Genomic DNA, 144179 nt, shown 5'->3' with positions numbered 1-144179 from the left:
ATCCACATCCAGTGTAGAGCTGCTGGCTCGGCTACACACAGCTACCGACCAAAGCAAAAGTTAGGCTACACCTTTACATCATCAAAAGACACAATATCTGACTCTGTCCTCTTCAATTTTTCAATCTGCACATTATAAACAAATAAATGATGTGTGGTTTTCTAGTGTCTTGTCCTAAAAATGCCAGTGTGCACAGGTCACAAATTTGTGGCTGTTACACCTGAGTATTTCAATGAATTTGACAGTGATTTATTGATATTTAAAAATATTATATGTGGCACCTTTAAATGTGTTTACTCTCTGCATACTTTTTATGAGTGAGTAATAATGATCCCCTTTTAGAAGCTATATATCCAAATTATTAAAGTCATGTGTTTTCAGACTCTGGCACGTGTTCATGGAAAGTTTAGTGAGCGGCAATCTGTCTGACTGTGTGTGTGTGTGTGTGTGTGTGAGTGTGTGTGTGTGTGTGACTGCATATGTTTGTTTGAATGTGTGGGCAATGTGTGAGCGTGGAGAATGAGTGTGTGATTGCATTAGGTGAAACAGCTGTTGGATGAATCGTCATGCGTCAAGAAGGTGTGTGTGACAGGCACTAACCTGAAGCAGTAACTGTGTGTGTGTGTGTGTGTGTAGATTTACAGTCTTAGTAATTTATAGCAATCTCATCCTCTGTCAACAAAACAGCTCTTCTCCCTGATGCCTCTCTTTCCATTTATTATTCCTAACACCCCACCCCCCCCATGGACGCATGCAAACACACACACTAACTCACACACACACACACACACACACACACACACACACACACACGGCTTATCTTATTGCCCTATGGTCTGTGAGACCTTGAAACTAGATTCGCAGGTTCAACAGGCCTCTGGAGAAATGATGAACTGAAAGAAGAATCCAAACTCAAATGAAATCCATTCCTTCTCGTCTACATGGCAAAAAAACCCTCTTTGGAACCATTTAATAGGACAAAACTACTGAAAATATTTATTTTTGGCAATAACATGGTAAGGGTGTTAGTTTGCCAACAAATAATCAACAATGAGTCAAAGTAGTGTCAGTTGGGGTTAGTGTCACCCTCACACACTAGATCCCAGTGCAGCCAAAGAGCCCATTAAACCCCAGTGAAGTCAGTGATATTCATAGCCCTAATACTATTTTTTCAGAAAATTAGAGGCAATCAATTCAACTTTCAGGTTTTGCTATTAAAAATGAATCACGTTTCCAGCTTTGATTCAGTTATTTTCTCTAAGATATATGCTGCAACATCTGTTGGGGTGAAACAGGGTTGGAAAATCTCAGGCTTTACATAGTGATATTCTCAGGCAGTTGATAATGATCTAGTGTAGTATCAGCATACCGTAATGATACTACATGAAGGTTTCCACTCTATAACGTTGTGGATGCACTTTTGAAAAGTGGTGCTACTTGAAATTCATCAGCAAGTGTTACAGAAACAGATGATTCTGCCCTCAAAATCATATGGATTTTGCATCCATGGGTTTCCTTTTCACTTCTCCATCATGCATTTTCATTCAAAAGTAGGCGTAATTTCTTTCTCAAATGGTTCATATCAGATTTTGGAAAGAAACGCTTCAATTGTTCCATGAGCGTTGCTGTGGCATCTGTCTTTTCCAGTTTTTAGGAGGGACTGAGTATAAATGGAGTTTTGTATTAGAGCACATGTTGGTCATGCAAAGTATCAGGCCTCTGCAGAGCCTGGCTTTCAGTACATTGTGTTCTTTTCAAACTGTACAGTCCTTAACTGCTATCTAACGTGCAACTGCACCAAGGAGGATGCTAATACGTTTTCAAATCCTGACAAACCCTCAACAATAAAGTTGAGACAATGGAAGCAAAGGCAGCCTCCCACTCCCTTACTGGTTTAATCAGCTCAACTGGTCTATCAACTGGTCTTTGACAGGCACACATGTGCCAACACATTGTGACACTTCCACCCATGCTAGTAACCGTCAGAAACACTTTATTCACCAAGTCCAATAAATGCAAAGGTATTTGTCATGGTGCCATTGGTCCAACAGTTGCAAGTTGCAACAACAGCATATAAACCTTTCCATGTGACAAACTGGTTAAAATGGCAAGTTCCACTCTTATTGTTTCATGACCCTTTTGTGATGGAGGAACATAATAAGAACATTATTTGTGTCCACAAGACCTAACATGTGATTCAGTATATATTTATATCATTATTACATACTCTGTACACGTGCAGCATTCTGTAACCATCTGTATAATCATCATTGTAATCATAATCTCCCTCTATAAAGCACTGCTCAAAAGTTTTGAGGTCCAACAGCAGTTACTGTCAAGTTATACTTCTCAGCAATAAGCAAAAATCATTTTTACGATCAATGTTATAAACACATGATTACAGTCTCTTAAAGTCATTATCGCAGAACTTGAATGGAGTTGAACAGTCAATGAGCTGTTTGCTGTGGTCATTTGCCTGGTGCAGAGGAAGCAGGTCTTTGCTATGAGGCCATTAAGTGCATTAGTGTTGAATTTGAGAACAGTGTAGATATGCTTTACTGTGGCTGTACCCTCGTAACAGAAATCACTACAAGAATTGTCCTTATTTGAATGTGTGTGTGACATGAGTGCTCAACTGTCAAAACTCAACTGCAATTTAACTTTTGCAACAAGGTCAGCATAAAACATTCGCAAAGACTTGGCTTCTTCTACTGGCTCCTCCAGTCAACATCTGCAAACTACCAAACCAAGCTGGTCAGCATCATCAAACATACTTTTACGTAATATAAGCTGTGTGCTTATAATGCTACAAACTGTCACAGTTTTGCCAAACTTTGGTGGAGAAGAAAATTGTTTGCGAACTTTAACCGGCTAACAGACACAGGCTGAAGTGGTCCGGGTTGATTTGAATAGAAAAGACTGTTCTACTCAGTTCAAGTTGTGTGGTTACTGTTTTAGAAGCAGGGGTTGTAAGAAGCCTCATAACCTGGATAATATTTCACATTAAATGTTATTTCCTAGCCAGCAGTCATTTTGTATGACTAGTTGATGAATATTTCACATGAAGTATGTCTCATTTTGGAATGAAGCTCCTCAATTCCTCTCCAAATCTGGCCCTAACGTAACTTATTGCCCCTGCCTGGAGAGACAAAATATTAGTTTAACACAATATTAGATGGATATGACAGCTCGTCCAGTAAATCAGAGTCCCCGGGGGTCTAATCTAACAACATGGAGCGCATGCAGCCCCTTCAGTCTGCCGCCTCAGCAGCTTAAAGCATTTTAACGCGAGAATAAAACATTGCCGGCTTCAAGGAAAGAAACTCACTCACCAGTCACTTTCACTATTTTACCAGCTACTTATGTGTTTGAAATAGAGAAGAACAACCAAAGAACGTCTGTTTTCTCGCCAAATGTCCCTCTAAAGTTGACTATTAGCATTTGAATAACTGCATGGAGGTAAGTCCCTCCATTAGCTGACTATATAGATGCTTAAACCTCAGTTTAAAATATGTTTTAAAGTTTAATGATCAGAGGTGACGCTGGTTTTCCCATACAGCTTTTTAGTCAAGAATTCTTAATAGCTACAGAAATTTTGCAACCCATACTGATAATTCCCATAAAGCCCAGCAAGCCTTGCTTTATGGACCTGGTTTCTCTTTCACTAATGAGGACGCTAATTGGCAATCATAGTACTTCCTGTGGCAGTAGGCTACATACACATCAGTAACAGTTGTATAAAAGCTATTTACCCCAAGAGGGCTTTTTTTTTTTTACACTGTGATTGTGGCTAAAATGTAGAACAAGGTATGCCTTGTACCCCACCTCATTACAATCACAGGACTGAGTGCCACATTGAGTATATTATAGCTATAATAAAACATGGTAGTAGCCACCGTCAAACAGACATTAAGAATAAAGACATTTTAGTCCATAGCATTGGCGTGCTGATATATGCTTTGACCTTTGAATATGTGAGTTGTATGCGCTATTTCTTGGTCTCTGCTCTTGCATAATTCCAGTTCATTTTTTGGTGATGTCAGTGTTATTAGGGATATTAATGTGTGACAGTTTCACAGTTCATGCCGTCACAGACCTGTACAGATGAGAGGACCTCACAAACAGCGCAGCGGGACATCAATCCACACTGCCAGGTCAGACCCCAGTGAGTTCATCCAGGATCCACAGTGATCTACAAGCCCCAGGAGTCCGATCTAACACAACACACTGATGCTTCAACACTCCACCTCATTAACTGCTGGCAGTGACCCAGGGTTGGAGGTCAAACCCGTGTTTTTATCCCTGACAGGTCAGCAGTATGATGAAACCACTTTCTACACACAATCAGTTAGACACTAGCTATGCAGAGGGATGTAACATATCTACGTGCACGTGTTAGGGAGCATATGCTGATAATAAGTGTGCCTGTCAGTGTGTGTTTGTGTATATTTGCTGTGTGTGGTTTGGGTGCTCTATCTGTGCCCAACATGTGGCCTGGCAGTCCAGCATGAGGCCTTAGAGCCTTAGAGGCTCCTGTTCACCGCAGATAGAAGACCATGTCTGCCCTTACCCGCCAGCCGGGCTCAACACAATACTGTGGAGCATAGCATAACATATAACAGCATTGCATTACATAACACAGCACATTATAACATAACATAACTTAGCACAGCATAGTATAGTATAGTATAACATAACATAACATCGCAACAACACAGCAAAGTACAATATAATATAAATAACATAGCATAACATAACATAATACAGTATAACATAGCAGAGCATGGCATAGTATAACATTGCATAACATAACATAAATAATAAACAGCATAGCATAGTATGGCATAAAATAACATAACACGGTATAACATAACTGGATAATGTAGCATAACATCACATAAGTTGACCATAACATCACATAGCAATATCACATAACATAGCATGGCATAGCACAACATAACATAATAAAATGCAGTGTGGCGTAGCATCATGTAGGACAGCATAATGTAATGTAACGTGAAACATAGTAGCCATAAAAATCAAGCTGTAAACATCAATATTGTTTACTGACCTGATGAAGAAGCAATTCTTATTTGTCGCTAGATCCATCATTAAAAAATCATGTGTGACATTTTCATTTGAATTACCAGCCTGAACTGCAACTCTACAAAGGGTTAATGAATGGTTTACATGTGCTGTGATAAATACCCAGTACAGGGCAGTTTTTCTCCGCAAGTTCAAATGAAAAAAATCCAATATGTCACCAAAATCAACAAACATAAAGATTTCACAAATGACCACTTTATGGTTACGTGTCCATTAGGAGCTCCTCTTTATAGCTTTGGCTGCTTTTCCTTGTCTTTTCCAGTGGTGTGGATTCACTGTTACATCTGTTCAGCCCCAGGTGCTGGGAATTAAACATATTTCAACATTTAGCAAAAGCAAAAATAGTTTTCCAATAGTCTCAACAGCAGGGGCTGTGACTGCTGCGCTCCCAAAGCATCTGCTTTTTGCACTGCCTGCTAAGAAAAAAGGTGCCTGATGGACACCGAGACCAAGAGAGTGTTCTCTTTTTACTAACTTCAGAGGAGACTTCGCAAATCAAGTCGAAACTGTTTAAGATTTTATGACTAGTGGTGTATTTTAGGGTTGATGTTGTTCACATGAACTAGTTGAGCCCCTATTGAGCCAAGACACCCTGCGCAAATGTCTTTTTTTTTTTTTTTTTTTTTCAAGTAAAGTGCTTAGGGGCTCAGGAGGGAGAACAAGAATTTCCATTTCACACTTGGGTGAAATTCCAGATTGGCTGGGATTACACCACAGGGCCCTGTCAATGGCCTGCATTATGCCAAGTAAAGTCAATCAAGTGAAAGGGAAAACACAAGCAAAGGGCTTCCCACACATATTTACCTTTACATTTATATTTTTCACTTTCGGCCAACACTTATCAGAGTGACCCATGCAAAATGAAAAATGTATAACAAATCACAATGACTCCAAGTGGCCTAATGGTACAGAAGAGTGAGGGAGAAAATACAAGAAGTCTAGCAATATATGATACACTGTATGTGGGGAAACATTTTTTTTAATTTATTTTTAAGAATTTATTCTAAAATTTGGCAGATGAATAATCTTACAGCACAATGAGTGCCTAATTTTTTTTGCATTTTGAGCAGGGGTGACCTTAATGTGAATGGATGCCTACAAACCCAGCAGTGTAAACAGACTGTGCACCATTCTTATGTACCTTAGCCTGCTGAGACAGTGGGAGCCTTGTGTTTGTGAAGCGCTGCATGCTGTGCTATATGCATTCTCGTTTTCAGTATCAGGTTTCCCGCTCCATAAGGGCCTCAGTGATGCACAGTAACATTGTGGCCAGTGCATAAAAATGCCGGAATGAAGCTGACATTATACAGACATAGAGGTTCTTGTTTATGGAGAACCAAACCTGTGAGTTCTTGGGACAGGCGACCTTGCCACCCCAAAGTGCAAAACATCTGGGTGGCAAAAATGTCTGACAATGGCAGACAAATGTCCATCAAACAGTGTTCAGAATGTTGACTCCTGGATGTTCTGTTCATGGAGTTTGAGTTTCTGTAGGTGGCGCTCTTTTCTTTGTCTGTGCAGCCATGGGGGCTATGACAGCTCATGCTGACTGCCTAGTTCTTTTTTTGTTCATAACAAACAAACTGGAGATGTAAAATGCACCACTTCCTGTGCAGCAGAGGATTTTTCCCAGGAAAGACTCCTAGACTCTGAGTGTTTAGAAGAACAAATTCAAAAACCCAAATGAACTGAATATAGGCCATATCACTGTAGCGATGGAGAAATTATGGATGTTTATTTGTACAAGTTCTCATGGATTATTACTTTAAAGGCTCTGTACACTCAGGAGATGCAGATTAGGTTTTCTGATGTAATTCAGACACTCCTAATGAATGGAGTGGACACCCAGTGACTTTGTTATTAAAATTACGCAACACCAAATTAATCTTTATGAAAGGATATATCAAGTCTGTGCTTGTTTGGCTGTAATGCAGCTCCTGCTTGCTATGCTAACAGATTGCTGCTTTGAGAAAGAATGCAACAACATGAATAGTGCGAGATGTGATTTCCGCTTAGGCATGTGTGTGTGTGTGTGTGTGTGTTTTGAGCTGAGCTTGTTCTCTGCAAGAGTGAACCCACTGGCCTCACTCCCTACAGGGCCACTGGGTATCAGATGCAACACACACGCACAGACAGAGGTGTCCACTTTGTGAACTTGACTCTTCCATTTCCTGGTTGGATCCAGGGGGCAGTGTGTGTACAGTGTGTAAACTTTGTGCATGCATGTGTGTGTGTGTGTTTGTGTGTGCGTGTGCGTGCATGTGTGTGTGTGTGTGTGTGTGTGTGTGTGTGTGTGTGTGTGTGTGTGTGAAACCTGAGTAGCTCAGAAGACAAAAACAAAGGATTGGATCAAAAAGATAATGAATGGCAGGTGCATGCAGACGGATAAATGGATCAGTGGCTGACAGTGGGGATGGAGGGATGAGATGAGGAAGTAAAAAGGGCTCAAATGTATCCACTAACAGCCATTTTTTGATCTTTACTTAAAACGCAAATCATCTTGGAAAGCAAACAATACCACTGAGCTCATGAGAAAGCTCTTCATCTCTTCTCTCATCCTGACTGTGCATTAAGGTTTTTCAGCATTGCATTGAATATTTATCATGTGCTTGCCTTGAAAAGGCAACACATCTTATTCTCTTGCATACTTATTATTATGTGCTTGCCTTGATGAGAAGTGTGCTGTTATTTTTATTAGCAATCCGACTTACTGATTTTTCGCAATTCCACCTTTTTTTTTTAAAAAAAAAAATTTGGCCATAGGAAATGAATGGCCAAATTTTCCCAAGGATCTAGGGCGCAGAGATTTTGCGCTACGTCAACACACAAAATACGAGAAACGTGCGTCTTGTGGAGAAGAAGTGGCGTATCAATCTTTAAGATGACCCGACTCTACGTTTTTTCGCAATTCCAGTTTGAAATCGGAATTTGGACACAATATACACTAATGTTCGGAGGGAATGTTTGGAGGGCCTGCCAGGGAGAAAGTCCCCTCTCACTGACACAGAGATACACATGCACCCCCAGCAATCGCCCCAAACACCCTAGCAACCCCATAGCAACCATCCAGAGCACCATAGCAACTGCCTAGAAACACCTTAGCAACCATTAGGAACGCCATAACGACTGCCTAGCAACCACCAAGAACACCATAGTAACTGCCTAGCAACACCCTAGCAACCATCAGGAACACCATAGCAACCGCCTAACAACACCCTAGCAACAGCAAAGAACACCATAGCAACCGTCTAGCAGCACCTTAGCAACAATCAGCAACACCATAGCAACTGCCTAGCAACCACCCAGGACACCATAGCAACAGCCTAGCAATGCCTTAGCAACCATCAGGAACATCATAGCAACCGCCTTGCAACATCTTAGCAACCATCAGGAACACCATAGCAACCGCTTTGCAACCACCCAGAATATCATAGCAACTATCTAGCAATGCCTTGGCAACCATCAGTGACACCATAGCAACTGCGTAGCAACGCCATAACAACCACCCAATACACGATAGCAGCTGGCCACAGACATCATAGTGGCCACTGAAAATATGATAAAAACTGCCAGGAAAATACCTGGACCACAGTAACTGCCTTCAAGCCCTCCAACAATACTACACAACCTACAAACAGCATAAGGGCTGGCGGTTTACTACATGGCCACGCGGTCGGCAACGGTGGCAAGCACATTTAAAGTTTCTTCAGAAACTTAAGCAAAGTCTAGCTGCAAGTTGTTATTGTTCATCAGTGGTTTAGCTGCTTTATCTTTGTTAGCTGCTGATTTAGTTCCATTCCAGCTGTTTGTTGCAAACTAGCCTACTAATCTAGGACCTCCTCAAGGGATTAGCATTTTGCTGGCAGCAATCTGCTATTCATGTCCAAATGGCTGCTGTGAAAAGGATTTATTGAAGGAGGAAAGTGTCGTGTTAATTGCTGATTTTTTTTTTTATTTTTTATTTTATTTTATGGTATAAAATCTGAGATTCTAGAGGTGCCACTGTGTTGGTGTGCACCTGTCAGTCAAACTGTGTGTCCAGCACTGTGATGTCTTTTTCCATGGATATTCTGTTGGATTTCTGAAGTTTGAGTTTCTATAGGTGGTCTTTTCTTTGTCTGTTCAGCCATGGTGGCTATAATGGCTCATGTTAACTAAGCAATGCTTCCTCTGTGTAAAACCAGAATCAAAACCAGAGCCACTTCCTTTCTGATTCGAGGAGGATTGTTCCCAGGATTGTTAGATATGAGCAAATGTAAAAGCTTCTATGAACTAGATCCTGAATCACTGTTATATAGGAACTTGCAACAGAGTGGGAAAAAAGACATTTATTTGTTTTTACAAATAAATGTAAGAATGAGTGAATGAAAGAGTTGAAGTTAATGCAGAGGTGAACTAAAAGTAAAGTTTGGAATGAAAACCAACTTTTGTGCAGCCATAAACATAAACACAAAAATGCCTATGATGAAAGAGGAACAATGTTGATGGTGGTGGTTACGATGGGATACTAGTGGTGGTGATGATGGTGCTGCAGGGCCTAATAATAGTGGAGATCGTGTTCAGTAGCCTAAATTAAAGTAAATCAAACTTTAATGACTTCCATGCAGTTGAAGTGAACAGCGTATATTAATGAAGATAATGCAGCATGCACATACAAACTAAGATAGAGGTGCTGGGGGTGACAAAGTGGCAGAGCTGGAGAGATTGGGGAACCTGAAATGGTGCGGCCTGCCTCAGTTTATCTGGTGATTTAATCAGATATTAAGTAACTTTCAGGCAGTAGTTCAAAGTTGTCTGAATCCTGAAGCACTGTAACAAGCCCCTGAGGTAACATATAAATCAGTAATGTGCATCCGTCCTCCTGCTCTGCTGAGTCCATCAGGCTCTGTGTCCACGAGGCACCTCGTCTCCTGGCTAGCAGCCTGTAGCTCTTGGTGAAGCATCAGCCACGGTCGATGCAAAGCTCGATTTAGAAAGAGAAACATTTTTAACTCCTAGCATTCAGTGTTAGGAACGCTAAAAACATGTTACGCTGGTGGGAACATTCATAGATAGATAGATAGATAGATAGATAGATAGATAGATATACTTTATTGATCCCAACCAGGGAAATTCTGGAAAATTCAACAGAGAAAGAATCTGGCATTGCAAAGACAGCCTTTTTCCTTATGAAAAGCATTAGAGGGAAAATTCATCCATTTATTCATTTTTATTTAGTTATTTTTCAGAGTGTTAGCTGGGGGGAAGTCCACCTCAATGGCAGGAGGCTAACAGTTAGCATTTTGGAGTATCCAGCCAGTATCGAGCACTCAGTAACAATTAGAGGAAGATAGCACCACCACTGTGAAATCTTAAATATGTAATGGCTGTAGCAGTTGCAACAATATATATATATATATATATATATATATATATATATATATATATATATATATATATATTTTTTTTTTTTTTTTTTTTAAATTTCATGCTGTTTATCAAACACATCTCTGTCCAACAAATATGCACAGAAAACAAAGACAAAACATCAGTGACTGAAATGTGTAGGCTGAAGCAGTAAAATTTATTGTGCCTACACTTCACCTTTGGATACTTGCAGTCAGGCAGTTATTGTTTAGTTTCATACATGATTTGGTCCATTTTAAAATCCACAGTGTCTGTGAACAGATACACAATAACAGGTGAAGGCAAAGGAGAAAAAAACACACTTATCCTCAAACCATATGTCTTTGTTGTCTAATTTTCTGGTGATGATGCTGACCATGTGAGCTTTACACTGTCAATAACCTGCAAAGCGTGGAACAAATCACTCAGTAACATCAGAGGGCTAACAGAGTGAACTGCAGCATCATGGGTGAGCGAGCTAAACTGCACAGGTACCTGGTCCATTTGTATCTATTACTCTCTACTTTCTTTGGCATCATTTCCCCATCCTCGCAGGATGAAATATCATCCAAGTCTGCTGCATCAAATTATTGCCCATCCATCACTGCCTTAAATTCTAACTAGCTTCCAAACAGTAGTTTGCCCTAAATCCTTACATCCTGTAATGGGACCCTCAGGTCCTGTATACATCTGCTATGAGCGTCCACTTCCAGGTCCTGCTGAATCTATCAGTGCCTTGAGTCAACAGTATGGCCCACGATCCTGCCTGCAGAACATGGCTCAGAAGAACTGGGACAGAGCTATCCGTTCAAATCAGCCTCCTGGGATGGCCACTCATCTGCCAGGTTATTTTAGGATTGTCAGAGTAGTTTGGGTGAACATCCTGTAACCGCAATCTCTCAGCATGTGTCCCTTTGTAAAGTCCCTGAGCAAAACAGTGGTAGTATCAGCAAAATGCACAAAGTCAGACTCAAGAATCAAGAGTGTTTTCAACAAAACTGCAAAAACCATCCTAATAATTCCTTTGAGGCTTGTTATGCTTTGTTGGTTGCAGTGCCAGCTGTTGTGGTTATACAGGCCTAGTGTGCGACCTTTTTGTTTTTGTTTTGTTTTTGTAATGTGTTTCATTTGAGAAAAAGTAATAATTATAAAATCAGTCAGTGCCTACTCAGCCACCACCTCTGGTTTGTGTTCTTTGGACCAAACCATAGTGGAAAGGTTTACCTTGCTAGATTTTTGTATTTGGTCTGTTTGGGTTAACATGGCCCAAACAAAAGTCACATGACCCACAGCTTGTTTCTTGGACTGAGTTTTGGTAATCATCACTGACTTGACAGTGGTTCACTCTGGTTCCCTCCTCTTTATTCCAGTACATTGAATTACAGTTGATACTTGCAAACTATAAACCATAGTGTCTGCATTCTGGAAAATATAGGCCAAAGGTGTCTTTATTCCTTGACTTTGTTTCAGTGGTTTCAGTCAGTAGAAGACTCAACATACAGACTTTTTCCTCGATCTTGCTTGGGCTGCATTACAGATGGTCCTGTTGGTCGTATTAGGGGGCTGGAACAATCAGTCTATGTGTTTGTATGTGTTTGAGGACCTGTTGCAATAACCATATAAGTAGATCAAATGAAATACATTTTCACAATTACAAATTATTATAAATACTAATACTTAAAAGGATGAAAATAACTAGCATTAGTACAATCACAAGAAACATTTATTTATCAAAAAAATTAAAAGAAAAGTGACACAACAAAAAGAAATTACTAGTCAACAAGACATGCAGGAAATCTGATTGTTGGTTCTTTTATTAGATGCAGATGCAATTTTTTCATTGAAAAATGAACCTGAGCATAAGAAAAAAAGGTCACTGAGACCCTCATATTGAGAGTCTCCCTGTTTCTGACGTTGTGAAGTTGTCCACTTCTATAAGCCATGTCTCCCCTCATGTCCATGAAGACTCATGCCAGCCACACAGCTTCTATTAAACCAGTAGGAGGTCTTGTTTAACTTCTGCTTCTGCTCTCTGTTGTGGTAAACCCCATCCAGCCGATATTTCAAGCAGGTTTTAACAAACACTAAGAATGATTTGCAGTCACTGTTTGACTTTGGGACGGTTCTCCCCGGCCTCCAAGCTGTACGTCCCTTTAAATCTCTTTAAGCTAACAGGCCCCATAGGCACCATATAAAATAGTTATAGCACATCCTCCTGTTTATCTTCTGGTGGATTCATCATAACATGAGAAAGACAGACAGACAGGCAGACAGTCAGACAGAGATCAACTGGCAAACAGAGAGACAGACAGGCAGAGAGGCAGACATACAGACAAACAGAAAAGCAGGTGAAAAAACAGGAAGACCCTTACAGGCTGACAGATAGACGGTGCTGAGGCGTGCTCCTGTGTGCTTTCTGTTGGACTCATCACTGCCAAAAACAGTGATTGAAAGATATTGATTTTTCAGGGACAATACCGATTATTAGTAATTAAGAACACCAATAATACATTTGCATTGCATTTACATTGCTGCATCAAGATCAGATTTCTTGTGTGTAAATGCTGCATTCGGGTGCCTTTCACAAGCATTTACAATAAAACAGAATAAATCTGGTAAAACTGAAACAAAAGTTGTAACCTGTTTGTCCTAAAGGCAAGTAAACAAGGACATCACACTATATTTTTGTCTTTCTGTGAAACTAAATTGAATACAAATCTAGTGAAAGATGAAATGAAAATTTTTACCATATTATTGGAAATGTGGCCCTGTCTTCATGCTTTTGGTCTGCTGCCTTTCCGACGGAGAGATGTCTGAGTGGTTTTATATTCGTGTTGGTGATCATGCAAATAAAAATAAATAAATAAATAAATAAATAAATAGGACTGATAAGTGGTCGATCCCTGGTCAGACACACACACGTTGTCAGTAACATGGTACAACATATCCTGCATTTCCACTGAGACTTTACAAAAGTGACATCCTCCATCTTCCCCCCTGTATGTGTGTGTATGTGTGTGTGTGTTTGTGCGTGAGTGTGTGTGGAGGGAAGGAGAGTGTATTATAGAGGGCAGATCTTTCAAAAAGAACAGCTAACAGTTTTCATATGAGTTGACAAACCGCAATCCTCTCTCTCTCTCACTTACTCACTCTACTTCTATTCTGGCTGTCTATTTATACGCTGACAGTTTTGTGTGTATATGTGTGTATGTGTGTATGTGTGTGTCTGTGTGTGTGTGTGCATCCCAACCTCCAGATAATCGCTTATTAGATGTGTCTCTGCCTGCCTTTGTCTGCATTTGTGTGCATGTGCATGTGTGTGCGTGGGTGTGTGTGTGTGTGTGTGTGTGTGTGTGCACAACATATGTTGCTCTCAGAGTCTAAGTGGTGCTGACAGCAGGGCTAAGCGAGGGGAGGACCACAGAGAGACGGTGTGATTACAAAGCCAGAGCTCCTCTCCCTCACCTCCTCTGCTCTCCATTCTCTCTCTCTCTCTCTTCATCCCCCCAGAGGAGCAGAAACTCTCAATTCAAACAGACAGAGACAGACAAATAAGGTGAAAAGGAAGAGAGACTAATGGAGAAATGGAGATAGACAGACAAAGACTCGTGTCTCTTCATCCGGCCCGGTTATTCCTCTATCGAGACCAGAAGAATGATGAAGAACATGGCATGATGGCTATATTTGATTTCCATCAGACTGAGGGTGGAAAAATCCACCTGGAAGATGCCAAACTCAACCAGACTGTGAGGGGAAAAGGGAAACCAAAATGTGGACCGAATTTTTCGCCAAATATTACAGAGAGATGACTCTAACTTACTGAAATGTTACTTAACCCTCTAAAGCCCACAAGGTGCAGGCGCACCCTTTTTTATGTTAAAAATATATATATTCCACCCTATGTGATGAGCAAAACAGAGACTCAGCAGCCAATCGTGTTGTCAAACCCTTTTCAAATTACAATTTACATTTCTGAGTCATTCCAATAAGAATACAGCAGCTGTTTGGTGCTCGTATGTGCCTTTTGACAGAAACTAGTTTCAAAAACAGCAGAAATTAAGACTGCAAAATTAAAAATTAGGCCTACCCCTAAGGTCTCTCCCTCCATCTCTCTCTCTCTCTCTCTGTCAGACACACACACACACACACACTAAAGACCCACAAATATTAGGCAAACAGTCCTTGAAATAGGAAACAGCAATGGCTGTTTTACTCCTCATTTTTTACACCGGAGAAGTCGGGCTATGTAACTGATTTGAACTCCTGGTCCTACATTTTGTAGAGTGTTGTATATTTCATGTTCGGCCTGCTGGTCAGCAGTGGTAAAATCACCCAGAAAACACAATGTATGTTCTGGATTTGTTTCACCCGCTATCAGAGCAGACATGGCCACAACAGGACAAAAAACATAGTGACCCAATAGTATGAGCAGAGAGGGATAGCAAGAGAGCTAGAGAGAGAGAGAGAGAGAGAGAGAGAGAGATGGTCGAACGAGGTAGCCAGTGAATGGAGGGAGAGTGTAAGTATCCAAAACAAACGTTTGGCAAAGGTTTTGACTCACAGCAACCACAAGAGGTTCTTCATGGTACAGGCAGAAGTGTGCATAAAAAATATGGGCTGATAGGCCCAGTAGTTTCTGAGAACAGTTGTGGACAGATGCACACACACACTCACACACACACACACACACACACACAGGATAAAAAACAATATCTCTGCCCACAGCATTCCACCTGGCGGAAATAATAAGGTCCTGGTTGAACTGAACCATTTATTTACCTCCAAACACACTACGCTGAACTGTGCAAGCTAAAGCCTTCAACAAGATTTATCAATACAGACTGCGCCGTTTCACACAGATAAAAAGACGGATGAAAGTGTGTGTACATGTGAGCGCATGTATGCGTATATATCCAGTATGTCTGGTACAATAACTGATCCTTTTGAACAATATTATTGCATTGTACCACACACACACACACACACACACACACACACACACACCAGATACCAGACCACACAAATGGTTGGCTGTCATTAAAGTGTCATTTTGATGTTAATCATTGTCCCCACATTATTGGACCCACAAAGGCACACTGTTCTGATTTAAGAGAAGATCCACCATGAACACAGCAGCCACACGTCAACATCTTGTATTTATGCTTTTTTATCTCTTGGCATTTAATAGATCCTCTTATCCGGCATGACTGATCGCAACAGTAAGACGTCACGACCCTCGGCCTGGTTCTGTGTAACTGGGTGGGTGGAGCCGGGTGCTCTAACACACACACACACACACACACACTTTACAGCTCATCCTGGTTACTCTGTGGACTGGATGATAAAACTTGGATAAAAGCCTTCACCAAATGAATAATTGCTGACAGTTCCCAATAATTTTTTTTTTTTTCCCATATCTGGATGCTGGTGCTCTGATGAGGGTCTTGTGGTCAGAAATCTTGGCCTAATAAACATAAACTGTGCGGATCCAAGTTTGTACAGGGACGTTTTAACCCATAACTGGATGCCAAAGTTATCATCTGCATTACTCACATAGTTTAACAGTGAGCTGTTTATTGATGAACATAACCAGATAAGAACTCTGTCCATCAACGTGCAAGCACACGCAGATGTGGACTCTCATTGTGTGTGTGTGTGTGTGTGTGTGTGTGTGTGTGTGTGTGTGTGCGTGTGTGTATTGGAACTGACAGATGTTTCTTTATCTTTCTAGTAAGAGATAGACATAGTTGTGTATGCAAGCGTGTAAGTGTTTGTGCAGGTCCATGTGTGTGTTGGAAAGCACAGATGTTTGTATCTTCTTAAGACGGAGAGAAGACAGGCATGTGTGTGTGTGTGTGTGTGTGTGTATTGAAGAGCCCAGATGTTTGTATCTCCTTAGGAAAGAGAGATGTATGCTGTGTGTGAGAGAGTTTATGTCAATAGATTTCGGAGATTAAGTTACTTTGGAGTCTTTTAATCTTGACTCTGTCTTGGCCTGAGCACACAGGAACCCTGGATATCACTACATAACACAATACACAGCAGGGAGAGGGGGATGAGGGCAACAGAGAGACAGGGAGGGGGACGAGTGCGAGCGGGGCAGCGGGTCGAGGAGGAAGAGCGACAGATGACCGAGAGAAACGGGCGACAAAGCAAAGAGAAAGAGAGGAACAGAGAAACAGAGAGGAGGAGATACAGAGAGGAGAGTGATGGAGGCAGGAGGGCGAAAGGGAAACAGACAGACCCAGAGAGAAGGAAAGGGACCAGACAGGGAGAGATGACACACCAGCAGCAGGTTGAGTGAAGGACAGCCAATGGAAACACAAACCAGAGACAAGACAACTCTTCTCTTGGAAAGTTTTCTCTCCCCTCTTTTCTCTTCATCTCCATCTGCTTGTGCTTTATTTCCGAGAGGCAAACGTCTTGGTGCAACATCATCCTCAGTGGCCTTGTCACCAGCTCTGTTCATACGGAAGCCATATTTGATTTACATTACGCTGGCCGACGTTCATGCAACTAAACCGTTCCACTAAACATTGCAAATGCAGTCGAAAGGATCTGCAACAACCAGTGCAATGACATTGAACCTGTTTATTATTAGCCTGTTATTACTTTTTCATCTATTTTAGATTCAATATATTGGGAATTGTAGTCACATTAAGTTTTACTTTTGGGGACCTGGAGTGATCCCACCTCCAGGGGTGCATTCAGAGTGGACAGACAAAATTCATACACCTTTACAGAAATGACAGGAAACCTTGAGGAACCGACAAAGTCACCTGCCAAGGACCAGTGAAGCTAAAAACAAACACCCCATAGGAATAGCTTTTGACCCAAATTCATCACTCTTTCCATTTTTCATGTGAAGAATCAGAATCCGTGATGTTCATTTTGATGTACCAAAGGTTGTAGATGACTGAGGCATTCAAATAGTATTAGGCTTGTGAAATTCAGCGTAGTTTTTTTGTGACTTTAAATGAGGAAATCTTAATGGAGCCTCACAGGACCCTTTGGGAGCAGGATCAACCAGTGCAACTCAAAACTTTGAAAAGGTGTCTGGATAAGGGTTTCCAGTCACTCTGAGCAGGGTGTAAATCAAATATGGCCTCCTTGTGGGAAAAAAAAAAAAAAGCCAATGCTCTCTCCTGGTTCCTCTCTGTGTTGGCTCGTCCCTTTCAGCCTCCTCAGCTCTTCTGCGTAAACATTATGACAGAGCAGAGTGTTGAGAGCTGGTGTTAACACAACCTGAGCTCGGTGCTAATTCACTCACTTACAACAACAATCTATCAGATGTCTTAAACAACAAAAGGTTGGCCATGGCAGAGACGCGGGACACATCCTTAACATTATTAGGACGCTGCCAGGGTGGGACACGACCACTGACCACCAGCCATTTATTTATTGTTGTGTTTGATTTATACAGTTTAACATTACACAGACAGTGCACATTAATAAACATTTCTGTGAATGTGCCAGTTCAGCCCATCTTGGCTAATTTTCAGCTGCGGTCCCTGCAGGTGTAACTATCCGTCAGATGTTAAATGTCGAAACAGTTTGTGTTCTCCAGCAGCCGCTCTGGCAGGTAACCAGCCGTCACTTGGAGGTGCTGCTCTACTCTCAAAATCTGGCTGGCGAACACGCAGAACAGTGAGAGTATTACTATTTTAGCCATCATTATCTGAAGATCTCATTTCCTTTACACGTCCATTTTCGAAAAATTAATTTTTTTTTTTTTAGAAGTTTATCACTTCTACAGGGATACAGAGTCTCTTATGTCAGATTTTCTCTCTCAAAGTCGTCAAATGCTAAAGTAAGAAAAGCAAGTAAAGTAATATAAAGTTGACACAGATGTAGCGAAACATCCACCTTCACTTCCTATATCCTATATTGCTAATGTTAGCCTACCACACAAAGCAACAACACCTCATGAAGCACATTCATTTGGAAAAACAGGTACGGTGAACTGTCGTATACTGTATTGTATGATAGATTGGATTTTTTTGCATGGGCAAAGACTAATGATATTTGCTCTACTTTGGAAAGTGTCGTAATTCTTTGCTTTATCAGTTAAGAGCTGGTGGCACTTTCCGTGATTCGGAAAGCATTTTGGGCTACAGAGTTACTGCTTCCAACTTATCTTTGGATTTAGGACGCATGCCTTTCTTTTTTACAGGGTGTGGAACAAGTTTTAAGCTTCAGTGAGGAAGAAAAATCTCTTTCGTTTGTGATCCTACTTCGATAATATATATGAGTTTAATAACCATTGTTTAACATGTTTGAGGGACAAACTCACTGGCAAACAGTGAGCTCTCCACTTTTACCCCTCGACAAAGAGAAGGAGCTGGATGTGTCCTCGTTTCACCGCTTGCTTTTGTGGTCCATAGCAGATGTCTCATTCTGGAGGCAAAGTCTTTATTTAGCGCTGCTGTACGGTGACAGACAATGGAGGCATACTTTTTTAGGAGGCGAGAATGCTGCGTGGTGGGACGTATTTCATATTTTTATGTTGGGTGCCTTTGATGGCAACAAAACTCCAAAAGTAAGTGGATATCAGTTGAATTGTTGCCGTTTTCTGAGCGTTTATAAGTAAAAACAGTTTATATGAGTTTGCTGTTTTGCTCCCTAAACTTCATACTTAAAATCGCTGGTATATTAGGAGCTTTATAAGCGAATACTGAAGGGTGGGAGTGTGTGTGTGTGTGTGTATGTGTGGGTATGCTTTCATTCAGAACAGCATAGTTCTTCACCCTTGGGGACGTTAGTCATCTGTGACCTTTGACCCCTCTACAATGAGCCAATGATGTTTGGCCTGGCGCTGAGCCGAGGGTGATGCCGACTGGCCGGCACTGACACTCTGGAAGTGGGCAAAGCAGCAAATGAACTTAAGAGCCAACAAATGTTTTAGATTGAGAGCAGCAAATTAAGAGCTGCACTCTTTGTCTTTCTCTCCTCGCATGGAAGAAGCTTTTTGATGCAACGATTTATGGCAAGACTTTAATGGTGAGATCCTTTCGGAGAGATAGATCTTTGCTCTTAATATGATAAAAGATGTTTTGTGGATTGTGTTTATTTGGAAATTGGGGGAAGTCCCTGTGGGGCGTTCAAAGTAATTTAAAGCTTACTTGTAGTGATTACAGCTCATCTGTGGGCCAGAGAGAGGGTGGGAGACAGAGAGAGAGAGAGACAGGACAGACCAAGAGAGAGAGACGGAGGGAGAGGAAGAAAGACATAAGGGACACATAAAGACAGAATGAAGGAGAGAGGGGGAAAGAGAGGAAGAAACTGAAAGACCGACAAGGACAGAGGGAGACAGAAAACACAAACATGTTTTTCCTCACAGAGAAACGCAGGAGGGAGCAAGGGGGAAACAGGACCCCAGATGCGCTCACACACACACACACACACACACACACACACACACACACACACACACACACACAGAACCCAGGAGATGAAGATGCACATGCAGAATGTTCCTCGGTCTTCTTGTTGTTGTGTTTCAACAAACAAGAACAGAGGCTAAAGCTGTTTTCCATATGGACAGATTACAAACACTCACACACACACACACACATGCACGCACACAAGAATACATCAGTGCACTTTATTTGGTGCCATGGTTTGACTTTATTATCTTTTTTATCAATGACAGACCTACCTTGATTTTCTATGAAATGAGCCTGAAAATGCCACATATGCCCTGAAGCTTGAAGGGTCTTAAACTCCATGATGTCTGTGATGCTAAGGTTGTTTACCATACAGTACAATCAGATATGGTACAATACAGTGAAATATGATATAGTGTAGTTTTACAAGATAAGATGACATACAATTTATGATACAGTGCAATACGATATAATGGCCCTTTTTGATTGTCAAGAGCAAAACCCAGAACCTTCCTTAACGTGGGACTGGCCAGAACCCATGAAGTTCAGGTTCTGCCTTTTGTTTCTTTTTCCACTGCATGGAGAACAAACCGTGGAGGGTAGGGGGAGCCTCATAAAAACTTTAGTCTTCATTTTTTGTCGTCCTGCTTCATACTCTTCCCCACTGTTTGCCTGGGCACTGGATGCCCTGCTCTCCCAAATGATTTTTTTTAAATACACTTTTTCATTTCTAACCACTGTAGTGCTCTGTATATTTATTATGGATCAGTAACAGTTTTGTCAGGCTGTTTAACCTATTTGAACCGCCGCTTGTTGACAGATTATATCAGCCTCTAAAAACTTACAGCATTTTTCTCCCGCCGGCGCTGCGTCGGTATGGCCGCTGTTAAGAGACCGTTTACCAGCCTCGTCCTGCTCGCTGTCCCAGGACAGAGGCAGCACTCTGACCTTACTGCCATATTGTTTGTTAAACAGCACACACAAGGTATTCAAGGTACACACTTTATTCTCTTGCACCGCTCAGTACAGCTTGCAGGTTTCAATGTTTTAGCATTTATTTTTTTTGCAATTTGTTGTTTTTTCGCTGGTTGTTTGTTAGTTCTTCTAGCTAAAATAAGAACTGATACAACACAATACATTACCATATGGCGTAAGAGACAATATGACACAATATAAAGTATCATACATTGCAATATGATAATATACGATACATTATGGTATGGTATGATATGATATGGTGCGATGCAGTGCAGTGTGATATCATCACAGCTTTGAGTGCATTTGCTGGTTGTGAGAAACACATTGCTATTGTTACAACCATATAAAGGTAAATAAAACAGTGGGTAAACTACAGCCTGCAGTCAGCAATCATCATGAGGTAAGCAGCCACCCATTAGCCTAATTACACTGAATGAAGGGACAGAGATGATCCTAAAACATTAAAACTAATAGTCCCAAATAGTCTTCCACTTGTGATTTTCTTTTTTTTTTTCTTTTTTTCTTTTGGGTGGGTTGTATGGAAATGTAGGGAAAAGGGAGAGAAGCAAATCAGTTCCTTGTGTCTGAGTCTTACATGGATTTGTGAACACTGTGTGTGTGTGTATGTGTCTTTGTGTGTGAGTGAATGTAAACATTTAAGTGTTTTGCGTGTGTCGACATGTGTATATACATGTGTTGTGTGTGTGTGTGTGTGTGTGTGTGTGTGTGTGTGCGTTTGCCATCAGAGATGATGTATGAAAGCCGGTGGGCCCCTTTTGGGGGTCTCCTCCATGCTCGCAGCTCTGTGGCCAGACCAGACTCACACACACACACACACACACACGCACACACACACAGGCCCCAACTCGCCCCATGGGCCCTCCTAAATCACATTCAGGTCAAAGCTAATTATTTAAGACCAGAGCTCAGCCCCCCCCACCCTTCGTCCCTCCTCCCACCACATCCTTCATGGTTCTTGGAATGTGCCTTGGCCTCACTCATATGATTTGAATCATATATCACATTTATACAGTTTAATAATATCCATTGTACAAGACAATATATCAATAGACGCTGTATTTACAGTTAATATCTGCTTTAACAATGATTTTAATATCTAGCTTTAAAACTGAGCGCACCGCAGCCTCTAGACAGTATGTTGGCTGTGCTGAACATTAAGGGGTATAGCAGACATATGGAAATTGTTGTTTTTATGTCAAGAAAGTATAGGAATGAAGATCGGGCTGTTTTCAGTTTGAAAAAAATAACACTGAGGGATTTTTTTTTTATTTAGTTTGAAAAATTATCTTGAGGGAGAACATAGGGACAACCCCCTATAATATTAGTTCATGTTAGCCGGCAGCTATTTCAGATTGTTAATGTTAAATTTATTAAAACTTTCTCTCTTCTGTGACACCATTGATTATACTCTATAGCCTCTTTCACATATAGCTCCTGGTAAATTACTGGGATAATCCTGCTGGTTATTCTCAGTATTCACACATGCAGCTACATTCAGGAATATTTCCCTCTTGTGCCTCATGCCAATGGGGCAAGGCACAGTCCAGCACGTGTTGGTAATGCAACACTTACGGATGCCAATCGCCATAAAACTCAACAGAAGAAGAAGAAGAAGCTGGGACAAGGACAGATGTACATGTGACCAACACGGCAGAAGACATCTCTCATTATTTTCAGCAGCTTATAATGCAGTTCAAATCAGCATGAGGCAGGTCGCAGGTTCAGCAGAGGCTTGAAGTATCGTTCTTCCGATGGTGGCTTTCATCTGCAACACAGCCATGGTCCCTGACATGTCACTTGTTCTTCAGGGGTACAGATTTCCCTGAGTGTCAATCCCTGCTCCCATTCACACATGAATCCATGCAGGAAATGTTCCTGAACATTTCAGGGAAAGACTGCATGTGTGAGAGGGCCTCTGAGTCTCTCTCTCTCCCTCCCTCCCTCCTTCTTTCTCTCTCTCTTTGTCACAGTCTAAACAGTGGAGGCTCCTGTACGCCTTATACAGGGGGCCCACACCATCCACCAACCATTAAATATTACCACTGATGTGTGTGTGTGTGTGTGTGAGAGAGAGAGAGAGAGAGAGAGAGAGGGTATATTTTGTTTATTGTGAAACAGTGTTTATTCACTGTTTCCATTATATTGTCATGTAAGGACATTTGTTTCGGCAACATGTTTTCATCCAAATGTCATGCCAATAAAGCTTCACTGAATCGAATTTAATTGAATTGAGAGACACAGAGAGAGAGAGAGACAAGAAGTGTGTGTGTGTGTTTGTGTGTGTGTGTGTGTGTGTGTGTGTTTCAGACCCCCCTCTAAACAGCTCACTTACAAGGAATAGAGGGTGTGTCTGGATTTTAAACATTGTTAAACGGGATCTAGGGGGTTTCTTGTGTGTATATATATGCGTGTGTGTGTGTGTGTGTGTGTGTGTGTGTGTGTGTGTGTGTGTGTGTGTGGGTTGAGGTGTGGTTCTCTCATGGATGCTCTGAATGTTTTTGACAGATGTCTGAGGCCGATCACGTCCTAAGTCCTGACATTGTGTGTGTGTGTCTTTGTTTGCGTGTCTGTGTAAATGTGACTCTTATGTTTTGTAATTTTGTCTTAATCTTTTCCATATTTTCTTCAGGTCCACACCACTCTATCAAGCTATCATCCCTTGTTTTCAACTTGTTTACTCATTATGCTCATTATGCCATCTTGAAACATCATGTCTCTCTCTGTCTCTCCCTCTCCCTGTGTCTCTCTCTCTCTCACACACACACACACACACACACACACACACACACATACACACAAACAACTGAACTCATCTGCATATATGTGTTGGTGAAGTGGTGGTTAAAAGGAAATCCTTAAAACCATGTGTACAAATGGAAAATTAAAGATTGAACATGTTCTGTGACATGAAAACAACAGTCACTCCCTTTTGTCCTCAATTTGACAGCTTACTCTTGAGTCTCAAACATTTGAAGACTGAGAATTTTTTTATTCTTATTTCTAAACTGATTGTACTAAAAGTTAGAATACAATTACATACTCTCAGGTTTCTGAATCCATTTTGTCTGTAGCTGCCAGTGTTGCTCTCATAATATGAGACTGAAATGCTTAAAAGGTAAATGTACCCAGTTGTCATGACAATCGCTGAATGTTCTTCTCGCTAACTTTCAGGTCTGCCACAAAAAAGATCTGGAATCAGTAGACAATTAATGACAATAGATGAATAATGATTTTCCCTAATGAGTAAAGCAGAAAAGACTCTGGGCGTGTGTGTGTGTGTGTGTGTGTGTGTGTGTGTGTGTGTGCGCGCGCGCATATGTATGACTTCTTCCTGTCTAACTTTGATTCAAACCCACAGACCTGGTTTCCCCTGCGGTGTGTTATGTGGTTGCCTGGTTGCACTGTTAGTATTGGCATCAGGACCAGGGGTTTTTAAAGACTGGGTCAGGGCTGCAGATTTGGTCAGGCGGATGCTGAATTAACTAAAACGACCAAATACAGAGTAGCAGCAAGGCTATGGGTTCAAATCCGGGTCATGGGACACTGGGACGCAGGGTGGTGCAATGAGTATAAAGGACCTCGGTCCAAACCCCTGTCCTGACCTGGAACAGGACAGCACAGCCCTATCAGCTCAGTTTCTGATATACAAGAAAGCACCAAAACTTTAACTCACATTGAAATGGGAATACAGCAATGTTTTTCTGATTCAATGCTTTTCTGGTTGAAATAGGACGTTTTGGAGGAACGGACTGCTCAAAAATATTTGAACATTTTTAGTTGTCATAAGTGAGAAATGTGGTGTGAATTTTGGTTGAAAGTAATTCTGAAAAATATTCCACGAACTGAACGCAAAGTGGTTTATTATATTAAAATAATGAGAAAAAAACACTTAAAGCAAAACTGATGGAGTGTTGGGTTGTATAGTTCCCTGGACGTTTCACCACCATGTGGAAGTCTACATGGACTCACACGTAAACACCCAGGGAACTATACAACCCAGCACTCCACCCAAATTCATTTTTGCTTCAAAGTGTATGTTTTCATATAGAGAATTGGCTAACAATGTTAAAAGCTGCTTTTCATACGATGATGACTTCAGAAACTTGAAGTGATGCATGTCCTTCCCATATCTTCACACTCTCCTGTCTTTAGCAGCTACCTGAAGCTTCTAAATGACCACATCTTACTTTCAACAAGTACTCACAGTTAGATTTCAGTGTTGCAAATAAGATGTTTGCATCTACATTAGCCCCCAAAAGGTTGTACTTTTATTACCAACAACATAAAAATATTGCCATTTATTACAATCTTTATATGTGTGTTTATTTCATACAAGGCAACCAAAAATTACACAATAAAGAGACGGGAAAAGAAATCACAAAAATTATGCTTTCAAGACATTTGCAGCACATCATGAACTAAGCATCGGGTTTCATTACAGTCGTCGTTAAATCCACTTGTAAAACACTTGTCAACCACATCAGCTACATATTAGAGATGCTGAAGAGAAATGTTGTTTTCTTCCCCAAAACACACACACAGTATTATGGAATGCAGTTTGTCAAATTTTTTTTTTTTTTTTTTTTTTTTTTTTGTAGAGTGACTCATTGTTAAATAAGTTAGAGAATCTCCGTGCGGACAAAAGAATGGTGTTGTTGTTTGAATGCAGACCAAACTGCATCCCTCAGCGTTCACAGGAACCACTTGAAAGACGGCGAGCAGACAGCAACCAGACAGTGTGAGCGCATGTGCCACTGACTGCACCAGACTGGATATGCATGTGTGTGTTGGCGATGCCTTGAGTATGCCGTTAACATGTTGTTTTCCACCTAATCGTCATACATTTCAGAATTTACCCAATGACTTTTGAAGGGCTTTCACAAAGCCAGAATGGTAGAATTTTCTCAATCTACAGAGGAGCAGATTATCCATCAGTTTAAATTATCCTCTTGGCTTGATCTCTGATTTTCCCTTAAATTTCCCCTCAAGTGGCATTAAAGTCAGATAAAACATTTATTCCATACTATACAACAATGCCAACCATATTATGTATCTGCTGGTTGCAACACCTCACTGAAGCAGCATTACGTTTCCATTAAGTGAAAGAAACACCGAAGATGCTGCTGTTTTAAGGCTGCAGCTTCACATCAGATAGAAAATATCTAGATGTCTTGGGCATCATTTTATACACACTTCCCTGTAAATCGGCAGCACATATTTGGCTCCTTTGGAAACATTGGGAACTTCTCTCGAATTTCAAATAAAGTTCTGTGGGTTTTAACAAATCTCAGCCGCACAGCATGCATGTGCAATGATGAACCCACTGATTGGCCCGTCAGGGTTTAAGCGAACATGAAAACAACCAAAATTGGAGTCATGAGGTTTTCACATGACAATAGTTCTATGTAAGCAGCATGTGAGCATGTGTTTGAAAAGGGCTTAGAGGACCATCCCAGTGATTTTGCATGTGAGCATAATATCTGCAAAATGTATGTACTTCATGTTTTTGATAATCTTTTCCCAAAGCAAGCAGTCATATTGTACAACTCCATATCATTTCTCCTACATTTTACCCATTGGTTTCCATTCATTCCGCTACGATATGAAAATGAACTTTCAGAGACTTCAAACTTTCTTCACACCAGCATTTCATCACCATAATAAAGTCGTCCACATTAGTTTTCCTATAAATAGCAGCACGGTTGTGTTTTGATGATTTGTTGAAGCAGAGAATCACCAATTTGTCTGTTATTTGTGATAAAACTGACATCAGCAGCAATATTTTGTGCTAATCTTCAATATTAATATTATATTACCTTATTAAATCTGTATTAGGCAGTGTTGTCTTTCAGAATTTCATTTTTTCCAGGGTTTAAACACCTCTGAACGAACATTTAGACCATCATTGGACACAAAAAACAAGACTAATGAATTTCTTTTAGATTTAGCAGCTCTTTAAGGCAGAGGGAGTTATTGGGCATAGTTTTGTGTGTATGTGTGCATGTCCGCTCCAGGATGTTTTCTTTTTTAATGGGTCCCAAAGATGCTCCGTGCTGTTTCCTGTTTGTGAATGTTGGAGAGTAAGGGAGGATGTGTTTCTTCCAGTGTTTGAATGTACAATTTGAGGATGAAGTGTCTATGAAACAAAGACAACATCATCTAACTCTGGTACCAACACACTGCCAGGGATAATAATAACACCATCTGAGGTGGCAGAATATCTTAGTGCATCTTACACTTTAGACCTGGGTGTTCGCTCTACAAGGACATGACTCATGCTGGGGACACACTAAAGGATAAACTGTCCGATTAACACCGTATTTGGACATCCCGACAGCTGGGAGGGGAATCCCTGATCTGAGAATTGCTGGGGATTGACGGTCAGCGCAGATTATCTGGTCGTGGGAGAAGTTTACAGGTTCAATCTGATGTGAGGCACCGCGATCATAACAAAACAGATATCAAAACTGATTGATGGTTATGACGCAAAATCTGAGCAGGTCTGATGTGTGTGGGGTGCACAGATTCAGTCTGAGAGTGGAGACCAGACAGCCATCAGCCAGGGATAGCTGAGTTTACAGTGGAGGGGGTTATAATTTGGCAGGTCCAGTCCCAAAATGATTAAATTACCAGCCTAACTGCATTTACTTTTTTTTTTTGATGAAGCCTACTCACCTCCATCTTCAACCACGCTGAGCGGGTCTCTCCAGCCACCGCTTTACCCAAAATCTGTTTTGTCCACATTAATTAACATTGGATCAGGAAGGTTTCTATAGAATAGAGAGCCTGACTTAAGTGGCATTTCAGCAGTCAGCAGGATAATGTCAGTTTTATGGTTGTAAGCATTTCTTAAATGTCTATAGTGAGTATTTCTAGAAACAAAATCCATTTTGATATATGTGATGCAACATTGGTTAGGATTTTAAATGACCATTCCAGTGATTTTGCTTTTTTAGTACAATAGGAAGAAAATGTTTAAACTTCACATTTATGATGATCTTTTCCCAAGTCAAGCAGTCATATTTTAGAACTCCAATACAAATTTTCCTCCCTTTTGTTCAGCCATTGGTTTCTATTCGTACCACTGTGATATGAAAATGAACTTTCAGAGACTTCAAACTTTCTTCACACCAGTATTTCATCAATAAAAAAAAAGTATAAAGTCGTCCACATTAGTTTTCCTAAAAGCAGCAGCACTGTTAAGTTTTGATGACTTGAAATTGGGTTATGTGAAATGCTCTTGAGAAAATAGTCTCTGGGGAAACATTTGTTTTACAGAGTACATTATCAGTTCTGTGGTTTATGAATGGTGACGACTTTGTTAGCCACAGCAGCAAAACATTATAAGGTGGCTGTTTCAACCAGAAATTCTAATTTACATTTGCTGCAATGTAAAATGTGGGGAAATTGTAGTTCAGACATTCAGAATCACTGGTATGGTCCTTTAAACTGTGTTCCTAATCTAAGTTGTTTCTATAACATATACGTATTATATAACTCCCTAATACATGAAGCAGTATAATAAGGACACATTGGCTGTAGTGACTCACTGTGTGTCAGGCTGGCTCTTTCTTGATTGGCTGCAGGAATGCTGGTATTGCATTTCCTGTTTGTGGATGTTTGGGAAAGAGGGAGGTTGCATGTTTTCAATGTTGGTGTCTGTGTTGAAAGTGTTGATCGCAAAGTCAGTGACACTGCACCAGCAGTCTGATGATCGATAAGAAGAAGGACACAGTGGCTGAATTTTACAGTTTACGCTTCAGACATTTATCTTCAACAGAGTGATTCAATCAACAGAATAAGCTTCAATTCCTGGGTTAACAACCTATCAGTCAACCGAGTAGAGAGATCAATAGAGTATATTGACCGTTCACGTACGAGAATCAGTGATGTGCCCATAAGTCATGTAGTGAGAGTGTCCTTATCCCAAAGCAATCACTGCGCCTGAACAGGGACTTGAACCCTGGACCCTCAGATTAAAAGTCTGATGCTCTGCCGACTGAGCTATCCAGGCTCTGAAGGGAAAAGTTACTTGTGGAAAAAAAAAAGAACCAGTGAATCAAACGGTTGTGGGTTGTTTGCGATTTGTTAGACCAGTGAGAATCAGGTGCAGAGGGAAACGTTTAACAGTTAGTCAGAGAGAAAAGCTACCATCAGCTGTGGTTCTGACAGGCAGCAGCACCATGGATCAGTCACCCCATCCCAAAAAGCAGAGGTTGTAAGAGGCCAGTGCTGAGACAAAGACAATGCTGCTTGCTGTTGGGGACTGGTGGAAGCAAACACACTGAGAATAGAGATTATAAAGTTGACAGAGCCAGTGGTTGGAGGGGAAGGGTCTGTCCAACCAGGTGATTGTCCGTCTTTCCCAGCTTTTAAAGAGGCAATATCACAATGCGAAATACTAGAATAGTAACATCACTTTGTTGTTTGACTTTTTGGCTTAAGAATGAGGCTTTTTGGTGTTTCAGCCACATTATGTTCAGCGCTGCACTGGCTGCGGGTTGTGGGTCCCTGAGTGGGTTGAACAACCACTCAGGGACCCACAGGATCTGTTGTCCTTTGGGCCACAAAATGACTTTTGGAAGAAAGAAGGTTGAAAAGCTGGTTTAGAAAGCCTTACTGATCCCCCACTGGTTATTTAAATGGTTTTAAAAGGTTATTCAGTGCTTTGGGGCAGTGAAAACATTACTTACTGCCCCTTTCAATAGAAATCATGCTATGAACTTTGTCAAAATCCAATTAATGGCATGACATGGACAGACAGAGAAAGGAAAGGACACTTCGGAGGATAGAAATGAAAAGTTTTGTCCCAGGATGGTATGGCCATCACTAGAGGAAAGTTGCTTTTTATATAATAATTGGTGAGACAAACTTAAAGGAACTGAAGTAAGTGGATCTTTCTCTCCCTCTCTTTCTGCAGGATGTCGGTGAAGCTGCAGTTCGACTCTCCCTCAGATGGGGGTTTGGTCCACAGGAGCCGGTCCTTCACAGGCTTCAGCTCTCTGACTGGACGGAGACGGTGAGTGATGGACTGTTACAGCCAGTGACAAAGTAATGACCAGCTCAGTTTCTTCAATGGATGGTTTCAATACAAAGAGATGATGAAATGAGTTTAACTTTGAGTACCTTTTGGTATTTTATACATAACCTCTGTCCCACATCCACCCAGACCATCCTGAGAATCAGCTAACTGGCCAACCAATTTTATATCTGTGAGCACACAAAAATCCAAACACATTCTCATTCCCAGGTCGTGAAATAGCTGCAGCTTTGTAACACCTCTCTTGTGTCTGATACCGACACCAATGGCACTCTTCAGCGTCCGTATCAGACATGAAACGGGCATTACAAAGCTGTGGATGAGGCTTTCTCACGTGTCAGTGGCACGTGGTTAGGGTTAGACAACAAAACTAATACAGTCACGTGATTTCTTTCAAAAACTTACCACAAGATTACCCCAAAAAACCTGTGTGTAGGAAACTCCTTTCACCCACACACTGGGCTGTTCCTCAGCGATGGGGTGACAGTGAATGCACCACAGACCTTTCTAACAATGTTTGTCATGAACACAGAGCGAACAAGGAACAAACACACAGACGTCAGTCCCACGAGAGAGAGGGGGAACAAAATGTCACATTAAAAAACTCACAGCACAGAGCTGGAATGCACTTCCTGTGTGTACGTGTGTGTGTGTGTGTGTGAGAGAGAGAGAGAGTGAGAGAGAGAAAGCAAGAGAGCTAAACAGAAGCATAAAACACATACTGAACATGCACACTCTCAAACATGCTTACACACACTCAGTCACGCGCTGTCTTTCACATATACATAGGCACATGCACACACACACACACACACACACGCACACACACACACACGCACACATACACAAAAACACACCAACACTTGCTCTCTTTACACATTAAGACAAATACTCTCTCCCATACTCATAATCAAAGATGCACTCATGCACACAGACTCACCACTTCACATTTCACATGCACACACACACACACACACAAACACACATACACACACACACACACACACACACACACACACACACACACACACACACACACACACACACACACACATTTTCACACTCACAGTCTCTCTTTAACAAACACACATTCACATTTGTTCATGTACACAATGTCTCACACTCTCATAAACACACAGATGCTCTCTCTCTCTCTCTCTCTCCCTCTCTCCCTCTCTCTCTCTCTCTCTCTCTCTCTCACTCTGTCACACACACACACACACACACACACACACACACTTGCGAGCGTCTCCAGAGTCTCCTGGCCTGACCCTGACAGCCTGTAGCAGTGTGGTCTCCATGACTCTTCATTATGGAGCTTTGATGGTGACACGAACATGACACCAGCCGCCCATAAACATGACAGAAACGCACCACACACATTGAGGCGGCAGACCATGCATGACAAATATGAAACAGTGTGAAAAATGTCCATAATTATAGAGGAAATCTCCAAACAGCTTTAATTGAGCTTTACGTGTTTGTGCAATGTGAGAAATAGCTCATAAAAACAGAGGGCAGCCAGAGAACACACACACACAGAGTGGAAGAAAATATCCATCTTTGTCTCATCCTCACTGCTCAAATCTTGTTTTCCTTTAAATGAGCTAAAAAAATCCCAGCGCTCATAGGGCGAAGGCAAGGAAACACCCTGGACAGGTCGCAAATTAAATTACCATATAATTACCCCCAAAAAATGTGAAAAAAGAAAGTTAACATAAAATTGCCACACAGACAGCTAGAAAAAACACAATAGAAAATAATAATAATAAAGAAAAAATACAAAAAAATTGCAAGACTATGACCAGAAAATTTGTTAAAAATTACATGAAGTTACATAACCTGAAAATTAGAAAAAGAAAGAAAGAAAATTACCAGAAAATTAGTCACCCCAACAAAATAGTAATTATTATTATTATTATTATTTATTGAACTTTACAATCACCATAAATTAGTATAATATAAAGTACTATATTTGTAATTGTTAAATTAAATATTTGAAATTAATTTAAGAAACATCTACATGGATCCTCTCTCTCTCTCTCTCTCTCTCTCTCTCTCTCTCTCTCTCTCTCTCTCTCTCTCTCCAGGCCCTCCTCTCTTCATAACTCTCTTCGTTCCAAAGCCATGGCTGCAGGTAAATCTCCCAGGGTGCACCTGTCTCCCAGCAGAGCGGCAGGAGCGATCTGGACTCAGCAGCCGGAGCAGGTGGACAGGATCTTCCAAGCGTTACGCAGAGGACTCAAGTATGTACACCAGCAGTGATATCAAACACCTTACATAGAGGGCTCAAGTGTGTGGACTAGTGATGCTTTTCAAGCTGCACTTTGCAACATCACACTTCACCCACTGTTGACAATAAACAACATTTTAATGAAACAATGCACCTTTTGGTTTAGCACCCCTTTAAGCATGTATGTATATATATACAACAATAATACTGCTGATCCGGCCTGACTCTGAAACTCGTTGTGATGTCACTTCCTGTAGAGAGTACCTGGAGTGTCACCAGGTGGAGATGGACTTCCTGTCTTCGCAGCAGAGAGAGACGAAGAGGAACTCCAGGCTGGTGAGGAGACAGAGACGTGTGTGTGCCTGTGTGTGTTTTTGGGGCCTTTTCTTTGTGTATGTCTGTGTGTATGTGGGTAATGATGATGATGATGATGACGACGATGATAATAAATTAACTCTGTCTTTTGTGTATTTCCAGGCCTTCCTCTATGACCTGGAGAAGGTAATGTGTCATTGTCATGTCTCCAGCAGCACCATGCACAGTTTTCATGTTAGCTGCTCAACAAAAGCCAAAGTGAAAACCCCAGTTGAACCTGTCGGCTGGTTCATGTCATTATCATACAGACAGATTGACCAAACAGTGAACGTAGGTCAACAGAACCATCATCCCCTCTGTTTCCACAGGAGATCCGAGCGCTGGAGAGGTACATACGAAGACTGGAGTTTCAAATCAGCAAGGTAAAAAAAAAAAAAAAAAAACCCTCACTGGTGTGTATGTACGTGTGTGTATTTTGGTGGGGGTCTGGCTGGGCTGTGTGCACACTTGAGAGGTCTGTGTCTCAGGTTGTGTGATATGACTGTGACAATACATTATTTTGTGTGATTAATAAAGCTGTTCTGTTGGTGTGTGGCTTCATTCTGACTGATGGAGGGTGAAACCGAGACTGACAAAAGTTTAAACAGGCAAATCAGGTTGTGTTGTTTTTTGACTGACTGTTTTTTTTTTTTTCTTTAGTAGTTCAAACAGGAGTTGTACAAAATTGGCAGGTTTGAAGACAAGTTTTGCTCTTGGGAAGCTCAACTGCCAGGAAACATAAAGAACAATTCTGGCATTTTTGAAGTTATTCTGTGTTTCCAAAAGGTCCTCCAACCCATAAGACCACAAAGGTCATTTACTCCAACCCTTTAATACGACCCACAGGAGTGTTTCCTGAATTAGCAGCACATTCGACCCACAGGAGCGTCTCTAATACGACCCAAAGGACTGTCTGCTGAGCTAGCGAGCTAATGTTCGCTAATGACCGTTAGCCCACAGGCTGGCGAGCTAGCCACTAAAAATACTTGAGGTTGGGAAAAGGCTAAGGCTATGTTAAAGTTAGGGAGAGGTTTGTCGTAATCATTAAAGTTAGGAAAAGGTCAGGGTTAACGTTATGAAATGTTAGTTAATGTTAGCTAGCTAATAGCCAATTAGTGAATGTTTGCTAATATTAGCTAACTAACACTGGCTACCTAGAAACACTCTAGCTTTGATTTGAACTGGGGACAGCTGAGGGAAAGTCATGTTGACTGACCCGTCAGCCTTCTAATACTACACCACAGTGTCATTCTTTACGGGACCACTAGAGGGCGCTTAACTATAAAATGTAGCTACAGATCATAATAAGCTACTGTACAAATGAGATATGTTTTTTTTTTTTTTTTTTTTTTTTTTTTTTTTTTGCCAGAGAACAGTCTTCTGACCTATCTACCATGGTGTTTATTGGTTAATACAGTTTTGGTGATTATGTTAGCATTGAGAAACTTACTGCAAAAAAAATCCTACTCCTTTTAACTACATGGTGCATTTGGGCCAGAGTACCAGTTCTGTTCTATTCTATTCCCGGGGGGGATTACTTTCAAAGGGATTCAAGGACAAGAAGATGTTGTAGTTTCCACTTTTATCCTTTTTTAAATCTTGGTTAAATGGTTGACAATAGCTACAAGTGTTCCTGATTTTGAAATCGATGTGGACTGTTTTGATTTTGTTGGCTGACCTTATTTAGGCTTCATGAACCGGAGAACACAAGTTTGAAACAAGCAGAGAGAGGCAAAACATTTTCGGGTGTTTTTCAGTGTTACTTTGCGGATGACTAAATTGCCACATAGTTCAGCTGAAGCCTGAATTTTAGTGTTCCTCAATACTCTCACAAATAGCAAAATCGTTGTATTTACCAGTAGGCACACTGGACACAAAAGCAGATAAATGTGAGTGGACCTCCAGTCTAGCTGCACGGCGACGCTGCTCGCCCGTGTCTGTCTGCCTCTGCTTAGCTGTGTCTCGTGTTTGTCTAGGTGGAGGAACTGTATGAGACGTACTGTATCCAGTGGAGGTTGTGTCAGGGAGCGGTCAACATGAAGAGAGCCTTCTCCCTCTCCCCCTCCACCCGAGCCTCCAGAGACAGTCTGCTGGAACTCAACCGCAACCACCGACACAGCCTGCAGGTAGGCCTCAGAGGGGGTGTGTCTGTGGGGAACTCCATCCCGCCCTCCTCAGTTATTATTTTTTTTTGTTTTGTTTTGTCTCTGGCTTTTTCAAAAACAGATAAGCATGTTGAAATTGATTTTTCCATAAACCTTTCACTCCTTCCACCATCTGCCACAGGAGATCTGAAAGGTTGTGTGATGGAGGGGAGTGGAAGAGAAGAAGAAGCTAGCCACAACATTACTTACCAGCTATCTGTTAGCACTCCTCAAAAAGTTGTTATTTTTGTCTTTCATCATGAGTATATGTGTTCAATGAAGAAAACATGACAAAAGCAACAATAGCAACAATAACAAACTTGTGCAATCTGCTTTTGTCTCTGTGGTGTCTACTTCTCCTCTGGTGGAGTGATACAAAAAATGCCAAAGTTGCCAGATCTTTCTGGATGTTGATACAGTCTGGATGTTGATTATGAACATTATTTTTTATTATGTCATTTGAGCAAAATTATTGTCTGTGTGAACTCAGTAGTCGTAAGTGCATTTTATTTTCAGTGATACTTGAAACATTAGGTTAAACCCTCTTTGAGAAGGGCAGTTATTTTAAGAAGGTTAGCTGGGGGGAAGTTCACCTCAATGGCAGGAGGCTAACAGTTAGCATTTGGAGCATCCAGCCAGTAGCCAGCACTCAGTACCAATGAGATGAAGATAGCACCACTACTGTCCTACAGAACAGCTGTGTGTGTGTGTTCGTGTGTGTGTGTGGGTCACCCATTTTTTAAAATGGGTGAAGTTTCCCTTTAAAAGCTCACGTCTCATGCCTGTTGATGGATGCAGTTGCAGGGATAAAAGCTGTGACCCTCTGGTTGCAGATGTAATCTTTAGCCACTTGGCCACCTAGCCGTTGTTTTTAGCGGCTCCTGTGTTCAGTGTCTCAAAAAGATGACACATTGAGGTGCAGTTCACATATTTTAGCTTGACCTCAGTCAGTCATGACCTCACTGTTGCTTCCTGTGAGTAACACAGAGGGCTAAAAACACAAGTAAACAGTCACACATGATTTAATAATGAGACTTTGCAAAGCAGTCCATACCGAAAAATTTAGACCGACTTTCTAAATTCAGGTTTTGCATGCTGCTCTTGTGCTGGAGAATGTGTTAGAGCACGATGTTAAGAACTTTTAAATGATCATTTACTTGAACATGATCTTACTGATACTCTCTTTCCAATTGAAAATATAATTGCAAGTCTAATATTTAATGCTGGAAACAACATTTTTAACACACGTTATCTGTGTATGTCAAAGATTAGGACTCATTCTCTTTTGGTTGCAGCTCTGCAACAGTTGTGGTATTTTTGACTTGTTTCTCACGTGTAAAATCTGAGGACTGTTCTGCCCTGACCATGTGTGCAACAGGCAGAGGTTAGGCAGAGCTGAAACACAACTAAACACGGTCACACATGATGTCATCTACAACGTGATGTATGACCAAAAGACAGCAGCACAACAGCGCGTCTCTGTTCCTGCTCCATTCACCCTCACCAGCCCAAAGCTCTGCTGCTTTCACTCTGACCAGCTGAATGTGTTTTACACAGTTTTAGTACAGATCTAATCAACCATGTCGACAAGGGAGTTACCCTCCTTTTAACTAATTTTCAGTCATCATTGTAGTGTTTTTAATAAAAATAAATAAAAAGCATGTTTTTCACTCTCACATTTCACTCTGCCGCTGTACCAGTGAATGAAAGCTTCCTATAACTAGAAACTAAGTTTAGTACCTGATTTTACTTTTGTCAGAGGAGTCTGTCTGTGTGTTGTCTGACTTTTTTCACTGTTGCTTCCATGTGACCATCTGTGTAACAGGCAGAGGACACAGCCTCACTGTTTTCTGCACAGCGGCAGCAGGTCTCTGTTTCTGTTTCAAACAGCTTCACGAGCCTCAGCCAGGGCTGGAAGTCTCCTCACTTTCATTAACTCCTCCTTGGACAAGTAAATGACTAAAAAATGTGTGCCGCTCATACTGTTCTAAAATTGTTGCAAACAAAAAGATCATGCCAACTCTCAGCAATTTTCAAGCATTTTCCAGAAGCAAACAGTGGCTACAGTTGTTTTGATTATTGTTTTTTATATTTAAATATTTCTTATTTTTCCTGGTAACTTACACTTTAAAGTTCTTACCCATACAGTGGTATTTGCTACTCCATGAGAATGTAATAGATCCTACGAGTTTGACCTGCCAGCTTCTTCCCTGTCGTGAAAATGAGTGCATCACCAGGTCTGTTCTCCAAAATGATTGAAGTGGGTTTGGCTCAGCAAACAGCATGATTTTGAGCGGCGACCCAAATTTGAAAAAACATTTTGAGGGATGCACAACGGCACACATTTGTTTGGGATTCTCTACTGACGTTCTTTTCCAGGCCTCTTGCTTGCTAACTGTTGGAACATCTTTGCTTGAGTATCAGCACGTATTAACCCCTCAGCGTTTGTTTACACACAATAAAACTGCTGTGTAATAAGACCCTGAACTATCACTTCAAGTTTGAACATTTAGTTTCCCACATAAAAAGTGTAATAGTGTAGTATTGTAGGATGCGGGGGAAACATGAAGTTCTCAATTAAAAATAATGAGGAACAATTTGCAAAGCCAAACACTTTATTCATTACAGAAAAAAAAACCTTAAACACTCCTTTAAAATCTTCAAACATGAAAAAAACACAAAAACATTCATCCATAAGGGAGGTACTATATTAGTCTGCAGTTACTTTGGGAATTGTTGCAACACCAAACGTTGCTGCAGAAGAAAATGAAGAGGGGAAAAAAATGGGATGACACTGGATTGGAAATTGCACATGATCACAGAGAAAATTGTTGTTCCCCTGTACAGGAAGCTTACTGGAGGCTGAATAAAACCATTCATCCATAAGAAGTCAACAGAGGAAATGCTGCTGTATAAATGCTTCGTGACGGTCTGCTATTACTCAGTGCTGCAAAACCGAACAGTTTTGTCACCACATAAAAAGCTGAGAACAGATTATTAGATTCTAAAATGTGAATTATCACAGGAAAACGCTGAGGGCTGTGCAGCTGAAACATTGTCCAGGCCGACCATCGTCTCCACAGACTAGTGGGCCAACAAACCCTCCTAATGATTCTAACCCAACCAAATGAAATAATGTGGTGTGTGAGTGATGGTCCCAGGGTGGTTTTCCTATTTACAGCTGCCGCAGGCTAAGGGTCATTAACAGACAACTGAAGCCTCATTCATGGCCTCTCTCTCTTGTCTGTCTGTCTTACGGTGAAGCAAAGAGCATTTATATTCAATTTTCCTCCTGCCTCCTCAGACGCTCTCAAATACTCTATACATCTATTTATCTTTTCTTCTTTTATGCCCCCACACTCTTTTATTCCTCCGTCTTTCATTTGGTAATTTGCTCTTTTCTCTTATTCTCCCATCTCTCTTTTTTTTATTTCTATCCTTTACTTAGAAGCCAAATCTGCTTTTGCCTGCCTGTTTTATTCTTCAGTCATTTTTTTCTTTTTTCTCCTGCAGACACTTCCTTGCCTATCTTTAGTGTGGTTATTCATTACTATTGTCAAGGAACTTGTACACAAAACACTTTGTCACGTGTTCACTCAGATGGAATGCGATTCACAGAGCAGTAGCATGACCTTTGATCACTTCAGAGAAAGGTCAGGACCTGTGGCTGAAACACTGGCCTGTGTGTATGTCTCTATGACCACACACACACACACACATGCAAGTCAGTGTGTGTTTCTCTACGCTGCCAACAATGGCCTTCTTTTAAAAGCAAAATTTAACTTTGGTAGAGTGTTAGGTTGTATAGTTACCTGGCCATTATATGAGTCCACATGGTGGTGAAATATCCTCATCAGTTGCTCTGTGCTCCCCTGGGCTGCTAATCCACAATATGTATTTGTGTCAGTCTATTCTCTTCCATAGTGCAGCAAAACAGTTCCCACTTTTAATGCATAAGCAAATGCGAACAAAGCAGATTATACCAAACACAAGATGTCCCGGTGCCCATGTTTTGAGGAAATTAAACAGCACTTTTTTGTTATTTTATTACAGTATTTGAACTGAATAGTAGATCTGCCACGTAGTGTGTGCAAGAAATTTTCACATAGTAATCTTGCACCAGCAGGGTACTTTCACAGATAATTGTAATTACATGAAAAAATGGGTTAAGACTAGTCATTATAGAAAAGATCCCTGAGGCATTCCCTGAAGTGGGCCCACTTGTTTGAGTCTTATGGCAACACCATCACAGTTAATGGGGGGTTTCACAAGGAACCTACTGGGCCTCCCCTATGGCTGCAATCTGAAGAAAAAACTAGACCTGCAAGCAGGTATGAGCGGGTTCCAAACCCCCGTGCAAGTCGGACCCGGCGTCCCATGCAACCCATGCAAGTCGGACCCCCTGTGCTGCACGTCCCAGGCGAGTGTCAGGTCCAGAGCAGCAATGAGGGAGGCTTAACCAGCTCCAATGGTATCGCTCTGCTGACCCTCCTCCAGGGTCCAGTGAGAAAAAAATGCCCTTTTTTAAAAATTTTTCCAGTGTTGAGCCACACAAGCCAAACGTAGGTCCTGGTGTTGTCTCCTATCGGCCCCTCTCTGTGTTGTTCTTCTGTAACCTTTGTGATTGTAATGCCAGTTGTGACTGGGCTCACAAAATCAATTTCCTGTCTATCTTGGGCAGGGTTGTAAGAGCAGCTTAAATTTTGGAAGGGTCACACATTCATCCAAACGTGTCCAGAAGATAGACAATAAATTTATTTATGAGAGAGGCGTCTCAGCTTGGCAACAGCTGTAACTTCACTCTTACTGAGCTTGGTGCTCACGTTCCAGGGTGTATTCAGCACCTGTGTTTAAAATGCAGCTTGACGGCCTATTTAGACACAACTAGGATGGGCACGTTGAGCGTTACAAGCTGTTAAAAGATTGTAAATTGGCCACTTGGTTCTCACTTCAGGTCTCAGACACATGGTTGGTCTCCACCGTGTGACTAACAACCATGACCTCTGCAAAAATCAACCCAGACAGGAGCTGTCTGTCTGCTCAACACATGGGCTACTGCTTCATTTATGACCTGCTTTGTAGACTTACAGTAGAATATGCCCTATTGTTTAAAACATTTATTTCAATATTGTTATTGAAATATATATTCAAATATATTGTTTAGTAAATCAGTCAGTTTCATTAATGACCTTTAAGTAGTTATGTTTCAAATTATCTAAAATGGATGTATAACACCTTCCATTTAGTTGTTTTTTTGTCATTTAAAATATCATTCTTTTTGACAGCCTGCGTGTCATAAACATGACAGTGCACTTAAATGTGGCGCCACATTGTGGGGACTGAATTATGGGAAATGTTCTTTCTAGAGTGCTTTTTATCTGGACATCTATATGTTAAATTGTATGCACTAGGTAGTGTGTATTTCATCTTGATACACATCACTGGGGGGCTGATGGAAACAAATGCATAGTGCATGAATGCGCCTGGAACAGTGCACTATATTATCAAATCTAAATATTTCAAAAATAATTTATACGTGACCATGGTAATGACTAGGTAACTACACAACCCACACCAAAGTTCAGTTTTGCTTTTATTACCACTGACTTGATAAAAAGTTAGCATCCATTAATAGCTCAGCTGTCATTATTATCAACTGAAAAGCTACCACAACAAGTTTTTCCCCATCAGACAATGACGGTAAAGGGATTGTCCTTCAAGCGCACGGCTGGGGTTCAAACTGCTATTGTGGCAAGTAGCCACGCTGCTGAAGTGTCCCTGAGCAACACACTGGATCCCCAACAGCTCCAAACGTGGTACTCTGTAGCTGACCCTGACCTCTGACCTCCCTTTGGAGAGGGACAGGCAAAAAGTAAAATTCCTCCCCCTGAGTTTCACAACAAAAAAGGCCCTGTAAAGAAAAATAAGACACACACACAAAAAATCGGACTGTTAAGATATCCCTCTAAAGATTTATTTACTTTCTTACATTCCACTGTAACCCATTTGTTTCTCTCTCCTCAGGATATGTCGGTTTTGGAAGGAGAGTTAGAAATCCTCTTGGGAGAACTACATATCAAAATGAAAGGTACAGACACACACACACACACACACACACACACACACACAGGCATCCTGTCTGTGTACTCCTGTACTCTGTGTAACCTTAGACAGTTAATTGGAAAAATACAAACATCCAAACAATAAAATGAAGGGTACAGACATGCACATACACACACACACACACACACACACACACACACACACACACCACTGAGCGTGGTGTTGGTCCCATAGCAGTTTGCAGGTGATTGGTGATGCTATCTACCGTCTCTTTAACATGTGTTTTCACTTGCAGGGCTGATCGGCTTCGCTAGACTCTGCCCTGGAGACCAGTACGAGGTGAGTTTCTCTATTTAAAGACACATTTCACTTTGCAAGACCAACTTTTCAGCACGCACACACACTCACACGTGCACACACACACACATGCACAATACCAGTGTTTTACTTTTGTGCAAATCCTGATCCTTTTTTTTTTTTTTTTTTTGCTAATTATTTTTTTTTTTTTGACTTCTTTCTTGCTAATTTTCCAGGTCATTTTTTGCTAATTTGCAAATCACCTTTTTTTCCCTATGTTTTTGAAAGAAATCATGTGAAATTGGTGGTTGATGATGTCATATGTCTTGTCTTGATGATGTCACTGCAGGTAGTGGTGCGATTGGGCCGTCAGCGTTGGAGGATCAAGGGGAGGATCCAATCAGACGACAGACAGTCTTGGGATGAAGAGGAGATGGTCTTCCTCCCACACATACATCACAACTTTGAGATCAAGGTTGGAACGCACGCACACACACACACACACACACACACACACACACACACACACACACACACACAAATGTATAGACGGTATTGGGATGCTCGTGTAACATTCATACAGAAACTCAAGTATATGCAAACCTCTAGCGCTCTGCTGGACGTTTTCTGGTTTACCATTTACTGGTTTCAAGAGTTTTAGTAAAAGCCAAAATACCCATAATGCCCTATTTTGGTGCAGGCTATTAGGTTGACACATCTTTTAAAAAGTGATAACCCACATCTGTGCTGGCTGAAGGTTTTCCTCAGTGCCTTCATGGTACGACTGCTGTATAACAAATGCAGACTCATTTCCACCAAGTGTGCATTCGTCCATTGACATTTGTGTTTTGATGTGTGTCTCTGTTAGTTTCTTACACTCAGAGCTGACTAACCAATCAAATCCCTTCCTTCAGGTGACAGAGGCAAAGGGTTTGGGTTGGCTGCTGGTTGGCATGGTAACGTGTGCGAGCGCAGACTTCTTTGTGGCGAGGCCGCAGCTGATGTTGGTGGATATCACGGAGCTGGGAACCCTCAAGCTACAGCTGGAAGTCTCCTGGAAGTAGGGACACACACACACACACACACACAACTAGGAACCTTCAATCTATAATTAGAAATGCCATGAAAGTACCGTGCCTCCTCTGCATGTACTCATGTACTGATGCGACGTAAAGTACAAAGAAAAGAAAAAAGAAAAGAAATAAAAAAGATTTTATTGAGCTTTACTAAGGCAATGGACCTTTTTCACAGCAGCCATTTGGACATAAACAGCAGGTAAACACACAGGTGATACTTACGACATCAATTAAAATGATGTCCAATCAGGTCTAACAGAGCCAGGGTCCTGCGGTTGTTCATCCTGGCTCGCTGGAATACACTAATATCACCTGCTTGTAGTAGAGGGCAGTGTGATTTCAGGAGCAAAACAAGGAAGTCATGACGTGACATGAGCAGTAGCACAGAGGAGGTGATTCACACTGATCTGACTTCAGGAGGAGCATGGGGGAGAAAGGTGCTGTGCCTTGGGAGGGAAACAAGGTATGATGGTGATGTGACCTCAGAGAAGATTAGGAGGAGAGGTACAACTTTAAGAGTTAGAAAGATAAAGACCTCAATGCTCAGGGGGCAACACAATATGTTGTATATGAAGAGAAGAAAAGGGGGGTGATGATCTTGATGTTGATCCAGGTGGAGAATGGGGAGTTTGTGATGCAGCTTTGAAGAGGAGCAGAACAAGGGAGGTGATGTGGATGTGACTTCAGGGGGAGACTGGAGTGGTGATGCTGATATAAATGGGGAGATGAAAAGGGAGATGGCTATTTATGTTACTTGGGAGGAGAATGGGAAGGTAAGGTGTGAAAGGCAAAGTGGTAAAGAGGGGAAGTGCTTATATTTGGAAAAATATTGGATGGTGGGAACAGGTGTGGACCGTTAAGTGCACAATAGTAGAAAGGAAATACATAATTATGAAAATTGGAGAAAACGGAAACGAAAAACGAGAAATGAGCATCTTCTGTGTGGCCGCTCATGCTGTCCTGTAGCCCGTCTGTCTGCGTGCCTGCAGGAACTCGATATATGATGATTCAGATGAATGACATGTGCAGCTGGTCCACACACCGATCAGATAACCCAGATAATGACACATTTTCTCTTTGTATACTTTCTCATTCCTTTCTTACAGAGATGAGAAACCGAGAGGAACAGAGGGACAGAGAGAATAATTTAGTGTTAGGAGAAAGACTTTTCTCTCCTTGTTGTCTCTTCCACTCTGTAATTGTCTCTTCCCTGATAGTGAAATTTAGAATCGTGTACTGCCAGGATGATGATTTACAGAATTAAAGTTCGGCTATAGAAACAAAAAAAAAAATCTAATTTAAACAGCAAAAGATTATGTGTTGGATTATTGTATTTTGATTCTGTTGTTGTTATTTTCGTTATTTGCTGCCTCTCTCACTCTCTCCTGCTCTCCATCTCTCTCATACCTCTAACCTGAGCCAGATGTTGAGCAGCTGATTGAATATAATGTTTATCACACACACACACACACACACACACACACACACACACACACAGACACTCTGCCGTGCCCTTGCACCATGACGGATCACATTTCAGGGTTTAGAGAAACCAGGTGGAGGACATTTCATAGATTCTCCCCGTGGAGATGGAAAATCACCCACACTTGCACATACACACACACACGAGCAAGTGTGTGCGCATGCACACACATACACGCACACACACATACACATATGTAGACTTCTGTTGTCATACAAAGATGTGTACATGCGTGGTTACCCTACTTACATAGTCACATAAGCAGATCCTACTGTGGCGTACACAAGCACGCAACATCATTATGTTTTGCATAACAGTGATTTAGGGCCACTGTAAAAAATAAAAAAAAAAGATTTTGAGAATAAAGTGATGATGTTATGAGAATCAAGTTGTAGTATTATGTGAATAATCATAAAATTACAAGAATGAAGTTATAATTTTACAAGTCATAGTATTATAGGGGATGAAGTTATAATATTACGAAAGTAAAAGCTGTAACCTGAGAAGAAATACGAGGAAGACTCATGATTTACAAGCAGGAGAATAGCCTGTCTGCACGTCAGAATGAGGGATGTGGGGGATCTGGTGAATTTATAGGTTTCACAAATAATAATATACTTGTTCCTCTGGTGCATCAACACCAGATTATTCTAAGTGCTAGGACAATGAAACGATTGTGCAAGAAACTGCATTTCTATACAAAACAGAACCACACAGACTTGAAGGAAAGAGACTCTTACTTGAATATGAAATAGCAAGCAGTGGTCGTCAACAGATCTATCCATGATTACATTAAAGAGGATGTGTGGGCTCACAGGCGACAATAATGAAAATGAAAATTAATGATCCCAAAGGAGTCGAACTCCGGTGCCAACAAAGCCCCCAGTGCAACATGGTATATAGACTCATACAATAAACTGTTATCGTGATAAATGCCTGCATTGATGGATTTAGTGATTTGTGGTGTGGATGGAGACCCACATCTTCCACATCCCTCATTTTGTTGACCAAAGAGGCTGCTGTCCACTTAACTTTCCTCATAATAGCCTAAAATTCTCAACTTGCAACTTTAATTTCTGTAATATTATTACTTTATTCTTAAAACAACCTGCAACCTTGTTCTCATAAAATTGCAGCTTTCTTCTTGTCACATGATGACTTTTTTTCCTCATAGGCTAATATTTCACCTTTTTCCTTGTAAGAACATGACTCTGTCCTTGTACATCACATCACCATCATAGTTAAGCTTCTACTAGTGTTACTGCCAGAAGAAAACTTAAACTATCACTAAATTTTCAAAATGTCTTTTCAGGAATTGGAGTAAAATAGCAGTGCTAAACAGGGCAGAAAGAGTTGGCCCTAGAAGTTCACTGGTTTAGACACTGATATGAAAGTGGGAAAAATGAATGAGAAACTCTCCTCTTTTCCTTAACAACCACTGTTGAGGGGCCCTTGAGCAAGGCACTGAACTTCCAGCTGCTCTAGATTGGCTGCTCAGCAGCCAACAGTGGGAAACTGTGGCTGTACGGGGCAGTTTCCACGTCTGATTATGTTTAACTGTATGAATTTTAAACAGGGTGTTGCTGAGAAAGAGCATGCATGCTCTGGTGACCTTTGTCTCATAAATAGTCTCCAGAAAAAACAGCTTTTAGGAAATGGGAGAAGAACAGCAGATTTAGCTGTTCATGGGTGTGCTGGTAGGAAACTAAGCAGTGTGTTCTGAAATGAACCCAGGAATAGTAGAACCAAGGGTCACGAAACTACTCAGCAAAAAAACTGTGCAGTTATGTAAAAAGTTACTGAGTTATATGGTTTTCACGTAGCCACAGCTCTATCAGGATTCCCACAAAGGTCGGGAAAGTGACCAGACTTCTAAGAGACACCAGAAGTCCTGAAGACGTTTGGAAAAAGTCTGCAAACTCACTGTCACGCTGTAAATTGCTTGAACCCAAGACAAGCTCTGGACATTTTTAAGGATCTGCAAAATTATCAGCATCCAGATATCAATATTTAATTATTTATGTGGAGGAACCCTGGGGTGTTATGTGTATGTTATGTGTGTGTATTTTAAATTTTGTGTGTATGTTTGTGTGTGTGTGTGTGTGTGTGTGTGTTGCAGTCCATTTGACAGTAGTGAGAGGATGCGTGCAGTGTCTCCCAGCAGGCAGTCGGTGTCCAGCAGAAAAGGTTCAGTCTACAGCTGGACAGCACCTAGTACCCCATCCTTCACTGAGAAATACTTTATAGTGAGTACACACACGCACACACACACACACACGCATACGCAGAAAAAAATATGTGCCATTGCAGCGGGTATCAGTTTACCAGTTGATAGCTGAGGGGTATTACAGAGCGCAAACACGCATACACACACACACACACAAATATATGCATGATCACGCCCTCACACATAGTAGAGACCATTATAAAAGTACCCATAATCTATCTATTTACTTGTGTAGTCATGGGTATTTAACTGCAATCTCTTAGTCCTTAAATGCTCTTTATCAGATGCTTTGGATAGTGTTGTAGTGTTTTGTAACAACTCCACATCCATTTGGATCCACAATGACTGTGTCTCTCCAGTCCATGGTGCGTCAGCTACAGGACTCAGAGGGCTCAATCCCATCACTGGTGTCCAAAAGTCGTCCCGCCAGAGGAGGAGTGTCCCTGCTCAGCTACCTGTCTGACCCCTCCCACACCACCATCATGTCAAACCACAGCCCCCAAAGCCCCACCACTCCAAGGTAAGCAGTGCTGGTGGTGACTCAGAAAGGGAATATTGAAGTGATTATCATATCGACATTTGCCAAGTCAGTGCTTGTGTCATTGTTGTAAATTGGAGTTTAACAAAGGGACAGCTACTCTGGAGGCACAAATAATCTCAATGGGTGGAGCCAAAGACACACAAGTTTCCTGGCGTGATTGGCAACAAAAGAACTCAAAAAATTAATAAAAATTTTGAACTGCAGTGACATCAGTTTTTCATGTTAATGAATAGTATAGTATTCATGATGTTGGACGGTCGTCAGGCTATGTAAGTAGTCTGCCTCGACAGCTATAGCTGAGGTTCAGGTTCAGCAACTATGTTGCAGCACGCTAAACACAAAGAAATAATAATTTCTACCGACAAAAAATACCCAAGACGAACATTAAATGGAACTTAAAAACTAAAGGCTAAAAACTAACACGGCCGTGACCAGGTGAATACTGTCATTTCAGCACTGATGTCCATGAAGAATAATAAGTCTGGGGCTTGGGCTGGTTTGAAATTCACATCAAATTAGAGTTGTACACTGTTTTGTTTATTTTCATTGTATGTGGTGCCCTCAATAAAAGGGCAGCAGTGGCTTAAATTCATGACCAGAATATAGAGAAAGGAAAACTGAGATAGGAAATAACACACATGGGCACTTTTTTAAAATTTGTCATTGTGAGCACATATTTTAACCAACCAACACTCTAACCTCCACAGCCTCACACGGACATCCAGCTACCCGTCCAGCACCAGTCAAGGCACCAGTCTGGGCGGAAGCCAGACCCAGCTGTCTGTGGGAGAGGAGGAATCCCTGGAGGTTTCTACAGAGGACAGGGAGATGAAGAGGACTAGGGGGGAAAGGGAGGAAGAGGAGGAGTGGGGAGGTGTGCCGGATGCTTCTTCCACACAAATGGAGAGTAAGACAGGCTCCCTGTTGGCGCTACAGAGGTGAGGATGAAATCAACCAAACGATATTTCATTTCTTTTGTTTTTGATTGTTTCTCCATGTGCAATGTTTTAGAAAATAAGGATCTTATCACTAAGGGTGATATTTGTCACCAAAACACAGGTCTAGTACCCCAGACATCCTCAGAAAGAACACAGTTGGAGAGCTGCCAGAATCTCAGCCCCACCCAGGCCTCAGCGAGAGCCCTGACCCAGGACAGGACACCAACAGCGGGCAGGTGAAGACTGCAGAAAGTCCTTCTCTTATGGAAGTAGAATTGGTGCAGAGATGCAAAATTACACATGGTAATGCAGATTAGTTGCTATCTATGCAAGTGGTTTGAATATAAGTGGTGAGACACACCTTCAACCAGAGGACCAGGGTTCAAGCTCTGAAGTGTCCTTGAGCACGACACTGAATCCCTGAAAATTCCCAGACAGTATCAGCCTTTTATAAATATAAATGCATTCCAGTGATAATGCTGTCCAACAATTGGTCTAGAATCAGTTCTGCTTTATTTGGCTCTTCTCCTCTCTTCCAGTCTCATCTCCCTCTGTTCTGTCCATGTCTATTGCTGTCTTTCTGTCTCTTCTCTTCTCCACTCTTGACCTCCCTTCTTGTCTCATCTTCTCTCTGTCCAAATCAAACTTGTGCTTTTCTGCATCTGTTCCAGAAGTCCCCAGAAAGTCAGCCATCTCCTGACCAAGCGCCAACCGCACCATCTGTCCAGCCCTCATCTTTACCCCCGAGGCAGGGGGTGAGCGGTACCCAGCGCAGGGCCCAGGCGCTCAGGCTGGGAGCCTTGACAGCAGAGCTGGAGAAAACCTTACAGAGCCTCAACTGCTCTGAGAAGGAGCTGAGAACCCTGGACAACCAGATACTGCACCTAGCAACCATATTGAAGGTATACATGTCATGACAGTGCCTACAGACTCATACACTCGTACACACCTACAAACACACAGGCACAGACATACACATACACACAAAACCTCTCAGAAAACACTGAAAGCCCTCTGCTACCAGATGCTTCACCCAGGAACAATGTTAGCATAATAGCACACTTTACTGAGGTGTTTAGTCAGAGTCCATCTGCCACCTGTGTCCATGTGTGTATATGGATGCGTGGGCACATATGTGCATGTATTGATATCTGTTTCTCCAACCAGAACGACCTGTCCCTGTTGAAGAGCTCGTCGTCAGAGGAGACCCTCGCTGTGGAAGAAGTCCTGGGCAGTTTTGATTTCCTGTCACATGACTTCAATGCAGATGATGACATTTCCTGTTTGGGAAGCCTGAGACTTAAAGACAGTGGGTGAGTATAGATAGACAGACAGACACTTACAGAGTGGGAAAGTCATTGCTGATTAGCGGACAGTTTTGGAAGTAAGGTTCCAATGGCAAAAAATCCACTGCGCTTCAGGCACAATCTACCATAACTGGAGATCAGTTTTGTTTCAAAAGCAGAGCTGCTCCTGGATTAACCTTGTGTGTTGTGAGGATGAATCTGGACTCATCAGATGTTTCAACGGTCAAACATTTTAGGAGTTGTAGTCCTGTTTATTATCACATCAGTCAGTGTGGGCTACTCACTTAGACATCTGACCCTCAAAACATCTAAACTCCTCCACCTGACCTGGTTTTAATGATGATCAGAGGAAAATGTGGAACATGTTTTGTTAAACCACAGAAACTGAACTGACGAGAAGCGGCGTGGGCCTTTGGTTCATGGCAAATCAGGGTATTTCCGAGTGGGAAATGGCTTTAGGCATTCACTGAGTCACTGCTTCAGCAGGAGAGCTTGTTGACGTTGGATTAGCTAACGGTTCTGATGAGTAAAGGAATTCTGAAAATAAACTTGTGGCTCTTGATTTTGATTAAAATAAAAAACATTGTTTTTTGGAGTAGTTTAGCCTCAACTGGTAGGTCTCACAGAGAACAGAGAACAGCCTGTCACTCACCGTGGTTACAAGGTGAACTATCAAACTCTTCAGTAATGCTAGTGGAACTGGAGAGTGGGAGTCTTGAACACCCAGGGATATGTAAGCATTTGTACTCTTTAGATTGTGATTGTGCTTGTGTAGCCACAAAAAAGGTTTAATAAACCTTTTGAGACAGATCAGAAGAACAGTATTATGTGATTTCATTAATTCAGGAATCAATAGCAAACCACAAATCTCTCGAAATAGTTTAAAATTGAGTTTCATGTAAACATGTAAATGCTGATATGATAAATCCTGACTCTCTCTTTCAGAACCAGCATGGCATAGTGTGTTCTATTGGAAATAACCCACATCTACTTATTTATATCCAACAGGATCAGTTCTTTCCAGCAAAGTACTCTGAGGAGTCTGGGCCTTCTCTCCCAGGACAGCCAATCAGCTTCTGAGGACGAGCTGGCCATCTCGCCACTGACTTCTGGGAACTGGAGTCTTGACCAGGCCCTGGAGACTCACCTGGACATCTGCAGCATACTGCTCCAGGTATATATTTATACTATATGATATAGACCACACCTGTCTTCCAGACTGTAAGTGAGTTACTGTCCAGCCTGTTATGGGCTACATTCACATGCTCGGTTTTTCTTTTTTTTTTTTTTGGATGGCTATTCATATCTCTTCAAGAAAGTATCTGATACTGATATGAACTGAGAGAAAAGAGGCATGTGTACAGAGTCGCAGCAACAAAAGATATCACATCTGTCTTTGTACCATACAGGTAGGATCATACCTTAAAGTTCTAACTGAAGCACAAGTGACGGTGGTTATTTCATTTACTCAGATGAATGACATATGGTTTACCTTGTATTGTCACATCATGCTGACAGATTCTGATTTTTGCATTTACATACAAGTAAGTCTCATGCCTCGGGATCACATCTTGTACCACATACCCAGCTTGTCAAAACTGAGAAAAAATGTGAGTCCATTCACGTTTTTGCCATTTAAATTGACTAGAAACATCAGATCTGTGTCACTTGTGAGGCAAAAAAATATGTATAAATGATACTTGTGCAAAGGTCGCTGAAATACATTTGCTGGCGGTGTTCAACCAGAGCATTAGTTCTAATACACTAGCACACTTTGAGGTGCCACAGGCCACAAAAATCAAACAATAAATAGTTTTCTTGTGTAAGGCTCGGCCTTTCCGGGCTTTCCAATGGGCTTGAGTCTGTCTCTTCCACCTTCCCACCAACACTGGACCCCTCCTGCTGCTTATTATTACAATGAAATACATGAATATAATTTTTCCTCAGGCTATAAATACAGTAGACTGCAGTCTCTCTAAGAGGGACCTGCTGGAGGAGATGGCTCTCCAAGCTGAAGTCCTGGACAGAGTCAGTTGTCTGCTACTGGAGAAGAACGACACCATCTCTGCCAGTGACAGTCAGTACAATCTCTCTCTCTCTCTCTCTCTCTCTCTCTCTCTCTCTCTCTCTCTCTCTCACTCTCTATCTACCTACCGTATCTAATAGCACTGCAACTTTGATGTTGTTTAATTGACATTTTGGTCAGTGGATAATTCCATTTGCACCAGCATTCTTTGGCCCTATTGCTGTGCATTTAATTTTACAAGGCTTTAAAAGTAATTGAATTGGCTTAAATTTGAATTTATGAGGTCTTAATGTAAATATAAACATTTGATCTGATTGCCAGACCTCTGCCAGAGCAGAAGGCCTAGAAACTTGCCACCCCCTGTCACTTACTGCATATCTCACTGACGTTTTCCAGATCTAACCTCTTGGAGCCTCTTAGTGGTGACATTAAACATTGCTAGGGCCGATTTCTGGCTGTTCTAGTGTGATTTATTTATTTTTGTCAGAGTCACTCAAGGTTTTCTGCCGCAGATTAAACTGATAATGTTGTTATCCCCCGTATCCCCTGCTTTATTTTGCACCTCCTCTCTCTAAGCAGTACTACACCACTGTAGGTAAATTTCATGCTTCTTCCCTTCCTCTTCAGTCCTCCCCAAGACCCAGAGAACGAGGGATGTGCTGCTGTTCTGGGAGGAGTGTGTGGACAACAGCAGCTCTTCTTTCTGTTGCCATGCTGACAGCTTCTCCAGGACGCTACGGAAACGCTACACACACAAGGTCAAGGCCAAGCAACCCGGCCAATCAGAAAAAGGTACGGTAGTGAAGAACTAGTTTATATTAGTTGTTAAAGGGAAAAAACACCTGGATGCTCTTACACTGCCAGATATCATCAATCCATGACACTCAACAGTCCAAATAGTTATTTGGATATTATGCCTTGTAATTTTTTTTAGTTGTACCTGCTTTCCCTCAACCTTCCTTAACTATTTCCATTTCAGTTGGTAATTTCCTGTTTCCCAGAATGCCTCCAGAGAACATTCATGAACTTGCTGAGCTTTGACACTTGTTCTGGTGTGTTGAGGCTACTGTCAGTGTAGGAATCAGTATCTCTGCCTCTTCAGTGATGGATTTCTCCCAGCGTGATTGTTGGGTGTTGCTGCAAAATCCAGAAAGAAGTTCAAAATGTCTAAATGTTAGCTGCAGGAATAAGAAAAATACCTCACCAAACACCAAAATGGGTCCAAAAATACAGTTGTTTTGCCAAGAGCTGTTTTTTGCTAGTGCTGACAAGTACTTTGGGGTGGATATTTATTTTAAAAAGCCTGGGCAACCGAAGATGTTGGCTCCGGTGTGTAGGAGAAATACTACACTGACAAGTCAAGCGAACACATCATTTTCACTCCCTGGCTAAGGTGAAAATCCCTTTCCCCTCCTCTGCAGTGTTTTCCCAGCTGCTGCAGCAGGTCCAGGCGGGCTGTCGGATGGTGCCCAGCCCGCGGCCCGTCTGTAGCCCAGAGAGAGTCACCCTCTTCCAGCTGTCAGTGTACCTGAAACGCTGGGGCATCCATGATCTGGGAGAGCACATCTCACGCCTCTCCAAAGAAGGTAGAACTGACCATTCATACAGTGGAGACTTTCAATCAGATACAAAATCATTATCTCATCACATTGTCCTTTATTGAGTCTGTGATCTGTATGTGTGTGTGTGTGTGTGTGTGTGTGTGTGTGTGTGTGTGTGTGTGTGTGTGTGTGTGTTCGAGGAATGGCAGAATGCTGCTGTGAATGTGAGAAAATTCCAGACATTCCAGCATATACTAAAGCATCTGGACCATGTCTGTCAACGTTACTACCAATGGTCACACCAAACAAAGTGACTGTGTGTGTGTGTGTGTGTGTGTGTGTGTGTGTGTGTGTGTGTGTGTGTGTGTGTGTGTGTGTGTGCGTGTGTGTGTGTTTGTGTGTGTGTGTGTATGTATGTGTGTGTGTGTGAGAGAGAGAGAGGGAGAAAGAGGGACAAAGTTTAACTCTCCTTCCCAAAACTAGTTATAAAAGTATATTATAATTAAGGGAAAATGATTTGTGCAGGCCTCGAGGCCATTAGAGGTTAGGATTTAGGGAATGAATTTCTGTCAATGGAATGTCCGTATGTATGTGTGTGTGTGTGTGTGTGTGTATGTGTGTGTGTGTGTGTTCTCCTAACAGCCCCCAACTCTAGAGGTCATAGCTCTCCTTAAAGGCTCTTTTATGTTTCACCAAACCACATGGTTTAACTTATTGCTTAAACATGGTCAAACATGCACTCTTCCTTCTTCCTTCCTCCTTTCTCTCCTTCTTTCCTTCGTTCCCTCCTTTCTTCCATCCTTCCTTCACAGTCCCTCCCTCCCATTTCCATGTACGGTATTTAGATATCTGCTGTTTGTAAAACTATAAACCTGTTGTTGGAGTGCATTGCATGGAACTTGTAAAACTGCCAGGCTTCATTTATCTGAAGTGGCTTTGAGCACCAGGTGGGTGAGGCTGCAACACAGGAGAATGGGACAACTGACAGTTTAGATCAGAATTAATGCACTTTTTTGTCTGGGATATAAAATACACTATATGGACAAAAGTATTGGCCCACCTACACATTACACCTGCAGGAGCTTTTCTGACATCCCATATATATGTGTACACATACACACACACACACACACACACAAACACACTGACATGCACACACACACACACACACACACACAAACACACTGACATGCACACACACACACACACACACACACACACACACACAGACATACGTATGTGAATGAAGAGAATGGTGTTTGTTTAGTCGTAGTATAATCTATTGTATTGTTGTCTATCATTATTAGTATGTTTTTTTTTGGCAAATTTGTCAACATATTGCTTTTTATTCCTGTTGAAGTGATCTATTTTACTTTCAGGAGCTCTGACATAAGACATGCTGGCATTTGTGTGTTTCAGTGTACATTTTATCAGCCCTGAGGAGTCCCAAAAGGAGGCAGGCTTTAAAGAAGCTGAGGGGGCGGGGCGTCGTGGAGCTCCTCCCACTGAGCAGCACACTGCAGACGCTGGCTGCCCTGCAGATCGACCCCAACCACAAAGTCTGCAAAGCTGCAGCCAGCTGCCTCTGCAGGGCGGCAGGCTGCAAGGCCTTCAGGACCAAGGTATCGCCTGCTGTCCCCCCCAGGCTCTTTGGGCATGAGAGGAGGGTGATGCAAGAGCAAAAACACTCTTTAACACTTTTTACCTTTACAAAACCTTTACATTCAGGAATTTGTGCACCAGTTTCGTTAAAAGTGGCATGAGGAGCATAAACAGAATAGTCAGATAAATTCAGCTAATTTTTGGTGCTGAGTTGGTACTCCTGGCGTTTTCACAACACATAAACTACATATCTACTAACAAAAGGTTAGTAAACACTAACATGAGGTACAGCAGAGCACACAGAACAGAGCAAAACATAGATAGATAGATAGATAGATAGATAGCTAGATAGATGAGATGAATAGGAGGGATGACTGGTGAATTGGCTGAAGCGATAATAATAGATAATGCTAATTATGATAGAATGTGAGTTAGTGAGCTTGACATAATGACATGTAATTATTCATTCATACATTCATACAGAGTTTCACAATACCAACTTGTTCCCAACTCACTTTAACACACAGCAGCTTAAAACTTTGTAGCTGACCTATTAACAGGTGTAATTTATTTCATAGAACGAAATGTCTTACTCTCCTAGGTTTATGTTAACCACAGACCTTATTTTCTGCATAAATCAAAAAGCCTATGGGGGAAAAAAGCATTGGAAATCTGGCAAACTCATTGCTTAAAAATGCTAACTCACTTCCAGGAGTTAGGACTACAAACTGTAACCCTAGATTGGTGGGTGGAGCGAACGTTTGTTGTCTCCTGTGTTGTTGTGGTTGTGATCTGAGGCTCAGCAGCACACCCACTCCCTCTCTCTCCAGGCTGTGGTGTACTACACAGAGAGTTTGAAGCAGACTGACGTCCAAACCCAACAGGCTGCCTGTCTGGCTCTGAAGTGCCTTAGGGTGAGGAAGACACACACACACACACACACACCTGGACAGATCTTTTTTTTTTTTTTTTTTTTTTGGCCTTAACTGATATACAGTCAGCTGCCTGCTATCAGTAGCTCACAAGGTCTGTGTGTGTGTGTGTGTGTGTGTGTGTGTGTGTGTGTTGCAGGCGACAGAGAGTGTGGATCAGATAGCAGAGTTATGGAGGTCAGCAGATGAAGATCTACGCAGTGCAGCCAGAGAGACAGTGCTCTCCTTCGGTAAAAACACAGAAACATTAAAGGGATAGTTCACCCATTTTGAAAAGAAATGATATAATTTTCCTTCCCCATCCAGCTGTTCTGTAGGACAGTGGTGGGTCTATCTTCCTCTCAGTGTTACTGAGTGCTGGATACTGGCTGGATGCTCCAAATGCTAACTGTTAGCCTCCTGCTATTGAGGTGGACTTCCCCCCAGCTAACACTCTGAAAAAATATTATTTGTTTTTAAGAATAACATAATAGCTGGTTGGGGGCAGGGGTTGAAATAATATCACAATTTTCAAAACGGGTGAACAATACCTTTAATCCATTAAGGTCAAAATACCCTCATATTCATTCACTCACTCACACTTGATGATATCCCCTCATTCTCTCCAACCTCTTTCCCCTCCAGGTAAGAAGGGCCACCTGGCCTTCCAGAGGATGGACCAGCTGTACACTGAGATGCAGGAGGAGGCCTACCAGAACCAAGACACTGAGATTACCATTCTATAGGACACAGGCCCTCACACAACACACATCACATGTGCTGAGGGTCTGTTTCTGGTGGGATCCTGTATACAGAGTCTCGGTGATCCTGAGTGCCAGGGTGAGAGACTAAGTTTACACAAAGTTTGGGTCTGGGACCGATGAACTGCTGGGTTGAGGCATCTTCATTTCCAGACTACAGTGATTTTCATAGCTCTAAAGAGTCTGCAACATCCCATCCCTGCGTCTCAGCCAATGTTTGGGTGACATTGTTCCTTAAAGCTGCACTACTTTGCACATTGATGGCTCCAAATGGGCACCAGAGGTAACTGAACTTCCTGTAACATCTGTAAACTGCACACAGCACACTCATGTTTACCTACCTATCTTGCCTGTGATGCTTCATAACAAAGAGACAATAGAGACAAAAGGCAAAATGTAATGTTGGTGAGGCGAGCTTTCTCTGGATGGAGAAAACGCTGTTTGGATTCATTACTTCCTGATGGAGACGTGACCAAACCCGACCCCTGAATATAATCAGATCAAACAGGGTGATGCTACAGTATCTGATGCTGCATTTGGGTGAGCCTTGTCAACTCATAGTGTGAAAAATGTCACTTAACCAACTTTTATGTGGCATATGTTCATGTTTGGTTAGTAGTGTCCACTGGGATGTCAAGAGGCTGCACCAATACCATCGCCCATTGAAAGATGTAAACAATGAATGCCTGGAGTAAATAACTTAGCTCACGATGATTTTGCTTACATTGATTGCACATTGTGATTGAAAAAGACAAGTTCATGATTATCTATGATTGACTTGGTACATTGTTTTCAATTTGTCCACATATATCAAAGTGATATGTCACAGTCTGTAAAGTTGTGCCACGTAGTTGACAAGGACCACTCGAATGCACCATCAGTTAGACGGGAAGGGAGACTGGTCTCTGTTACAGCCCTGCTTTGGGATTTAGGCTGATAAGATGGCTGTTTTTTTTTTGTTTGTTTTTCTGGTGTAGTGCCACTTTCAAGTTAAACTGGACTACTACTTCTACTAACCAGCAAATACAACTGCAAACAGCAGTGTTTTGGAAAGTGTCAGAATTTATTGAGCATAATGGTAAGTTCTGGCTAAGAGAAATACCAAATCAATATTCAAAATGCCAAGTGACCTCTTAACCCCGTGTAGGCCATGGGAATCGCTGACAAAGACCTCGACAGTAGAACAAACACTCCCTCTGCTGGTGATCTGCTACACCTGCAGCGAGCAGATCCATAGGAAAACCTCGTACACCAGCCAGCCAGGCCGCTAAATCCTAGTTGAAATCTACAAATGTGACTGTAGCTGGTTACTTTCTGCATGGGTTGCTTTCTTTCGAACCATTTTCAGTCACAAACTGAGTGTAAAGCTGAGCAGGAGGAACACAAAATGGCTGCTGAAAAACCGCCACAAATGGGAACTGTGACATCCGGAGAAGCCAAAGGATTACTCCGCAAACAACTTTGGCAGGCAGCCAAATGACATTTGGAGGTTTTACTCTTCTCTCGTAAATCTGTACATGAAGGGTGAAATAATGAAAACTGTCAGTGGCTTTCCTGCTTTGCATGGGTGCAGTCATGGGATGTTGAAGGCTGATGAAAGTGTGTGCAACCTTGGTGGATTTTTTTAGTCTAAAAAAACTTTTGTAAACTCAACATATATATATATTTAAATAGAATTTCACAAACTTGGATACAGCCTGGATTGAGCTCAGTGGATTTTTGCTTGTAAATGAGAGTAAGTCTTTTGATTTTGAATGAAATGCTGTTTAGAAAGGTAATTTGGCTCAGATCTATGACCCAGATTATTATATCTTCATGCATTGTTTTGGTATAGCTCCAGCTTCACATCCTTGATGAGGGCAATCTTGTCCAACTCAGTTCCCTTGAGCATGTTATCACCACTCAAACAGAGACAGATGCTGCCCCCTGCTGGCCATTCAGCTGATGTGATGTTTGGGAAGGGCCCTGACCTGAGGATGCTTCCGCTCACCACAGAATAGATTTGTCTGTGGTTACGCTGACCTGTGACCTCGCTGGCGGGGCTATTTTAACTCTGTTTAGGAGGTCACTAAAAAAGGCATGGGAAGAAAACATTAGTCATCGTTTTTCTTTTCAACAGAGTCCAGATCTGAAAAGATGTAGAGAGGAATATATTTTTCCAGTGTCATACTATGCCGGCACAATGCAGTTTTTGTGGGTTTTGTGTTCCTCACCAATCCGATTGATGTTTCAATGTACCAGGTATTGATAGTTGACTAAAACCAAAATGTAGAACATGGCTCTTACATAACAGAAACCCTCTATGATCTTTTCAAATACAAGTTTCCATACAAATATGATCATTTCACTCCCCAGAAGGTTGTGTAAAATAAACCAGGTGGCCAAAATCCTGAAAATTTAGAAAAGCTCTAATGTTAGAACCAGGAATCAGTGAACAGTCACAGTGATGTCTGACCAGGTATATAAAATTCTGTAATAAATATTGCTGAATAATAGTATAGACAGAAATTGTTATTTTTCAGGCAGTCTAACGCAGAGTGAGATAAGCTCCTAAAAGGAAATACTGACTACATTCTGGAAAATACACAAGAACCAGATTTGGGTCTTAGCTGTATTTGCAAATCCTGTGTATAGTTTGTTTTTGGACTCTTGAGGTGCCAGAAGGCATGGAGTTTGCCACATATGACAATGCAACAACTGAAAGACATTTGAGACATCACAGGAACGTACTGGATTGTCAGTTCTGTCTACCTTTTAGCGATTGGCAGCTTGCCTAAAATTTCTGAATCATGCACTATATAATATAATATATCATGCAGTAATATAAGATTATACAGCAGCGATTTGCATTTGCAAAGCAATCCATCAGACTAACCATGTGAAGCGAGCTAAGACTTTACTTTAAAGTCACAGTGAAGGAAAAGGACAAAGGAAAAGGGGATAGAGGGTTAAGGGAAGTTAGGATGGAAGAAGGTGAAGGAAGGAGCAAGGGAGAAAAGAAGGAATGTAGGACAGAAAGCATCCAAATAAACATTTTAAAAAATACCGTACAACTTCAGCAGTTATAAAGAGGAAGGGAAGAAGGAATGTAAGCTTCCAACCTTTAACAACACCAGTAACCCTCTTTCACGCTGAATCTTGTATAGGCATGATGTGCCATTTGCCCCACAGCAAGAAAGCCTGACTTTAAACTATAGCTTTACACAGGAACAGAGTACCTCATGTCGAAACCCAGATTTATTAAGAAAAGTTCATGCAGCGTTTTTTCTGTTCAGAAAATCAGATTTTTGTGTGTGTGTGTCCAACACTTGACTTACAAACCTGATCTGCCTTTGCAAATCTGGCGTAAAATGTTCTATAAATCACAGCCCGCCCTGCCTCACTTGTTGCTATGCGAGCGATCTCGCCTGTTTTCTCCTGTTTTGTATTCATGTGCATGAATTGAGGCTTTGCAGGTGCATCACGTCTCCTAGCAACCCCAGCCGACACCATCATGGACTTCCACTGGAAAACTGTCTGTGCTCAAGTAATGTTGAATTACAATCAGGCTGAAACTGAAATACCTGGGAGAAATGATCGTGGTGGATGCAGGCCAGTGCAGGAGCGCCATAAGTAAAAGAGGATAGTCTGATATGGTAGATTTATCTGTAAAACATTCCTAAACTCTGGTTGTAGCTTGAGAAGAGTGACCTGCAGTTAACCTGAACAAATCATGGGCTAGCTAACGAGCCAGCAAACTGATCTAACAAACTGACTGATATCAACATGCGACTGGCTCACTACTAATGCTACTGACAGTAGAAACATTAACCATTATCAGATCTGCCTCAGCACTGATAGTCACGATATCAGTGGGCAGTTCTAGATACCCTCGGGCCAAACCTCAGTGCTCACTGCTCTTTGATATGAACAGAAAATGACTCCTTCATGTCACCTGCCTTCTGACAGGAAACCTTTAAAAAAAAAAAAAAAAAAAAAAGAAAGAAAGAAACTGGCTGTAAACTGCATCAAAAAGTGTTTCAGCTGAAAGTCTAACCCAGTCTAGGGTTAATCCTAACCCTATACTGTAGACTTAATTAATGGAGCATTTTAAATGTCTGTCCTGGAGTGAATGTTTTAATGTAAATGTGCACAAAAACATAAACTATGGAGTGAAATGCTCTTATATTTTGGGTTCTGATGGAGTAAGTTGCCCTGAACACCTGAGGCATTTCTGATATTCTTTTGAAAATGCCTTCTCTTTTGAAACGGCACAGTCTGCCTTTAATACACCTTTCAGATATTTAGAAAAAAATATAGGCAATTTTCTCTTCATGAAAACTTAGATTTGTCAGCTTCGTGAAGTGTGCACAGTGTTTAGAGTGAATTAATTGAACTGGAGTGTCTGACTGCCACATCCAGCAGAGTAACGATGGGAAAATGTGAGTTTAACCAGACATGGATGGAGTCTACTACAGTTTGTTCTTATTTACAGCCAAATTCTAGGAGGCAAGCATGAAGCCCACTGCTGTATCTGTAAGAAAACACTCAAATGAGGCACATAAAGGAATCGCACAGGAAATCAGTTAAAAAAAAATGACACAACACTGTTTCCCAGTCATTCCCATTTGTTCATCCCATTGCTCAACATCAATTTCCCTTGTCCTTCATTGGTGTATTTCTCATGAAGTGGTCACCTCCCTGTCAAAAATAGCACACAAATTAACCACATGTGCTTAATTCTGTTGATCCGGTCAAGGCAGAAACATGACTGTGCTGTTGATGACCTCCAATATGGCGGATCCCACCTTGAGTCACCTGCTCCTCCTCCTTTCTTGATGTTAAACAGCAGGTTGCAAACAACAAGAGGGTGCATTACCGCCACCCGCTGACCTGGAGTATGGACACAGGAGATGGACAAACTAAAAAAACTCAGACTCTGTCTGTCAGCTGTGTCGATGTTAGATTCTGCTGATTCACCTGCTGCCCACAGAACCTGATTTCTCCCAAAATACCAAAATGGAAATAATCAGACATTTTTTGGCTGTTCAGAAAATTTTTAAAAGCTGCACGGTGTGATCAGGTCCCGCTGCCTTAATCCACAAGGATTTTGATCCAGTTCCTCTCCCTGCTGAAGCCAATATTGTCCTCTCTCAGTATTGTTCTCTCCAGGCTGCCAAAGGTTTGATCCTCAAGCAAAACCAACATGTGATCTGTAAAATGTCATGTATAAATCCATGTTTATAGATGTAACTATGTATTTATGAGCTTATTCTGCAATATATTTTTCCAGTTTGAGTATGAAATGTATGCAAGGTTTAGAGTGTGTTTGTATCCGTATTATCAGTGTTATGTATTGCTTTTTACATGTTTGTAATAAAACATTACCAAGGTGTGAATGGTGAGGAGTGCCATGCTGTGATTTGTTTGCTGTAAAATAAACTGTAGCCGTAATAAAGGAAATAAGGAAGCCAGATAGCATCTAATTAAAATTTTAAAAACATTAACAGAATTTTTAGGAAGGGTTGCTTTTTTTCAAAAGGCAGTCACAGAGAGAAAGATGTGCAGGAATGAGGAAATGTTTAGAAAAATGCACATGCAGATCCAAGTGCTTTTCTCTGACCCTTAGTCTATGATTAATGTCCAGGTCAGAGCTGATGAATATCGCTGGGATGGTTTAATCACCACATTTATATGTGAGGTTATCACTTTATTACTTTAATGATGCGTTTGGATCGAGGCCTGGCAGATTAGTCTGCCCGGTAACTGCATTTTGGAGAGAATGTTTCCTTTAGGCGAAGTCATTCATTAACTGATAATGAGGCAGTAGCCGGTGTGGAAGTCCACATCCATCCTGCATAAGAACGATAGAAAAGTGTTTACACGTCTTTCCTTGCAATCCAAACCTTTACATGCCAAGAGATAATTCACAGGTGACAGTCATTTTCATGTCAAAAACTGGAAATTTCACATTCACATATGTAAATCATAGCACCTGTGCTTTGATTTCACGTGGCTTTTCATGTGTCTGTTTTTTTTTTTTTTTTTTTTTTTTTTTATAATGTGAGACCAGAGCTGCCATGTGGGGGCAGATCTGATCTAAAATTGAACAAATTCTTCCTGCAGCGGACGTCATGGTGTTGTCCACAGATAAGTGTGACACAGAGACTCACCACCTTGATCCACTCAAGTTGTTAAAATAAACAGTTTGATGAGTTTGATGATGTGTGGCAGAATTTTCACAGCAGGAAATGGCATGAAAAATGTCAATCATTAAAAAAATAAAGAAAATTATATAGAGAACCTCATTTCTTTTTTGAAAAAGAAAAATCACACATAACAGAAGTAATAATTTTGGTAGCAACCCTTAGACCCTGCTCTCTGCCTCAAATATAATAACCACCTCCATGTAAAAGGGGAATTAAGGATTTTTTTTCTTAAATTTGTACTCATGGGGATGAACCCAGTCCAGGCTGGGCCCACCAGGAGAACCAGCTCCAAAACACTATATACTTTTCACAATATACTTTTATTCTGGGGGGTATTGTTATCTGGAAGGAGTATTTTGTGGAGGGGAGGAACACACACAGTTTGGGTTAAATAACATCATATTTCATATTTCCAAGATGAATAGGGACAGAGAGGGAGTGGTGATGGGAGCCTACACAACTAGAAACAGGCAGAATTCATATTATTTTGAGCACTTATGTGTGTCTTGTATTCTCTGCATGGTCTAATTGTGCCTACTTTAGTTGTGATTCATCTTAAATTTAAATAATTAAGCATTATTATTATTATGATTGTTATTAGGCAGTGTTGGTGCCCCACAGTGGTGAGTGTGTACATAGTGGTGGGGCTGGAAGTAACACATATGTGTTACTTATAAGTTAAATTAAAAATAAATAAATAAAATAATAATAATAATAATAATAATAATAATAATAATAATAATAATAATAATAAAATAAAGCTACTGGCAGCAGAGAATTTAAATAGGACTCCAAAACCCTAAACAGCAACCAGTGTGTCATGCATTTTGGTGATTTGGTTATTCTCCACGTTTTGATCACATTTTAGAAACACGTGGTGTAGTGGCTGCATTCCTGCTGGAGAAACTCCATCACTGGGCTGCGAATGCAGGCCGACACGAGAGAACGCACACTGTTGTCTGTTCTACAAGGTCTTTGAAGGACACTTCATTTCATGTCAGCATCACCACTGATAACATGAACACTGCAGCTTCCTCTCCACGAAGCTCGTGTCACTTACACACTGCAGAGGGGAACCGTAGTTCACAATATAAATGCAGCACCAAATATCCATTACAATTCCTTTTTTTTCCTACCACATGTCCCATCCGTTGAGAACTGCTGATTAATGGAAACAAAAAGTAAGGATGTAATCTGAGCACCACACAGCGAAACCAAGGCATAAGGACGAAGATGTAGAGCAAATCTAATCTCAAAAACACCTAAAAATAATTAGACTTCTAATAAAATACTGCCTCTGACAAAGGGTTCAACATGTTTAGAGGAAGAAACTTTATTTAAATTAAAACCAAAGCAATCATGTAGCAGAACAAGTTCAGCACTGCGACAGGCTACACACATTCACACTCGTGCACACACACACACACACACACACACACACCAACAGGTATACAGTAGAAACATCTTAGCCTGTGTCTGACAGCTAAATGTAACACTTAAGGCAGTGATACACAGGGAAACCATACTTTTGAAATCAAATCCAGTTCTTATTGTCAGGGACTTGTTTTGTATGGAATCTGCCCTGGCATTTCATATTGCTTCCTGTCGGGAACAACTCCCATCTGCACCTCTCCACAAACTGCCTCATCTATCACAGCCTTTGAAGCAGTTGATGCACAAGTAAAATCTTAGGACGATGATGATAGTCAACATTCCCCACTCCAGTCTGAGCGCTGTTGCACGGACTCCTCCTCTTGTTGCCAGGAACGCTCACACAGATTCATTGTTCATTGTTGCTGTGAACACCACCTACATTAACCTTGTGTATCACCACGTTTTACACTGATCAGCATGTCGTCACACAAAATACAAAGTCACACCTATCACACGTACATGAACCTTCTCTCACACATCCAGACGCACCCACACATTCAGATTTTTCTACCCTTTGGAAACTTTCAGCATTTTGTTTTAATTAATTAAAACACATGTGTATGAACGTGACATATGAAAAGAATTTCTAAAGGCAACCCATGCACAAGAAAAAAAAAAAAAAAAAAAAAAAGACATCCAATTGAGTCCAGTGGTAGGTGACATTCACTCCAAAACATGAGGAAGAGATGAGAAAGAGAGCGGGAGGATGAGAAGGGCAGTTGCAGAGCAAAGTGGGTAATAATCATCAATGACCATTATAGGAGGGAGTTTGTTCTCAGCATTATAACACCCTCTTAAGTGTGTGTTGGCAATGCGGCAACAGGGAATTATTCACAGCATAATTATTGATTGTCCAGTGTCAGTGTGCTGTCCTTGTGGGTAATACTGTATGTGCAGAGCCACTGTGCAGACAGATTTTGGTCAGGTTGGACAATGGGCGCCATGTGTCTTTCTCTCGAGCTAAGAAGGTGTTTGCAGTGACCATGGAACAAAGTGTACCATCAACGTCACCACGACAAGACGCCTGACACTCTTCAACCAGCTGGCATGCAGAGCAGAGCTTCTTAACTGCCAGGGAGCATGACCGAGGCACCAACATGGCTGCAAATGTAACCTGTAACGTCTGTGGCTCTGATGGAGTCGGCTGAATGTTGGGGCGGGGTGGGGGAGGTGCCTTCATTCAAAAGTAATGCAACCCAGCACATTTTGGGGGGGGGGGGGGGGGGGGGGGGGGGGGGGGGGGGGGGTGACCTGGGTAAATCTCTCTTTTAGAGTGCTGGGCTGGGGGCAAAGTCTCTCCACACAGACGGCAAAGGAGTCAAATGCTAGAGAAGTAAACACATGGCTGGGCTAACACGGGACCAAAATACTGAAACATGGTGGTCGCTTTCGCCAACAGGTTGACTTAACACGTCATGTCGGTTCTGTGTTGTTTTCACTCCATTTTCTAATCGCTGAAATAAAAGTTCTGTAAGGGAGATTCTTCCTCCATCATCATTTCCTCCTGCTTGCCCTTTTCTGTGGGAGCAGCAGCTTTCCTCTCGTTACAAGGTAGGCACTCCTCCAGCCTCCATTGCTTTCCTCCCCTGTAATATTTCGCTCTCTTCCTCTTCACTTCAGACTTCTGTGAGCTCCTTTCGAAAGCAAAGGGGATGCAATGGGAGGACATCCATCGTCGCTGCAGTCACCCCTGCTACTTCTGTGGGGGTAAAGGTGAGAGGCATTTTCCAAAACCTCCCATTCCTCCACCGAACAAACCACACTCAGCAACAGCTTAGTCCTCCAAAAACAGCCTCGGTCACACTCTCTCCCCCGTGCCTCCTCTCTGGTCCTCCACATCTACGACCCTGTGAGAGGCGAGGTCATGCGCAGCACCAGGGAAGCGTAAGCCATTTAGCAAGTTGCTCTAACAGATGAGACGGTTAACCTAACACCTCCCAGGTCTGTTACTTTAAGTACCCACAGTATCACTGCAAACCACTGCTTCCTAATCAGCTCCTCTCTGCCTACCACCTCCAATCCAGTTTTACAGCATAGCAGAATACTCCCTCAATGATCCTCCAAAACTGGCTCTTCTCCTTCTGCATCCCGCTTCAGGTCCAGCCCAAACTCTTACAGCATGGCGGTATTCCCCTCCAGCAGTCCTGCAACACCGCCTTCTCACATCTCTCTGCTCCTCCTCAGCCCAAATGCCCCATCCGTTCCCTCCTACAGCATGGCACTACCCCTCAATAATTCCCCAACAATGCCTCCTTACCCTTACTCCAATCCAGCTCAGGCTTTAGCTAGTTGTACCCCCCTCCCCCCTCCCAACCGATCTCTCTCCCCCCTAGGTCCCGACAATTGCTGGGTCGTGAGCGGCGTCAGGCAGCGCGGCGTCCTGGCAGTGGTAGAGGAAGCAGTTGCCCCAGCAGCTGTAGCAGATGAGGAACAGGGCGGCCAGGAAGACCAAGGCACAGATGGTGCAGGGCTTCCTCTCCAGCAGGAAGCTGAGCAGGTAGAAGCCCATGAACATGGAGTGGTTGAACCACAGCGCTGGGTTCAGCGGCTTGGGGATGAGCAGCACTGGAAGCAGCCACTGTAGGCAGTACATTGTCTCTTCTTTAGTTGAATGGTAAGGGCTGTCTGGCTTGAGGGGTGTGAAGTGAGAGGGGTTGGCTGGTCTGGAGGATCCTCGGCTGAGGGTGTGTGTGTCCGTGAGGATGGCTTTGTGTGTGTGTGAGGGGGTGGGGGTGGGTGGGTATTAGTTCAGGGCTGGTTGAAAGGTGGGCTTGGGGAGGGGAGGGGCACAGCCCTTATTAGGATGTAATCAAATTGGGGAGAGAGCTCTTATCCCACAGAGCTGTGATGATGCAGGAGCAGGTCAAAGCAGCTGGGTGTTGTTCTTGTTGCTGTCAGGTCAGGCCTACAGATAACAGGGGAAAGAACACATTAGCTACAAGTCAGAGGGATCAAATTCTACATTTAGTCAGGTCCAAAGTACTACTTATACACTCTTAACATACAAAGCTTAACTTCAATACAAACGACTCCAAATCCTTAGGGCTGATGTGATTAGAGACTCCAGGCTGGCTTTACACAACGCCACGTCAGTCACCCATTTTCAAATGAAACTTTGGATGTTGACGTGTCACCAAACTCATCCTCAACATCTCAAATGATGACACAAACCCTTTGTTGTTGCTGAGGGACTGTTCTCTTACACAACTCCAAACATAGCTAAGTAGCACAGAACTACAGTTGCATTTAAGTTGCACCTTGTAAAGCCAGCCTTAAGGATCTCACATGTATACCATCTGATAAATGAGATTTCAGACAAGTGATTTTACTGTGAGTTGAATGCAACAGCTACACGAGAACATACCACCAATCACTGTCTCAACCAAAACTGATGAATACAAACCCCTGTAAGCCTCAAGTAAACATTAGCCAGCTACTGTGGGGACTTCCTTTTCACAAAACTAGTCTCCCAGGTGACGTTATGTTAGCTTAAGTTAAGTCACACTCCGTTTTAACGATCTCTTAAAGATATATGGGTTGACAGACTTGAGGTTACCTAGCCATGAAAATCAGCGGGATTCACTTCATGTGAATAACAACAGAGACACAATGAGGCGGTACCTGTTCTGTCCACAGCAGCTCAAGTTCAACAAGACAATGAGCTGTCGGTGGCAGCTGCTAGCATTCTGTGAGTGCCAGAGTTAATCATATACACTGACAGGTTTGCTGTGAAGTTATCCACCTAGCTACTTAGATTGCTCAGTTAAATTAACAGCCACAAGGTGACTACGTGGCACTTGTTCCCTCAGTAGCTTATTTACTTAATAGTCACTACCAAGGCAGCAACTTCTCTTCCTGGGGTCCACACAAGTGAGCATTACATCATGACACAAAACACTACATCCTAATGCAAAAAAGTAACAACTGATAAAAAACGACAACAGCATAAAAACAATGAATCAACAACAATAAACCTTTCAATAACAACAATTACTGCAATGACAAAGTACTGACTCTCTATAATAAAAAAAAAAGTATATACAGTGACTGAGACAATAAAATGACCAAAAATGTATGATCTGAAAATTATGATCATATAATCAGATATTACTTGACAGAATGTGTCCTATTTGGGGAGGGGCTGGTGTTCTGAGTCATGAGGCATTTCTTTAAGCTCTTTTTACAAACAGTTTTGTTAGTTCAGTGAGTGATGTCTGACGGCAGACTATCCCACAGCCTTATTCCTCTGCACACAACAGGACGTTGCCTTGCATTGTTTTCTGAGACAGGAGGTGAAAAACAACCTCTTGATGCATGTCTTGTGTTACAGTTATGGTCATTTCTGCTATAAGAAAACTGGTACAGAGTCAGACTGAAGAATATGTCATTATCTAGATGTGAACATGCACGGTATGAATATCTCAAAAGGCAGCGATGTGGACAATATAACATTTAGAGTTAGGGTTTGCCTAAAACAGTGATCAGTCTGTTCTTATCAATAACACACTTTGTGAACTAGCCTAACTGCATTTTCTACATCCAGTTGGTATTATTAGGCTGTTTTTTGAGATATAATATTTCAAATATGAACCCATAGGCATATCGTATCTCGTATTGCTATCGAGATATCTGGCATAAATATCGAGGTATGAAATTTTATCTATATCGTGCAGCCCTAATGCCCTGTATTATTATAAGTTATTGCCATTTCTACTATATGAAAACTGACGGTACACAGCATTACTGGCATTATAATCACTGGCCTACCCACTGATAGCATCTGATTCTTTGCTGAAATCACACAGCGTTAAGACAGCTGGCTGATACAGGCTGAAATGTGACGTCCACGTTCCCATCAGTGGGCCAGCTCCGCACTGTTTTAGCAGAGCAAACCAAACAGCAGTCAGGACTCTGATAACTGAGCTGTGCCGTCCATGTCAGCACCATTTAACACGAGTCAGTCTGGTATGAAGCTCTGGGCGCTACTCTACAGTGTGGTAGACTTAGCACAACAACACTTCACCCTTTAGGACAGCTTGTAATCTTTTTTCCCCACCAACACACCGCCGTGGTAGACGACAGCGTTAGATTACCGTTACTAAAAACAACTTCACCTCACGCCAAATCTACCAGAATATCATAAAGTCTCATTTAAAGTCGTAAGTCGCTTTCTACAACACATGTACATCTATCGGTCAGTAAGCAGGGCTACATGAAAAGTGTCTAGCTGGGGTTTTGGCGTGACAGTGTCTCCGTGTTGGAGAAAGGCTTCTGTCCAGGCTAACTGGCTAGCTTAGCTCGGTTAGCTTGACAACCAGCAAACCCTGTCGCCAGCGGAGTTGTGCCACATGTTTAAATACAGCCAGCTACCAACCTAACACAGATTAACACGCTATATCCTAGTTAGGGCTTGTATTTGGATTGAATGGCATTAATTTGATCAAACCTGACATCTTTCGGTCTCATTCTTAGCAGAGAGCACTGACCAACTCCATTGCTGTGTCCCAGACGACTGCGTAGCTACTAGCTGCTAGCTAGCACCAGTTTTGTTCAAAGGACCCCTGGTGCAACGTTTGAAGGACTGTGAAGCTGCCCGGAGAGGTGCCTGCTCACTGACCGGCCGTTGTGGTGCTGACAATGGTGGCAGTTGTTTAAAAATCATATTTTAATTAGTTTAATTTCCCTATCAACAGCTATTGCTCCAACGTTACAGACCCAAATTCCCTACACAAAAAGCGTGGTTTTATGAGCAAATCTTAGCTGAGTGTGACCATAGCTCCTGTTCTCATGAGGTGACAGAGCAGGCCTGTGGACACAACTGATTTATTTCTCACACAAAGTTTTTTTTCCTAATATTTGTTCAGAACAGGACATGTTGAAGACAGATTCAAAGGATTGAGAAAAATTGTAATGAATTTCATAATCTTATTACCATGATTATTTCTTGCTTTAATTACTATCATCATCGTGTGTGTGCATCATGATGCAAACTGCAGCTGCAAGGATAACGGTGTCACCTGTGTTTTGATCAGCAGGTGTGACATAGCAGGCCTGTTTGTAAAATGTCTGTTGTTAATCGCTGTAACTTGAGCAAAAAGTTTGACTAAAACTAACGGACTGTGACACAGTATTCATTCATAAGTGTTTTATTTAAAATTTCAACAAATTTTAAATTCCAGACAAGGAATCACACTTCCTCCAAACTTTATTTCTCACATTTAAATGATCACACATACAGACAACAAAACACTGGAGGAGGGTATGATTTAAAAAAAAAAGAAAAAAAAAGAAAAAAGAAAGAAAGAAAGAAAAAATGCATAGAAATAAATATTTTTTAAAAAATCTTTGAAACTAAGTAGAAAATGAAACAACACAACATGGCTGAATAAAGAAAAACTTAACAAAATGTATAAGTAAACCTGGTTTAAAAAATAGAAACAAATAAAAAAACCATAGCAGGAAACAAGTTTTGTCATGTTGACCATACAGAGGATCATGGCCCCGCTGCTGCAACTGAAACTAAATCTTCTCAGTTTTTGTTAACTTGCACTAGTGTTGCTGACAAATGCAAAGATGAGACTCCTCCTGTGAGCTGAGGGGGGGAAAAAAGCCAAATACAAGAGAAAACATCTTTAATATCTGAAAAGGAAACTTGTTCCTGACCACTGGGACAGGCCCCAAGAAACTATCACCCTTATTGTAAAAAAAAAACAACAACTAAATCTGTAAGCTCTCGGTTTGTTTCTAGCGATGAAAAGCAACAAAATTCTGTCCTAATCAGACCCTTGCATTCAGGCTGTCGACGACAAAAAGCAAGTGAAGCTGTACGTTGTGTTATACTGGTGCTTGTTGCGGTGCTGGCAGCTACATGCTCATCTATACTGGTTCCCAGTGGATGAGAGGGTGGGGGGGACAAGGGCAAGGGCTGGTGCGTCTACTGCATGGACAGTCGAGGTGTTGTGCTCTCAGAAACTGATGCTGCACATTTGAGACAGTCATTCGCAGCAGGCAGCGTGTTCAGAGCTGACAGTTCCCAGCTGCCTCAAACGCCCCGTGGATCCTGCCAAGCTGACGAAGCGCATATCAATCAGAGTAGTTCATGATGAAGCCATATACAGTACTGTTACATTGAGAAATTCAGAATAAAGGACCTGATAACACGGGCAACGTTTTGATGCAATGCAGATGGGCAATACTACCTGGAGAAGGAATGGAGACAGACGGATCTTTCTAGAAAACCATCTGAGTAGTTGTTGCCATAATCGTCTGTCTCCACTCTAGTGATGTGGACATTTGGGCCGAGTCGCACCAATAGGGACTGATTTCACTGTTTACCTTTCAGTTCTGCTGCACCAACTTTACAACGGCTCTGAAATGGGCAAAGGCTCTATTTAAACCTCTCTTTGGATCTCAGCTTAGTTTTTAGATTAAATTTACGATATAGATTACATTTAATTTCATGTCAATTCAGTTTAATCCTGTTGCAATCCGGATGCTTTAAACTTGAGGGAAAAAAAGATGGGAAAGGTGAGAAAAAAAGGTGATTTGCAAATCAGCAAGAAATTTGCTTAGTTTTTGCTTAGAGATTAGTAAAAAGTAAAAAATATTATTAGAAAATTAAACAACAACAACAACAACAACAACAAAAAAACTATGATGAAATGAATAATAAAATTACCAGAAAATTAGTAAAACATTATTGGAAATTGAGCAAAAGAAAAAAAAATACCACAAAATTACCAAAAAAAAATACAAGAAAACTACATTTTTTTAGTAATATATTTCCAGGTCAGATGAGTGATGTTGGGTGGACATGAGATTTCCTGTGCTTAGATGCTTGTGAGAGGCGCCTGAACGCAGCCTCATCACAAGCATTTAACTGTAGTCATTTCATTTTGGTTTAAACCACTAAACTTGGATTTAATAATCCAGAATTAGCTTTTAATTGTGCAACAGAGCTTTGCTTCATTTTTAATACGGATTTACTCATGGGAGCTAATCTTAGATTACATTAATCCTTGCTGATGCAACCCAGCCTTCAAGAATAAAACCAAAGTGCATCATGTTTGGTCAAACTACTATATTTTAACTGTCCGCCCCATGTGTGTATGATGTGTTGGGACAGTGTGGTAACTAAATGTTGCCCATTTGTCACAGCCTCAAGGGTTAACCAGGCATATACAGCAGCCATTCCAACACTACTGAAGAAGCATATAAGGCTAGCAGCACGTAATTATAGCGATCACATAACTCGTCGTAGACTGTACAGTAAACATCCTCAGCAATTACGATTACCATTCCGATAAGCAAAATAGAGATATCCTCAGTAACTGTACGGATTACATTGAACATGATGCAGCATTTCAGTGATGATAGTCGCTATGTCCAAGAGGGATCGGTAAAGTGCCACACCTTCCTTTCAAAGCTGATCGATAGGCAATACTTCCTGTGTGAAGCTGAGGAGAAGCGGCTGAAGAGTCAGACACTGGGGCACAGAGGCTGCACAAAGTGTCTCCAAACACTCACAAAACTGAGAAAAGACCAATTTCCTTGTTTGGCATAACATGACTAGGTTGATTTGTCTATTTATATGTGATGATATTTGATTGATTTCCCTACTAGTGTATGACTGTATGAATAATTTGAAGGGGTCTCATCAGCTCATACGCTCTGGCTCATACAACTTGTGCTCCTGTGACGTCTGCTTGATGTGTAAAGATGAAACCAAAATCAGAGGCGTGTTTGTTCTGACTCACAATAAAAGCAGCTAAGTGTACACCCAAATGTCTGATTTCCCATCATGCCCCTGCCATGCTCCTCCTAGGTATAACTCTAGCTTTCATCTGATTGGACGACACATCTTTCATTCAGGCTTTTACCTTTCAAGGCTTTTCACACCCAAGAACTATTTCTGTCTTTTCTCTCTCCCCCTTTTTCTCTTCCTCTCCTTTCTTGGTTCTCATCTCTCCACATCTTTTCTTCCATCCTGTTCTTTCCTCTCCTCTGTCATCAGTTGTTTCTCCCCCCCGTCACTCCTCTGCTCCTCAGTAGTGTCTTTGTCCTCCTCCTCTTCTCTCTACGCTCCACCTATCACCTGCCTATCAAAGATGTCCATTCTTCTCTTCAGTTCGCTCCTTCTTCTCCTCTGTCCATCAGAGATGTGTGTCTTGCTCCTCCTCTTCCTCCTCACTTCCTGCCTGGTTGACAAATACCTGGGGAAAGATGACAAACGTCATGCTGTGCCCAGGCAGAATAAAGTTTCAGATTAAAGAAATTAGAGAGCAGATTAGGTCTCACTATGTTGCCAAATTGTCCCAGACTTTTCCAAAACCACAGAGACGACTGCTTCAGTCATTCCTCTGTCTATCTGTTCTTTTATCTTCTCATCCTTTCATCCAATCACCTGCCAGCGACTGTTGTCCTCCCCGGCCCTTTCCCCGCCCCCTGCGAGCCCATTGGTGCTCGGCTTCTTCTCCTGCATCTCAGGTTGGCTGTCATTAGTCACGTCCAGTGTGGGGTTGTCGTGGCAACCGTTTTCCACAAAGTGAAGCTCCTCAGCGCGGGACTGGGATGTAAGAAAGAGTACAGCTGGATTACAGGCGCACTGCTAGAACCCTCCATCTAAAGTCTCATTAAGTTAAAAAAAAAAAATCTTAAAACAAGTGAAAAAAAATGTGCAAGTGGGATAAAATAATCCCACTTCTCTCCAATGCTAATCAACTTCTTTCCAGAATTTTCTTAAGTCCTTGTGGACTTAATCTGCCTTAATCCGCCTTGTTTCAATAAATCTATACTTGTTTCCTCAAACTTTCCTGACACAAGTAAAACTGCACTGGAGAAAAGTGGGATTATCTCATCCAACTGGCACATTTTTTACTTGTTTTGAGAAAACAAGATTTTAACACTGAGTATGAGACTAAATGACTTAAGATGAATATTTTTACAGTGTGTGTGTGTGTGTGTGTGTGTGTGTGTGTGTGTGTGTGTGTGTGTATGTCGTGCTGACCATGGTCTTAGTTGCAGGCAGTCGTCTCTGCCAGCAGATGTATATGAGTCCAGATGTGATGATGACCATACAGACAGAGCCGATGATCACCAGCACGACAAACAGCTTGCCGTAGTCGCTGCGGGTCTGACTGGGCCGAGACTGGCAGCTACTGGCTGCACTGTAGTTCTGAATGCCCACCTGAGGGAGTGAACACACACACACACACACACACGCATGCACACACAGGTAAAAAGCGTGTTAGTAAGGTGTTGGGTCACCATGAGCCACCAGGAAAAGCTTCAGTGCTCCTTGGCAGAGATTCTCCAAGTCTCTGGAGCTCTACTGGAGGGGTGGAGCTCCATTCTTCCTAAAGATCCTGTACATAGAGAGGGATGTTATAGCAGGGCTGCAGAGCATGAAGCCCTTATTACACAGACAAATGCACATTTGAGAGTTGAGTGGCACTGGTCTACAGAGATGTGGAAAAAAGTGATGAGTCATCCTTCACCATATTGTGGACAAGTGGGCGAGTCCACCAAGAGAACTCTACAGGCCTGAATGCTGGAGCCTCACAGTGAGGGGGTCTGCTGGATCTGTTACGCTGTGGGGGGCCCATTAGAAGGAAGGCTCCCAAATCAAATCAACACAGTTACACTGAGATGAAACATTTCCATCCTGATGGGAGTGCTCTCTTCCAGGATGAAGACGCCCACATCCACAGGACACGAGGCCTCACTGGTCTGATGAGGATGAAAATGATATAAATCATTTGCTATGGCCTTCACCCTCACCACATCTCAACCCAGTTGAACACCTACAGGAGATTTTGGAGTGAAGTAGTAGACAGATCTCTCCACCACCATCATGAAAACACCCATGAGGGAATATTTTTAGGAAGAATGGAGCTCCATCCCTCCAGTGGAGCTCCAGGAGAATCTATGAAGAGGAGCACTGAATCTGTTCTGGTGGCTCGTGGCGGCCCAACACCTTACTAACACACTTTATGATGGTTTGTCCTTTTATTTGTCACCTATCTGTAGTTGCAAAAGTGCTGGTTGTGGCTCTCACAGTTGCTAGGCAACTAATGAAACCCAGTGTGGTCTTTCATGAAAAGTGAAACATTTCCAGCTTCTTGCGCTTGCTGTTCAGCCGGTTATAACTGAGCTCTCAGCGCTGTCAGGAACATGCAACCCGGTGTGCTTTTGTGTGGAAGAAAATAAGAGACAGAAGTCTGGAGCTTTAGATTTCTGCAGATTTCATATTGACACAGCATGAAGCCTCCATGAAATCAAATTTGGGTACCACAACACTTTCTATATGAGCACAAACCTTGAAATCTCTACTTGTGCTGCTCTGTAAATGTGAATAAGGCCTGTCTATGCTGGAGAAGCACACGGTATAAATGGTTAAACACCTTATTGAACATACCTTGTATAAACTTTTCCTGATCTCTCCCAGCATGCCCAGCACATCCTTGGTATCGATCACTCCTGGAAGAAACAGGACTAATGTCAACACAAGCCCACAAGGCCAACACGCACATAAATGCAGATAAATGTGCATGTGCAAGCAAACCTCTGGTTGTAGGTAGTCACATCTCACTGCGCAGCCAGTCAGCTTATTTGATTTTTGTGGATTTTTTTTTTTTTCATCTACTAAAGGTGCAGGGTAAGCAAGGTTATAGTGCCTTTTAATCCACCCCAAAGACATAACTTACAAGAATAAAACTGCACTTTTTGATGCTCTTACATTGTATCATCAATCTGCGATGTCCAGAGCCTTCCAAGAGTTATTCTGTGATCAAGTGTTCTGACTCCCTACATTTTCCAAAACGCCTCTCCACAGCGCATGAGACGGGCACTGAACCTGTTGCTCTCCGTCACGAGATGGGTGTTTAGGGAAATGTACTGTAAATACAGCCAGCGGGCCAAACACTTTGTGAAAACTGAGGTGTGTCTGCAGGATTGCTGTCACACCCCTCAGTCAACAGAGCTCTCAGAAGTCAGATGTAAAGTTCGGCTACAATCTTTTGTCCAAATATGGAACTCTGGATTCTCTCTGGGGAAAATATATGAGGTTTTCACATAATAAACCCTGTCACAGTCCGTGATTTAAGCTGCGTTTAAAACTTGGACGTTTTTTTAAATCCGCATGTTTCTCTTTGAAATGGGACCAGATCCACTGAATTCTGCTGCGTCTTTCCACCCAAAGTAATTATTTTGCTAACAGCACATTAGATATGTAGCTGACCCTGACCAACTCTGCCTAGTAAATTTAGATTTATTCTAACTCCCTGCTGAGCCATGAAAATATCTGGTTAGCCAGCTACCATGTCCATTTCTTTGGCTGATCTGTTGTTTATTAAGAGGAGGAGAATCACCACAACTCCAGCTGTGTACAGATCAGCAGGTCATCATGGGTGGCTAACATAGTACTTAGATAGTACTTCCATGAATATTTGTCATTAGATAAAAAATGGGAACTTAGGAAATGAATGCACTTCAGTAAAATGTCTCTACAACTGTAGAAACAGATATGGTGAATGAGTGTGAAGCTGCAACACAGGAAGAATTTGCACACAGAGAGAGTCTGATCGAGTGTGACTGTGTGTGTGTGTGTGTGTGTGTGTGTACCGTGTTCAGACGCCACATTCATAAGCAGCTGATGTTGATGGTGTGTCGGCTTGCTAAGGTAGAGTACCCATGATCCCTCAGGGCTGTTCATTCTTCTAGCAAACACCCGCTCCATGATCTCCAACAGCTGCACCCCCTGGTTTGCACGGAACTCCTCCTGTTAAACACACACACGCACGCACACACACACACACACACACACACACACACACACACACACACACACACACACACACAAAATCATCACTTATAAAAGGTGTACAAGAACTACTTATGACTCTCTATATAAGAGGAGAGGAAAAAAGTGAAGGGAGGGACAGATGAAGCGGAGGCAGCAGATATATGGGACTGCAGACCTTACATCTTGGTTGTCGCGACAACCAAAAGGTCACTGCAGTGACAGTGTGGGTTTGTGTTGCTGCCATGGCGACAGACGGCACAGTGAAAGCCCTTTTTCCTGCACTGCCACACACACACACAGACACACAGACACACAGACACACACACACACACATAAAGTTTATTCAATCTATCACATTACAAATCTGCATCTTAAAGTGGGATGATGATGCTGATGCTGATGCTAATGATAATGATGATGATGATGATGATGAAGATGAGTCGCTCCATGTGTGTTTGTTTTGAAGATGAAGCACAGGAAAAAGAGCTGATGAGCACCCTTGAACACGGCTGTTTCCTGTTGTGTGCCGTAAAGCAGCATCCCTTTGTGCTGTGCAGCAGTCTGGCAGCTCTTCCAGAGGCACACAGTGTAAAATGTGGGGTGTACTAACCAACAGAGGGCGCCGATCTCCTCAGAGATGGTCTCGTATGTTCACCGTGATTATCCTAATGTCGCAAATGAATGATTACCAATGTCAACCCTTCTTTCTTTCTCTTTTCTTTCTTTCTTTTTTTGCAGCAACTTTTTGATTACACTAATTTTATTATCATTATTATCATTATTATTGTTATGAGTGTTATTATTTGGCTTGTTCTAGTAATTTTACTGTATTTTGTATGTATGTTTTTTTGTTTTGTAAAATTTTGGGTTATAATTTGTGCTAATTTTCTTGTCATGTTTTGAAAGAAATCATGTGAATTTGCACAGGTTTCAAAGGGTTGAAATGCAACACGTGGCACCTTTAATTTGAATATCGAATCCTTTAGTACTTACACAGCTGAGGTTTTCAGTCATGTTCAGGATAACGTAACCCCGTCCGACCAGCTCGCTCCAGTCTATACACACTACCTGCGTGGCAAAGAGTCAGAGTTCGAAAACAAGACTAACTTAGAAAATGTCAGTAAGAAATGTTTGAGGAAACTTAAACTTAGCAAGCCTATTTTCCATCAGATAGGAGACCGTCCCTCTCTGCGGGACACCCTGTGATGTGTGGGAATGTACCTGCTGCGCCTCCTCAAGGTCGCCCCCTGGCAGGAAGACCTCTGTCACCCCACCTCCCCTGACCTCTGACCTCTGGGCCTGCAGGGGCGTGGTCTTCTCCAGCCAGTCCCAGGACATGTCGGTGAAGCCGACGGTGGGGGCGGGATCTGTGCTGACAGGCACCATGTGTCTTATTTCCTCTCTCTCCATCTTTCTCCATTCCTCTTCCTCCTCTTCATCTTTGTTTTTCAGTCTAATCCCTACCGTCAATGCAAATGAATTTATATGACACTTTTCAAAACAGGTGAACTATCCCTTTAAATGAAACTATAGGGAGTAACTCTAACTAATAGCAGTAGAAAGAAACAAGAGCAAGAACAGAAAAGAAGTGAAAAGAAAAGAAAATGAAAGTCATCCACACCTTGCTCCTTGTCTCCTTCTTCCTCCATGCTGGGCTGCAGCGGCTCCCTGCTAGGAGCCATGCCCACTTCTGGTGCTGTGGGATTCTGGGTATATAGACACAGATGTGTCATCCCTGCCTCTTCCTCTTCTTCCCTCTCTGTCTCCTCATCCTCTAGCTCCCCTGTAATGAGAGACAAACAGAAGATATATTTGAGTCTATTCTTTGTTTTCCTCCTAAGACTTGGGCAGCCTGCTTAGGGAAAATCAACAGTCATCCTTGTGAAATTTTTAATTTGGATTCATCTTGAAGGCCAGGCCAGTGGCTCGTATCATCATCATCATCATCAATCATCATCGATCCGTTATGTAATCTGAGACATGGCGAGGACAGATGCCCTGTTTCTACAAGTGTGCTGAGAAATGTCAATATACTTTATACAGATAAAAACAGCAATAATAGAATATACCGATAAAAAAGGGATAAAAATAAAAGAGAAAATGATGAATCCTATCTCCCATATGTCATCTATTCAAGAGCTAAGAAAAGCAGCCTTGTTTTTAGATTGCCTCCAAGGGGTTTTGAGTTAATCCAGTTTGGAAAGCAGTTCATAAAACCACGGAGCAACAGAAGTTTCTCCATCTGCAGAATGTAATCATTAAAAGAAAGTAAAATCACGACCAATCACCAAGTGAGGTTTTCACACAGCAGCGGCGTAAAGGAGGAGACATATTTGTTGCTTGCAAAATGTTGTAATTGGAACAGTTGCAGTGAGAATTATTGTCAGCTAATGTTAAGGCAACACGGTGATATTAGCATTTTTACCTTTTACTGGGGTGAGAGAACAGGAGATACTGGGCTAAATGAAATGTCAATAACAAGCGTAAAAGTTGTTTGCAGACGATGGTTTTACCTTTTGCATAGTCTCCCAGCAGGCCAAAGTCTGTGCCTGTGTCAGTCTCAGGGACGGCGGTTCCTGCTACGTCTCCATTAGCAGCAGTAACAGCAGCAGCGGCAGTGGCGGCGGCGGCAGCAGTGGTGGCGGTCGTGGTGGTGGTGGTGGTCGTTGTGATGGAGGAGTGGAAAACTCCATAACCACTGGCCTGACCCTCCTCTTCCCCCTCTGCCTCCCACAGCTCTCTCTCTAAAGGAGCCACCTGCGAAGTTACAGTGGCACAGCTTGTAGTAGCAGGACTGACAGCAGTGACGGTGTCAGCTGGCAAGTAAAGCAGTGATGAAGCTAGAAGTGGTAATATTAACAGTAGCAGAAGTAGCAGTGGTAGTAGAGGCAACGACGATGATGATGATGATCTTGGCAAAATGAAAAAAAAAAAAAAAAAAAAAGCATTCAATCCAGAATAAAATTTTAACAAAGCTAACAATTTAATGATACTGTGATGTTGGATTGTTTTTTTATCCCACATAAAGCCATTAAAGATTAATCAAAATATGCAGCAAAACGTTAGTGGAGAAGCTCTATATTACATCTGATTCAGTTCAATCCAATTTTTATTTATCATATTTATTGCAGAGGCTATGGATGCACACTCTTTTTCAGCAGACCCCTGCTTCAGCTTCACATATGCATATGCACTTGGCTGTAAATCTTTGTAAGCATGAAAATTCAATGTTTCTTGAAGCAGTAACTGCAGCAGTAACTGCGAACAAACAAAACAGCTCCACCCGGAGACTCAAACTCTGCAGGGCAAAATTACCACAATTGCTCATTATTACTCATCCTCCACAGCAGGGATGGAGACAAAGAAAACTCAACTCTTACCGTTTTAATGTATAAAAATCACTTGGTAGTGCATTGTTGGAGCTTCTGTCTAAGAATTGGGCTCATGATGATAGTAGTACAATAAATAATACAATAAATAAAATATCATATTCATATCACGGCATCCTTTCTCTGCTCTCACCTCTGGGACGAGGGGCGTCCTGGTCCTATCTGTTCCAGGATCACGCCCCTCTGCTGGACTGGAGCTGGAAGTGTGGAAGGATGGACTGTAACCTGAACCACACAAAGACGTGTGTCAGAAACACAGGTGTGTGTGTGTGTGTGTGCATGTGTATAAATTAATTGCACTTATTAGCAGTTCATTAGTGTATCAAATCTGACCAATACTGAAATACGCCGACTTTACCTACCATGATTTTCTAGTTTATTTTCAAACAGGTGACATTTATATCAATACAAAATGAATTAGATTCATCAGTAGCACAGTGATAAATTCCCAGTCGACAACAGAGAAATTAATCATTCTAGTGAGCTGACGAGGTTGTACAGTAAGAAATTCAAAAAGCAGTCATACTGACATAAGACTGCAGGTAAACACAGGGGTTATTAATCCTGTTAATGCAGATACGTTCTATTTAGGTCTAACAGAGTCACGGCCCTGCTGTTCTTCATGCTGCCTCACTCTGCTACACATTAATGGAACAGAACCTTCATTAATGTCATTAGTAATACTTGTGTTTACCTGCTATTTCATGTCAAAATGGCTGCTGTGAAAAAGCTCCACATGTCCACCACAGGGTGACTTTACATCCCCTGAAAACCCTCTGCTGATTCAGTTTTGCAGGGAACACAAGAAGGACATTGCTACTAACCAATCAGAGCATCGAGATCTGGTGTTGTGTGGTTGGCCTCTGCATCCCCCCGGACCTGGACATCTGTCCCTTCTCTCCGCTCTCTTTCCTCTCGTGTCGCACCTCCTCTCTCCTTCTCCTCTCGTCCGTCTTTCTCCCACTCCTCCTCTCCTCTCTCCTCTCCCCCTCTTCTGTCTCTGTCCTCTCCTGCCTCCTCTCCTCTGTCCTCTGTGTCCATGCCATAGAAGCCAGAGGCCTCCAGGGAGGCATCGGCCGCTCCGGGCCCACCATGGAGCCCCGTGTCTGGGTCTGAAGAGGCTGGCTGCCCCTGGTAGCGCTCCACATCCAGGGGCGATGTCAGATGGACCATACGCTAAATGAAGACAGACAGACAGATAGATAGACAGACAGATAGATAGATAGATAAGCATACAGGGAGAAATCCAGCATGGAAGAGGGAGAGCTCTCTTCTCTCTCCCATTAAGCTGTGTTGTAGCTGTTTTTAATGTGAAACCTCAGTGGCAGGAGGCTAACAGTTAGCATGTGGAGCATCCAGCCAGTATCCAGCACTCAGTAACAATGAGAGGAAGATAGACCAACTGCTGTCCTACAGAACAGCTGGGGGGGGGGGGGGGGGGTGAAATAATATCAAACATTTTCAAAATGGGTGAACTCTCCCTTTAACCTCCCCTTACCTCCATGTCATCCTCCACATCCAGGTTGTCGTCCATGATGGCGCGGGGGCTGGCTACATCCTGGCTGGCAGAGGACGGTGCTGGATTTGACTGAGAGGAGTTGGCTGAGTCCATCTTGGACTGGGAACGGGACGTTTCATGAATCTGGGGCCGGCTGATGTCATGGACCAAATGAGGCTGGGCTCGGACTAATTCCCGGACCGAGCCGAGACCGCGTTCTGGTGTGGCTAAATCCTGGATGAAACGTGGGCGGGCGGGGCCTTCATCCTGGACCAGCCGGGCCACAGGAGGGCTGAAGGGTATGACACGTTCAGCGGGACTGACCCTGAAAGCGGCACAGCTGGCCAGAAGAGCTAGGGACAAGAAAGAGGCACTTTAAGGTTACTTAAACAAACCAGCCATGGTATCTGAATTCAGTAAGGCATGATACTGTATTGATGCCTGTGGGGATATTAGATCGTTGCAAAAGCTGGTAAATGAATTCAACAACTCAAGGGAAAAGAAACAAAATAAAATCACAAACAGAATATAAAGTAGGCAACACATATGGTAGTAATAAGAATGGTAAAAATAATAAATAATGAAAACAATGAAAGAGAATACAAACAATGTGGGATTATGTAAATCTATGCTACTGGCAATTTCAATGCTAAGGCAGCGATCACACTGCAATTTTGGAAGTGTAAACTACACAGAGTACCACTGTGTTTGGACAGCAAGCAGCCCGATGACACTTTCATGCCATAATATAAAAGGTGTGTTGCACTCTATTTCTGAGAGGGCAGTGTTCATGATGGGCTATAGCAGGCAAGTTGAGAGTTGTATTTTGATGTTTGAGGTGAGCAACTCAAGTTAGATATTATCCTCAAATGTTTTTTTTTTTTTTTTTTTTTTTTTTTTTTTTTAGCACAGAGACACTGTAATGTCCTCTGCTCAGTCACAGAAATACCAAATTAAAGTAGAGGACCTCAGTGAAGCACACAAATTGGAGATGTCATCAATACAAAAGTCCACCAATATAGTCATACATATCAAAAAAACAACATTGCTTTGTTTTTTTCGCCACTGAATATTTCTGTCAAAGCACAAGGGGAACTGCACAACATACATATCAGACTTGAATGGTAACTCAAATATGGCAGATTGATAAATATAAATAGGTGCAGTCTATAGAAATTACTATATATGTATTAAAGACAAAACTGCATTGAAATGACAACCATTGAGACTAAGCTGACAAAAATGTGGAATAAGAATGAACATTTTTTTTTTCATTTGATCTAAATAGTCCTTACTTCAGTCTTCACTCAACTTTGTATAGTGCACCTTTAATAGTATATAAAAATCTCAGTAAATATGAATGCAAACTCAGTCTCACTCATGCACTCAGCCGTTTATTCATATATTTGTGTTATTGTGATAAAAACTCTCTGAGGGGAAAATGGTGACAATGGGTTGATAGTCTAATTTAGCTTCATTCATTTTTATTTCAGCGTGTCTTCTTTCATTTAATATGGGGATGATGTAACATGAAGGCCTGAGGAAATTCAGCATGAGACAAACCTAGAGGGGCCCAGAAAGTGAAACAGAGACAGAAAGCTGTTGATAATGGACGCGGTGAACCACTGCAACTCATGACTTGCAGAGGTAAAGCAGGATACTTTGAATAATGCGCTCCCAGGGGAGGAGCAGAGATAAGAGCACCCTGTTGTGTGCAGCAGACATTTAACTGATTGAATTTAAATCCCTGGCATCACAGAGCCCTTATCTTCTCTGCTGCCCTTTGAAAGTCATCGCCTGAGCTATTCTCGCTCATGAGACCTTTCGGCTTTGCTTAAATTTGGGATTTCACTCATTAATTTTCTCTTTCTTCAAGCCTTCATTTGCTGATTCGTTCATGTTTTACTCTCCATTCATTTATTTATTCATTCATCCAGCTGCATCTCATTTAAGCCGTCCATTCATCCATCCATTCATTCATTCTTGTTGGTCAGTGCACGACACACATGCCTGAATGACAACTGCCATCGACTGGATCTGTTCATTCTTTCATTTAGTCATTCAATCATCCATCCAGCCATTCAGTTTCATTCAGACATACAGTACCTTTGTCTTGTCATTCACTCATGAACGTATTCATTTATCTTAACCACAGATGGAAGTAACTAATTACATTTACTCATGTTTCTGTAACTGAGCAGCTTTTTGTGCACTTGTACTTTTTGAGTCTTTTTTAATACAGTATTGTCACTTTTATGACTAAATCATGTCATATCATGTGCTTAATCCACATTTGTCAGTTGAATCTACATGGTCCTCACTTCAATCAACCTCTGGCAGTTTTGCAGAATGCCCCTTTAAAAGGATCTAGTTTGAACTGTGTACCCTTCTTCTTTTCTAACTGCGTGGAAAAGATCACACCCAACACAGTTACTGTTTTGGAAGGACATTTTAAATGAGCTACTTTTTACTTTTACTGCAGCAGATTTTTACAGCACAATTTCTGCTGAAGTAAAATATCAGCGAAGTAACAGTACTTCTACTTGAGTAGCAGTTTATAGTACTTTTTCTGCCCCTGGTGTTGCTGTTACTAAGATTGCACCCTGGCTATTCATTCATTCCCTCCTTCTTTCATTCATCAGTAACCCCTGCCCTGCTGCGTCTGTCCCACACTCCTCTCTGTCTGGGACCACAGATGGCTGTCTGGCCTGACAGGCTGACTGAGCAGATTATGGGTTCACAGCCAACACGCCTTCAACACGTCTAGAGTACGCTAAGCTGTGGGACCCCGCGCAGCAAAACCACACGCGCTCAAGTGTCACAAATCCACCGCCTCAAGTCCTGCTGTCCCACTGATGTCCAAAAATAAAACCCACACCGGCGCAGGAAAAATGTGTGCTGCTGACTGTGTGTGTGTGTGTGTGTGTGTGTGTGTGTGTGTGTGTGTGTGTGCTGGTGTTTTAGCTGCTGCTGAGTAGGCAAGGTGGGGCGAGGGAACTCATTTTTAATAATCCCAGATTCACTGCAGAGGAAACTTCCGTAATTAACATGATTAATATCTTGGCTAATTACTCCATCCATAAAATGACTTGGCTTAAAAGATCACCTTCCTTTTATATTTTTAAAGATACTGAACTCAAAAATTATAAACTGGCAAACTGGTTGAATTATTCATACATTTCATATTTACTCCAGTTGTTTAGCAGACCCCATTTGTGTGTGTGTGTGTGTGTGTGTGTGTGTGTATGTGTGTGTGTGTGTTTTTGTTGTATGATTCACTTGATTTTTAATACTACTTTTACACTTTGATGTACATTTACAGTATTGAATGTGTGCAAAATAAAGTTTATGGAGGAAAGAAAGGTGGGGAGAGGGTATTGAAATATAGTTGCAGAGTCTAAATGATGTTTTGGAGCTGTAGCTCATGAGGTGAGTGTTACCACTGAGCAGGAAGGTAGACAACCAACAGAGAAGTAGGTATAGTCTCCTATATATAAAGTAAAATAGCATATTTGTCTATCATTTACTCATTTTAGTCATTATTTAAACTGTTTTTTGCTTCTTTGATTTGTTGTACATGATGATTGTGATCATTGTGTCCCAGTGCCTCTTTAATTCTGTGGTCTAAGAATAGAAAAAGGAAAGTGCAGTGTTGCTTGAGGTATTTGGAGTTGTGTAATGTGTCCACAAATAAAAATTAACTCAGAGGCTATTTGGAACCTATATGGTAATATATGGTGTGGCTCTGCTTCCCCAGAGGAAATCCACTCAGCTGGGGAAGGATATAAAAAGGCTGTGTGTGTTTTGGCTGAGAGAGACTGAGAGCCAGCGTTAAAAAAAAAAACATGTATTTTGACCATCAGCCATCACTGCTTTGTGTGGCTCTTTAAGAGTTTGGAGTGTTCACAGGCAAATTTCCTCGAGATTAGGCTTGATAGGCTGGTGCAATCTAAATTTCCAGCAAAAGAGAAAGGTGGGTATATTTCATATCCCTGTTTATACCCTCCACTAGACTTATGTTTTCACCTTACAAAAGAACAGAAACAGCTGTGAGACAAATCAGAGGCTATGGTCTGACATTTTCCCCTTGCAACGGAAGAAAAAGCTCTGCAATAGCTCTCAAAGTGCAATTAATTATGCAGTTTACACAGTGCAACTCAGAGAGCTAGTGCGTCTCTATCAGTCGACATATTGGTCTGCAGACCTTTATGAGGATAAAAGGTACAGTAGACAAGAGTGTTTGTTCCTAAATAATTAATAACATCCAGCCTGTAGTGTGTTTTCATTGCTGCAAGCTGGCAACTCCACTTGAACTGATTTTATTAATATTTGTTTTAGTTAGATAATTTAATTTAATTGACTTCATTCCTTCATTTACTTCATTCTAACTTCACTGCATTTTTGTGTTTGGTTTGTCTAGGGTCACTCTAGCCAGTTCTAAATGAAAATGTACCAGGGCTTGTAAAAAAAAAAAAAAAAATCTATGTGGATTTTGGTAGCAGGGAGTCAAAACAAATATAACTCTGTTGTTTTCATCTGGCCAAACGAACTGAAATTCAAGATGAAACAAAATAAAGTGCAAACATGCAGAGATCAATGGAAAGAGTGACTCCACTGTATTAAGCTGAAACTAACTGCACATTGATTATTGATTATAGTATTACAGCTTAAACTGTCACCACAAGTGTGAGTGACTGATTCCAGGCTTTCGGAGAGGCCCACTGAGAAACGGAGAACATGTCTGATAGATTTTGTCATAGGGATAGCCTGTGTTGCAGAACTGAGCGACACATGCAGCACAGTGACGCAGCAGTGACAGCTGCTTTCATCTGACGTGAACTTGCACCACGAAGCAAATACACGTCCAGCTGCATTAAAGCACTCAGAGCTAATCGAGAGCAAGTTAATGAAGCAGATATCAACTTTAAATAACACTGTAATGCCAGACGGACAGGTGAAAAATGTGATGAGATTTTTAGTGACGTGCACCTTTAAAAAAAGCACCTCTTTTTTTTTTTTTTTAAAGAAAAAAATACCCAGTGGCCTACAAAAAGTCCTGCTTGTCCTGCTGTTCTCTCTGGATGAGCAGTCACACAGGCAGTAAAGAGAGAGGGAGAGAGGGAGAGAGAGAGAGAGAGAGAGAGAGAGGGAGGGAAGAAGAGATGAAGTGAAGGACAGAAGGAAAGATGGAGGGATGGAGGGCAAGAGAGAGAAGTGGTCTGTCCCCTGATAGAGAAGTGCTGTGGTTGTTTTTATTGCTCTCTCTCCTCCCTGAATCTCCCAGTCAGCACTGCACAGCCAGAGCAGCATCAGAATATACTGTGTGTGTGTGTGTGTGTGTGTGTGTGTGTGTGTGTGTGTGTGTGTGTGTGTGTGTGTGTGTGTGTGCATGCACTTCTGTCTCACAAATAAGATAATGCCTGGTCAATCAGTTTGAATTAGTGCTATTTATATCTATTAATTCAGTTTTTTGGGGATGGGGGCACTGGCGCTCGCAGTGTCCTTTAAGTCCCTATGAGGCTGTATAATTTGCTGTTTGCACTGCTGTGCCTTTCAGAGAGGCCCCACTTTCTTACTGTGTGCCTCCTGCTGCTGCGTTAGTGTGCCTGGGAGGAATATTTCGGAGAATCCTGCAGGATGACTAATGCAGTGGCTCAACACACTCGGCTACACAGCAACTACAGCCCCTAACCCTGAAACTGTTTACGGGACGGTCAGCTCTCAGGTCAGTCCATGGACATTTGTTTTGCACGTCACACTGAATCTGGATGTGACATGAATTGTGGATGAAGAGCCAAATGATGTATGGGTTTAGTGCTAATCTGATAAATGCAGAGCAAACACGATACTCACAGTAACAGTTTGGCAGCGGCACGCTGTTGTGCAGATATATTCCACATTTATCAGTTGATCTTTTCTTTACGCCGCACCAGCTCCAGGCTGGGGGTGCACACACGTTTTTCCTAAATTTGAGTTAGTGCTAATCTGATCCCTCCTTCACTCCATGCTCTTCCTGTTGACCTCTACATGGTGATGTCTTTGTTCAAAATAAAAAAGGCAGCATTGGTTATGTCACTGTTTCCCCCTAAAATGATTTGCCAGCCAAAATTATATATTATTATTATTATTATATTATATGACTAGTTTGACATTGTAAAGGGGCCTCTGTAGAAGAGCTCTCTGCTGGTTTAATGGTTAATAATTGGTTGGATAGGTTAATTAATTGATTGATGTTATTTTTTCAGTTGCCTAGGAATATTTTCACTTTCGTCGGCTATAGTAGATAATGATAAGTTACCTATGAAGAGACTGATACCCTCATGAATTACTATCTTGTTATTTCTGGATATCTGTGAATGCACTTACTTAAGCGTCGTTCCTGATTGACACTTTATCAGTAACAAATCATAACTTCTTTAGCGCTTCCTTATCCATCAGTATTTTTGTGTTATGGTGTGTATTCTGTTCTGTAGGTGTACACACACACACAGAGAGAGAGGAGAGTTATCTGACACAGAGCCAACAGGGAGGGATAATGCCATCACCCATCGAGTCTGTTTATGATCATCCCAGGTCCTCTGGCAGACGCCTCGCTGATGCACATCCATAATTGGCCAACGAGCCCTGTTTTGATGTGTCATAGCAAAATGATTAGCCCCAGCAGCTCTACAGTGTGACACAGCCATTAATGTGCTCCATATTTGGCCTTACTGCACCTTTATCATCAAAATGCTGTTTTCATAGAAGTCATACCACACAGCCATGAGTACTAACAAAATATATCACCATGGTTACTGCTATAAGCATTCATCACTGTGGTGCTTCTGCCCTTCGCAGTGATCACCTGTCAATCAAACCGTGTGGGCGGGACTATGACATCCTCTCTTCATTGATTTTCTGTTGATGGAGTTTGAATTTCTCTTTTCTTTTTCTGTTCAGCCGTGTTAGCTAGCCCTGCTCATGATATGATACCTGCACAGATTTTTGTCTGTTTATTCCACAAAAGGCTGGAAAGATGAAACGCGCTGCTCCCTGTGCTGCAGTCCAGCACAAATTATTAATTTAAGAGCCTGTCCTTATGTGTGGAGCTGTTGCAGTGTACCCAGCTAGCATTTTGCTGGGATTGTGTATAACTCTGTTCTGTGCCATTTGGTTTGGGTTGTGTTGTTTCAATAGATAAATTAGTCGTCACCATAACTGCCACCATCATCATCATCATCATCATCATCATCATCATCATCATCATCATCATCAGCATCATCAGTATCTCTCCCATACTGCACACCCTAGTTTCACTTGTAGTGGTTAATTCATCATTACTGCGACCTTGAAATTTTTTGGCTACGGAGGCAACTTTGCTGTTTAATTAGTTCAAGAAATCTCTGGGTGTCTGTCCACCCTGAGGGACTGAGGAGGGACTTTCAGAGCCGCTGAGCTAGCCTTATCAGTCAGAGGGTGATGGAGCTCAGCTGAGCACAGATCAGCTCCATGGTGAGCTCAAAGAGGCAACGCTGGCAAATGAAAAGATGTGCCAGGTTCTTAAAATCACATTAAAAGTGGAATGGCAGCGGCAAAAGGATGGACTGTGGCTGAGAAAACAGCCAGAGCGTGGCAACAGTGGGAAACAAGGATTCTTATACAGAAAATTGCAATGACATGAAAAAAGATGGTAGCTCCTGCAATAGCGCCACAAGTTCAACATTTTTTTTTTCTTTTTAAATAAGAACTTTGGTTAAACTGCCATAAACAAGTAAATAATGCCTCCCTCCAACCCTCAATCCAGTTCACACAGCCGTTAAAGCAGGGGCATGTGGTCCATTAAGAGCGCTGACGCCACCCCTCCTGCAACTCGCATTGTGAAATACATATTTTAGTGAAAAATCATTTTTCTTATTGTTGTGTGTGTTATTACTCTCACATAAATCATACACTATTACAGAAACACGTGATGCCTACCATCATTGTTCTGTGTGCGTAAGTCGTATCTGTCTGCCTGACGACGCTATGAGTGTAATAGGTTCAGCTTTTCCTGGTGGCTCCTGATTGGTCGACACAACTTGTGATTTGGGGCAGAAAAACCTACACCCAAGCAATGTTGCCAGATTGGACAATTTCCACCGCAGGGGCTGCAGCAAAATATGGTTACACTGGTGACTTTTCCTGCATTTGGTGTTTTAGGTGTTGATGAGTGTCTGAGTTAAGTTTGTGCTGATAACTGTGAAGTGAAAGCAATTAAGTCGCCATCAAAAGATATGATTCAAAATGCAGCTGTGATACACTGCACGGTGCACAGCCAAAACACACAGCGCCCCCTAAGGCCGGCGCTCCACTTGAGCCACGTTTCCACTGCAGGAACTTTCCCCAGGTACCGGGTACCTTCTGAAGAACAGGGACCAGGATCTACAGTAAGTTCTAGGGATATTACTTTACCAAAGAAAGAAGTCAGTACCCACAAACACTTTTTCACCTCTGCATGGATTTATTTCAGGGAGTTCAGTTACAAGAACCTTTCTTGAGACCTATTTTACCCCCCAAATGTCCCTGCTCGGGGGTTAGTTCTTTCCAAAAGTACAGGAACTTTGCAGGTGGGGCTTGCAGTGTTCAACATTTCTGACTAGTCAAATATTCACAGCATTTTATTTCAACAAACCACTTTGTTTTTTGTTCATTGTGCTTCAACACATCAATGTGGACCAATGACGAAGTGCAGGCCTCATTGAGCATTATCTGTGCCTCTCTCTCTCTCTCTCTCTCTCTCTCTCTCTCTCTCTCTCTCTCTCTCTCTCACTCTCTCACACACACACACACACACACACCCTAAACATCCCATCTGTGCTTTGTCTGTAATCTCTAATTTACCAACAAACAGGGGTTAAAATAATTAAGCCTGATGCTTACAGCTGTGAAAAATGACGTGTATACCAGCCGTTGCTGATTCATACATCAGCAGACTAATTTGCCTAATCTTCTTGGGTCGGTGGAAAGGCAGATAGCAACGGGCTGGAGGAACCTTTTAGTGCTTTGACTATAAGTTCCAGGGACTTCGTGTGAAAACGAGATTTTAGAGGAAAAGTCACACCACTGTAATAAAGAACGACAGAGGAAGCCCATTTTCCAGTGCAGTTTTATCCCTCGTATCAAGCTAGTGCTAGGCTTACAATTGCGTGTGTGTGTGTATATATGTGTGTCTATGCGTGTGTACGCATGTAGGGAGGGGGATCCCCCCATAAAGCCCATCTCTCATGCTTTAACACCCCTCGGATCAGCTTTAAGGCCACTACCCTCCCCCAAATCCCTGTCATCCTAAAGAGAAAGAGAGAAGACAGACAATGTAGACTGAAGGCAAGGAAGAGGGAGAAGAGGGAGAGGTGTGAGGAAGAGAGAGAAACAGAGACGAGGAGAGAAGAGAGATGAGAGAGGGATCGGAAGAGGAAGACACAGACCGAACATGACAGGAAGACAGAGGCAGAGGAGAACGGGGGCGACACTGGAAGGAGAAGAGAGAGACGCACGAAGGCAAAGAGAGAGATCGAGAAAAATGAAAAGAGGAATGGGGTGGACGAGGAGGTGAAACCGCTCACCATCCTCATCCTCACCCTGTTGCCCCCCCCCCCTCTTTCACAATCAGGCCTCCATACTGTGGCCCGTCATTCTTCCTTTTCCCAGAGGAACAGGAAAGGTTTGAGCAGCCACAGCCACTACCACGAACGGCAAGTACATGCTCACCAACGTGTGGAACAAAAGCTGACACCTGACGTTTGTACGTTCACCTGCAACACCGCTTACTCAGCACAATCAGCACCTGAAAACTATCACATAGAATATTGTGATGATGATGATGATGGTGATGATGATGATGATGACTACAGAAGGAAAGGAAGCAAGGTAGCTGACAGTCTGCAGTTTATCCATTGATAAATTAAGTAATAAAATCATTCACTAATAATAATAACAATGATAACCGTGATATTGATGGTGGTCATCACTATCATTATTATTGGCTATGTAAGCTATGACTTCTGCAGGTCAGAGGGACACAGTATTTTGGTTAACCAAAAAATCACCAAAGAATCAATTACAGGTAAACAAATAAACAAATAACAACAACAATAATAAAATGAGGATAATAATATACATATATAATTACAATAATTACAGACTCTCTTGATTTAGCTAATTATATATGTTCTCATTATATGCTGTCTCATATAAGATATATAGAAGATGATGATACCAACAGTGATGATGATGATGATGATTATCATGATGATTATCATGATATGACTGATGTTGTTGCTGCTGCACATGACATGTCTTCACAGAGCAGCAGGTGTGTGTGTGTGTGTGTGTGTGTGTGTGTGTGTGTGTGTGTGTGTCAGCAGCAGCAGCAGCAGCAGCAGACACTGCAGTGTGTGTCCGCTGATTTACGTGCACCGCGCGCCACCCACATCCAGCCATCCTGTGCAGGGAGCTGGGAGCTGGACTCGTGCGTGCTCTCACACCGGGACTGGACTGAAGAGCTACACCCTCACAGCGGGCATCAACAACAACACTGCAGCACTGTCACGGCACGAAAAGCACTGTCATGTTCCCACGGTGTGTCTGTGCTGCTCAGAGTTTACATGACAGAATTTTTGTTTTTTATCTTGTATGGTTTTTCCATAATATTCCTATAACACTGCTGCCTTTTGCCCTTGACTTTGTACAGCATCTTTATAAAATGTCTAAACTAGGCTCAGTAGTGTTGATGAGGGAGGGATAAATTCATAAATAGAATATACAAACACTCACCAGTCAGTGTGATGAGGAGCAGGCCTGGCATGTCTGCGGCAGTGGACATCCTCTCAGCTCTGGTTGAAGATTACAGAGATTTCGGCTGCAGATGGTTGGAGATTTGAATGGAAGCCGTCAAGAAAACGCCGTCCTCATGGTAGCTGTCTGCGGGCTGGCAGCCTGTCTGCGGTGTCGGTGTGGAGAGGCAGACGGGCTGTGGAGGAGGAGCGCGGCGTCTGAGCGGAGCTGCAGCCAGTCAGATGAGGCGAGCTGCGGCACCGACGCTGCTCTTAGCGGCAGCTGTCCGCTGCTGTTACCTCAGTTGACCGCTAGATGTCGCACTCGTCGATTTACCTTTAGCCCTGCGCGGCGTTCAAGCGCTCCTCGGAAATTCCCTCTTCCACTTTAGGCGTTCACGTGCTGGTGGGAAAGTCGGACAGTCGACTTGTTTGTTTTATTGGAAAAATTCAAAGACAAATGATAATGTAACACACTTTGATTTTGACAAATGTTAATCATAATATACATAGCTACATTAATAACCATCTTCATTCAACTTCCTGATCATCACTGGAATGCCCCAACCCCTAGTTTTTAAATCCAGACTCAAAACCTCAGTTTTCATTTGCTCTGACCATACTGTTTTTTACTACAGAAGGAATGCAACAATTCACAAAAAAGCCCAAAGCATGGCAACTAAAAGTTAAAATGTGAAATAGAAAGTCATACACATAAATTCGTAAACTATAAATTATAAAATACATCTTTTTTTCCCATTACTTTTGGATAGTGTGCATGCTTTGTGCCCCCTAAATGTCACATCACGTTACTGACAGTTCCCTCTTCTCCAGTAGCACCTGAAGGCAGCAATGTGTTTTCAAATCTGAAGATGAATTCCTTTCAGTTGGAAGAATAAGTTCTCCACACAGGACATTTTTACTATAGATGGTTTTGAAATGAACCACTGTGGCACTAAAGAGACAGACACTAAAATGTAAATTGTTCCAGGGGAACTGCTTCATGGCTGCATCACATGACTGTGTTGGATTTGGTGAATGCATCCCTGCTCCTGCACCTGCTACATGAACTGATGCTGACTGCCTTCCGCAGACATCAGACAGCCAGAGATGTTCACTTCTGACATCCTAAAAATGGATTTGTTGGATTTGGCCCTGCAAGTCAGAATTTCAAGCAGCAAAATTAATTTCACAAGTCTGCATTTTCTCATAGTTACATCAACATGGCAACATTACATGAGCATGGTGATATAAACTGAAAATGCTATGAAGGATTATTCTCAACATGTTTATAACCTTCCACATATTTACATTCAGTATTTCAGAGACGTGAAATGTGCTCTGGAAAGGTAAACAACAGATACACAAATGCAGGGATTTAACAAATGCAACAAATTTAATATAACAAAGATCCAGAATACATCATTTGAATTTCTAACAGTAAAAGATTCAGGACACACTTTCTTCTTTTTACAATGTATGTGAGCCAGAGTCAGGATATAAATCCTGTTTCTTCCAACAATACAGAGACAAACATGTAGAATTATTTACAACTAGCTGAACCCGGAGGGCAGATCCAGACAGACGTGGGAGAAATGTTTTTCACTCGAGTCCCAACATGGAAGGAATATGAACTCATGTTTCCATGCCTGTCTAAAGACTCATACTCTGGAAGATGGAGATACTTCGCCCAAGTGCTACCTTAAAGAACCACAATGTCAAAGAAGTCATTTCATCAAGGCTGCAGATTGTTTCTCAAACAGCAGCTCCCCATTTTGGAATCACAGTCTTCTTTTTTTTTTTTTGTGACGATATAATAGAATACCACACAGGACGTTCATGAAGTGACCCCCCCACAGAGTGATATGGTAACAGATCAAAACCGATTTGTGCTGCATGAATAACCTTTTCCAGCACCAACATCACACAACCACCAAAGGTAACCAAAAATGCACTGGAACCACTGCTTGAATGGTAACAATTTAAGCCTTTTCATACTAACTAGCTCCACAGTGAAACATTTTCGAGTGTACAGTGCTCTGACTTGGAAAAAATATTGGAAAAGCAAGTGTTGTATTGCTTATTTTGACCGTGTTCTGCCGGCACCAGCCATACTGGTGACCCCCAAGTTCAGACTTCATATTCTAGACATCTTGCAATGATGTCCTGCTGGGCCTTTTTGCATATAAAGCATCTTTAAACATTTTCCAACCAGTTCAGGGCCAAACATAAGAAACACAGCCTCTCACATTTTGGTCCACTGTGATGAAAACACAAGCGCTCTCTTCCATGTGGAGGCTGACCCAAGACAGGTCCACCTGTGACCCAGTTTGGGGCTCTGAAATATAGTTCATGAAACGCTATTTTTATAGGGAAGGTGGGTGCCTTTTGAGGATTTCTAGAACTGCTGCAGGATGAGTTTCTTCTTGTTGTCGTGGGAGAACTTGTTGGAGCGGAAAAGGTCGCTGTCGTAGAACGCCGACAGGTTGTGGATGTTGATCTGTCTGGCCTATGAGAGGAGAGGAGAGGAGATGATGGAGGGAGAGAGAAGTGAGGGGTGCAGAAGAGATTAGACTGATTACAAGTATGGCCCTTTACTCTGAAACATTTTGCCTTTGTGTGTCTGAGCCTCTTATTCCTTAGTTCACATCTGTCTCATATCTACAATTGGGCACGTAATACCGCTCCTAACCAAAAGGTGGCAGTGCACATTTAACCCCTCAAGACATTTTGAGGCATGTCTGTAGTGTTTTGTGTTCAACAAATGTTTCAAACCAGCGATTTCTTTCCCAGTGTCATCACAGGTAAGTTGAACCCCTGTCAACATTTCTCCATGTAATACCTGCCAACAGCCAGCAGATGGCAGTAGATACCTCATATAAAGTTCAGGGCTCCCAGTACTTCTCATGGTAAGCACTTTAGATCCAAATAGTCATTTAAGTTTTCTTCAATTGTCCCTCTACTGAATGACGTATGACCTCAAACTCAACGAATACTCAACAGCAGGCTGGCAAATTAACTTTTTTGTCCGAATTTGAACAGCCACTCAATTTGTTTTAAATGTATACATTTTTTCTATAAAAGTTATGAATATAGTTTTCTTTTTTTATTTTCTGATGACATCCTTGCCATTTTCTGCTAATGTTCCAGTAAGTTTTTGCTGATTTTTTCCACTGCCTTTTTATCCCATGTTTGTGTAAGAAATCAGCTGAATTTACTCTTTCAGAGGGATAAATGCTTCCAGTTAAGTTAAAGTTAAGTTTTTTGTCCCTAAGACGCATTTACCTTCTCCTTATCTGAGACATAAATTCAACAAAGACCATCATTTCATAAAACCCCCTCATTAAATAATCTTTTCTTTGGTGATGATACTTTGTTTTCACTGTTTGCTGTTTTTTTGTAGCTTAAGCGGCCTTTTCCCACCATCTCTGTATCACTACAGAACTGCAGGCTATTTCTTTTCACCTGCCACTGTGTCCGGTGCACTTAAAAAAACACCACTGCAAATATCTGCCCACATTTGGTGGGTAGGTGCTAATTAGGTACCGTGCTTTTCACGTACCTTGTCCTGCAGGTCCTTCTCAGATATCTCGATGGTGTCGCTCTGCGCTCCGTATCGGTTCCTCTGGTAGGCCACCTGCTCGGCCACCAGCTGCTTGAGGATGAAGAGCAGCAGCTCGTTGTTGTCGCGGCGGAAGGCCAGGTAGCGGGCGAATGTCTGGACAGAAACAGAAAGATGTGTCAGCTTCACGAGTATTCAATCAGGAAAGGTAAACACACAAATACAATGTCCACCCACCTTCCTCATGCTCCTCATGACGCTGAACTTCTGGGTGTCTATGAAGCTCTCCAGCATGACCCTGATGGCCATGTTGACGTCGTCCTCCAGCACATAGTCCCTCAGGTGCATCCTGGCGTGGGCCTCGGCCATGCGGATCATGGACTCGATGTGACGGACCGTGATGGGGATGCTGCCTGTCGCCTGTTAGTGGAAGCAAGTCAGTATGAATGCTGTCTTTTCCTTCTCTCATTGAGAAGTTTGACTTGATGCTGCTTAACAAAGCAACAGTAAGCACGTTCTGTGTGCTTTAAAAATGGCTGCAGTGTTTTTGTCCATTTACTACAATTCATGTAAACATGACATGACTACCATTTTCCAAAGCATACCACACCAAGGTAGTGCCTAAATTTGTCTCAGTTATGTTACTGTTACATGGACATTTAGTTTATTGCCTGCACTGAACTGAATTTTTGCGGCAGGACAAGTCAGTTTTCCCAGTTTCAGCGCTCACAGCTCCTGAGCTTTGTGTGCTAAGAGGCTCACAGAATAAAGAGGACTCACCATCGACTCTTTGCGGAGGTCGCTGTAGATGCGAGCCACTTTGTCTTGGTCCATCTGGTTCAATTTGGGATGAACCTACACACACAAAAACACATTTTAATTCAACTGGTGGGTTAATGAAAAATATACTCCATCCTTGTTTTACAGCATCCTATTCAACATCTTATCATATGTAACATTATAATATTTATGATTTTATTTAATGCAGAAAACCTGCTCCCTGCAAGGGAAACCTTCAGGTCGAGAACTTGCTTTACACACAAGCTAGACATGAAACCCATAATCTTCACAGAAACAGAGTAATCTCAACTGGCCTGTGGCATAGATAGATAGATAGATAGATAGATTTTTATTGTCATTGCACAATCATATATACGTATAATAATGCAACGAAATTAGGGCTCAGTCCTTTCGGTGCAGGGGAGAATAGAAAGCATCGTGCATCTTGCTAGTTGAATAGCCAAGTCCAGTAATAGATGGCTGCAGCCATGTCTCTGATATCAGAAAAAATGCAACAGTCACGGAAACACTTGTTGGATGTGCAAGCACATCATTTCAATACTACATGTTTCATTTTGGGGCCAAAACAACAACTCATTTTTACTTTATCATTTCAAATACTCTAAAATATAGAGCATCCAGTTTGGACCTAAGTGACCACATGATCTTTAAACAAAAGTTTACTTGTCATATTTGTTTCACCTGACATCTGATGTTGGAATGAAACCATATTACTGTTAAATGTAAACAAGCACAGTATCAATTACAAAGTGACCTTTATCCAGAGAAGGCGCTTGAGGTGTGTTGATGTGCATGACTGAAAACACAAAGCTGTGAGTGAATGGCTGTGTGTGTGTGTGTGTGTGTGTGTTCGCACCCGCTCCTTGGCGTAGATGATGTACTTCTTCAGCAGTTCTTGGGGAATAGGTGGCACATCTGACGTGTTGGGCAGAACCATTTCCTCCAAGCTGGCCACGCCGCCTTCCTTGTTGCTAGGGTGATGTTTGATGTGGGAGCCAACCACGAAGCGTGCCAGCATCTCATCCTGGTTGGAAAGAGCACCAAATCACAAGCTGGAAACAAGGAGGGAGCCCCCAGGGTCCACCCCACATCTCTGTTTAATATTTAGCTTAATTCAGACTCATTCCTCTTGGTCTTATTTCACTCTAAATAGCATGTCAGGATTTTAGAAAAGGATGGGATTTTACATTTTACAGATTATTTTCCTTGAGTCATTAAAGGTACATTATGCAAAATTCACATTTTCGTGGTTCTTATCTTTAAGTTTTAATTATATATTATTATATATTATGACAAACATGAATGCACAAATCCTGCTCTCTATCACAAAACACCCAAGCCAACTGCAAGGTAACGTGAGGTGGGAGTGCGTGTGTGTGTGTGTACCTGCACGGGGTCAACGGTGTCTCGGACCACACACAGAACGTCAAAACGCGACACGATGGGCTCGGTCAGATCCACGTTCTCAGAGAAGGTCAGGGAGGGGTCGTACCTGCCACCTGTGAGGGGAAAAAAAAAAAAACACCGCTGGCTGGTTATTTACGGCAGTTCTGTCTCATAAGACAACAGTGCAGTGTGGTGGGAGCTCTATGTTTTCAACTTCATTTACACAGAGGTACATTTTTAGTCCCTATGAGATGGGCTTGTTCCCTGCTTTTAGGTATTTTAACTTGAACTGTTCTGTTATGTTGCAGTTGCTGGGCAGATTAAAACACTGACAAACACAACTGATTCCTGCTTATTGGAAAATGATTTTGCCTTTTCCAGTTTATTTTGTTTTCTTCAGTTACAGATATGGTGATGTATCAGAGCTGATTATCTTAAATGTGTTGCAAATCGCAGAATTGCCTGCATCATGACACCAACGTTATCATGGGTAAAATATCGCGATGGTATCGTGTCAGCAGTGAGCCAGTGATTTCCACTGGCTCACTGCTCACTGTGGAACGTCAAAATCCCAGCTTGCAGCTATATTTAACCAACACCATCAGCAGAGTCCTGCTCTAAAAGATACTCAACTGGCACAACATTTTGGCTCTTGGCAGCTTCAGTCCAAAAATATCAATCAAACCCTGGCATGCACCAACAGGGTTGGCTGTGCCTCAGGCTGTGTCCCACCAGCTTTGACTGAAACTCTCACTAACACACACCATGAACTGCACTTACCGATAGGGTTAGAAGCAGCGATGACGGTGCATCTGGCCTGCAGCGAGGTGACGATGCCGGCTTTCGAGATGGAGATGCTCTGCTGCTCCATGGCCTCGTGGATACTGGTCCTGTCTGCATCGTTCATCTGAAGGAGAGGGGCAGCTTACAGGAGCGAATGTGCAGCCCATCATGGGTCCAAGTATATTAGTTGTGTCTGTATCACTCATATATGACCACTAGGAGGTGTAGTAGGGAGTTAAAAAGGTTTTTAAAAACTGGTTAAAAAGTAGAAGGAAAAGGAGAATCTCCATTGAAAACAACTGCCAAAAACAAAAAGTAGAACTCTTATGAGGAAAGCATAGAAAAACACTCTTTACTGCCATGAAATTGCTTTCCTTTATTTCTTGGGCGAGACACGAACAGTGGGGAAAAAAATAGGAAACTACACTACGATGCCAGGTTAACTGAGGTATAATGAGGTAAAATTTTTCTACTATTAATTACGAACTGCTCGACAAACCCCTGCTCACCTTATCGAACTCGTCGATGAGGCAGACGCCGCGGTCGGCCAGCACCAGGGCTCCAGCCTCCAGCGTCCACTCGCGGCTCACTGGGTGTCTCTGGACGTACGCCGTCAGACCGACGGCCGAGGCCCCCTGTCCCGTGGTGAACACCGCCCGGCTCGCCACCTTCTCCACATACCTGAGGGTGAGAAAAGAAATCACAACTTCAGATTCAGGATTCCAAGGGTTTCATTTTCATAGTTGTACCTTTTTCCTATGTTGAATTTATTTTTTAAAAAGTCTGCTGTTTCCTCCCTTGTAAGATTTGTGGTAAAGAATGCAGGGCAACTTTGTTGTTGATGCTATAAATGATGAATTGTAAAAAGATCTTATTGATTAGCAATGTTTTCATCAAGCCACCTCTTTCTGCATCAAGTTGTCTGGACAATCACTTGATTATTGATCGGTTTCTGTTTTCAGTTCACAAACGCTTTGTTTACATTAATGTTCATTGCTCAATAGCTAAAAAACAGATTGTTTCATCCCCTAAAATGTTATTTTCCATGTTTTTAGAGGTCTAGATAGTTAATAGCTTGAACACTTTCAGTGATATACAATTTTACTTGCATAGCAGCAGTCACTTAATCAAAATAGGCATCAACTTTTAGAATGGTGGCTATTTCCTTTTGAAAGAAACATGCTAAGTGCCACCCTTTCCTGGTAGACACACATGTCTTTATCCTCACTGCCACTGTAAAATGCATATGTGAATATGGAAAACACTTTTTCCCCCCATTCACAGTCAGGAACTGGGCTTTCCTAGACATTGATAATGGTTTAACTGAGTGATATTTTCCCTCTCACCACCAGATGCGGTGGTCTCCATGTTTATATCTATCAGTTGTTTGGTACGTACTTGAGAAACTGGGACTTGGCGGTTCCTGGGTCTCCACACATAAGAACGTTGATGTCGCCACGCACCTTGTGTTTTCCACCTTAAACAGAAGGGGGTCATATTTAACAGAGTGGCTAGGAGGTTGGCCTGAGAAATGCATAAATATTACATCAATATCAAGATGAGGCTAGATAAGGCCTGAGACTTTGGTTACCGTTATATCACAAATGGCATTCATGTTGTTTTATCCTGGTTTTAAAGGCTGCATTAACTGGATGACATTTAGACTGTTCTAGCTGAGCTCTTATCATATTCACATTACTTATGATTGTTTATCAGAAATCTTGTGTGTAAGTATGTTATGAATATATCAGTAGACATCCCTACAATACTGGTATAGAAATATTTGGATAAAGACATTGTGATATTTGATTTTGTCCACATCACCAAGCCTGATTGGGAGTACACACACATTTACATTACTGTATATGTCACGTCCTACTTGAATTGACTTATGCCTCCTTAACATTAAACATCTAACCTACCAAAACAGAGTACAAGAAAACAACTCAGAAAGCAGTCAACAAGCTAAAAATATGATGCAAGAAAGTCAGAAAGACAACAGGAAGAGGGAGAAAGGGGAAATTAGATTAAAATTAACAAGTAAAGAAACAAGATTAGACAGAGATTAAAAGTTCTTCCAAGACGAGTTTTCCATGTGGCTACAGAAGGAGTTTAGCCGTGTACCTGGGTTTTTGGGCTCTCCTCCAAACAGAGACAGGGCCAGGGCTCTCTTAATGTCCTCGTGACCGTAGATAGACGGTCCGATGCTGGCAAAGATCTGCACGACACAGAAAATGATAAAGTTAAATGACATAAGCGGAGATCCTGCTCTCCTCTGAAAATGCAGAGGGCCACCAAAATGTTACACCTTAGAAACTGGGACATTTTCCTGCCTCTCTCCTGCTCTCTTTTTTTCTTTTGGCAGATATTCTGTCCGACATAACCTTTCCGGGGACACAGCGATACTCTCAACACAATGCTAGAAATTGAACCTTCTCCTGCTGTGCAGTCTAAGCTGTGTGTCTGCCAGCCTCACCCGCTCTCCGATGCGCTCGTCCTTGGACAGAGCCACGATGGCCTTGACATCTTCGTCCGTCAGCTCGGCCATGGCGACGCCCTCGTCACGGCGGGCGATGTGATTGGCCAGGATCACTGTGGCGAATACTGGGAAGCCATTGGCCATGTTGAGAGAGCCATCGTAGTTGTTGTGGTAGATGCCTGTCAGCTCCTGAGGGAGGGGTGGCAAGGAGCAAGCCAGACGTTAGCGAGGAGTTCATGGGCCCCGTGCAGCTCCGCTCTCCTCCATTCACTCATCTACTCATCAGTTATCAGACACACGGAACTTATTACTTTCAGGTGCTAGTGCTGCTTGTCTGCCATGGCCAAAACTTTCTGCGGCAGTCCAACATTCAAAATCCGCTGCCCATAACAGTTGTTGTACTTATGTGAGAGTTTTTTGTTTGCAGATTTGTAGATTTCAACCGAACCAGTTTCAAAACCAGAATTGTGTGAATAAAAGTAGAAGTCCTGATAAAAATACCAAGAAAGGCATTTTAGTCCACGGTGGTAGATCCCCATTTTATTGATTTTTACACTTTAAAAAAAATATATAAATTCACTCACTGAAAAGTGAAAATATAGAGACCATTTTTGTTTCTTTCTGGTAAATAACTAGAGTTGGCCATTGGTAGAGGGATTCCTTCTTTTTTGATATTTTTTCTAAACTACCCCACACAGTTTGTAGGCCATGAGCCTGCAAAAAATTCAATTACAATATAAGTTTTGATTATTCTTTGTGATCTGGCTCTTTGTAAAATGTCTCAAGGTTTTTGTTCAAGCTTTTGAAAATAAATGTTTTTCTTTATCATCTCCTCTTTCCAAAACCACTTACAATCTCGTCTCCTGGTTTGCAGCTGTCCACCAGGTCGGCCAGCAGGATGGCGTCTTTAGAGCGTGGGAGGCGACCGGCCGCAACCTTACCGGGACTTTCCTGGATGGTGATTCGCTGGTAGTTCTGGTACACTGTCTGTAGTTGGGAGATGATTGGTTAATTCATTGAGGAAAAAAATACAGGCAGATTACTTGATCACTGGTTAAATCATAACGGAAAGAAAACTGGTGAGCTGAAAAAGAGGGGGAGGGGCCCTGTGTGAAGAACTGTGCTGCTCTCACCTCCTCCATGTTGATCTCGAACGGCCCCAGTGACTGACACTCTGGACAGGAGCCCGGCTTCACCTCCTGGTTCTGGGACTGGAAGAAGGGCCCTAGGATGAAGTTACACTTGTTACAGTTATACTTGACCATGCCCAGCTGGGGCAGGACGCTGGTGCAGCTGGTCACCACCCCACTGGTCCGGATCAGCTGGTTCAGGTGGAGCTGCCTGGGGACACGGAAACAAAAAAACCTTTTACTGAAGTTACTGATTTACTCGTTTTATCAGCTCACACTGTGGCCATTTGGCTTTGTGTTATTTGTGCTTCACAGCATGAGGCAAACTGGCTTTACATTTTTGCATACAGAGATTGTGTTTCCAAATTTTCATCTCCATTTTATAGAGGGAAATTGTAACAATTTCAACATTCTGTACCTAAGCGAGCGCAGCTCCTCAACCAGTGGCAGGTTGCAGATGCGGACATGGATCTCGTGGGCGATGCGGTCATATTTGGGGTACATGGCCAGGACCACCTCTTTAGCTGCCTCATCAAAAACCTGCCAGTCACAATCAAGGTCATGGATGACTTAATATTTTGCTTTCAAAAAGGGGAGAGCAAATGAAGCATACCTTACATATGTTGTGATTTTGACTTTATACTGCTCCTCACAAAGGCTTTCATTTGGCACTAAGTGCATAAAGAAGCTGAGAAGAAACAAACAAACAAAATAACTGCAGTACACTGACCTTGATCATCTCAGCTGGAGCCTCGGGCAGGAAGTAGGCCAGGACGTGCTCTCTGGCTGCCAGGTCTTCATAGTTTACAACCAGACTCTCTTTGTTCTCTGGAATAACGGGTTGGGAAATAAGTCAAGATTACTTCCATTCAAAAAACAACACGCTGCTGTTGTTTGGGTCACGTTGCTTAATTCACTTTAAAGTCAATGAAACTGAGACCAGGTGGCAGAGCTAAGCTACCTTTGCACATGTCGCTGATCTTCTCCTTGAAGACGTTGTGGCCGTTCTCGTCCACGTGGGTCCGCAGGAAGTTTTTAAACCGATTGTAAATCTCCAGCCTGGGGGCCGCCATGGACACCCACTCCCTGACCGAGTGGCCCTGAGCGGGACAGCGACAGTGTTCAGCAAAACCACAGAAGTCAGCAACAGAATAAAGAACCATGCAAAGGGATTCAACCCTGCAAATATATGCTGATATATTTTCACTTTAAGACAGGAAAAAAGGAAAGATTATTTTTACATTCATATCACTATTTTCTTACTACTGCTATAATTAGCATTATTATTACTATTTAAACAACAAATATTTTCTTAGTGACCATGCTTTATCCAAATATTCTGAAAAGGCAAATGTTTCCTTTTGCAATTTTTCAATATTTCAATTATTTTCAGTTCCACTGAAAAATAATCAAGATCTTCCATATTAACCTTATTAAACCAACATTCCCTCAAGTTAAAGTCAAGGACAAAATAAAACAAAATGCATTACATTTAAAATTTCATTTAATCCACATAAAATGCAAACACCAATCCATTTCATGGTATTATTACTGCACTAATGTTGGTAACATTGCTAACCTTCATGTCCTCCAGATTCTCGATGCTCTCTATCATTTCCTCATCCTCGCCCTCTCCAGCCCCGCCTTCTGCTGCCCGCTCAGCCAATCGCCTTCGCCGAGCTGCCGGGCGCTCATCATCCTCATCTTCACTTTCTGGAGAAGGGCGGTATTGATAAAAATATAAGTTACTGATAATGAGTAACAATAAAAAGGTGTTGGCCTTCAAAAGCGGTCATGTCATCTATGCTGCTTCCAAAACATGACATGCATTAGCTCATCCCTCCTGCCATTCTTCTGGAAACATCCATCCACCCTTCCATCTACTCCACAGAGCACTCACCATACAGCAGGCCTCTCCTGAGGCGTCCGCTGATGCCCTGCTCCCTGTCCCTCCTCCTCATGGCCTCCTCGGCAGCAGCCCGGGCTCCAGGTGACAGCTCCGACAGGTCCTCATCATCCAGGTCCAATCCCTCAGCCTCGTACTGATCCAGCGCCGGGATCGCACGGTAATCCCTGGACACGCCGAGAGGGGCAGAGAGCTTTAGACGGCATTGTAGGACACAATATGATTTTTTTTCCACCATATTGTTCAGCTCTAAATCCAACATCAGACTGATCCTGCTGATTTTCACTCCATTTTCAAAAAAATATTGTATAGAATATTTTGCTCGAGATACCACAATATCAGGATTACAGAATTCAGATTTTGTTTAAATGGCTCCAAACGTTACTGCTCACTCCCTCACCTCTCCATCCCATCTCCGATGAGTTCCTCTCCATCTCCTTCATCTTCCTCCTCTCCAGGCAAGGGTCCCTCCCCCAGCAGCCCTTCAGACTCGTCCTCGAAGGGGGGCAGGTCTCGTCCAGGGCTGGAGGTCAGGTCTCCTCTCCTGGAGCCTCGGCTGGGGCTGGTGGCCATGTGGTACGACTCTGAGGAATCCTGTCGGACACAGACGCAACAGATCAGGCTCATTTGTCTGGATTTTAAGAGTCCAAACTGCCATGTACCCATTTTAGATTGAGATTGTCATCATCTGTTAAGTTACCATTCTGCACATACTAAAATGTGTATGGTTCAGTCTGTAAAAATGTTAGTATTTTGTCACTGAGAGACTAAAGTCACTGTCTTGAAAAAGTTCCATAATGTGTGTTTATTTTGTGCTTCATCACCTGAAATCCATCATTTGGTATCTTTCAACTCAGAAAATCCATTGTGTATGACAGTATTATGATTCTGTCACCCACAGAATTTATTCAGATTATGAATGGTCCACATTGGGACAAAAATCTGCACTTGCACACATATGTATAAGATGTAATATAGATGCCCTTGTAGCTGCTAATCTTACAAACGGAGGGAATCCAACAAACAAAACAATAAAAAGGTAGTTATATAGTTAACCAAGGCGGGTGACCATGTGATGAGACCTTAAGAAACAACAGCATCAAAGAAAAGGATACAACACAACGCAGATGGATGCTATCAGGATTACCAAACACAATCCAAATGCTTGTAAAAATTGCCTGCAACTCTAACTACAAAATGATCCTAACTTTATCGTCCCACAGGGGGAAAGTGCTGCCCACAGGCTGCAGACTAACATGTATGATACAACAGAAGGACAACCCATGTGACACAGCACAAAAACATACAACTTACATCTCTTTTAAGACACAACACCTAAAACACACAGCCATTACACAGTTTAGACAATTTTCAGAGGTGCACTACAAACCAAATAAATATTACATACCACTCATGAATCCAATATTAACACGAGTGTGTGTGTGCTCTACATAGGAGAATATTGTGTGTGTTAATAAAGTGAATGAATCCTTTATTATGCTGTGTATATTTGTCATGGTCTCCAAGGCAGCAGCCAACATTAAAGCTAAGTCGTTAATTATGTTAGCCGAAGGACAATGACCACATGGCAACTGTTAACTAACTTAATTAATACAGCAACACGGCAGACATAACACAAGGTAGGTCAACTATATTCAGCCGTACAAATTGCCTACTGCATGACACAATGATATTAGGGAATATTTTACTAATTTACTGCAAAGTCAACTTTCTAAACTATCTACAGAGAGAGTAACTTCAGCTGTGGTCGTGTCTGTCACTGCCGTGATAAACACCAAGTGCACAAGTCAACCTTTATTCCTCACAACCCCGGAGGAAAACAACTCAAACATCTTATAACCTCCTCCTCCGACGACTACAATAACCTCGAAAATATCATATCTCTGCCTAAATTCATCATTTTCACTCACCGCCATTGTTTCACGTCTGTATTTCTCTGCTTCTTCCAAGCAACTACTTCTTCCTGCCGGGACTCACTTTTCGCGCGAAATGACCACGTGATTCATAAAGCCCGCGAAAAATCATGAATATTCAACGCGAACGGGTAGACGTCACCGCGTCGTCATTGGTCAGTCTCAGCTCAGGGGCGGGGACTTCACGTGAGGTGGTTTGCTTTGTGTTTCACTGCCTGTTCAGCTCAGACGGCGGGAGGGTCTACGAAGGAGCGGCGTAAGAAAACGGGGCGGGTTGGAGAGCAAAACAAGCGCACCCCTCTGTTGACATGGCGCGAGATAGTCTTGGAGGGTGGAGTTTATTTCCCGGGAATACTTGGGCCGCATCCGAAAATGTTTCACTGCGCTTTTCTCCCTGGAAACTGTGAGGGCGCGTACCCAAACTTTTCATTCTTCCCTATTCCCTTCCCCTCTCTCCCTAAAATTCATGTGCTAGAGAAAAGTAATTTGGTTGGAAATGCACGATCCTAACTCATTTGGGAATTTACTACAGAAAATAAATTAAAAAGACAAACAAAAGCATCATGTCATACAAACAAGAGCTCAAGTCAAGTCACCAGTGTCTCCTTGCATGGTTTATGAGCACATTTCCTGAATATACTAAGGTTTATGAATATGTGTGAATTAGAGCATAAAAAACATTTAACCCTTTATAGGGCAAGTGACTATTTTTGGTAATTTCAGAAATTTTACATATCAGGCCCATCCCCTGTCGCAGTTAGTTCAATAATCATTTGGTCTTCACCCAGCCAATCAGCAAAGATCGCTCTACATCCCAGGTCACATGATTGTGGCATTTGACCAATCTCAATGGCTTTGATTTTCTATTACAAAATGAAAATTTTAGAAAAATCTTATAGAAGTAATAAAGTCCTGTCATGTTCTCTAATAACAGTCTAGGGTTGTTTTTTTGAATTTCAAAGTATTTCAATGAGTGCCCTATAAAGGGTTAAAGTGAAGCAAGTTTATAATACTTACAATTATAATTATTAAAGTTCATCTTTCAATATTTCTAAAATGCATTTATAAAGGTGTCATTTTTTAAACAGTTGTATTATGATTAGCTTTAATCTGGTCTTATGATTAATTTTGGGAGAAATGTTTTAGAATAAAACACCTCATGTGACTATGTTTTTTGCTGTGACCAGCTTTATGTTTTAAATGTAGCTTGGAAGCTGCTGGAAAACCAAGTGAAACTCTGCAATAAAAAGCAGTCAATGCCTCACAGTACGCTTCAGGTGAAGAAACACCAGTGGACAGAGAATGGAAAACAAAAAGAGTAAGCCAACACCTGAATTTTAATAATCATCGTCACTGATGACATGTTCATTCATTAATTCATTCATCCAACATACCTTTGCCCTTTCATGTAATAAAACAAACACATTAACATATATTTATATACAGTATCAAAACAACATAAGAGCTCCTCTATTTTCTGGGGGAAAAAAAGAAAGAAAAGACAAAATAAACTCTCAACACAAAGTTTTCAGTGCACCATATAAATAAATATTTCGATGGAATTAGCCGTTAATCCACTCATAGGTTTCACAATGGCCACCGTGGAATAACATAAAAACAAAACACAAAACAAGCAACATGAATTACATTCAACAAAGCAGAGAGCAACAGAGAAGTCAAGCACAATGGGCTCTTGTTTCTGTTAGTCAATATTGTAAGTGGGGACAGCGAGTTGAGATGAGCTGAGACTTGTGCGTGTGTGTGTGTGCGTGTGTGTGTGTGTGTGTGATGGTCTCACAGCTTTAGTGTATTTTAACATGGATACCAGTACAGGACAACAACCGAGGATGACACGCCTGATCTTTTCCCCCTCACATCCATCTGCTGCTGCTGCTGAGATCATTTCAGCAAGTCAAGAGCAGACTCTCTGTTTTGTTTTTCTGATGCTGCTGCTTTAACATCATTTTAAAGTCAGCAAATGCCTTCATCTTAACATTAAAAACTCATTCATGTTTTGTGAACTCCACTCCATGTTCAGTCTTTATCATGATTTCAACCAAAAACTAATAGTTTGTTCTTTTAGCTCTTATTCATTTTTAATAGCGAAGTTAAAAAAAAAAAAAAAAAACTCTCAAGATTTCTGATTACTGGTGCTTGGGGCTTGTTTAAAGAGCATGAAAGGCAGAAATGCTTCAGTAGCGTACCATGAAATTAAGCACTTGTCTCCCATTGATCATCATTTGAAAAGTTCTCGGCTGTACTGTTTCTTGAAATCCTTAATTTGAGTGTCTGTTTTTTCCACCCCAGCTTTTACGAGTAATGTGCCCAACTTGACAGTTGGGCACATGAGGGACTCCTTCAATTCGTCTGACACTGGCCTTGCAGAATCAGACATGTAGTGTGTGATAAGGGGCGTGTTTTCAAGTCATGAGGGAAAGATGGTTGATATGAGCTTCCTGTTATACTGCCCATGTCAGCTGTAAAATTATAATAATTATAATTATTATTAACAGTTCAGCAACAAGGAAATGTCTCAAGTCTGACACAGGGAATGGCAATTCAGAACACTAAGAAAATAAACATTTTGTTTTTCATAGTGTTTCAACATCTCGACTTTTAAACAAAAGCTCCTTGCTAGATTTTTCAGCTGCTGTAAAGCGTGAACTGCAGTGTGTTAGGTTTGTTTGTTAAATGCAAAAAGGCTGAAAATAATCATCACCAAGGGCAACTTAAGTCTCCAGAACACTACAGATATTTTGTAGAAACACTGGAACAGCTCTTGATTCATTAGGTTGCTCCAGTGATTATAACCATTTGATGTCAATGGGCCATTAACGTCTAAATGGCTAAATGTTAGGGTACGGTCATGACTGTGAGCTACGAAAGCATCTTATGCAGAATTTAAGAATGGAGGTCACTTTCCTGACCAAGTAAACCGAGTAAACATTCTGCTAGCTCAAATATCACCAATAAGCTGCATTTCATTCATCATCCTGAAGGGGCCTAAATTTTTCACTGTTGTCCACTCGCTACAGTTTACAGATGAGCTTACAGTATTCCAGTGTTCAGCCTCCATGTGGCTGTCTACAGACATTGGCGTGTATCTATAAAAGATGCAACATGAGGAGTCTGGACGTTGTCTTTTTTTTTTAAAGCCATCATTAATTCCACAATAATTCCTGGAACTAGATTTTGTTGCAACATTAGCCTACAAAGTGTGCTAGCAGCAGTAGTTATGTGCAGTTTATTCAGACATCCACCAGTAACCATGGTGGATGTCTGAATAAACTGCACATAAAGGAGCTACAATGCGCAGACCTTCATCTATCTTTGTTGCAGCATTAGCCAAAACTCTGATTATAAATTGTAAAGGTGTCTGTTCCTTGTCAGAATCAAGAAAGGGAACACTAAAAAGCCATTAGAAGTATTGAAAGGACCATACCAGTGATTTTGAATGTTTAGTGTAATATCTATAAATGCACATATGGTTTGTTTGTACAGCTAAACTTTTCCCAAAGCAAGCAGCTGCATTTTAGAACTCAAGAATTATTTGAAAATCACATCAACTGAACTTTCAGAGACTTCAGACTTTCTGCACACCAGTATCACATCACTGCAATAAAGTTTGTCCACATTAGTTTTCTTCAAAGCAGCAGCACTGTTGTGTTTTGATGACTTGAAACTGGGTAGAGTAAAACAGTCTCCCCGCTGGAAAATAGTTCCCGGGGAAACTTTACACAGCCAATCATCAGTTCTGTGGTTTATGTACGGTGATGATGCTGTTTGCCACAGAAGCAGAACATTATAAGCGGCCATTTCCATCAAAACTACAAATTTGAAAATGGAGGGATTTTGATTTGCAAAATGGTTTGTTGCAAAGTAAAATGTGGTTAATAATGCACCTCAATCAAAATCACTGGTATGGACCATAAAAAACAACAACAACAACAAAAAAACAACAACACAACAACACACTGGCAATGGACAATTGCCAGGCCAGCTTATAGGACCATGTTTATAGGACCAGATTGTTTGTTTGGTCCAAACAAACTTCTAGTCCTAGTCTCACCTTTTCCCAAACTCGAGCAGCACAGTTGATGGTGCTTGCATTTTGTCATTCTTTTTTTAATGAGAACTACTGGGGCCTCGGGTTTAAGTGTCACAGCCCCCTCTAAATCAATGGCTCTGTCAACAGGTAGCTGAAGGTCTCACAGCTCCATCTAGTGTTCAAAGCTGTGCACCCTGAATTCAGTTACTGGCTTGACTCCCACAAAGAAGCAACACTGAGTTTGTCACATTTAAAATTACAAGAGAAAACTGAGAAAAAAAATGTTATGGTGATGATAGCACTCATTAAAAAAAAAAAAAAAAAAAAAAACATCGTAAGAAACTAACGAGACAGCGAAAAAAAAACAAACCCAACAGACAGTAACTGAGGGTGGCGGCATGGAGGCTACAGATAGATATCAGGAATCATCAAATCATTAAGTTGTGTGTCCGTTTAGCCCGAAATCCTGAAAAAAAAGGTCTTCTTCAGAAGGCAGCAAGAGGAGTTAGAATTTAAAAAAAAAATATATATATATATAACTCTCCAGAAGACAAAGCAAAAACAGGGGGAAGGTGTTCTGTAGCAATGCTCGTCTGGCTGTCTGACGAGGCAGGAGGATGTCAAAGTCCTACATCCCATCCTGCTCATCTGCATGTGTGTGTGTAATGTGATAGGGTGTGACTTCTTCTTGTACCGAGCACACTTTTCTGCGTGTGTGTGTGTGTTAATGTTCTGTTTGAGGAGCTGCTTGAAAGCCGTCATTCCTCTACTGTTTGTTCCCTTTGAGGACGAGTGTGACCTCAGAGCAGTTTCTCCTCTTCTGGTAGAAGCTGGGAGCCAGATAGTTTGTGTATGAGCGTGTGTGTGTGTGTGTGTGTGTGTGTGTGTGTGCATTTGTGCGGTTCTATTTAAGGACCAGTGTGGCCTCAGAGCCGTCTTTCCTCTTCAGATACAGCCCGTGGGTGAGGTGGTATTCTCTCCTCAGGTAGGCGTAGAAATAGTCCGAGACCAGCAGGATCTGGAGGGGAGAGAAACAGGTGAGGTGACGTTCACTGTCACTGTAAAGATGGGAATTAGGAAATTCCATCAAGAACATGCAGTGGTGGAAACTAACATACTATACTTTTTTTTTTTTTTAAGGAAAATATTATTTCTTCTGGAGTATTTATCTCTCTTTTCTTCAATACGTTTTGAAAGTAAAATTGCTGCCGACTACAAAAATCTCTCTTTTTGCTTTTCATTTCTTAACCTGAATACCTCTCTGTATTTTTCTAATGGTTAACATCATCAGCAAACATTCTTTAAGGGCCACTTAAATTTTGACTTTGTTTTGCAGACATTGTGAAGAGTAGAGTGTCTGGGAAAAGATTTATTTTATAGTGTTTCATACAGAAACTGGCTTTCAATAAGTTCCAATAAATATAAGAATAAAAAATGGCTTTTTATTGAAATGTTGTATAGCATTTTCAGCGAGCCCACATGGCATGAAAAAGTCTCAGATGGCCTGCAGATGCATGTCTTTGGCACTGCTGATGCAGGAGGCAGTGATCATTTTAATGAACACAGAAAAATAACCCTTTTATATACAATTTGCCTTATTTCACTTTACCAATAATAGGTATTCTCAATTAAACTAAATATTACAATATTTCCAGTAATCTTCTCGATTTAGTCCACTTTGCAATGAGGTCTCATAGCAACAGACACATCTCTTCATTCTGTTTGGCTGGTTTCTTTAAACTATTCAAGAATGGATTTCCAGCAAATGAAAACATCTTAAGCGCTCGGCCTTCTCGGGTTCTAGCTCAACTTGTCAAGATACACCACCATAATTAACAATTTCCATGACTTTCCAAAAGTTTAGAGATATTTCATTATATCCAAAAACATTTACAGTCCTGTAAAACACGTCAAATTCCATGACTTTTCCAGGATTTTCATGACCACAGAAACCCTGAGATTTACCAAACAACAAAATGCTAGTAAATTTTTGACTGATTGGTTTATCATAGAAGTCACTTAATTCACCGCACCTCTGCTTCAACTTCATTCAACGTGTCTCTGAAACTGCACACTCAGCAGATAAACATATCCAAATTTCAGCTTCATGTCTGCTCCCACCCAGACGGTCCTACCTGTGCCACGTTGAACAGCAGCGTGATGGCGTAGTAGAAGTTGGAGTTGGCGCTGCCGGCGTAGATCCAGAGGTGCCAGAGCACAGGGAACAGGGCAGAACAGGCCAGCAGGACGCAGGACACCAGGAAGACGTTCCTCAGGACTGGACAGAGAAAGCAAAGAATAAAATTACTTTCCTGCTGCTTCTGCTTTATTATGGATTTAAAGTTCATGCTCCAGAAACTAGAACAGAGGTGCTGTCTGAGGTAAGAAGTGAGACCATGACCTGGCACTGCACTTGAACATGAGACATTTTATTGCAAGCGGTTGTATATTCATTTATTTATTTTTTAATTGGGTTAAACACCAAAATATCAAACAGTAATTTCACTTGACAATAAGATTTCTGCTTTAATGCCCATCAAGGTCATTTATTCACAGCATTCTCAATGTTAGCTTTGAAGAAAAGCTGGCATGGCAAAATCTGGTGTCTGTTTTCTGTTCACCCGACCAAGAAATTTCTTTCAGTGTCACAAATGCAAGAATGGTAATTCACTTTCATCAGGATCTTTTCATCTATCTACAGGAATCAATAGTATCACTGGATACTGGATTCCAACATTGCCCTGATACAAAGAGAAAGACTGAAGATGTATCTCATATATGAATCTCTAAATAATTAGATCATGAACAATAATTCTGTAGACGTTTTTCACAGGAGTCATTGTGACATAGCAGGTACACACGGGTATTAATAATCATGTTTAACTGCTATTTCAGGTTAGAGTGGCCCCTGTGAAAACGATCTTTTAACTGATGGATTCATTAAATTTATTCACTCATTCTCACTTGTATATGAGTTTAAATAAGGGCAAACCATACACCGACTGACTAACTGATGTATGTATAACATGGCACATTAGTTCAACTCCACAACAAGTGCAGCCTCAAAGTTATAAAGCAACTTCTGTTTTAGGACTACAACCTAGGACAAAAACAGGGACAAAGGTGGTACCAAAACCAAGATGACTCTGATGAAAACTGTCAATCTGTGTTGTCTGGACAAAACCTTTCATATTTCCACTTACATCTGTAGAGGTGACTCCAGACGGGCAGGAAAGCAAGGTAGAGGGCGATGTCTCCCACTGTGGGGTAGGACTTAAAAATGGAGATCACAGCTAACTGCATGAAGATTAGAAACACCGGGTGCTCCCTGCAAAACACACACACACACACACACACACACACACACACACACACACACACAAAACAGGAGTTAGCATGACTGACTATAACAAAGGAGGGAAGAAAGCAAAAAGAATCCTTGCTCGAGGTGATGGTGGACTTACTTGAGTTTGATAGACAGGGGAATGGTGTAGAAGAAAACATTGATCTGGAAGACGCAGAGGAAGAAAAGGCGGAAATGTTCAAACATCTCGGCGAAGAAATACCAGAAGAGGCCGATGTTGGGCGTCAGGTCTGGCACTGAGAGACTGGAGGGAGAGAGATGACAGTTGTTTACACCTTTCCAATGGGCATAGGAGACAAACACATGCAATAAAGCTACTAATGTTTTTTTCAGGTTTTCAACAGACAGGCATGACACCAAAGGCAGCACATGAAGACCCACACAAAATCTAATCCCTTTACTCTAAATTTAAAGTGATAATTCAGATTCTTACCCATATAGTGGTATTTTCTCCTCCATGTCTGACCTGTCAGCTCATTCTGTCACTAGAACGAGCGCCTCACTGAGACTGCTCCTCTCTGCCAAACAAAACAATTTCTTGCAGTGACACAAAGCTGAAAAAATGTTTTGAAGGATACACAACAACACACATTTGTTTGGGATTCATTATTGATGCTCTTTTCGCCCCTCTTGCTTGCTAACTGGTGAAACGACTCTGTTTTGGTATCACTGTGCAGTGGCTTCATGCATCAGGTGCATAAACAAACATACAGCGTTGAAGCTGTTGCATAGTGATGCAGAAACAAAGTAGTTTCACCAGTTAACAAGCGTGAAAGCTAGAAAAGAGCATCGATTATGCATCCCAAAAAAATGTGTGTTATTGTGCATCCTTCAAAACATTTTTTCAGCTTTGGCTCACTGCACGAAATTGTGTTGTTTGGTGGTCCAACTCCACTTCATTCATTTTGCAGAAGAAAAGCCTCGGTGAATCGCTCGTTCTGCCAACAGGGAAGGAGTTGACAGGCAAACTTGGAGGATCTATTACACTCATATGAAGCAGCAAATACCACAATATGAGAAGGAACCAAATTTTTAACCAGCAACAGGCCCATTTTAAAGTCACAGCTGACAACATGTGCTCCAATCGTAAGTTTGGCACCTTTTTAATCTTATTATTGTGGGAATATTTGCTCATCACAAGGATGGATGTAGAGCACACAGACACGTGTGCTTTTCCAGTTGTTTGAATTTCCCGTTTGAATTGGTCGGATCTCGACCAGTCAGATGGACAAAGTGTTCATTCACTGTCCTGAGGCTTCCAGTATCTTGACTGAAAAGGCCTTTCAGAGCAGGAGAAACACACCCAAATAATAAACAAGGCCTCACACTATCAAATCCCCAATTTTCTGATAGAATGCGGGAATCCAGTCGCCTTTTCATCTCTGTCTGTTTGTCCCACCCACACATTCTAGGCATTTGACTGATGCCTGTGCACCTGAAACTTTGGAATTTTCTCTGCATCTCTCACAACGTGTAAAAATTGTAGCTCTGGTGGTAGTGTTTTCCTCTACCCATTTAACTAAACAAGGCCACTCTTCCTCCATCCCTCTCCTTCACTCCTCTCTACTTTCCCCTCCCTCCACCCCTCTGTCCCTCACATGAAGCCGTAGACGGACGGCAGGAAGTCCCAGGTGCCCAGCAGGAAGAAGGACAGGCAGATGATGACGAACAGGCTGCCCAGGTACATGAAGGCATACTGAAGGGTGTACCACCAGAAGCTGGGCCGCCGAATGTTCACCGGGATGTACAGACGCTGCAGAGAGAGAGAGGAGAGAGAGAGAGAGAGAGAGATGATACATATCTGGCATAAATTCAAAGGAAATAAGATAGAGTGAGCAAAGGACAGAAAAAATAAAAAAGAGGCAGGGTAGTGATGGAGGCATAGTGACAGAGTGTGTGCTTATACACACCATACCTGTAGCAAATACAGCAGTGCTGGTGCAAAGAGTGTAAGTGGGTAGACTGACTGATACGTGGCCAAAGCCAGGAAAATGGCACTCAACAAGGCACTTCCTGCAACACAGTAACAAAAAACATTCAGATAAAATCACCTGATCAAGTCTGAAATCCCCTCTTTCTTACATGATCTCTATTTGCTGTTAAAAATACAGCGGAGGAACACGGACTGTACCTTTAATTGTACAGAGGATGAAGAGCGCAATGACAGCGTTGTTCAGTCCACAGGTTGACTTGGCAACGCAGGACAGGATGGTGAACGGGTTCAACAGGTAACTGTGGGAGAGGGAAGGGGAGGGTCAAACAGACACATGGTATCTTGCACCTCTTGTCCCTTGTCAGATGTTCTCGGTACTTAAAACATGGCTACTTGGACATGAGCAGGATTTTACAAGATGCCTGTTTTCAGAGGGCTGTGGTACCTCTGTCATTGTCAGTTTAGGGTGTGATCGTACATATAGTTTTCACACGACTGCACATGCAGAATATTGATCACTAGTTAGATCCATTCTGATGAGTTACTCAGGGCTTCTGGGCATTTTAGTCGATAAACTCTCCAACACTGATACATCATTTTAGGCCTGTATTGACACTGATACCGACACCAGTAACATGGAGTCACAAGTGGCTTCTTTACAGGAGCGTTTTCTGTCATCCCACCAGGTCAGACATTTGTTATGTTGTCTTTCCAAGCATGAGAAAGTAGAACATTGGCATAATCTGTTTTGTTCACAGTGTTAATGTGTAAACAGTGTTATTTTGGGAGCTGTTTTTTTTATTGGAAGTGAATGGAGAGAGAGAAGTACACTATTGTGGCTTACCAGAGGAGCACAGAGGAACTAATGAGGATATTTCACCACCATGTGGACTCATTTCAAACCCAGGGAATTAAACAACGCAACACTCTACCAAAGTTCAACTCTGCGTTCACAAAAATGTGGTACTTACAACATGGCTACTTTCAGAGGAATGTAATACATTTCTTTGGGGCTTCTGATCAGCTCCAGGCAGTCCAGGGGGTAGCGGTCTGCTTCCAAGGCATATTTCTGCTTTCTGAACTGAAACAACATATCATGGCAGACCAGTTATGTCACAACACTGGAACTACAAGTAACAGGAAAATGCTGCACACCAAAAGCAGCAAGAGATCACACACTGGATTTTATTAGGTTTTAATGGCTTATGACTCAATGTATTATCTGCAGAAACTATCAAGTTTATTCATCATACCTTTATCACTTAACATTGGTGAAATATACAGTTTAGCTATTTATTTTACTTTTTTATATTTGTGAATATACTGTACAGGTTTCTTACCACTTGTTTGTTGTACTCCTTCACTGCAATGTAGAGAGCCACAGCCGTGATCCCATCTGCAATCTAGAGAACGAGACAAAGAAAGAGACAAAGACTGTCTATCAGGTCTATCATTCACTACCCATTTTATGATCAAAACTGACCGTTTGAAGAAATAATAAAAATACACAACAGAATCCCTTTTCAAATCACTGGAGGCAAATGCACATCACGGGGAAAGCACTCCTACAAAGTACTCCAGTGTTGTGCAGAATCTCCAACATTCAGTCAAGGTAAATACTGTAAAAAACGTTTTCATTATGTTCAGAAGACAAATTCCTACAAGTGCAATTCATTTTTGTCCTAAATTCTTTTGTTCCAGCACAGAAAGAGAAATCAGCATTGCAGTTCATATAACACTTACAGATATACAGATAATTTAAACAGGCCCAACATGTCATTTTGTCATCGACAGGAGCACACAGAGCCGTGGTGATTCCAGTAAAACAGAGGATACAAACTTCCTACTCACCATAAAGGTTATCTCTGCGTAGTCCACCAGAAAGTGAAAGAGGTAGATGATGAGGGGTGTCTGACAGAGAGAAGACGACATGTGGCATTAGAGCAAAAGCACACACAGGACTCACATAGAGCTAATCGGTCTGACAACAAAAGAGCAACAGGAAGTGTTTTGCGATGAGGTGTTGTCCTTTACTTCCTTTATATACCCACTCTGCCTCAACCTGCCCCGTCTATTTCTACTTCCAAGAGAAGATGGGTGAACTTGTTGCTTTCAATCAAAGGTGGTCGTCTGTGCATGTACAGTAAACAGTAAGCTCACGATGTAGTTTGTAAACACTGGTATATCTATGACTGTGGCAGCACGCCTCACTCAAAATGCAACCTGTCATGTGGCTGCATAACATTTTGACTCTCCTCTCAGTGGACAAATTCAGCTCTCTGCCTCTTTTACATTGGATTTCTCTCTGAATGTGTGTTATAAGTCTGTGTAAAGCGGCAGCTCTTTAAATGATGTTGACTGTTAGTGTTTTCGATGGCTAAAAAAAAATGCTGTGCCATCAAACTCCACTGTAGCAGCACCGGGAACAGCATCTTGATGTGACACCTTGTCATCTACGTTTAGCAAAATACACCACCGAGGAACAAACAGAGCGAGAAATGCAAAGTAACTACAGGAGGTTTTCTTATTGTTTTGGAACTGATTTGATTGTGTCTACACTCACAGTGCCTGCAGGCGTGTGTGCTTTTTGTGCTTGTGCTGGGAAAGCAGTGTGTATTTCTGATGAGTGTGTGTGTGTGTGTGTGTGTGTATGTGTCACCTCATGGAACACATCTCCGCTGTAAGGCGAGATTCCCAGGTCCAGCAGAGCCAGACCCTCCACCACTGAAAACAAAACACAACAAAACAACTGTAAACATCAGCACACTCCAACATGCAGCAGCAGCTCGTATAATGTTGTCTCTGCCTTTTTGAGACGGCCAAACAGAAGGAAATATGGCAACAAATTGTCTCTTCTTTAAGTGCAGTTTCACAGCAGGGTGTCAACAGGTATCTGAGATTTAAATTGAATGCTTTTTATGACCCTTTCAAGACAAATCTTCACCAAATTTAAAGGCCCACTTCTGCCTTTGTAAAAAAAAAAAAAAATGGCAAAATTTAAACCTCCAGAAAGTGACTATAATAAAAACTGTTACCCAAGTTTATGAGTCAGGTACTTAAGTATCCTGTTGACTAGCTAAATAGCCCTTTAATTAAACACACACACACACATCCCCATCCCCTGTTATTAATCAAAGTTTTTGCCGGAATCCTGTTTTCCCCTCCAAAATGTCACATGAACTATCAGTGGTTCTCTCACTACTACAGGGGTGGTTAAGTTTGGTGAAGGCATGTTATATGCTACAGTCATCCAAAACACAAATGTCTAAAATGTTGATATTTTTCATATGTTTTATATGGCTAAGAAAGCCTGGGCTCAAACAGATCCAAAAGAAACACTGGTGCGTGCAAAATGTGCCCAGGACACTGAGAACATACTGTCATGTTAACTTGTCCCCATGACATTAGGAAAAGTCATGAAATACGAAGCAAAGAAACAATGTTGATCATGTATTTAGACATGTTTAACAGTGCATGGGGTCAAACTGGCACTGATGATAATAGGAGTTCAAAGACAATTGAAGACTATGTGACAGGGCATCATATTGAACACATTAATAAATGCACATTCTTACAAAGGAAACTCAAAAGACGTGTTAGGTAAATGCAGGAGCCCTAAACAAGGAGCATTACTGCAACAGATGCAGTGGCTTTATCTGATAGACACGATGCCACAGATTTTGAAAGCCGACTGTTTTTTGAGGTTGGGGATATTTCCTTGTTCAGCAGTCTGCTGTTACAACAAGCTAATAAAGTATTCATGAAGGGAGGGAAGACACTCTGCCTTTGTACTAAGAATGGCCAAACAAATTCAAAACACTCTTCGCAGGCTAGCCGCATTATTGTGGAGGAGGCAGCTTGAAAAGTGAGAGAAATGTGTGAAACGCTAGCTTGCAGGACGCCGAGCCACTTGAGTCGGTGAACCCGGCGAGGCGGCTCTCCGGCTGCACAGGAAGCAGCCAACACAGCGCCGCCCGAGCGGGCACAGCGTCCGCCCCGCGGCCCGGCCCCGGCTCACCTCTCTTCCAGGCGTTCAGCGGAGACACCACCTCCACCCGCTCCGCTATTAAGTCCGCCAAACTGGACCTGAAGAGCGCTGCGCGGATCGTAACGGCGACAACCAGAAGTAGAGTTAAGGGAGCCGCCATCTTGACAAGGAAGCTGTCGCCGTCCTGCGAAAGGCACGACGGGAAATGAAGTATTTCGACGTAAACACATATTTTGCCCTAAAAATTTAAAGAAACACGCCTTAATTTTAATTGTGTGAAATGTTTGATCAATTGTTTCTTTAATTTCAGTTACAAAATAAATTATTGAATTAGTGAGTGGTATCTGAGCCTGTATCTGTGCTGGAACATATTTATATCCAGGTGATTAATTTAACCTGTGGGTTGTGCTTAGCAGATACATGGTAGCTGCATGTCTCTTCCTATCAAAATGTATATTTTTGAAAACTGTAAACAAAACTAATTATTCCTGTCAGTTTACGGTCAAAGTGGATGCTGATTATATGGACTAATATGACAAGTGACCACAGATAATATACATAAACCTGTGACTTAATAGCTGCACAAGTAGCCCCCTTTTCTGCTGAAATTTGTGTGTTGCAGTTTTTCTTTCTTTCTTATTTATTTTATTTTATTTTATACCATTTTATTTTTTAACTGGCAAGTCCGAATGCTCAGAAATAAAACTTTTCTCACGCTACAGTGAGAAATTCATCCTGTAAGGAAACAGTAACTCTGGCGTTGTGTTGAAAACAGAGATGCATGACATGTGTTTAAGTGTGGACATAAAGCCACGTAGTGTTAATCTCATCGTCTTCAGAATATTTCAGAAATCCATACGATGTCAGGTCAGTTGTCATGTGTCATGATAATGGCTTGTGAGAAATAGCAGGGCCTGTGGAGGTTGCTTCAACCTCACCACAGTTTTTGGCGAACAGTCGCCACTGATATAAGAATGTAAACATTGGCACGAAATGGGGTAACTCTAACGAAAAGATAAAAACACATGAATGTAAAAATGTGTGAAAGTTAGGTTCAGATATGTGAACTTGCAGGAATACACATGATGCGCCAAACTGTCCTTTTCACATTCAGAGGCCATAGGTTTACATGTGTAAATAGTATGCTTTTATAGGCATTATAGGCATACTGAAGTCTTTGGAAACGGGTCTTTGAAAAAGATTTTTTTTTTTTTTTAAGTCCGAATCAAAGTAGTTCATGCACAGTTTTCTCAGTTTGCTGCAGTATGTGTTAGCGGAACAAAATAGCAAGTCGTGTTTTCACCCGGAACTTCCTCTGTGTTGGATCAAAACACAATGACAAAGCAAAATAAAGTTAAGTAACGCAGAGAATCAACGTTTTCCGCCTATGACATTTATCTTTTAAAATAAAATTGCGTAAGTGTATCAGTGGACAGATTAATTTCCCTGAGCAACTAAAACAAACAATTCAGGTGTTAAATTACAGTAGCCGCTCCTCTGGGCATAAACTGGACATTTTAATTTTAAAATTCTTAATGTATTGTAGACCTGCTGTGAAATATCCTGATATAAGCATTAGGGTAGGTTGCTCTCCTGCCTGACATAGTCTTATAATGTTACAGTCCACAGAAATTCAATGACAGTTCATTTAAAGGTCTCTGTTACACTCACATTGCTGATCAATGACTGCAGCCCTCCTGTTATTTTGGGTCCTCAGTGTTGTTGTTAACGCCCTCTTCTAAATGAGAACAATTATTTTGAAAGGCGCAGGCAGGAAGTCGCCGTTGCTAGTGGCAACTTGACAGCAGCGCAACGCCGCTGTCACGTCTTTCGTTTTCGTTTCTGCTCCTGAAACCTGGGTTATGTTAACGTTGTAGTTGTTGGAAAGGAACATGGCTGGCTTGGAGGTGTTGTACACTCACGTCGCGGGCAGCATCAGCTGTCCACAGGACGCCGTGCTGTGCTTCGTCCACTGGGAGATGATAACCAGCGGATACAGGTGCCTCGGCTCCGGAGACGAGGTGAGTTTACCTTAGTTAGCTAGCTAACCTGCAGCCCTGATGGAGCACGTCACACCAAACTGCGTTGAAAAAATCAGTCCGTTTTGCTTTGTCGTATTTGTCAGCCAGCGTGCAAGGATTTATTGTGGCAGATTATATGTATTAGTGACTTGGAAAAGTGCACTTTGATTTAACAAGATCTCCACTTTGGGTATGAATTGCCATGCACTCCGCTACGTAATGTTAATAAGATGGGGAAGGCCAAAGGAACGACAGGCATTTCAGAAGCCGAGATTTTGTCTAAATACATATTGTTGGATGGATCGCTTGCATGCCGAATTGAAGAATTGCTCCTGCAGATGCAAAAAGGCCTTAAGTTAATTTCTACGAAGTATGTGCGTTTGCCAGTTAGGGAGGCAACATGACATTGTCAGATCTTCAATGGATTCCGGAGTTGCATCCTACCAACAAGAGACAGTGAGGCGTGTCGGTGCTAGGCAAAGGGCCGAGCGCCACCGATGTCATTTCTTGTTGTTTACTGAGCTGTCACACACCCCGCCGACCTAACTCTGTTTTACTTCACCCTAGTTGAACTAACGTTTGGTTGTGCCTCATTCTACTGCCCATCACTGGCAATGCATGCTGGTCCAGCTTCAACCACCCCGTTTTGTTGATGTTATATTGCTCTCTCTCACTCTCTCTCTCTCCTCTCCCTGTCTGTCTCTGTCTCCCCTTTTCTGTCCTCTCCCTCTTTGTTTACATGGCACATTTTCTATTTCTCTCTTTCTCTCCTCATGTCTCTCTCTCCATCCCCCTCAAGCCTCGCAGCACTGATAAGAAGTCAGAGTTGCTGCCTGCTGACTGGAACAGCAACAAGGAGCTGTACACTCTGCGTTACCAAGGCAAAGACAGCAATGCCCAACTCCTGCTCAAAGCCATCGCTGTGGACTCCACTTTAATCTTCAATGTCATGGTAGGCACAAAAGTCATGAAGAACAGAGAAATCACACCCCAGATTACCACCTCCAACATCTAGACATGTTTTCATGAATGCAGTGTTTCCTTGTGTCTGAATTGGCATATCCATGTACTGGAGCAGAGCCAGTGGTTTCAGTGGTTTAGCGGGCTGATGTATTGTACTGCATGACATCCTGTTTCCCCTGTGTTCCTGTAGATCTCCTTTGTATGCTACTACACAAAAATGCCATTGAAAGCATACTTTGTGTATTGTTCATATAGCATTTTCAGAGACGCACAGGTAGTAATGTGGTTTTATTTGTGTGTGTGTGTGTGTGTGTGTGTGTGTGTGTGCAAAGACCTCCAGCACACAGCAGGTATCAGACCTGACGGTCAACATCAGTGATCACGTGGATGCTGACCAGCTGCACACATTTGACAGGTGCGTGTGGTAGGGATGTAATTTAATTTTTATTTTCCTCATCATTGTTCAGAGTTTGTCATTTTAGCAGCCAAAATCCACCAGCAGTGAGTTACTGATGAAAGAGAGTTGGGACCTGGTTGAGTGGATACTGAAAAAAATCATTAATAGATAGAGATAGATAGATACTTTATTCAACTATAATATAAAATGAACATTATTTTAAACAAATATGGTGTGCTTGTCTTGGTATTTTAATGACATTGATGTTAGTGTATTCTGAAATTAAAAATGAGTAATATAAAAAAAAATGGAACTTTTCATGAAATGTTTTAGAGAAATTTTTCTCTTAAAAAGCATGGACACTGGCACGCTAAATGTAATTGTATGAATGTGAAGCAGCATGAAATTGCAGAAGATGCTCAGCCAACTTTCCCCTGATAAATTTAAATAAAAATATATGTATCTTCTTCATCAGTGTCTTCAAAGACGTGGCTAGCTTGTCAGAGAAGGTGAAGACGCAGCTGCTGCCCTCCCAGGGCAGACCGGTGGGACGGAAGGCAGAGAAGAAGAGTCAGAGAGACAAGGAAGAAGAGGAGAGACAGAGAGGAGAGGACAGCGACCCTCTGCGCATTCCCCCTCGACATCCTCGCCACAACACACCGCCACACTGGTTGGTAATAAGAGAATACTTTGGTTACATGCTGTAGCACTGCTCTGTCCGTGTCTACCAGTGAGTTAAAGTTAGATGTACATGTTAGAATCTTTTCTTTGCAGAAGTGTTCAAGCTCAGTCAAACTGCTATACAAAATACACTGTGGAGAAAGTACAGGAACCAGGGTAAGGCAGTCTGCTGTGACAGTGTGCTAATCTGTAATACTGTACTTCTGTCTCTTTATTCACTTCTATAATAAAACAGCTTCCAAAATAATACTTTCAGCATATAAACAAATGCGAATAGGGCAAATTATGCCATTATAAAAAAAATAAATGTAAAATTCCTGGTACCCATTTTTAGTGTAATTACAATTACTTTTTAAAGTACTATCAGATTGTTTCTTCCTGGCACAAAGTTACTATGTGGAAGTTTCCTGCAGATGCTGCCTGCCAGATCTGTTTTCCAATTCAAATAAGAAAGTAACAAGAAAAGTTAATTTCCTCAAAAAATGGGTACTAGGAGGTTGTTTTTTTATGTATTGGAAAAATAAACTTTGTTCACATTTGTTTATTTGCTGAAAGTGTTATTTTAGAACCTGTTTTACTGCACTATGGAAGTGAATGGAGAGATAGAATAGTATTGTGGATTAGCAGCCCAGGACAGCACGAAGCAGCTAATGAGGATATTTCACCACCACGTGGACTGATATAGCACACAACCCAATAGTGTTTTTTCATACAAGTGCTGCATTGACTCGGCACACCAGCCCAGTGTGGCTGGGATTTGCAACTCCTTGACAGCAAGGCTACCCACATGAAGGTGTGTCTTTAACTAACAGTGATGTCCTTCTGCTTGCCTGTGGGTGTGTTGACTTTTTTTTACCAGCCCCCATATGAGTGTTATATTTTCATAAACTCAACAAGACCAAGTCGAGACAGCTGCTTCACATGAACAATATTAGTATCACTAAGAGATTGGCCAAAAAAAACAAACAAAAAAAAAAAACATGGTTAGATCATCAACTACAATGCAAGTTGCTCTGTTTCAGGGCTGTTCAATTTCTCTTTGACCAATGAATGATGACAAAGCCCTCTGACATCACTGCAGCCCGCTTGAGGACGTGCTTTGGCCCCACTCCAGAGATGATCCATCTGTGCGGCTCAGTAGAATTCAGCTCAGACAGAATTGCCTGTGGAACTCCACAACGCTGTGCCACAGCTCAGTTTTGCTTTAAATTCTATTGTGTCTGTTGTGTCTAGTATTATACAGGCCAAACAAAGTCTTCAAATTTCCTCCCTCAGATCTGCAGACTTGGTTCTTTGGTCAGCAGCTCTGGGAGACAGGTTTCACCTTTGTAAATACTGATTCAGCTACTTAGGGTCATTAAAGGAAAACTCAAGCCTAGAACAACTTAACATTTCAAAACAGGGACTGGTAACTAACATTGCATTTCTGGTGTTGTTTTGTTGTTTAATGTTGTATTTTTTTTATTCCACGGCTAACTAGCTAAAAGTGGCTCCACTGACATCACTGCGAGATATTCTCTGCACAGCTACAGTGATGTTAAAGTCGAAAGAATTTTTATTTTTTTATCTGAAACAGAAAGTTGTCAGGTTTCAGTGTCAAGACATCAGAATAAATCACCAAGGGTTTCTATGTAAACAAACAGGGAGAAAACCAGCATGGAAGAAGGAGAGCACACTTCTTGATCCCATTAAACTCCATTATAGCTGCAGCTGCTCTTTATGTACATCATGTCTGAAAAATGAAATTACACTCAAAAACCACAAAACAGCCCCAGAAAGAAACACTTCAAATTGCCAGTCGCTGTTTTACACTCAAAACATGTGAGGGCCATTACCTTGAAACAGGCTTTTGTGTGTATCCTGATAATGTGTACACAGACACACAAACTCACACACACACACACAAGCAGCCCAAGCATGTCTGTAGATGTGCTGAGTTTGTGCCTTGTAGAAAGTCTAGACTACAACAGCAGAGAGTGAATGAGAGCAGTGTGTGTGTGTAGGGGAGGGTACGCTGCCGCAGTATCTTTAATGCTCTTATTTAATATTTACAGCTGAGACACTGGGCTGGATGGATGTTCGCATTGAGACACGGAGGGAGGAATGAGAGGGAGAGGGAAGAGGACTCTGTGTGTGTGTGTGTGTGTGTGTGTGTGTGTGTGTGAGTGTGTGTGTGTGTGTGTGTGTGTGTGTGTGTGTGTGCGGGTTGAGATGCAGCAGTCAGAGTCGGGAAGTGGCAGAGCTCCAGAACAGATTCGATCGCTCTCCTCTTCACCCCTTTTCTCATCTCCTCATCCTTCTATCCATCTCTTCCTCCTCTCCTCCCGTCTTTCGCTCTCTCCTCTTCGCTGTGACCCGATCAGAGCAGATGAGGTGATGTCAGCACTTTATCGACCTCGCTGCCGTCGCTGCCTCGTACTGAGAAAGCGAGAGAGAGAAAGTGAGAGAGGAGGAAGCGGTAATGAGAAGGGGAGAATGCAAGTGACAGAGGAGAGAAAGCAGAGCAAAGTAAATGAGAGAGGGGACGAGAGGCAGACAGAGGAGACAGAGAACCATACTGAAAGAGAGAGGGACAAGGAGACAGAGAACGAGGAATAAGAGGGCACTCTGAACGGTGTAGTCTGTTCAGAGTGAAAGTGAAAAGAGGGTTGGACCGAAAGGGGTGAAACAGAAGAGTTAGACAGAGGGAAGAAAGAGACAGTAGGAACGATCAGAGGGCCTGAGGGCTGGATGGATAATTCAGGGTTGGTTTAGAGGTGAGGCGCCACAGCATAATGTAAGAAAAAAAAAAATGGAGAGCCAAATCAATTTTTCATCAGCTTATTTTTACAAGTCTATCAAAAAGTAATTGCAGCCTGCCCCTGTGATTAACTTTGAATAATTAATAGGTTGTTATAAGCACGAGCGTGCTAGGTGAGAAGCTGATTGACTGACTGACTGGGCGGCCTGCACAGAGACTATATGCAACGTCAAGGCCGTAGCTTGTAGATGATGTTAATTCAGTTTCATTCAATGAAATTTCAATTATCGACATGGCCAAAGCGGGTCATTGCAGCACCAACGAATGTAATACAAATAAGAACAGAACTAACCAGACAAATGGAGGGAAGTAAATCAAAAAAAAATTCACCAAATGTGCATCTTTGGCTCTCCACTTTGTCAGACTTCCAGAGCACATGTGCAAAAGTGCATTCGTAGCTGTTCATATAATAAAATCTGCATGGAGTGGAGGAACGTTGGGACAGAAATGAGTTCAGGGCCCTTAGTTACCAAGCTCCTCAGAATTGCTCACAGGAATAGTCCTCAGAGTGTCCTTCCCACCACTCAGAGAAGGACAGTTGTCAAGCCTCCCGAACATATTCTGAGGGAGGAGGAGGAATTCTCCTATCGCTATTTTATGACAGGCCCAACTGCAAATTAAAACTGATGATGATGTACTTTGGTTTTGTTTTGTTTTGTTTTGTTTTGAATAGAAAAATAAAACACGGACTATTGAAATAAGATGAATAATTATCCAGCCAGTTACATCAACATGATGCCATGATTTTTCCCCTTAATAGATTTGACCTTAATAGTGTGTTAATTCTAGCATCAAAGAAATAGGTCAGGTCGAATGTATCTTAACTTTATCTGTAAAAGGGCTTTACATATAAAGTACAGAATGCTGTGCAGGTTGATGTGGCGAAATAAAAAAAAAAAAAAGATGAGAGCTGAGAGAACAAAAAGAACGGAACAATAACTTAAAATAAATTTGAACTTTGTTAGAGTGCTGGCTTGTGTTGTCACCTGGGTGTTATTTGAGTCCACATGGTAGTGGAATATGCTCATTAGTTGCCCTGTGCTCCCCTGGACCGATAAAACAGAGTCTTGTATTTCTGTCTCTCCATTTCACTTCCATAGCGCAGCAAGACAGGTTCCAAAAATAAGACTATAAAAATAAGAGCATATTGAGCATAATGCCATGTCATGTCATTTCCCTCTTTCCCTGTTCTTTGAATTAGAAAGTAGATCCGGCAGGTAGCATCTGCAAACTTGAGCATAGTAACCATGTACCAGGAATAAATGGCCTGATAGTACTGTCACAAATAATTATAATTACACAAAAATAGTTTTTTTTATATTGACATAATCCACTTTGTTCACATTTGTTTATTTGCTAAAAATGTTATTTTGGGAGCTGTTAGGCCTTGCTATGGAAGTGACTGGGGAGATACAAATACAGTGTTCTGGACCACCTGTCTATCTATTAGTAAATCATATCTACACCATTGAGAAATTTTAACATAAGTCATCACATATTTACAGAATGTTTGTGTAGCGGTCAAGAAAGAAATGTAATGCACCTGTAAATGTGTGTTTGTTTCAGGCCCCCTGGCCCCATGGTTCCTCCATTTGCAGCTGGAGGAGCAGATCTGGATCCCTTTGGGTGAGCCGCTCCTCCTCCCTCCCTCTCTTAACAATCCTACAGCTCATTTTGTGGAGCCCATTTTCAAATCTATATTTTTGTGTCAGCCTGGTCTTGTTCTAATCTGGGATTAGGGGACTAAGAGAGTTACCCTACACAGTAACATGACAGACATTAGTGTTATGAAAGGCCAGTGGATTACTGGCACCAGTCCAGCGTCAGCTCCACCAGCTGGTTCTGCAGCTGTGGCCACAAATACCAGATTCGAAAGAGACTCCCAAAACTCAGAGCAAACACAGAAGTTCTAGTTTTTCTTTCCTCGTTGCAGTGTGTTACACCGCATAACATTTTAAATCACCGAAAATGAAGTTAATTTAAATGCAAACAAAGAGTGAAACAAAGAGAAAATATACTTGACCATGTGTCATCCTCCCTCCCTCCTCAGGTCTCGCGGTGGTGGTGGGATGATAGTTGACCCGTTGAGGTCGGGGTATCCCCGCTCTGGTTTTGACCCATCAAGCGGCATTCCAGACATCCTGCCCCCCGGGGCTGTTCCTCCTGGGGCCCGCTTTGACCCGTTTGGACCCGTGGGACGACACCGACCAGGGTGAGACACACATACACACACATTTTCTGTTTCTCCACTCACATGAACTCATTTGTTTTCTCTATCCCTTTTTATCTCATTGTCTCTGTCATTTCTCTTGCTTACACATTCCAAGTTACACACACACAAACACACACACACACATACACATACACACACACACACACTTTAACAAAGATTCACAACCACCTGGTGTCAGCACAGAGCACTAAATTGGGTTTCACTCATTTTATTATTCTTTATTATTATTTTCTGCACCTTGTGATGCCAACTGAAGAGCTTTGTATGTGTGTATTTGGTTGGTTTTTATATGCTTGTGAGGTTTTTACATATTGTCCATAGCCAGTGACACAAAAAATACACCCAAGTGAAGATCTTACTGTCAGTTCTCTCTTTCAAAATGTTCAAGGCTAGAGGGGTAGGGATTGTTGTACACATTAATGTTTTAGGGATTGATGCTTTACATTGTGTTTCTTCTCTCATTTTGTTGAAAGAAGTGAGCTCTCTTTCTTCCATGCTGGAATTCTCCTCGTGTGTTTGTTTTCATATTGGTGAATATCACTGAGGCTGAGTTATTTTAATCTGACAGTGGATTCACTTTTGGATAGTAGAGTAATTTCAAAAGTGAAACACCAAACAACAAAATGGCACCAGAAATGCAATGTAAATCCCTAACCTCTGCTTTAATGTGTTTTAGTCTGAACTGTTCCTTTAAGGGGGTCAGTTTAAGGTAAATAGTCCACCCTTAAAGTGTTGCTACACATGTCAGTCCTCTGGGCAGTTTCCCACTGCAGGTGAAATAGTTCAAAATGACTGGCAAAGAGATGAGATGAGTTTTAAACTTGTGGAGGTAACTTTGTGGAGGTGGCAGAATTTCTTTTAGCTCAATAAAATTAGTTCCTCCTCTCCGCTTGAATTTGAGGTCAGCAGTGAAATCACCTGGTGGAGTTTTTGGTCGGGATGCAAACCTGCAGATGCTCGGCTCACTATGGCACGTGGTTGCCTACGCCAGAGCTGAGCTGAAGCACCGTATCTATGGTAGACTAGGCAGAGAGTTTTGGGGGGAGGGGAAGGGAGCGTGCACAGCAGCAGTGCACAGTGCATGTGCATATGACACGATTTCCTCTGAAGTAGCGATGCTACCTTGAGGCGATTGCTTGTTCGTTTCGTACCCAACACATTTTAACAAGCAAGATTACAGTCCTAGGAGCATTCTGAAAAACATTTTTTTCTCTGTGCATTTTATTTGGTTCGGACCCTCTGTGTTTCATGGTGATTTGTCGAATAAAAGTTACCCACAGAATCATTAACACCTCTTAGCTTAAGCCAAAAAGATGCCAAACTCTTGTTGTTGCTTGGAACAGGCAATAGCGCTTGTTCTCAGTGAAAATGAGAAAAAGTATCTACTGCCACATAAGAGGTGCCAAGAGAATACCGAGGTCCAGCGATAGATAATGACGAAACTTAACAGATTGTCCTCACAACTGTGACAATGGTGTGTGTGTGTGTGTGTGTGTGTGTGTGTGTTTTCCAGGCCGGACCCAGACCACATGCCACCGCCTGGCTACGACGACATGTTCATGTAGGGCTTCTGGGTTTCTACTGATTCATCCAACAGCTCCCTGTCTCTCAGCCAACAGGGCAGGGTTTGGTGCCCCAAATAAAGCTCTTCTTTTTGTCTTCTATTTTTTGAGGAGGGTCATTTTTATACATTCGAAACAAACGATCTCTCTGCACTTAAAGTAGAAAAACAGAGTGCATTCCATCATTGAGGTATTCTTTACTTTTGTCAGTGCAGAGGCTAAAGCATTACTACACACAACAGAAACAGTCATTTGTGATGTTCCTGGCCTTTCACTGTGATCAGGCTCTGCTTTTTTTTTTTTTTTTTTTTTTTTTTGTACATTAGTACGCCTGGACAGTGGAGTAGAAAGCCAAATCATGTTCAGTTCGTATAACTAATGTATAACTATATAACACATGTATAAGTAACACACTCTTGATGCAAAATTAATGTTAAAATGCATTGCAAATCAGTTTCAGCCAGAGTGAAGTGATGTGCTCTGATGGAAAAAAAAAAAAAAAACAACTAAAATGCAGTTGATGTAATACTGACATCAGAAAAAATCTTGACTGATGTTTTTTGTTCTCTTGGACTATAACTAAAATAATGGATGTGGAAGTGCATTTTATTAAACTCAGAGCAATAGAGGCACTTATACACTGGAATATATTCAAACATCTTTCTGTCTGTTCTGCTTTGTCCTCATAAAGTCGTAGTCTGACTGGCATACATGCATCTGGAATTCTTGCTTGAGTTTTTGGACTTGAGACAGCCTGTGCTATGCTTTGAGGCTGGGTGGACTTGGATGTAGACAGGCTGTCCTGTAGTTGAAAGGTCACAAGTTCGATCCCCATGTGTGTATCCTGTTAAAGTGTCCTTGAGCAAGACACCGGTGTCCTTGTGCTGTCATTCCAAGTCACTCTAGATAAGAAATGTAAAAATGAAGTAGCCAGATAGCATCTCCTTTGTCAAGTCTCTCCTCCCCAAAGGCAAAGCCCTCTTTGTCTTTCTAACCTAAAAAAAAGAAAGACTAACAATCTGTTTAGATTCTCATCACCCCTTTGCACTGTGTCATGTAGTTAATAATTTATTGATAAAAATTTTACATGACTTTGCTCTTTTTTTGAATTGCCACTTCTATTGTGGTTATACTGAGTGAAAGGGTTTAAGAGCTGATTGTTCTTTACATTTGGTGATGTTTGGCTTGCTGTTAACTTAAAGACCTGCTTGGTCTTGCCAAAAATGCTTCAATAAAAATCTGAGACTTTACACTCTGGCGTGTGTTACTGATGTGAAGTGCTGCACTGTCCTGGAAATGGGTCATGAGGGAATTCAGGAAGGGAAAATGAGGTGATTATACACAGTGTGTGTCAGTGTGGCTAAAGCCAGTGTTCCCCAGAGAGGAGCGCTGACGTGGATCTGTGTTAGGCCGCGACACTTTGGGCTGGACTGTGTGTGCAGGGCTGGCCAGGGACACAGACTTTGTAATGACATTATAAATTCAACAGAAAAAAATGACTTCCATCATATTACTGAAAAAGAATAATTTATTCTGATCAAATATTCTGATATATACATTTATATAGATATAGAGATAGAGATTGATAGATAGATAGATGCAAATACATGTTATTACATAAGTGTAGGTTTCAAAGGGTTAAAACTGTAGCTGGTGTTTTGGCTTTCTGAAATGCGACAGAGAGAAATATTTGGTTTTATCCTGACCTGAAATAAATTTCCTTAACATTTAATTTCTCACTTTTCCTCAACTGTACCTTCAAACTCCAAATTTGACAAAGTAATCTGAAAGTAGGTGGTTCTTCTAAAAAGTGTTAGTTGGGGGGTAGTCCACCTCAATGGCAGGAGGCTAACAGTTAGCATTTGGAACATCCAGGCAGTATCCAGCACTCAGTAACCATGAGAGGAAGATAGCAGCACTACTGTCTTAAACAACAGCTGGGGGGGAAGTGAAATGATGTAACAAAAAAAAAAAATTAGAAGTTGCAAGTTTTGGAAAACAGATTGCTTTGAAATTGCTTGCACCGAAATTCATCAGAATGCACCAGCTGTCGGCATCCCAGCAGGAACACTTCATCAGGATTTGTTGACTTGACGACATGGTGAGTAAAACATGAGACCGCCATGATGAGTCTCATCTCCCCCCGAAACACACCGATACTGAGTCTGAACTTAACCAGCCAACACCTTGAAAATCATTAAAGGAAAATGTGATGTCCAAATGAGTGGGAGAACCCAGTTTGAATGGGTTTGGTTTGTGTGTGTGTATGTGTGTGTGTGAATGTGTCATGGTTATATGGTTCTATGTCTATGTGCCTGTATAAGTAAGCGGTGTGTGACAGTGTGTGAGCATATAGGCTACAATATTTACATAAATGTGCAAGTGTAAAAGGCTTATAACGGGTGTGTGTGTGTGTGTGTGTGTGTGTGTGTGTGTGTGTCTCCTCTGATATCCTATAGGTTGTATCACTGGCCTGTAACCTCATTGTCATTCAGATCACTGTGTGCAGGAGAAGCTGCAGCATGCCTCTCCTCTTTCACTATCATCTCTCTCCTCTCCTTCATCTTATTTTCTATTCCTATCTCTCTCTCTCTCTCCTCATCTCTCCATTTCTTTCTCTCTTTCTCCTCCGATCCTGTTTTCCTGCTCTCTATTTTTTTTTTCATTTCTTCTTTACTCAGCCTCGCTTTGGCTCTCTCTCCTCGTTATCCTTGTCCATCCAGTATTTTCTCTTCTTTTCCCGTCTCTCTGTCGTTTCCCTCTGGTCTTCTGTCTTTTCTCTACCTCCATGCACCGTCTATCCTTTCAATTTGTTGTTTCCTCTCTGTAATCCCTGCCTTTTCCCCTCTGCCTTCCCTCCCTCTCCTCAAATCCAGTCACTCTTGTCCCTGTATTTGCTCTTTTCTCTGCTTTTTCCTTTTATTTATCCTTCCTGTCCTCTCATACACATCTCATTTCTCTACCTCCTCCTACTCTGTTCTCCCACTGTGTTCTCTCCATTCCTCTGCCTCTCTCCTTCTATCCTCTTTTGCTCCAGTCCCCTAATTCCCCCTGCCTCCCTTTCTCCCTCTCTGATCTCACCCTTAATTCTCTACGTTTTCTCTTTGTTTGCCTCCTTGATCCTCCTTTCTCTGTTTTCTCCGAGTTCGCACACACAGCCGCACAATCTCTCCTCCTCTCTTCTCACGATTCCCCCCCCTCCCTACGTCTCCGTCTCTTCCTCCCACTTTTCTCTCTGTGATGTCTCTCTATTTCTGATTTACACATCTCGACTTCCCCCTGAACAGGCTGTTATCCCCCCAGGCGGTCAGCGAATGGCTACCTGTGTCTCTTTACTTGTCCCAAAAGGGGGGCTGAGAGGTAAATATAGTCGACACCACAGGTTGGAAAAAAAAGAGTTGATTCTCATACCTTATGTCAGTTTGACAACACTGACTATAATGTATATAATAAATCTAACAGTAAGATTTATGTCAGGCAAAATGTACTCCTTAAATATCACAGCAGGGTACCTTTACACCAGGCATGAATGTATGTGTCATGTCAAAATGTTAGGGTGTAGCTGGATCTGGTGATTTCTGTTTCCCTCGCCAAAATGGAGATTGCCACACATATCACTTTGAAACCCCTCTGGCTTTTATTTAACATTAAAAAAAAATCACATTTATTTTTATTGTTATTTTTTTCTGTTAGTATTTTTGTTAATAATCTTTTTTTTTTTTTTTTTTCTTACATTACTTTGGCAATTTTGTGGTAATTTTCTTGTAATTAAATTTTACATTTATAATTACAATAATTACAAATACAGTTTTCTTGTAATTTTTTTTTTTTTGGGGGGGGGGGTATATACTCTTATGCACATGACATTTTTCTGTAATGGCAAAAAGATTGGTGTTCGCTCTCTCTTTACAGATGTTGTAAAAACCTAAAAGCACACCCTTAAGACAAATTACCAAGTATGCTACAATGAATAAATTTGAATGAAATAAATGAAAAAAAAAAGTATTTTCAAAGGGATACACCATGCAGACAACTGTACGATAAAATGTTGGAGACTTTAACATAGAGGTGTCTTTCGAAAGTGTAAACCAATGGGAGATGAGTTAAAGAGAGGCAGGCTTATTTGATGGTGGTGGTGTGGTTGCTTTTCATTTCATAGCGACTTTATATTTGATCTTATATACTTAAGATTTGCATCCTCTCACATGTTCCTCAGCCACAAGTATCTTAACAATCCATTTTTCATCCATTTTCCACCCAAACATTTTCAACAATGGTGATAGAACAGCGTCTTAAAAACCCAGGTAAACATGATACCCAAATGAAAGACATCTGTACTCACCCGAACCTGCTACCTGTATCATGTTTATTCACATGAGACCGAACTATATCTTCCAAAGCTGTTGTTTAATATGAATTTTAAACATGGCATAATATAATAATGAGAACATTTGCTGCTACCTTAGGTTGCTTTTGAACTTCAAACGCCTCTTTTATGTTAATGTCACCATCAAATGCTCCTTTTGATGTCATTTTCCATTTAAAGAGTTATTATGCGCTGAATGGAGACACATTGTATTTACACAATGTTGTAAAAATCCATCTTTCAACACCTCTGAAGGCGGTTCGGGGTGATCCTCAATGTGCCATGGGTGCATTTACACCTGGGTGTTACATGTTTTTGCTCTATCCTGTTCCCCACGATGCATGTCAATATCAGCAGTAAATGGTGTCTTCAATATGAATAAATGAAGGGCAAAAAAATATGCCTCACCACCAGACTTCATTGGGCTCACTCGCCCAGGAACCACACATAGCGCACTAATTTGTGTGAAGTGAATCCGGTTGTGCACTTTCAGTTCACTGGTATAGAAATAGATCAAAGCTCTTTCTCCCCTCTGTTCTCCTTGTTGTCATGTTTGTGCATTTATTTTTCAGACCCAGAATCCAGACAATGTCACATATACTTTTTTATTCTGTGAACTAAGTGTTCACAGTCCTTTGCTTTCATTTGCTGTTCGCTCTTTCTAAATCTGTGTCATACCTCTCTCTCTCTCTCTCTCTCTCTCTCTCTCTCTCCCTCTCTCTCTCTCTCTCTCTCTCTCTCTCTCTCTCTCTCTCTCTCTCTCTCTCTCTCTCTCTCTCTCTTCTCTGCCTCTCCTCTCCTGTCAGCTCAACAAGCTGTTATCCCCTTGGGGAGTGAGCAAACAGCTTCCTCTAACTCTTTAATTCACACAATGTCTTGTTTTCCACACAGCCTCAGTTGTCAACTATCTGCCTCGCTTTGTTTTCATCATTTTTCTTTTTTATTCCTACAGATAAAAAATCATGAGGTGGTTTAAATTTACATGATCACATAAACATTTTAACTGTTTGCCAATTTTCTTCCAATTCAACAGCTGTGATCTCCCCATGTCTCTTAGTTAATAACTTTTTACTCTCTTACAGTCAATTTGAGATTTTGTGTGTGGAAATCAGGGCACGAATCTAAAATTAACACCGTTTCCTAAATAGCATCGACTGAGCGCTGCATCCAGCAAAACCTGGACTCCCCAATGATGGATGGACCTCTTCACCTCCTCTACCCACGCCAGCCACTGGGACGAAGACAACAGGCCCTCTGCTGCTGGAGCCTCGATGGCTTAGTGCATGTTGGGGGAACGCAAGTAGTGAGAGAATGGGGCTAGAACATTTTGGCACTAGAGGAAACATCATGATTCTGCTAAAACTGATAGGGTTCGTCTTCTAGGGAGCATGAATATAATTTTGTAAATTCATGGCAATAGATTTTGAGATGTAAAATTTCACATTTTGGTTTAAGGATGGCACTAGAGGAAAGGTGATGGGGGTCAACAAAATCAGGAGGAGTCTTCCTTTGATGAATATGAATGCACTGGTAATTCACTAATTAGATTTAGTGATATCTTATGTGCTAAATTGCCACTTTGGTCTGAGGATGGCTGTAGAGGAATTTGACAGGGTTCATCTTCCAAGGAGCATGAATGTACACACCAAAGTTCATGGAAACGCTGTCCAAGAGATTTTGAGACATGTTGCCTTGGAGTGAGGTGATGAATGGACACGGACAGACCAACCAACTGACCAACAAGTCCATCCAAAATTTAGGTCAGAAGAGTGAGCCGTTCACTGATGTCATGTTACCTGACTCCAGTTCTCTCTTGCCGCCACTTGTGGCCATCAAAGTGCAAAATTACCTGCAGCTTTAAAGTAAAATTTTAGATTGGTGTTACAAAAATCACACCACAATTACATTATAGCTCTTCTTCTCCCATCTTTGCTCTCTCTTTCTTGTATCTCTCATTTCTTGTGTCTGCCTCCACTTTATATCCCCTCCTTCTCTCTGATCTTTGCATCTCAGTCTGTTTTATACTTTGATTCTCTCCATCTGATTTCTTCTATCTCCACAGGCACCTGGCACTTAGCGAGCAGATCTCACTCCTTTTACTTTTCCTTGGGAGGGATAGCTTAAGAAAGAATAATAGGAGCCAGTGGCATCTACACAGAAACCCTGCCAGGCACAGAAAATCATTAAAGGCACTCTGGATAAGAACATCAGCTAAACTGCTTAAAATGCAGGCCAATGCCCAAAATATATGTAGTCATTCTCAGACGTTCAGCACACTGTCAAACCCAGAAAAAATAGTTTTGCATATCCAACAGTGAGCTTGTGCCTTTTTCACACTTCCTCACACAACCTGACGCACAAGATTAAATAATTATTTTTCTGAGCCAAAATAATTCAGAGAAAGAGGTCAAATGTGTCAAGAAGTCAAAAATTTATTTACTTAAAGCAAAATTGAACTTTGGTGTAGTGTTGGTTTGGGTTGGGTGATGAAATAGATGGATAAAGTCTGAAGTCTCTGAAAGTTCATTTTCAAATTGTAGTGGAATAAATCGAAACCAATGGTGGATACAAAGTAAGAAAAATTATATCGAAGCTCTAAAATACAACTGCTTGCTTCAGGAAAAGATTAACATAAATGTGACGTATGTGCATTTTCTAGATATTATGCTAAAAATGCAAAATTACCGGGGCTATGGTGCTTTAAATCTGCACAGATCCTTGGCTACCCTGGTCAGAGAAACTACAGATTACCTCAGTGTTACCCATTTTGCCTCCTCAGCTAAATGAAATTGAATCGTGGATGTGATCCAAAATGGCTGCAGTCGGACGCTGCAACATCATACAATCGAAAGAGCTGTCAAAAGCACCATTTGTTTTCTTCGGGCACAGGTTGCCGTTTATTCCAATCCATAACATTCAAACTGAAAGCTTGCCTGGATATTGCCAAAAGTACTGGCAAATAATCCCTGCGAGCAATGTTCTAGCAATGGAAAAAGTGAAAATAATCAATTAAAAATAAATTCTAGCCACACTGTGGATTATATAATGACATGGTGTAGGGATTATGGATATGCATGTGTATGGAGGTATATGTGCAGGTGTATGTGTATATATGTGAATTTGAGTTTGCTTCTGTATGTTATTGATTTATTTATTTTGTTCTCTGCACTTCCATGAAATACTATGAATGCTATGCCATTGTTATATTCATATAGCATAATATGATGTTTATGTGTTACTCTCCATGTGACCCACTGATTCGACCTGCAGTAGCTGACTTGTAAGTCTTAAAATTTGGGCATGTAGTAAGCCACAATATGCTAATCCCTGTATCTCTGTATCGATATCTAAGGGAGAAAAAGGGGATGGGAAATAATAACTTAAAAAATAATTTCAATTTCATAGTTTAAAAGAACGAAGCTGTCAGGACACTGGGGAGAACTGGGAGGAAAGATGGATGGATAATGAAAGCAAATGGAAAAAAGGAGAACCAATAAAAATTTGGTCACAATAAATAAATAAATTAAGACCTTCTGAAACTAAATACCAGGAAAAAAATAAAACAAAACAAAAAAAACACAAGTGCCTCATTTGACACAGGCAAAGCAGTATGTCTTTGGAATTGTAAAAATAAGACAATGTTTAGTTGTTTCACATAATGTAGCTGTGATTTAATGGAGTTAATATATTAACAGACCACCGCAAAACAACTCTGTGAGAAGCAGAAGCAGTTGCCTCTTCTCCCCCCCAAAAAAGGCATAAAGCAAGAGCTGAGGATGGAGTTCCTTGATGGAGGAGCGTTGGAGGAGCGAGGAAAGAAAAGGAAAAGTGTCTCAAACACGGATTCAAACTTTCCAGACTCAAAATTCAAACCACTAAATTTCTTGTTAAATTTAATTAGAGCCTCCAGTGGCGTCCTGCTTACCTGGCAACACGTCTCGTGGAGCAGAGCTACTTCAAAGCTACTTTTGTCAGCTTTAAGTGAGCGGCTCGTACTAATTTCCTCCTCTCGGTAGAGAGACAACAGAGGAGGAAGGAGGTGAGGAGGAGGATCTCAGCGTACCTTGTGGAAAGCATTAGAACAATGAGTCATCCTGAATTCAAAGACAGCGGAGAGAAACAATGAGAGGGAGAACGAACATGAGGGGCAGAAAAGAGGAGTGAGAATAAGAAAGACTCCAAAGGGGGTTGGAGACAAAAGAGATAAAGCGCAACACTCCGAAAATTGTTTTGAATCCAAACCTTCCCAAAGGCCGGCAGTGCTGCTAATTGAGTGAGAAATAAAAGGAAACACAGGGGAGAGAGAGAGAGAGAGAGAGGAGGAGAAATACTGACAAAAAGTGTATGAGGCGGAGGAAGAGAAAAGTGAGAAGAGCGAGGAAGCAAAGGAGGAGGATGTAAAGACAGTGTCATTTGTAATGCAAAGCTCAGTCTGAGAGTGTGAGGTGAAAGAGCAAGAGAGGAAAGAGAAAAAGTTAACGTGACTAAATTGTAGATAGTTTTCGCCAGATTGGGAGTTTGCTTATATGAACGTTTCTCAGAGCCGATCTGGAAGCAGAAATAATCTTAACTCACAGGTTGAGTTAAAGGTGACCAAGAGATTTTGGCCACTTTTAGCTCTAGTGAACAAAAGTCAACAACAGACACAGAAAACGCACAGAACAAAGGAGAGGAAGGTTTTGGTCAGAGCTGAAATTTGGACACTTTTCCACTGCATACCATCTGCTCTACTCGCCTCAGCTCTAATCACTTTTGGTACTAGTTCTTCCTCCCTTCTGTCCCAACGCCCCACAAGAGTGTTTTATTTTCAAAAAATCAACAAGAACAACTCAAAATGGCCCCTTGACATGACCAATAAGTAAGAGATTAGTTGAAACAATTTTTTTACACAGATAAATTAACAACTATGACACAAGTTTCGCGAGTCTTGCATTGTGTTTTTTGTTTTTGCGGGGCTTCACGACCAGCAGCGCATTGCTGTTCAATTTTATACTAACCAGTCAATGGTCTGCAGCATTTCAAGTCACATTTTAGTGTCATCTTGCTTGGAGCCTCAGCGGAGTTGGTCCCAAAAATAGTAATCGGCACCAGATACTATTCCACACTTTTATCTGATGGAAATCAAAAAAGTGGTTAAGTCTGAGGTGAAACTCCAGAGAGCCAAATCCTTTTCATGTAATGGCCCTTTGTTACAGAAAGGGTTTCATAGCATTCTTTCCGGACCTTGTCCATGCTAAGCATTGTAAAGCATTGTTTTTTTCTCCATTTTGGCTTACCATCCACAAAATCAAGACAGAATTAATAGGCTGTTCTAGCGTTGCAATGTGGATTGGAAAAAGTGAACTAAAACTGCAGTCTCAGTCTGTTTTATACTTCGATATGATGTCTTGTTCCTGCCTTGTTCATGTTGTGATATCAGTGTTTGTTGATGTTTATCATATTTTTTTTTTTTTGTGGAGCCCATGTCACCAGCAATCAGTGAGGCTTCGGATTCTGGGGATCTGAACAACGAGGAAACAAGAGACGGAGACTAAAACACAGACAGAGGGGCGGCTGAGGACAGAGGGCAGGGCTGGAAGACACGTGGGAAACAGAACGGACAGATGAATTAACAGATGGATGGGGGGTCGAGGGCACCTGTATTGTTCTCAAGCATGTGTGTGTTTGTGTGTGTGTGTGTGTATGAGCGTGCGTGTGTCACAGATATCAGACCCATCCCAGATTACAATTGTCCTCAGACACACACCAATGTTGTTATGGTTTGGCCCAGTGTACACTCTCTCTCTCTCTCTCTCTCACTCTCTCTCTCTCTCTCTCTCTCTCCCTCTCTCTCTCTCACTCTCACACACACACAAGAACATACAGACAGGCAAGAGATACACATACACACACACACTGTCCCACACAGACACAGCAAAGTTGTTCTGGCTGGCAATCTGATGTGGGACTTGTGTGTGGGGCTACAAATCTCTCAAAGCTTTCTGTACAAATCTCATTTCCAGATGAAGAAGATGAATGAATGACGTTTACATGCACTTAAAGTTCAGCTAATTTCAACTTTCTGATGGATCGGGCTGTGATGTTTGGCCTCGGCTGCGATAACGCACTCCACTGCGTCAGTCTGTGTCATCTGTCATGCCTCGGTCTCATTGGAATACAGGGGATATTGTCTGTTTTTTGATGTATTGCAAATGCTCATGTGAACACAGCCTCATAGTAAGGAGAGGACGACACACACACACACATACACACACACACAGGCGCACACTGCAGGGTTGTGGCAGGTCTCAGACTAAGGTAATAAATCTCTTGCTGGCTCTCTGGAGAGTCGGCCACCCTATTAGCCACTCAGTCTGCTCTGTAGCTGTGACACAGCGGCACTTGCAGGTGGATGGGCGGGGGAGGCAGGGGGCTCTGTGCCAATTAAACAGTCTAGACAATGACATCACTCGGCCCAGTGCCGCTCAATCTGTGATGGAGTCAGTTCGCTCTCCGTTCAGTCGATTCCAAGTGTAACTTTGCACTGAGGCTGATCTCCAGAGTGACTTGCAGCGGACGTGCGCTGCAGCCAGCCAGCCGTAGCTGCCTTCACTCTGCAGGCCTAATTAAAGCCGAACAAGTCCGGAAGCCTCTGCAGCTGCCAGACTGTTGCCATGGTGATTTCTTAAACAGAGGTTTGACCATTTCATGTGCATTTAAAGCAACATGATATATACTTATTAATAGCCTAAAATTTTCACTGTAAAACAAAAAATTACAAGTCTGTTTATCCCTTGTATATAGTTGTGTATGTCAACTGAATTTATACTTCAGAGGAGAGCAATTTTGAAATGTGAGGGCAAGGATTCATATTTTGAGGGTATAATATATGAATGGCGGTGCAGATTTCTAAAACTGAGAGAGTAGATTTACACGTGGATTTATTTTTTCTAGCATGCGACTCCAGGCTGGGGTCTGTGTTTTACTGCTGTGGTAAACGGCAAAGTTGGGAAAAGACAAAAAATAATTTGGGGCCCCTTGTGTTTTTACCATGAATAGATCGATGTAGGTCCAAAAGATAACCCTGAAAGAATTTATGTGACCATCTGAACAAAATTTTGAGTTTTTTTTGTCAAATTTATTGCAATTTATTTATTTCTAATTTGAGGTCACTTTCTTGTCATTTTCTTCTTTTCTTCTTTCTTCCTTTTTGTGTGTGGTAATTTTAAGGCCATTTTCTTGTAACTTTTTACTAACTTCTAGCTGGTTTTTGTGTCATTCTTGCAAATTTGTCCCCATGTGTCTGAAACAAATCATGTGTTCAGGTTTCAAAGGGCTAAATGAGCTTTAAAAAGATTTCTTGTGGAGGCCAAACTGGGGCCCTGGGCGCTGAGCCTGATCTGCCTAGTGGGCCTGACAGGTCTTAAGTTCACCAATTTTCTTACTGAAATTCACTGAATCAAGATACAACCTGAATTCTTGGATTTTATGAGTTCAAGATAGAATCCTTTAGATGCCAAAGGATTTCCTTTTTCTAAATCTAATATGTTTGTATTTATTTATTGATTTTTCATCACTGTTGTTGTGTAAGAAGTAAGTTGAGCCCAACCTTGCACTCAGCAGATTGGAGTTTTTATTATACAAACATTTCTTTGAGACAGAGTTTTTTAGGTTTAACTTAACCAATGAGATTATTTCTGCCTCCTGAGCAGCTCTGGCTCCGAGGAATGTTTGTGTAAATTTAACTCCAATCTGCTTGTTCTCAACGCCCAAAATGACAGGACGTCTTCTCGTGACCTCCCGCTGACTGCCTCAGAGTAATTTAGAGGCTGAATCATCGCACAGATACATTAAAATGTGCAAATCCTGAAAACAGAATAATGCTAATGAGAGAGGGGGGTGGGATAGAGAGAATTGCCAGATAAGAAATATGGGATTTATTTAGCTGATGCTCTTATCCACAGTGACTTACAATCAGTGTCTTCCTCAAGGGCACTCTGACAGGATTTCCTTATATTTAAACCTTCTTAAGTGGAAGTTAGGTTCATACGGAGTTTAACAGAGGAAGAGAGAAAGTAAAACAACCAGTAAAACAGGTGAATGGAAAGCAGGCCAGCACACTGGATTAGAAACAACAGCAAAACAGAAATTTATTGGTCACGTTAACAAAATCATACTTAAAAATCAGCATCATTGTTACGTATACAGCTCCTCAGTCTGTACAAATACAAGGCATTTGACCCTTTACAACATCACACACTAATAACATGCAGCTGCACTAGCCTCCTGAAGCACACAAAGCAGTGTATCTTTTATCTGGGAGTGGGGATCCGAAACAGGTTAGAGGCCTGTTTCTACAAATAATGAGCGGTTTCAATATTTCCCAAGGTGAGGGTTTTTTTTTTTTTTTTTTCAATTTGTGTAGAAAATGTTTCAAAAGGCATGACTCTAGCACTACGTGCCAGTGCTCATGTATTTCTGAACTGTCAGCCTGGTGTGGATTTCAATTCACATGGTTTTAAGGGGCAAATTTGGGGAAATTCAGTTGATTAAACACCTAGTAGCATTTTAATTGACTTGCAAAATCTTAACTGATCATGTTCACAAATAAACTGGGTCGGGTTATGGTATCATTTAAACTACATACTGCACACAAGTAACTGTGCTAACACACTGCCTAGCAGACTGGGGACAGTTGAAGCCCTTTCAATCTAACTTTGAATGTTATGGTTTGATAAATTAACAGCACAGGGGTGAGAGTAATCAAGAGAGATGTTTAGTTTTCACTCTGTGATGATGTCGTGATGGCGGGTGAGGGAAAAAAAAAAAATTGGATTCAGTGCCTTTTATTTCTGTAAAGATAACTACAAGGACATCTGAGCTGTGCCGCAAAGAGTTACAGACTGCCTGTGCCAGCCGGCCTGAAAATCTGGCTTGGATAGAAGCTTGTGAAAATCCATAATGAAATCGTGTAGTGTTCATTCACCCATCATTTATTTACGTTTGTGTTCCATAAGCACAAGCCACCTGAATAACTCTGCAGCACAGGCGCACAGTTTTATGAACATCAAGAAACAACTTCATTTTCCATTTTTTGGCAGCCACAGTACGAAAGGATCCGATACAGTATGTGGGACTGAAGGCTCAAAATCACATTTGTTCTGTTCTTGTGTGACTGTAGCTGATCACAGAGGAAGTATTGAAAGGGCTACTGAATTGTATTTCAATCCCAGTCTGCTCTGAAACAGTTTTAAGTCACTATAAAGGGATATGTCACTTAATTTCCATAATTTTACAGTGGTTATTGTACTGTGCCACTCAAAAAGCCACCAGTACATAAGCGCTGGTAGCTAAATCTAAATGCAAGGCTTTTTTTTTTTTTTTTTTTTTTTTGTGGAACTGAATGGTGGTTAACTTCCATATCAGCTTCCATATCAACTTCAAACAGATCACCCAGCTACAGCCAATGTGGAAAACCCATGTAAAATAAAATGGTGACATATCCCTTTAATATCAAGCCATTTTCTGTGCTAAACATTACTTTCATTGTCATATATTGATTACAAAAAACTGATTTAAACACACACGCACACGCACACGCACACGCACACGCACACGCACGCACACACACACACACACACACACACACACACACACACACACACACACACACACACACACCTTTCTTTTCATACATTTCATGCATTTCATAGGCATCATTTCATTCTGGTCCTTAGCAATATTTCACTTTTTTATAGAATGATTGCCATTTTTTCCCCGCAGTACTCCCCATGAAAATTCATGAACAGTCAGCCGCTAATACTGGCTGCCCAGGACATCTGTTACATCCTCATTCTTGCTTTCAGTTTGAATCCTAAAATTGTAACTGCTAACACATGTAAACCTCGGGGCAAGTGACCCTGATAACAATAAATAGAACTCATTCTGGTGCAAGTTGACTGATATTAAATATTGCTAAAAATTTCAAGGGGCAGTAAGTAAGATTTTTCCCCCCACTCCACCTAATACCATTCTGTACCAGACTTGTATGCGAGACAAGTTTCATCACTGTTGTTGCAGTTCCTCCTGATCACCAACAGAGGTCAGTTAAGGTCACTGATTACATACTCCCCCTTTAAAACAAGTTCAGATCAGGGTAAAAAGCCTGATGGCTGTGGTGACTACAGAGTTCCCTCAGTAGCAAACAGTGGAAGTTGACTGTTCATGAGGACATATGGATGTATACGCTTAAAACGACATTGTTCTATAAGTGAAATATCACGTCACCATGGTAACTATACATATACAGTATTTACTCTATATGTCCAAGACAACAAAACAG

The 144179-nt window shown here is 41.7% G+C and overlaps 6 protein-coding genes and 1 non-coding gene across 9 annotated transcripts in view; 2 read left to right on the top strand and 5 right to left on the bottom strand.

Moving 5' to 3' along the window:
- Positions 1–56320, top strand: part of ripor3 (RIPOR family member 3) — a 61635-nt gene extending 5315 nt beyond the window's left edge. The window contains exons 2-25 of one of the 2 annotated variants that reach the window (XM_030050605.1): positions 29797–29895; positions 32007–32162; positions 32407–32485; positions 32627–32650; positions 32833–32886; positions 34480–34629; positions 40672–40735; positions 41006–41049; positions 41357–41482; positions 41922–42067; positions 45686–45812; positions 46153–46313; positions 47042–47272; positions 47394–47508; positions 47944–48174; positions 48440–48585; positions 49588–49753; positions 50527–50656; positions 51233–51397; positions 52027–52191; positions 53566–53768; positions 54579–54662; positions 54820–54910; positions 55305–56320. In XM_030050605.1, the coding sequence (XP_029906465.1) occupies positions 29798–29895; positions 32007–32162; positions 32407–32485; positions 32627–32650; positions 32833–32886; positions 34480–34629; positions 40672–40735; positions 41006–41049; positions 41357–41482; positions 41922–42067; positions 45686–45812; positions 46153–46313; positions 47042–47272; positions 47394–47508; positions 47944–48174; positions 48440–48585; positions 49588–49753; positions 50527–50656; positions 51233–51397; positions 52027–52191; positions 53566–53768; positions 54579–54662; positions 54820–54910; positions 55305–55405 (3057 nt within the window). In that variant the 5' untranslated portion in view covers position 29797 and the 3' untranslated portion in view covers positions 55406–56320. Of the gene's footprint in view, positions 1–29796; positions 29896–32006; positions 32163–32406; positions 32486–32626; positions 32651–32832; positions 32887–34479; positions 34630–40671; positions 40736–41005; positions 41050–41356; positions 41483–41921; positions 42068–45685; positions 45813–46152; positions 46314–47041; positions 47273–47393; positions 47542–47943; positions 48175–48439; positions 48586–49587; positions 49754–50526; positions 50657–51232; positions 51398–52026; positions 52192–53565; positions 53769–54578; positions 54663–54819; positions 54911–55304 lie in introns of both variants that reach the window. The other variant, XM_030050603.1, reaches the window with a different exon arrangement.
- Positions 28818–28890, bottom strand: trnak-uuu (transfer RNA lysine (anticodon UUU)). Its single transcript has one exon. It is a non-coding gene; the product is annotated as a tRNA-Lys (tRNA).
- A 6596-nt stretch (positions 56321–62916) lies between the features above and the next one.
- On the bottom strand, positions 62917–68644 carry blcap (bladder cancer associated protein). Its single transcript, XM_030052073.1, has 2 exons — positions 68489–68644; positions 62917–65947 (listed from the first exon to the last, which is right to left on the bottom strand). The coding sequence occupies exon 2, from the start codon at positions 65633–65635 to the stop codon at positions 65372–65374; it is 264 nt and encodes an 87-aa protein (XP_029907933.1). The 5' UTR covers positions 65636–65947; positions 68489–68644; the 3' UTR covers positions 62917–65371.
- A 3105-nt stretch (positions 68645–71749) lies between these two features.
- podxl2 (podocalyxin-like 2) lies at positions 71750–91662 on the bottom strand. The gene is made up of 13 exons (XM_030051556.1): positions 91523–91662; positions 80732–81084; positions 80058–80409; positions 79367–79458; positions 78358–78601; positions 77466–77627; positions 77066–77304; positions 76838–76912; positions 75664–75820; positions 74459–74520; positions 73049–73228; positions 72446–72607; positions 71750–72254 (listed from the first exon to the last, which is right to left on the bottom strand). The coding sequence occupies exons 1-13, from the start codon at positions 91569–91571 to the stop codon at positions 72195–72197; spliced, it is 2187 nt and encodes a 728-aa protein (XP_029907416.1). The 5' UTR covers positions 91572–91662; the 3' UTR covers positions 71750–72194.
- A 1236-nt stretch (positions 91663–92898) lies between these two features.
- Positions 92899–105586, bottom strand: mcm2 (minichromosome maintenance complex component 2). The gene is made up of 20 exons (XM_030052545.1): positions 105500–105586; positions 103969–104162; positions 103563–103735; positions 103242–103375; positions 102624–102762; positions 102393–102490; positions 102081–102202; positions 101666–101873; positions 101385–101519; positions 100530–100721; positions 100178–100271; positions 99452–99530; positions 98563–98734; positions 98051–98177; positions 97271–97383; positions 96741–96908; positions 95864–95938; positions 95321–95503; positions 95084–95239; positions 92899–94030 (listed from the first exon to the last, which is right to left on the bottom strand). Exons 1-20 carry the CDS (start codon positions 105503–105505, stop codon positions 93920–93922), a joined length of 2679 nt encoding a protein of 892 aa, XP_029908405.1. The 5' UTR covers positions 105506–105586; the 3' UTR covers positions 92899–93919.
- A 1235-nt stretch (positions 105587–106821) lies between these two features.
- On the bottom strand, positions 106822–119005 carry pigu (phosphatidylinositol glycan anchor biosynthesis, class U). The gene is made up of 12 exons (XM_030051706.1): positions 118866–119005; positions 117507–117571; positions 116699–116758; positions 116188–116250; positions 115819–115928; positions 115046–115146; positions 114830–114927; positions 114513–114667; positions 113015–113158; positions 112754–112878; positions 111686–111828; positions 106822–110568 (listed from the first exon to the last, which is right to left on the bottom strand). Exons 1-12 carry the CDS (start codon positions 118993–118995, stop codon positions 110455–110457), a joined length of 1308 nt encoding a protein of 435 aa, XP_029907566.1. The 5' UTR covers positions 118996–119005; the 3' UTR covers positions 106822–110454.
- Positions 119006–120618: 1613 nt separating this feature from the next.
- psmf1 (proteasome inhibitor subunit 1) lies at positions 120619–130742 on the top strand. 2 transcript variants are annotated; one of them, XM_030051707.1, is made up of 7 exons: positions 120619–120856; positions 121656–121808; positions 122152–122234; positions 122692–122886; positions 127264–127323; positions 127748–127909; positions 129444–130742. In XM_030051707.1, the coding sequence occupies exons 1-7, from the start codon at positions 120728–120730 to the stop codon at positions 129493–129495; spliced, it is 834 nt and encodes a 277-aa protein (XP_029907567.1). In that variant the 5' UTR covers positions 120619–120727; the 3' UTR covers positions 129496–130742. The 2 variants fall into 2 exon arrangements, with proteins under 2 accessions (XP_029907567.1, XP_029907568.1); XM_030051708.1 differs by having other exon boundaries at positions 122692–122887; positions 127268–127323.
- Positions 130743–144179: the final 13437 nt, after the last annotated feature.

Source organism: Myripristis murdjan, chromosome 5 (genome assembly GCF_902150065.1).
Source record: "Myripristis murdjan chromosome 5, fMyrMur1.1, whole genome shotgun sequence".
In the NCBI taxonomy this organism is placed as follows: domain Eukaryota; kingdom Metazoa; phylum Chordata; class Actinopteri; order Holocentriformes; family Holocentridae; genus Myripristis; species Myripristis murdjan.
Note: the sequence above shows the minus strand (reverse complement) of the source record. Positions and strands in the feature narration are given on the sequence as shown.

Excerpts from the sequence above, each read along its gene's own strand:
- blcap (XM_030052073.1), bottom strand. The coding sequence starts at position 65,635 with ATGTACTGCCTACAGTGGCTGCTTCCAGTGCTGCTCATCCCCAAGCCG.
- podxl2 (XM_030051556.1), bottom strand. The coding sequence starts at position 91,571 with ATGTCCACTGCCGCAGACATGCCAGGCCTGCTCCTCATCACACTGACT. Across the intron at positions 80,410-80,731 it reads ATGTGGAGGATGACATGGAG|CGTATGGTCCATCTGACATC; the intron begins GTAAGGGGAGGT and ends GTCTTCATTTAG. Across the intron at positions 73,229-74,458 it reads TCAGGAAAAGTTTATACAAG|GTGGGCATTCAGAACTACAG; the intron begins GTATGTTCAATA and ends TCACTCCCTCAG.
- mcm2 (XM_030052545.1), bottom strand. Across the intron at positions 102,203-102,392 it reads CTCCAGCTGAGATGATCAAG|GTTTTTGATGAGGCAGCTAA; the intron begins GTCAGTGTACTG and ends TGTGACTGGCAG. Across the intron at positions 98,735-99,451 it reads GCCAAGTCCCAGTTTCTCAA|GTATGTGGAGAAGGTGGCGA; the intron begins GTACGTACCAAA and ends TCTCACCCTCAG.
- pigu (XM_030051706.1), bottom strand. The coding sequence starts at position 118,995 with ATGGCGGCTCCCTTAACTCTACTTCTGGTTGTCGCCGTTACGATCCGC. Across the intron at positions 115,147-115,818 it reads CCTCTGAAAGTAGCCATGTT|TTACCTGTTGAACCCGTTCA; the intron begins GTAAGTACCACA and ends CCTCTCCCACAG. Across the intron at positions 111,829-112,753 it reads CTGGAGTCACCTCTACAGAT|TCCTGAGGAACGTCTTCCTG; the intron begins GTAAGTGGAAAT and ends TTCTCTGTCCAG.
- psmf1 (XM_030051707.1), top strand. The coding sequence starts at position 120,728 with ATGGCTGGCTTGGAGGTGTTGTACACTCACGTCGCGGGCAGCATCAGC. Across the intron at positions 122,235-122,691 it reads CAGCTGCACACATTTGACAG|TGTCTTCAAAGACGTGGCTA; the intron begins GTGCGTGTGGTA and ends CTTCTTCATCAG. Across the intron at positions 127,910-129,443 it reads GTGGGACGACACCGACCAGG|GCCGGACCCAGACCACATGC; the intron begins GTGAGACACACA and ends TGTGTTTTCCAG.